The 115,648-nt window shown below is 53.0% G+C and overlaps 3 protein-coding genes and 2 non-coding genes across 9 annotated transcripts; 2 read left to right on the plus strand and 3 right to left on the minus strand.

Moving 5' to 3' along the window:
- Window positions 1–3,801: 3,801 nt before the first annotated feature.
- MYH14 (myosin heavy chain 14) lies at window positions 3,802–81,317 on the plus strand. 3 transcript variants are annotated; one of them, XM_069457978.1, is made up of 43 exons: window positions 3,802–3,848; window positions 8,265–8,675; window positions 13,169–13,325; window positions 16,342–16,369; window positions 16,498–16,600; window positions 17,281–17,304; window positions 18,738–18,830; window positions 19,199–19,262; window positions 20,778–20,876; window positions 21,816–21,956; window positions 29,331–29,426; window positions 32,217–32,335; window positions 33,549–33,701; window positions 33,881–34,054; window positions 34,375–34,548; window positions 35,907–36,021; window positions 38,120–38,218; window positions 39,748–39,935; window positions 40,998–41,119; window positions 43,057–43,126; window positions 43,274–43,434; window positions 44,452–44,560; window positions 46,768–46,899; window positions 47,786–47,992; window positions 49,373–49,510; window positions 51,616–51,739; window positions 52,464–52,635; window positions 54,286–54,498; window positions 55,031–55,175; window positions 55,761–55,967; window positions 59,543–59,647; window positions 59,741–59,893; window positions 60,813–61,061; window positions 64,803–65,015; window positions 67,080–67,292; window positions 68,334–68,495; window positions 70,353–70,481; window positions 71,376–71,464; window positions 71,550–71,673; window positions 74,219–74,427; window positions 78,022–78,130; window positions 79,766–79,938; window positions 80,435–81,317. In XM_069457978.1, the coding sequence occupies exons 2-43, from the start codon at window positions 8,268–8,270 to the stop codon at window positions 80,586–80,588; spliced, it is 6,117 nt and encodes a 2,038-aa protein (XP_069314079.1). In that variant the 5' UTR covers window positions 3,802–3,848; window positions 8,265–8,267; the 3' UTR covers window positions 80,589–81,317. The 3 variants fall into 3 exon arrangements, with proteins under 3 accessions (XP_069314079.1, XP_069314080.1, XP_069314081.1); XM_069457979.1 differs by lacking the exon at window positions 38,120–38,218; XM_069457980.1 differs by lacking the exons at window positions 17,281–17,304; window positions 38,120–38,218.
- On the plus strand, window positions 38,694–38,800 carry LOC138375151 (U6 spliceosomal RNA). The gene has a single exon (XR_011231413.1). It is a non-coding gene; the product is annotated as a U6 spliceosomal RNA (small nuclear RNA).
- Window positions 81,318–85,117: 3,800 nt separating the features above from the next.
- KCNC3 (potassium voltage-gated channel subfamily C member 3) lies at window positions 85,118–96,932 on the minus strand. 3 transcript variants are annotated; one of them, XM_069457551.1, is made up of 5 exons: window positions 96,048–96,932; window positions 90,915–92,022; window positions 90,322–90,324; window positions 89,493–89,684; window positions 85,118–85,254 (listed from the first exon to the last, which is right to left on the minus strand). In XM_069457551.1, the coding sequence occupies exons 1-5, from the start codon at window positions 96,930–96,932 to the stop codon at window positions 85,118–85,120; spliced, it is 2,325 nt and encodes a 774-aa protein (XP_069313652.1). The 3 variants fall into 3 exon arrangements, with proteins under 3 accessions (XP_069313652.1, XP_069313650.1, XP_069313651.1); XM_069457549.1 differs by lacking the exon at window positions 90,322–90,324; XM_069457550.1 differs by lacking the exons at window positions 85,118–85,254; window positions 90,322–90,324 and adding an exon at window positions 89,154–89,257.
- Window positions 96,933–100,995: 4,063 nt separating this feature from the next.
- Window positions 100,996–108,702, minus strand: NAPSA (napsin A aspartic peptidase). Its single transcript, XM_069457759.1, is given in 10 exon segments — window positions 100,996–101,244; window positions 101,247–101,441; window positions 101,623–101,721; window positions 102,099–102,243; window positions 102,336–102,458; window positions 103,916–104,115; window positions 104,459–104,577; window positions 104,768–104,891; window positions 104,968–105,109; window positions 108,629–108,702. Coding segments are annotated over 10 exon segments (1,269 nt in total). The 3' UTR covers window positions 100,996–101,196.
- A 5,060-nt stretch (window positions 108,703–113,762) lies between these two features.
- Window positions 113,763–113,866, minus strand: LOC138375200 (small nucleolar RNA U13). The gene has a single exon (XR_011231452.1). It is a non-coding gene; the product is annotated as a small nucleolar RNA U13 (small nucleolar RNA).
- Between the last annotated feature and the right edge of the window lie 1,782 nt (window positions 113,867–115,648).

Raw genomic sequence — 115,648 nt, forward strand, 5'->3', positions numbered from 1 at the left:
CTTGTCTCAGAGCCAGTGACAGCTCCAAGTCACGTGCAGGAAAACAACAGCCCAGCAACCAAAAATAAAATACTGGGTCCATTCAAGTCTTTGCCACAGAGAAATGCCCAGGCAGGATTGCAGTCAGGGCTTACAGCAAAACCTAGCACCCCCTTCCTCTCTGTTTTTTTTCTCTTAAGATTTCAGCCCCCAGCCCCCCACCAGGCATGGAAGCTATTCCTCCGATATTTTTCTTACTCAAAAAATATCCCCAAACTCTCTTCCACAAAGCAGCCCCATCCCTGGCTCTCCTGTCTCTTCCCTCCTTCATCTCCAACTTTTTATTTTCATTTATCAACTTAGCTCCTTGCTGGCTTCTTTGCCCCACACCTGTGCCGCCCCTCACTCAGATTCTATATAAGAAGGTCATGTTCGAGGGCTGTGCCAGCTGGCGGAAATCCATGTCCCCTGGAGGCTCAGAATGCTCGTACATTCCCACTTCCTTTTCCCTGGCTCGTGCTGGCATTCCATCCACCCTCACTGTGGGGTTCCCTCCCACTGCCGCCCGCGCTGCACCCTCTGGACCCACAGAAGGATCAGCCCCAGCCCCTGACAGCCAGGGGCTCACAGTTTAATGCAGTTAAACTGGGACAGTTGGTCCCAGTACCTGGAGTGAAGTGATGGATGACCAGTGGGGAGGTCTCAATCCCCAAAGGAGTGAGTTTGGCATTTATCCTGAGGACCTTCTCTGGCAGGCTTGACTGGAGGACTCTGGAAGACTCAGAGGCAGTGGAGTGTCTCCTTGGAACTTGGCTTTCTGGGTCTCAGTCTGTCTCTCGTGGCTTCGTGTAGTGATTCATAGCCCCAGCTCTGGAGCCAGACTCCATGAGTTCAAACGCTTTCTAACTGTGTAACCTTGGGCAGCTGTGCCTCAGTGTCCTCCTCTGTAAAATGGGTATGACATTAGCAATTACTAGGGTTTTGGGTAGGATTTGGGGATTTAATACATGTAAAGGGCTTTGAACTGTGCCTGGGAACACAGTAAGTGCTCAATAAATATCTGCAACTATTAAAGTACTTAGCACCGGCATCCAGCTCATAGAATGCTCTCAGCAAAGGAAGCTCATTATTGTCACTCAGTGATGTCATCAATTACTCTACAGATTGAGCAGAATTAATGATATATCTGGTTACCAGGCAGATTTAGACCCTTGGTGGGAGTGATGGCATCGCTAGTTGCCAGGTAGACTTGGCTTTGAGTGGTGTGGTGACATCACCAGTTACCAGGCAGATTCTAGTTAGAATGTGAACACAGCCTTCTTTCCTGTCTGAAATGCTGTTGTGTCCTGGTCCACACTCTTCTCTGGTGCCGTTGGACACAGGATTTTCTTGTGTCTGAGCCTCAGTTTTCTTAGGATAATAAAAGTACCAACTTCATAGGGTTATTGAGAAGATCGAATGAATTAATGCACACAAAGGGCACCTTGTCCAGCACACAGCATACACTAAACAGCAGCTCTTGTTGCCCTCGCTGCAGGGTCCTTCCATGGAGAACACTCCAGCCAGAGTGACAGGCACCCTCAGCTCTGCCTTGGTTAAGAGTACAGATTCAGGGGTCTGACCCACGGGAGTCAGAGCCCAGATCTGCCACCAACAGCAGCCAAGAGACCCTGGGCATGTTACTGGCCTGTAAAGTGGTGTAACGACAGTGTCAATGTCATAGGGCTGGCATGAGGGTGCATTGAGATAATGACAGTTATGCTCCCAGCACACAATCAGGCCTCACAAATATGAGCTGTATTATCACTGCAGGTCCTCTTGGAAAGGGACTTCCCTCCTGGGGACTCAGTTTACTTATCTGCAAAGAAGTGAGAGGTGGCTGTGGCAATCTTGAAGCCATGGCAATCTTGACACTTCATGGTCACAAGGACAGCTCTGTGACTCACCTTTGCCATTGCTGAGTGAATGCACTGGGAGTTGGATGCTTGAGCCTATTATGTCTGCCCTCAGCACTCAATACCAGCTTCTCTCCTCTTTTCTTTTTGTCTCCCCATCTCTTACCTCCCAGCTTTTCCCTTTCCCTTTCTCAGGCTTCTTTCCCTTGTTCTAGACTTCATATATGTATAGTTTCTCTCCTGCATGCTGTTTGTAGGGCAATAAACTACAACACTAATAGTAATCAGTATTTGCATATTTAGCCTTTTCCCAGAGCCAGGATTGTACTAAGAGCTTCATATGCACTTGTTCATTTAATCCACACAATACAAGCACTTCCTATTATTTATCTGACAAACATTTATTAAGCACCACGTCCTGGGGATTCATCACTGAACAAAATAAAGATCTTTACCCTTGTGGGACTTAGATTCTAGTGGGGAGACAGAAGATAAACAGATAGACAAATTACCAAACATTACCAACACTCTCAGGAAAAAACCAAGCAGGGTCAAGGTGGGATTGAGTGATAAGGGGACTGTTTAATATAGGATGGCTGGGAAAGGCCTCTTGGAAGAGGTGACATGGGAGCAGAATTGATGATGTGAGAAGGAGGTGGCCATGCAAAACCTAGCGGAAGAGCTTTCCTGGTGCAAGGAACAGATTACACAAAGGCCTTGGGGCAGGATCATTCCTGAGGAGTGTTTAAGAAACTGAGGAACAACCAGGAGGCCAGTGTGGCTGGAGCAGAAGGAGGGGGGTGGGGTGGGGTCAGATCAGAGAGAGAAAAAGGGTCACATCGTGCAGGGCCTTGTGGGCCATGGTGAGGGCTTTGGCTTTTACTGAGTCATGGAAGGTTGTGAACAGAGGAGGGCCCAGTCTGAATAGAGTTTGGCAGGATCCCACCAGCAGTACAGACAAGGGTGGGGGCAGACGGACCATTGCTCCCATTGTACAGGTGCAGAAATAAATGGAACCTTAGAAAAGTCCAGCAAATGGCCCAAATCCACACAGCTGCTGAGCAGCACAGCCAGGCTGGCAGACCGCCTCTGGTTCAGTGGAGCCTTTTCTCTTTGACCTTGAGAAGTCTCATGCCTCTCCCAAGCCTCAGTTTTCCTCTGTAAACTGGAAATCATTACCCTACGTTTGGGCACAAGTTCTGGAGTCAGATTTGGCGGAGTCCTTGCTCTGCCACCTGCCAGCTCTATGACTTTCAGCAGTTAACACCCTCTTTCTAAGCTCCGTTTACCTCATCTGGAAGATGAAGATCTTAATAGCACCGATTTCAAGGGGTTCGTTGTAAGGATTAAATGAGATCATGCAGGTAACGTGCTCGGTACAGCTCCTGGCAAACATCGGGCGCTCAATAAATTATGATTATTCTGATGGTATCACCGCCCACACCTCCCCGGTGGGTGAGAGCCTGGGAGAGTGCCTGGTACGCGGTCGGCTTTCGACAAAAGTGAATTCTCCCTCCTGTCTCTCCTGCCCGCCGGCTCTCCGGGGACCCAGGCATTCCGGCCTCCAGCCGCCCCCCCACGCCCGCCGGCACAAAGGCCCCCATTCATGCCTCGCTCACAAAGCGGCCCATTCACCCCGGCCCCTTGGGCCTCCGGCCCCCGGCCGCCCCCCGCGCCTCGCCATTGGCCGCGCCCCCTGCCCTTCAGGCCTCGGGTCCCACCCAGGACCGCGCCGCCTAGCTCGGCGCTTCGGCTGGGTTCTTTTCCCACGGCTGGCACCCTTCGGCAACTTCTGATTGGCTCCGCTTGCCAGCCGCTCTTCGCGATTGGCGGTCTCGCACCCCGTGGGCGGGGCCGTGGCTTGCCGCAGCGGGCGCCGATTGGCTCCTGCTGCGCTTGTGGGGGCGGGGCTGTCCTAACCGGCCCACCCCTCTTTCTCCTCAGGCCGAAGCCTCCGGACGGCCCTGGGAGCCGGTGAGTGCCCGGGGCCGGCAGCTGGCCTGGGGCGGCGGAGCGGGACTGGGGCCGGGGAGGCTGGAATCCGGGGGCTGCGACCCAGGCCCGCGAGGCCGGCGCGGGAGGCGGGGGAGGGGCGGTGACGCGGACACTCACCTTGAGCGAGCAGCGGGACGGTGGCGGGGAGGGGGGGGCGGGACCTCTACACGCCCCCAACTCAACTTCCCACTGGGTGCGAGGCCGGGTTGGGGTCCTAGCTGGCGGCTCCGGGCCTATTCCGCAGAAGGGGAAACTGAGGCTCTCTTTGGGACCTCGGACGCTCGAATACCTGAGTCATCGTCTTCAATCCTCAGCCACCGGAATGACGATGTCTCTGTTTTCACGTGTAAAAATTGCGTGCCAGAGATAGGGTCACGACCGGTAGAGTCAAAGGGGTGGGGAGAGACATTTGAGCACCTACCATGTAGTGGGGCGTTTTTATGTTTATAACTAAATAATTTCCTTTCATTATCCTATGAACTCGAGGTGGGTTATAATGTGCCCATTTTATAGAGAGGAAAAAACCGAGACTGGACAGAGTTGGTGGCTGCCAAGGGACCAGGTGGAGATAACACTTCGAAGACCAACTGTATGCAGGATCCTTTAACCTTTTTAATCGCACGGTAGCTCCCTAAGCAAGGCAGTGGTCCCTAAGGAAGGCAGTGGTCCCTAAGGCAGGCAGCGGTCCCTAAGGAAGGCAGTGGTCCCTAAGGCAGGCAGTGGTCCCTAAGGAAGGCAGCGGTCCCTAAGCAAGGCAGCGGTCCCTAAGGAAGGCAGTGGTCCCTAAGGAAGACAGTGGTCCCTAAGGAAGACAGTGGTCCCTAAGGAAGGCAGTGGTCCCTAAGGAAGACAGTGGTCCCTAAGGCAGCCGCGAAAGAAAGTTCACAGTGTTACTAACTGGGACCGCGAAACTGACGTCTTTGAGGACTTACTACAAGTTCTTCCCAAATTCTCTCCTTTATAATGGCAGATAATGCTGGGCTTGAATCCCAGCTCTCCCCCCTCTTACTCTATGACCTTAGTGACTTCGCCTCTCCCTGCCTCAGTTTCCCCATCAGAGAAATGGAAATGTGATCGTCTGTATCTCGCTGGGTGTTGAGATCATTCTAGGCTCTGGAAGAGCGGTTCTAAGAGCAGGAAAAACCCCGGCACATAGTAGGTGCTCTTATTATCACTATTTACTCCTCATCTCACCCCGAGGACACTGCAGCTCAGGAGGCCAGAATAACATTTTGTCGTCTTTGGTGCTCGTTGTCCTACTCTGTGGATTGTGTTGTTCCATTTCCAGAGTCGGGGAAACTGAGGTTCAGGGAGATTAAATGATGAAGTATCGGGCTGGGAACTTTCTCCACATCGTTTTGTTAATTTCATTGGCCGCAATTCACAGCGAGGACTGAGGCCTAGAAAGCTGGAGCGGGATTCGAACCCCGGGAGTCCTCAGTCCCCTCCCTGGTGGGTCCCTGACCTTTGCCCGCCAGAAGGAGGAGCAGCCCCTGGCGCCACCGCCGCCTACCTGTAACCACTTCACCCCCGCCTTTCCCCATCCCCTTGTAAAAAGCCCTGAAGCTCCAGGACCCGCCCCCTTCCCCAGCCCAGCAGGTGCTGGGTGACATCAGAGCCCGGCACCCTCCCCTTGACGCACATGGCCCCGCCCCGCGCTGGACCGCGGAGGTAGCCGCACCTGAGGGCTCTGAAGAGGACCGGGGATTCCCGTGCCCTCTCCCATCTCCCCGTTCCGGCCCGCGCCCCCAGGTAGTCCCGAGGATTGGCGGGTTGAGGGGGCGGGGACACAGGCCCTTGGGTCCAGGAAAGATGGGCGCTGGACGCTCAGACTCCTGGATGCGGGGAGGGGGTTGGGGGCCGGGTATCCCCAGGTCTGAGTGAGGCCCGGACTCCTGGGTCTTGGGGGAAGAAAGGACCGGGGCCAGCACTCTGGGGCTGGGGACCCGGACTCCTGTATCTTACGGGAGGAGAGAACTGGGAGCTTGGATTTCTGCGTCTGTGAGAACAGGGGCAGGGGCCTGGACTCCTGGGTGGAAAGGAGGGGCAGGTTGGGGACCCAGACTCCTGAATGCTAGCACTAAGCCGAGGTCAGAGGGCTGGGTGCCAGGGGACCCAACCTCTGCCTCAGGGGCGGATCCCTGGCTGCTTTTCCTTTTCCAGCCCAGCAGTCTCTGCCCCTCCCAGGGCAGGTGCTTTCACCTGCCCAGGTGACAGTAATGAGCCCTGGCAGAGCGTTCCTGCTGGTTGAGGGAGGGTGGAGCGGCGGGAGGGGCGCAGCTGTTGGGAGCTGAGGCTTGCAGGCCCGCCTGATCAGGGCTGAGGTCCGTCCTCAGAACCAGCATCCTCACCTAGCCCGGCTGCAGCGAGGTGAGGGGCCCCCACGTCTGGGTCCAGAGGACAAGGGGGCTGGAGGTTCAAACTGGGTCCTGGAAGATTAGGGGACTGGGGGCCAGGACTGCTGAGCTTGGGGGAGGAAAGGGCTGGGGGCCTGGACTCCTGGCTCCAACGAGGGGAGGCACAGGGCTGGGTGATTGCAAAAACTCCCAAACCCTTCCTGGTCAAAGGCCACAGGGCAGGAGAGGAAGTGGGTGGGGTGGGGGTGGTGGGTAAAGTCCCAGGGATGGAGCTTGGCTCTGGTGTTTCAAGGCCACACTGGAGGCCTGGGGTGAGCCTTGGCCCACAGGGAGGAGAAATGCCTGCTGGGGCAGGGGGAGAGGACAGGGCCTGGGAGGAAGCGGGACCTGCGGGCAGGAGGCTCAGAGGGAACGACAAGCATCTGCTGGGGCCAGATCTGCGGGTGCCCGGGGGAGCTGGGTGTTTGGAAGGACTTCTCCGGGGGTGTGCTGGAGGTGGGGGGACGCCAGGGGCCTCTAGGCCTACTGGGCAGAAGCACTGCAGTGGGGGAGGCAGAACTCTCTGTGTCTGTGAGTGGCGTGGCAGAGGGGGAGAGCAGGGGCAGACTTCTTTAGGAGGAGGGCGCAATGTGGGACAGGACGGGGAGAATGTTTTTCCTGCTGCTGCTTGGAATTGCTGTCATTTTACCATTGTCTATGGCCCCCTGGGGGGGCGGGGAGGGGCCTAGTGCATCTGGCTCACCTTGGCCTGGCTGTCAAGGTCTGAGACTGTGAGGCTAGAGCTGGAGCCACCCCCAGGCCAGGAGCTCCTCCAGGTAGGGCTCCCGTCTGACTCATCTCCGGGTCCCCAGACCCCCTCCCGGCACAGTCTGGTACTTGAAACACCTCAGAGAGAATGAAAGGGGCCAGTCTCCCCTTCTCACGGAGAAGGAAGCCAGGTTCCAGAGAAGGAAGGAACTGTTAACTGAGACAGTGAGATCCCAGTCTGTTCTGCAGGCGTGAGGCAGGTGTGACCAGAGGTGGTCAGGGAATCTAATGACAAAAATCAGATCAATACCCTGCTCATATCACAGAATAAAAGCAAGGTTGCCTTCTTTGTACCCCCTGTCATCTCACCTCGTACCCTCTCCCCCTTGATCACTTGGCTCCAACCACACCAGCCACCTGACAGTGACATACCGGCACACCCCTGCCCCAGGGCCTTTGCACTGGCTGCCTGGCATGCTTCTCCTTCCGACATCCCCACACTCATCCCCACGCTCGCTCCCTGCGTCTCCCTTAGGTCTTCGTTTAGATGCCACATCAGAGAGGCCTTCTCTGCCACCCTAACGTCCCCACCCCCTGCTTCATCTCTCTCCTTGCCATTTATTTCCATTTAACATACTATATAATTTACTTATTTATCTTTCTATCTGTCTCCTGGGATCACAGCAGCTCTGTCCCCTAGAAATATAATGCAAGCCAAATGTGTAATTTAAATTTTCTAGTAGCCACATTTAATTTAAAAAGTAAAAAGGAACAAGTGATATTAAAGTTAATGGTACGTTTTATTTAACCCAATATATCCAAAATATTATTTCAACATGTCACCAAATATCAAAAATACCAATAAGCTATCTTTTTGTCATACTGTCTTTGAAATCCGGTGTGTATTAGGCTTAGAACCCCATCGGGTTTGGACTCTCCGTTTCAAGTGCTCAATGGCTCACACATGGCATTCACTGCCCTGTTTACAGCCCTGGGCTAGAAAGCAAACTTATGGGGGCAGAAATCTTCTTTGGGCTTGTTCATTGCTATATTGCCAATGCCTAGAACCGTGCCTGCTTTACAGCTTCGCTTGTTGAGTAATTATGGAATGAATGAATGGGTAGAGAGGTGAATGAATGAAATGAGTAAGCTAGGTCTGTCCACCCATTTTGCAGAAGTGTACAAAGAGACCTGGTGAAGGAAGGCAGAGGGGCTGCCTGGGGGATTTGCAGTGGGGGTGGGGGACACTGCGGCTGGGGCCCCACCTGACCTCTCGCTCTCCCCCTTGCAGACCATGGCAGCAGTGACCATGTCGGTGCCCGGGCGGAAGGTGCCCCCCAGGCCAGGCCCAGTGCCCGAGGCGGCCCAGCCATTCCTGTTCACGCCCCGCGGGCCCAGCACGGGTGGCGGGCCTGGGGGCTCTGCCACCTCCCCGCAGGTGGAGTGGACGGCCCGGCGCCTCGTGTGGGTGCCGTCGGAGCTCCATGGGTTCGAGGCAGCGGCGCTGCGGGACGAGGGCGAGGAGGAGGCCGAGGTGGAGCTGGCGGAGAGTGGGCGGCGGCTGCGGCTACCCCGGGACCAGATCCAGCGCATGAACCCGCCCAAATTCAGCAAGGCCGAGGATATGGCTGAGCTGACCTGCCTCAACGAGGCCTCGGTGCTGCACAACCTCCGCGAGCGGTACTACTCCGGCCTCATCTATGTGAGTGGCCTCCTGCCCACGGGAGGGCCTTGTCCCGGTGGGGAGCTGGGTGCCAGCAGCCCAGCTGAATTAACTTGAGGCTATTTATAGTCTTTATCCCATGTCTTGTGACTATTCCCATACTTAGTGGCCAAATTATAAATTGTTGGAATACCAGGACAGACTCAGACCCTTACTGGGGGTGTCACGTAATATAGACGGTAGGTAAACCGTGTTATTTTCCTGAGGTATAAAAAATTCCAGTTTCTCCAATATTAATATAACTCATCCCAAGGGTTTTGAAAAAGGGATATGGACCTGTGACAACAATTAATGAGGACCAAAAATTGATGAAAACATGCTAGGCTCTGTGCTGAATGCCTTCCATATATGGATTCATTTAATCGCACCTTAGGTAAGGTAGAGTCTATTATGGCCCCCATTTTACATAAGAGGCAACTGAGGCCCAGAGAGAGAGTTGATCATAATAAAAGTGAGCATTTATTAAACACTTACTAAGCATTCTTCTAAACTTTCTAAAATACATTGCCTCCATGAATTTTCACAATTATAAAGCATTTGGTCCCCATTTTACAGGTAAAGAAACTGAGGCACAGAGAGGTCAAGTTCCTAGACCAAGGTTGGCAGACAGACCTGGCCGACCCAGGTAGTCTGGCCCCAGGCTTTCCCACTTTGCTGTGGTGCCTCGTAAGATTAAGATGGGATTGATGATAGTGAGGTTGGCCATGGTAGTCTTCTGCCTCTGTGCTAAGCATTTGATGTCTATCACATTATTTAATCTTTACGGCAAACAGAGGGGGTAGAGTCGTGGCTCTTAATCCCAACTTCATGTTAGAATCATCTGGGGAATTCTTAGAAAATACCAGCGCCTGAACCCCACCCCAGACCTTTAAATCAAGCTCTCTGGGGTGTGACAGAGGCACTGGTATTTTTAATAAGCTTCCAGGGTGGTTCTAATGAGCAGCCAAGGGGTTGTTAATTCCATTTAACATGAGAGCAAACAGGATTAGAGAGATTGACAAGGAATGTGGACAAGAATAATGAAAAATAATAATAATGGGTGGGTAGCAAATATTTATTGAGCACTTATGATGTGCCAAGTACTGTTCCAAGTACCACGTATGAGTTATCAGCTCCCCCTGGGCCAGGGACTGTTGATATCACCCAACATTCAGGAATGTTAAGTGACCCAGGCCCAGGTCACACAGCCCTGAAGGAGTCATGCCGGCATTTGAACCCAAGCAGCTGGCCCCAGACTCATGCTCCAAACTTTAGCTTAGACTGGTGGCGTCTCCCGGCCTTGCTTCAGCATCCACCCTGTCGAGGGTCACAAAGCACAAGACTAGAATATTTTTATGAGGTCTGACTCCCATTTGGAGACCGAGGCTCCGAGAGGAGCAGTGGCTGGCTCAGCTTGGGGTGGCAGATGTGGGATTAGAATCGAGGGCTGTCTGACCCTAGATGGGGTTGGCACCTTCTTCAAGGCTACAGTGGCCCCTTCTGAATCCTCACACACCTTTACGAGCCCTGGGAAAGAGGCCACTCCCCTGGATCTCACCAAAGGCCAGGGATATCAGAGTGATGCCCAAAATACTGACCTTCTCTTTGCCTTTTAATAAATACCCTGAACCCTTGCAGCAGCCTTGTGAAGTATCTGCTGTCATCCCCATTCTGCAGGTGGGGAGAGTGAGCTACAGAGAGGGGACAGGACTTGGACACAAGCCTCACAGCCAGCATCAGGCCAAGCTGGGATGTGAACCCAGGTTGGTCTGACTACAGACCCCACGTTCTGGCCACTGCACTAGGAAGAGTGTTCAGAAGTGAACACTCTTCAGAAAGTTCAAGGGGAACAAATGGTGGGGCCTGAGCTAAAGTGTTGGCCAGGGAGCGAGAGAATTGGGGCCTACATAATGAAAGTGAGATAGAAGATTCTGGAATCCCAGATGGGAAGCAAATTGGGCTTTAATAATGATCATTAACACTTAGTGAGTACCTGCTTGCTCTGTTGGCTACTGTTCTAAACTTCTTCCCAATATGATCTTGTGGACCCCTCTGCATCCACATAAGGCTGTGAGGTAGGGATCATCACCTCCCTCCTCCCTCAGCTTGGAGAGGGCAAGCCATTGGCCCAACAGACACTGATAATGGCCAATGTATTGAGCATGCGCAGTGTTTCAGGGACCATGTTAAGCCCTGTGCATGCCACATGAACTTGTGGATGGCTCCCAGCCACCCTATGTGGGAAGCACTGTTCTTGTCCCCATTAGATAAGGACAGCGAGACCCAGAAAGTCTGTTTGCTCAAGTCACCCGGCCTGAAGATGTTAGAGGTGTGATCCAAGTTCCACCTGCTTGTCTTAAGATTTGTGCTGAACGCATGTTTCTTAATGACCAACTGGTGTGGGGCAAGGGGGCGTGGCCCAGTGGAAAGTGTCGTGTCTGGGGCACCAAACACCCAGTTTCTGCCACTGATAGGCTTTTTGGCCTTGAGTTGCTCAGGGTCTCAGTCCCTTTGCTGGGACTCTTAGGGAGGGAGGGAGCCCGTTTAGGAGCACCCTGCCCTGCACAAGGTGCTGGAAGATGTATTGTGGCATTTCATGCCCAGAACCCTTCCAGGTGACAGGGGTTAAAAGCCCCATTTTCTAGGACTGGAAACTGAGGCTCAGAGAGGGCAAATCTCTCATTCAATGCCACACAGAGAAAACGCCACATCTGAGTTTGAGCCCAGGGTGGTGTGGCTTCAAGGTCTGAGCGAGCCCTTGGCTCCCAGGTGGGACGGGTAACGTGAGAGTCTCAGGACCCACATTAGGAGCGCGTTGTGTGGGCTCCGCCCCGGCCCGGCTGGTTTTTATTCATTATCTCCCTTAATCCCTGCAGCCTTTGTAATGAGGTGGGGAGTGTCCTCCCCGGTTTCCCAAGGAGGAAACCCGAGATGATGGAGAAAGTCACTGGACTGAGGAGAGCTGGGCGCAGGTCTGTCTTCAGGGCCCCGAGGACAGGGACAGCCATTCCAGACCCTTCTAACTCAGATGTCCCCAGGAAGTCGGGTGTCCCTGAGCCTCTCTGGTCTCACCAGCCTCTGTCCTTTGCCCCCTGGCCGCCTTGGCCAGCTCAGGTTCCCATTCCCAGGGTGTCGCCTTGGCAACAAGGTGTGGCCGGCAGGGGGGGCCTGGGGAGGGGGGTGGCGTGGGGAGTGGGTTCCTCCGCCAGCCAGCAGTGGGGGCCGGGGCGCCAGCAGCCATGAGATACCCTCCCAGGGAATGTGGTCCGGCCGCCCCACCCTCTGAGAGCCGAGAGCTCCCGGGAGCAGCCCTTCCAGGCGGGCCGGGCAGACACCCAGCAAACCGGTTGTTCTGCTCCTGGCCGGCCACCCACCCTCCCACCGTTAGAAGGTTGGCACCTGGGACTGGGCAGCCTGTGGTGGCCACACCCTACTCTTCTTGAGAAGCCCAAGCCGTGTGGGAGCTTACAGCAGTCCGGCAGCCAACTAGCTAAGCAACTGACTCGCTGGCTAACTAGCTAAGTAGGTGACTAGCTGGCCAAGCTAAGCTACTAAACAGCTAACTCTCTGGCTAGTTTAGCTAGCGAACTCTAGGCAGCTTGGCTAGTTCGCTCTCTGGCTGGTTTAGCTAAATGGCTGGCTAGCTCCCTAACTGTCTAACTGCTCGGCTGTGTGCAGTGCCTCTTGCCTACCTGATACCCCCGTGAGTGGAGCAGTTCTTAAACGATTACAGAGTCCTGAATCCAGGCCTAAGGGGTATGTGGGTAGAAGTCAGGGGATCCATGAACTTGAATGCAAAAAAAAAAAAAAAATTACGTCTTTATTTTCATGCACCTTGAACCTGAAATTTAGCATTTCCTCCACTGAGAATGCACCACTCAGCACAGGCATGCAAGCAGGACTGTGATATGACTGTTGTCAACAGAAACCACAGATATGTGCCCGTTGCATTTCATGCTGCAGATACCGCAAGCGCCTCTCCAGAGAGAGCCTGTGCGTATTCAAGTGAATACATAGCGTTCCTCTTCCACCCCTTTCAGTGCAAAGGGGGACAATTCTCAGCTTGTCTCCGTTCACTTGGTAATGTTTTGGAGATAGTCCCATGTGTCTACACTGACAACGTCATAGGAATCCATTGTATGAACGTGCATTCAGGTCGCTTCTAGTCTTTTGCTGCTACAAAGAATGCTTCAACAGATGACTTGCACATGGTCATTTCATGTGTGTGTGAGTCCAGGTAGCCACAGGCTGTGACTCAAGTCTGGCTGGCTGCAAAGGCCACGTTTTCTCTCAGGGTGAATCTTCATCATGTGACACCTTTGGACAAGTTGGAAAGATTCTTATATTCAAATCTACATTGTTATGATATAGACATAGCATGTGCAAACACCCTTGTGCAGTGCACAACCTGCCCAGCTGTACACAGCAGCCCCATGATGCCTTTCAATCTGGGGGCAGGCAGCTGAGACCCTCTCTCTTCTCACCCACTGTAGACGTACTCCGGACTTTTCTGTGTGGTCATCAACCCGTACAAGCAGCTTCCCATCTATACAGAGGCCATTGTGGAGATGTACCGGGGCAAGAAGCGCCATGAGGTGCCGCCTCATGTGTATGCAGTGACCGAGGGGGCCTACCGAAGCATGCTCCAGGGTGAGTGCTGTGCTGGGACTTTAATGGGGGCCCGGCCAGATGCTGTTGGGAGCCAGGGACAGGGTCAGACACAGCTTGGGGATTTCAGACTCTGTGAGACTTCTTAGGAGGCTGGAGGGAACACAAATAGAGGGCTAAGTGGGTGAGGCTATAGGTCCTAGAGCCTTGTTATCTGTCTCTGTTCACCTCTTCTCTCAACAATATTTGGGAGCCACTTGTACAAGGCTTATGCAAAAATTTCTCTTGAGACAATAATTCCCAGAGTGTTCATTTATTGTTGATGGTAGACATGATCTACATTGTCATGGGGTAAGATGTAGCCCCTTAAATGGATGGCAGCACCAGGCTGTTGTGTACAGCTGAGCAGGTTGTACACTACACAAGGGCATCTGTCCAAGGGGCTGACATTCACACCATAACAATGTAGATCAGTCCTGGAAAAATTACATAATTAACATCTGTAATAAACATAATGTACTTGTTACATATTTGTTATATATCATCTATTTTAATAAATAGTGTATACCAAGTATAAAGCTTTTAAAACTTTATATCATATAACATAATAGTACATAGCAGTATATTTATATTGAACATATTATACTTAATATATGCTATGTTTCTATTGTGTATTATATTTATATCATATAACGCAGTGGCTCTCAGAGTGTGATCTCATCGGTGGCATCCATGTCACCTGGGAACTGGTTAGAAGTACAGACTTGGGCCCTGCCTCAGGCCTGCTGGGTCACACTCTCTGGGGTGGGGCTCAGCAGTCAGTTTTTCACAAGATCCCCCCACAATCCTGATGCAGGCTCAAGTTTGAGAACACCTGGTCAAACGTGCAATATGTAATATACCTGCATTCCATAACAGAACATACTTATAGATAATGCATTTATATTCTCATTATAAACTTGTGTATAGTAATAGATAAAAGTTACATAATTTGATTATGTAGTTTGTTATATATTTTTATAATTTTTAGCTATTACCATCTGCTAGCTATTATTATATCTTAGGAATAAATATACAATAAGGTAAAGGTGAGTCCTCCTTGGTGCCAAGAACTTTTCGTGGATTTGTTTCTCTTGTGATTTCGTGTGTTATCAGAAGCGTGTTGTTTGGTCTCCACATATTTTGGGATTTTCCAGTTATCTTTGTTATTGATTTCTGGTTTAGTTCCACTGTGGTCTGGAAGAGGACATTGTATGATTTCTATTCTTTTAAATTTGTCAAGGTGTGTTTTGTGGCCCGGGACGTGGTCCCTCTTGATGAATGTTCCCTGAGAGCTTGAGAAGAACGTGGGTTCCACTCTCGCTGGATGAAATAGTCAATAGGTGTCAATTGTACCTGGTTGACTCATGGTGTGGTCGAGTTCAGCTGAGGCCTTACCTTTCTGCCTGCCGGATCTGTCCATCTCTGATGGACGAATGTTGAAGTCTCCAACTAGAATAGCGGATTCATCTATTTCTCCTGGCACTTCTGTCAGTTTTTGTTGGATTAACTCATTTAAACCTCGTAGCAACTCTGTGAAGTAGGTTCTCCCATCACTCTGATTTCCAGCTGGGGAAACCGAGGCACAGAGCAAAGCAGTCATTGCCCACGGTCACACTGGTGGGTCAGGTGGCCGAGGTGGGATTTGAACCCAGGGCCCTGACCACGGCTTCCCTGTACGTCACATCACGTGTGACATTTCTGTCCTGTGTCGGGCACCAAGCTGAGTGGGTTTTGAACGTTCTCCTTGAGTTCTGACCAACAGCCCTGTGGGATGGAGGCTGTTTTGAGCCCCACTTTTCAGGTGGAAAAACAGAGGCACAGAACAACTTGGAGACCGGCCCCAGGTCACACAGCCAGGCAGAGGCAGCTGGGCCTCGAGCCCAAGTGCATATGGCCCCCACCCCGGGTCCTACTGAATGCAGCTCACTTCCACCTAAAACCACCCAGAGGCCTCCCATCCTGCTTAAAAAACACTCAGACCCTTAGATCGTGGCTTCAAAACCCACCTGTGACCCTTGCCATCTCTGTCCCCTCCCCAGCCTCACTGACCTTCCTGTCTCTCAAACATCCCCAACTCTGTCCGACCTCAGGGCCTTTGCCCTGGCTGTGCCCTCTGCCTGAAATGGCACCTCTCCTGCGAAGCCCTCCCTCCCTGCCTTGCCAGGTTGCGTCTAATTAATACCAGGGTTTCTCAGTCCCGGCTCTGTTGACATTTGGGATGAGAAGACTCTTCATTGGGGCTGTCCCCTACGTCGTAGGATGTTCAGCAGCATCCCTGGGCACTAACCACGCAGTGCCAGTAGAACCCCTCTCCCTGGTTGTGACAACCAGAAATGCCTCCAGGCGTTGCCAGGGGCCCCTGGGGGCAGCAGAGGACAAACTTGCCCCTGGTTGAGAGTCACTGCTTTATTCTGTTACCTGTTTAGCTCTCCCCCTGCTCCGAGCTAATCGCTGCTAAGTCATCTTAAGTCCTCATTTGTGTGGCTCTTGTCCCCAGCAACTCAAGTGCAAGATCCATGAGGGCAGACACCTTGCCAACTCCCCACTCCCTTCCGTGCCTGGTGCCTCGTAGGTGGGCAGGATGCGTTTCTGGAATGGTTGTGTCAGGCCCAAGGTGGGCACGGGGGGAGACGTCTTGTATCGGGGGTCAACCCTAGGGTCCAGGACCTCGCACTTGTGTCTAAATCTTGCGTGGCCGGCATGAGGCAGCACACAGCACGGTCTCCAATTGTGGTGTTAAATGGACTGTATTCTGTTAAGTTGGGATTGACAGTCTCCATTCTACAGGTGAAGAAAAACCAAGGCTCAGAGAGGGATAGCTGCTTTGCCAGGGTCACACAGCCAGCAAGGGGCTGATTCAGGTGGGGTATTAGAACCCAGGAGTGTCGCACATCGAAGCAAGCCTTTCCGCACTCCTCAAGAATCATTTTGAAAAGACAGTGACTAGTGTAAGGGGCCAGAGGGTCCTTCTGGAAAGACTCTCCCAGGTGACATGTCCCCTCTTTGTCCCCTACAGATCGTGAGGATCAGTCCATTCTCTGCACGTGAGTAATCCGGAAGGACTTGCTGGAGGAGGAGGGGTCCCGGCTGGGCGTGGCTCAGTTCGGAAGGGCATGGGGGCTTCCCTGGCATCACTGCCAACCCCCTTCACTTCCCCTGGTTCCCCCCACAGCGGGGAGTCTGGAGCCGGGAAGACAGAAAACACCAAGAAGGTCATCCAGTACCTCGCCCACGTGGCATCGTCGCCAAAGGGCAGGAAGGAGCCGGGCGTCCCCGTAAGCCACCCAGCCTTGGGACACCCCTGGGCCCTGCCACAGCCATGTCCCCTCCATCTTGGGCTCTGCTCCCCCGTAATTGCCTGCCTTCCTCACAGAGGGCCACGGCTGGTGTGGGGCCTTCCCCTGGCTGCCCGGGCCACCTGAGCACCTACTGTGTGCCTGGGCTAGGGCCGGGAGCAGAGGCAGGGCAGATGCACAGTTGCAAGGGCCAGTCTTAGCCTTGCTGGCTCTTGGAATAGCACCTGGCACTTAGTAGGTACTTCATTTTCTGAGCACCTACCATGTGTCAGGCGTGATTTTAGGTGACCGTGGTGTCTGGGTTTGTCACCTAAGAGAAGATTATACAGTGCTCCCCATGTTCCGAGCCCTTTGCTCACATTACCTCACTTAACACCCTGGCGAGGTGGGTGCCGTTGTCCTGTGTTGGAGATGAGGAATCGCAGGCACGGGGGGGTGGGGCGCGTCAGTTGTTGGTCACCTGCCCAGGGAGGGCTAGAGCGGGATTCAAAGGCAGGCATGTGGCCCCCCCAGGCCACCCCACTCCACACGCCCTGTTCCCCTAACCCCCCTTCCCCCAACACCCCACCACCGCCCGAGGCCGCCAGTTCACCTGTGTGTCTGTCCACGTTCCATGTGCTGTGTCCTGGTCCGTGTCTCGTGTCCCGTGACTTCCTCAGGCCTCCGCCAGCTCCGTGTCTTATGTGAGTAGCAGGGAATCACCTCGAGTCTTGCCCCCCTAACGCTGCCCCAGCCGCCCAGCCCATGGTCTTCCTGGTAGATGGCCCAAGGCAGCAATGGTTACACCTGCCAGGGACTCCCGCTGCCACGATGGTGGCCCTGCTGTGTGTGTGCGGACGGGCCACAGATACCAATATGCAATGACCCAGAGACCAAAGCTGCCATTTACTGCTGATCTACTAAACGTGTCTAGCCCGGGCCCACAGACACTGTGCATTCACACAGCCCAGGGAGTTGACTGCATAGCCGGGGACATCCGTTCGAGCTGTCTTGTGCCAAGCCGCGTGCCCGTCACTTTGCATATAGTTTTTCATTTGACAAAGCCATGTGCCTAGCTGAGACACATCCTAACACAAGCTAGACGTAGCCTGAGAGAAGACACACACAGGCTGCTATTTATTGAGCACCTACTATGGCTCTACACCAAGAGGGCTGGAGGGAAGTTTGGAGTAAGGTTCCTACCATGGGGCAGCTTGGTGGCGGAAGGAAGCCACCATTCTTGACGGCCAGTGATGTGCCAGACAGTTTGAAGCACTTTACATAGATGGGGTAGATTTTTCCCTTAATTAAAAATTCTAGGCCAGGCACAATGGCTCACGCCCCTAATCCTAGCACTCTGGGAGGTCGAGGCGGGCGGATTGTTTGAGCTCAGGAGTTCGAGACCAGCCTGAGCAAGAGCGAGACCCCATCTCTACTAAAAAATCGAAAAAAATTATATGGACATCTAAAATATATATATAGAAAAATTAGCCGGGCATGGTGGCGCATGCCTGTGGTCCCAGCTACTCGGGAGGCTGAGGCAGGAGGATCGTTTGAGCCCAGGAGTTTGAGGTTGCTGTGAGCGAGGCTGACGCCACGGCACTCTAGCCCGGGCAACAGAGTGAAACTCTGTCTCAAAAAAAAAAAAATTCTACCAGTAAGATTGAGTCCATATTCCCTGTAACAACAGCAAAGCAGACAAATTGGCATCCCTCTTTCCTCCTCGTAGTCCCCTTCCCTGGAGTGGCTTACACTGGTGACAGTCTGGTACACATCCTTGTGGATCTTTCTCCGTATGTTCACAAACATGTATATATCTGTAGAAATAAGAGTCTTGTTTTGTGGTGTTTTTTCCGTAATTTATTTTTTATTGATGGCATCACATTGTAGGTATTATTCTGCAACTTTTGTTTTTTTGTTTGTTTGTTTGGTTGGTTTGATTTCCATTCATCAATATGTCTTGGAGATGTTTCCCTGTCCCCCTCACAATAGACGGGCAGGCAAGACCCGGATGTGGGAATTGGGCACACACCCAGACACACAAAGGCCCCTCACACACAGCCGGCTGGAGACACAGCCCCCAGATGGGCCCGCCTCCCTGATGTTCTTGTTGACGTGCCCTCTCTACCCCGGGCAGGGGGAGCTGGAGCGGCAGCTGCTTCAGGCCAACCCCATCCTGGAGGCCTTCGGCAATGCCAAGACGGTGAAGAATGACAACTCCTCCCGATTTGTGAGTGCTGGGGGGGTGCAGTGCCCGGCTGTGTCAGGGATATAGGCGCTGGGTGTGTAGGGGTGGGTGTGGCGGGGCAAGACATGTGGGTCTGTTGAGAGAGGAGGGGCTGGGGGCCTGAACCCTTGGGTCTGAGGGAGGAGGGGCTGGGGATGAGGGCCCTGAGGAAAGAAGTCAGAGAAGCCTGGACCTCGGATTGCCCAGGGAGCCCCTCTCTGGGGACTCAGGCTTGGGTGGGGTTCAGGTAGTAGGAGAGACAGTGGGAGAGGCAGCCCCAGCACTGGGGTGGGTGGGGGGTTTGGGCCGCTCTTCCGGGCCGACGGGGAGGAGGACTCCCTCTGAAGCCCTCCTTCTGTCCTCCCTCCCAGGGCAAATTCATCCGCATCAACTTCGACGTTGCCGGGTACATCGTGGGCGCCAACATCGAGACCTGTATCCTTTCACAGCCCTGAGGGGCGCCCAGGAGGACAGGGGTGGTGGCCGGGGCGGGCGGCCCTTTGGACAGCACCCGTTACAGGACGCAGGCTCCACACGCTGGGGACCCCACGCCTGCTGCTCAGTGGGGCGCGGACGCTCAGACTCGGTGTCTGCAGGTGGAGGGAGGAGGGCAGGGCCGCCCTTGTTTCTAGACCAGCACAGCCTTGCTGTGGGGTGTGGGTTGGGGTCCCCAAGCCCACCAGGTGCAATGATCCGCTGGGGGGACTCCCAGGACACAGCCTGCAGTGGCTCCTGGAGATGACTCAGGGCAGTGAGAGGATAGGGAGCACGGCTGGCGAAGGGAAGAGGTGCAGGGCTTGATGTCTGGGGGACACTGTCCCCTGCTCAGGGCTCCTCCTCACTCTGGGTCCTCTTGCCCCGCGGCTCCTGCCTCCTCGAGCCTCCTGCTTAGCCGGGTTCTCAGAGCTCGTCGCTCTCACCGCCGTGTTGTCCTGCGTTCCTGCCTCTTACGTTGACATTTGTCCCCTCTGCCACTTCCACCTGAGCACTGTCTCCCGTCCACGCTCCCCATCCGGTGTGGCCGTCCTCGCTGGGCACGGCTCTCGTGCTCAGCTGTCTCGGGCGCCAGTGACCGGCGTGTGGTTGGATGCTCATGGCTCGGGTGCCCACCCCCGGCCAGTCAAAGGGTCTCAGGATGGCCCACCGGGTGGGGAGCCTGTGCAGCCCGTCCCTTTAGTGCCAGCACCGTGACCGGCGTTCCTTGAGTGCTCACTGTGTGTTTGCCACTGTCCCGAGGGCTCTGTGCCTGCCCTCTCAGCTCCGCCTCTCTGTGGCCCCGAGAGGTGGATGCCGCTGTCATCCCCATTTAGCAGAGGAGGAAACCGAGGCTCAGGGCTGTTTCTACCCGGGGTGCGCAGCCTGTGTGTGCTCCCCCCACCCTCCCTGTGGGAGCCCTCCCCCCACGTCTCCTCGTCTAACCCAAGCAGGGCTCTGGGGACGGACCTCAGACCGCAGCTGCGTGTGTGCCTGGGGCCTGAGTGTGGGACACGGGGCCAAACAAGGTACCCAGTGCTTTACTGCACTCTGAGATGTCTGGTCACTTTCTGGTGTGTAAACGTGCTGTGTGACCTTAGAGAAGGACAGCACGCAGGGGGACGGTCTAGTTGGAGTTGGGAGCAGATATATACGCATGGGGAAACTGAGGCTAGAAGAGTACATCTGTGGTTTACTATGGACCAGGCACTGTTCCCAGTGCTTCACGCATAGCAAGTCATCTACCCTCACAGCAACTCAACAAGGGGTGCAACAGATGGGGAAACTGAGGCACGAGTGCTGAAGTGACATGCCCAAGGCCACTCATCCAGTTAGTGGCAAGTCACCAGCCTGGGCAATGAAGGACGCCGCTGCTCCCAGGGGCAGGGTGGGGCGGGCCTGCCGTGGCCTGGCAGCCTGGAGGGGCGAGTGGGGCCCCCCGCCTTCCCCTCTGGCACCTTGACTCGCCTCCGCCAGACCTGCTGGAGAAGTCGCGGGCCATCCGCCAGGCCAAGGACGAGTGCAGCTTCCACATCTTCTACCAGCTGCTCGGGGGCGCCGGAGAGCAGCTCAAGGGTCAGTGCTGCCCGCCCTGCCCGCTCCCGGGGGCGGGTGGGAGGCAGCAAAGCAGGGCGCACGGTATTTGCCAAGCACCTCCTTTACGTGTGGCTTCTGCGGCCTCTGGCTCTTGCTATGTAGTGGCTTCTGTCACCTCCCAGCCTCTGTCGCGAGGGGGTTCTGCTGCCCTCTGGTTCCAGCTCTCTCCGGGCTCCGGCCCACGCCCGCTGTCACGGCCGCCTCGTGGCTCCTGCTCACGCTCGCTTCCGAAGCTCCGGGCTCCCGCGCGCTGCGGCTCCTCTCTCTCGTGGCCTCTCCTCCCTCCTGCCGGGGTTACCGTGGCTCCGGCCTTGCTGTGGCTCCCGTGCCTGCGGCTCCCGCTGCCTCCTGGCTCCTGATGTTCCCGGTGTGTGTGGCTTCTGGCTCCTGCTGTCTCGTGCTCCCCTCGGCCCTGGCTCCTGGCCGAGCTCCTGTCCCCGCCCCTCCTGCCCTCTGCCGCTGAGGCTCCCATGGCTCTTGTTCCTGGCGGCCCTGCACCCTGGGGCTCCCTCTGACTCTGGCTCCTTCCACCCAAGCAAGTGCCACGTCCTGGCTCCTGCTGCCGCTGGCCTCTCCTCGCCCAGGTTCCCACTCACTGTGGCCGCTGAAGCCACGCGTGCTCTGGCGCTGGCCCTGCCATCCTGTGGCCCTGTTGCTTCTGCCAACGGGTGGCCCCTGCCTGCCTTGGGCAGTTCCCTGACTTGAGAGCCCTAAGGAAGGAGCGGAGAGGGAAGGTCTGTCAGGTGCTAAGCACCTACTGCATGCCCGGCCCTTCCCACCATACTGAGAGGAGAGGACCCCCCCCCACCCACCCAGTGATAGGGACTTGGCTTGTCCCGGGGTCACCATCAATGAATCCAGGATGTGAGCCTAACTCCACGGCTCACCCTCGACCTTGACCCCCCATTGCCCCTGCAGCCGACCTCCTCCTCGAGCCCAGCTCCCACTACCGCTTCCTGACCAACGGGCCGCCGCCCTCCCCCAGCCAGGAGCGGGAGCTCTTCCAGGAGACGCTGGAGTCCCTGCGGGTCCTGGGATTCACCCACGAGGAGATCATCTGTGAGTGAGCCCGGGGAGGCCGGGCTGGGGCACTGCTCGGGGACGTGGCCATGCGCGCATCCGTTTGTTTGCTGGGGTGTTTATTGAGCACCTGCTGTGTGCAGACACTGGGGTTTCAGTGGGGTTTCTGCAGTTTCAGCGAGGGAAGGATTGAGCGGGGAATGAGACTCACCGATGAAAGGGAAACCGCAACCAAATCACTAAGGACTTACACAGCCGATGAGGAGGAGACGAGTGCCATGGAGAACAATAAAGCAGGGGCGGGGAGGGAGGGGCACAGCTTTAAGCAGGGGGTCAGGGAAGGGTGTCCTGAGATGGGGATATTTGAGCAAAGGCCTGGAGGAGGTGAGGCCGTGGACTGGGGATATCAGGGAAGAACGTGCCAGGCCAAGGGAACAGCCTATGCAAAGGCCCTGGGGCAGGAAAGCTGTGGCATGTTGAGGAGTTGAAACTTCTGGAGAGCTGCACAGGCAGGTGGGGTCTCAAACGTCAGCCCGAGGGGCTGGGACTTTGTCCTGGGGGTGCTGGCGGCTGTGGGAGGGCCGTGGGAGGGACATACTGGAGTGGGAGAGGCTGAGGCCGGAGGGGCTGCTGAGGGTCTAGGGAAGGTGCAGGGCATTGGTGGTAAATGCTCAGCTCAGCACCCCCGCCCTGGGGGAGCTCCTCCCACCTTCGCCAAACAGTAGGTGTGACGGTAGCTCTGTTTCAGTACTGTGTTAGTTTGCTCGGGCTGCTGTAACGAAACACCACAAACTGAGATCCTGAAACAGGGGAAACAGATCGTCTCTTGGCTCTGGGGCCAGAAGTCTGGGATCAAGGTGTTGGCAGGGTCGGTTCACCTGGGAGGATCTGTTCCATGCCTCTCCCCCGGCTCCTGGCAGTTTCCTGGCAATCTTTGGCGTTCTTTGGCTTGTAGACGCCTCACCCGTCTCTGTCTTCACCTTCACGTGGCGTCACCCCGTGTGCGTCCATGTCTGGCACCCCCTTCTCATCGGGACGCCAGCCACGGTGGAAAAGGGCTCACCGTTCTCCGTATGACTTCACCTTAACTTTTACGTGTGCAATGGCACTATTTCCAATAAGGTCACATTCTGAGGTCCTGGGGGTTAGGGCTTCAACGTATCTCTTTGGGAGGGGCCAGTATGGACATGATTCAGCCTATAACGAATACACACAGATGGACCTCGGTCGTTTTCAAGGCTGCGTAATGTTCTGTTGTTTGGATGAACTATGATTCTTCTCTCTGTGCCCTCAAAAGCAAGACCCTTAGGTGCTTCCGGGGCTGAGCTGGGTCTGAGTCTCCTCTGGTCTCTGGCGCTGTGGGAGGCCCCGGGAGCTATTGTTGGCACCAGGGCCGCGAATGGAGCGTGGCTTGGCTTTCTACCAAGGCTGCAAACAGCCCGGCCTCTGCGACACAGGGTCTCAGGCCTCCCCGCCCCCACCCTGCCGGATTTCCCAACCAGGGTTTCGTAATCCCCCAGCCTGCCTGACTCCTCTGCAGCCGGGCAGCTGGCAAACAAATTCAGATCGCGGCCACAGTGGGGGCCTGGCCTCCCAGCCTGTCCCCTTAGGCTGGCCTCTCGACAGGGTTAGCTCACATGGCCCTCCCGGTGGCTGTCCTGCCTTGCAGTGGCCAGACATGCAGCTCTGGTTTTTGCAATTCAGAACTAAAAACGCAGTTGATGCATCTAATGACAACTTGAACGTGGCCGAAGGTCACACTGAGAAAACCACATCTCCCTCCACTTCCAGGGCCCTGGTTTCTTTCCCGCTGTTTCCTGTGTCTCCTTCCAGAAATATTTTACAAAGAACAGGTGTCTTAAGAAAAGATACATATTATTTTTCTATAAAAGGAGGCATCCTCTAGCTCCAGGGCTAATGTTCAGCCATGAACATCACCTTAGTAATAAAAATGAGAAGTGATTTCTCTACCGGTTTAAAAGTTCCTAGATGTTGGTCACTCCAGGCGGACCCCTCGGCTCCCTGACCTGCCACCGGGACCCCTGGACTCTGGCCGAGGTTGGTCTGGGCTGGGCAGTGCTGTTGTTAAACATTCAGCTCATCACTCTCACGATAGGATGCTCTGTCCCCACCACTGTCCCACCAGACCGTATATTTTGGCCACAGCTCTGCTTCAGTGCGTATAGGTGGACTCAGTCCTTTCTGCAGCTGTGCAATGTTTCATTGTTTAGATAAACTACGATTCTTTCAACCAATTCCTTGCAGACAGACCCTTAGGTTGTTTCTGTTCCATTGCTCTTAGATGATTAAAAAAAAAAAAAGCTGTTGAATATCCTTGTAGGTAGGTCCCCATCCTCATGTGTGAACAGGTCTGTAGGATTAATGCTTAGAAATAAAATGCCGGGTCCAAGGAGATGTGCAATTTTTGGTTTTATCAAGCTTAAAAAAGTTTAGCAGCTTTATTTGAGATATGATTCACATATCATACCATTCACCTATTTAAAGTGTACAATTCAGTAACTTTTTTTTTTTTTTTTTTTTGAGACAGAGTCTCACTCTGTTGCCCAGGCTAGAGTGAGTGCCATGGCGTCAGCCTAGCTCACAGCAGCCTCAAACTCCTGAGCTCAAGCGATCCTCCTGTCTCAGCCTCCCGAGTAGCTGGGACTACAGGCATGCGTCACCATGCCCGGCTAATTTTTTCTATATATATTTTTAGCTGTCCATATAATTTCTTTCTATTTTTAGTAGAGATGGGGTCTCGCTCTTGCTCAGGCTGGTCTCGAACTCCTGAGCTCAAACGATCCGCCCACCTCGGCCTCCCAGAGTGCTAGGATTACAGGCGTGAGCCACCGCGCCCGGCCACAATTCAGTAACTTTTAGCATATTCACAGAGTTGTGCATTGGCCATTACAGTCAATTTTAGGACATTTTCCGTAGCCCAAGAGTCCATCATTGCCCCCAGTCCCTGCCCCTGGCCCCTGGCAGCCACAGATGTGCTTTCTGCCTCTGTGGGCTGCCTACTCTGGACATTTCATGTAAATGAAATCATGCAATATGTGGTCCCTTGTGACGGGCTGTTTTCACTCTGAATGATGTTTTGATTGTAAGCATGTATCAGTGCTTCATTTTTGTTGTTGAATAATTTTGATTTTTATCTTTTTCTTATGGAAAATTGCAGACATGTATGCAAACAGAGAGCAGGGCGTAACGAACCCCCAGGCACCTGTCAGCAGCTCCAACAATTATGACTTTGTGGCCTCTTGTGTTTCACTTCTGTCCCCACCTCTGGCCCCTCCCCAACTCAGGAGTGAGCAGTATTTAAATTGTAGAGAAGGCCAGGCATGGTGGCTCACACCTGTAATCCCAGAGCTTTGGGAGGCTAAGGTGGGAGGATCGCTTGGGCCAGGAGCTTGAGACCAGCCTGGGCAACATCGTGAGACTCTGTCTCTACAAAAATTTAAAAAATTAGCCAGGTGTGGTGGCACACTTCTGTAGTCCCAGCTACTTGGGAGGCTGAGGCAGGGGAATTGCTTGAACCCAGTAGTCCGAGGTTGCTGTGAGCTATGATCACAACACCGCACTCCAGCCTGGGTGACAGAATGGCACCCTGTCTCAAAAAAGAAATTTTTTTAATAAAAAAATAAAAATAAATGGTACAGAATTGACCTTGTCACCATCCATAGGGTGGCGCTAGTTTCCAGTTCTGCCAACCATATACCTGGAGTGCCTGTGTCCCCACATCCATGCCAGCCACCATGGTTGTAAGCTTTTTCGCTTTTGCTGATGTGGAAGATGGATGCGATCTCATCACAGTTTTATTTTGTGTTTCACTTACAAGGCGTGGAGACAGTCACCTTTTCATAGACTCACCATTTGACAAAAGAAGAGACAGAGGGTCAGGGAGGTGGGGTTTCCTACCTTAGAACTCATGCCAATTCAAGGAGAGGAGGCAGAGCCATGGTGGGATCCAGGCCTGACCCAAAGCTACGCATAATCCATTCCCAGAGAAACAGGTGGACACCTCAGTGTCACTCACACACAGGGGAGCCCAAGACAGAAGGCATTTGGGGCCAATCAAGGCAGGGCCTCTATCCATCCCCCTCCTTCTCCACTTCTTGTCTCCACCCGCCAGCCCTCGGCGCCATGAATGCCACGCTGAGAGGCTGAGCAGGTAGCCCCAGACGCAGGGAGGTGTCGCCAGCCTCTCAGGTGAGCCGTCTGCAGGCCGGGGCTTGCTTGCGACCGGCTGGGCTGAAGTCAGCAGGAGAGCTACTGCCAAGTCCCCAGGTGTCGGATTTGCCCGGGCACTTGACACAAACACAGGTTCCAAAGCCAACTGTGAAAGGCCATTTTAAAGACCACTGAGGGACCGGGTCTGGGCTGATGTTAGGAATGATCACTGTTTGTTGGGCCAGATGTTAGATGGCAGCGTCACGGGTCTAGAAGGACATGTCCTTATCTGTCTTTCGAAATACATGCCGAATGAAGTCATTAGTGGGGGTGAAATGATGCCGTTTCTGGGATTTGCTTTAACATAACCCAGCAAAATAATAATAATAAAAAGTAAGAAAAGGGAGATGGAAGAGCAAGTGTAGCAAAAGGTGTGAAACCCAGGATTTGAGTGCCCGGGGGTTGCCAAGCTCTCTTCATTGGTGGTTCTCGTGAAAGGAAGGTAAACATTAGTCACACACACAGTGTAGGCGCTGGGGCCACAGGGTGTGACTAATGGGGTGTGACTCTGTGAATCTTGTTCCAGGTGACTGGCATTGGCCTACGTTTTGGGGGATGCTGTGGTAAAGGTTACAGTGACCCCAAATCAGTCCAAAGTCAGTCCCTGGGGACATTTGTAGGCTATTCTGGGGGCATAAACATGTTTTCCTGCTCACACAAATTTCAGGAAATGCTGGGTTCAGCAGCTCCCTATTTCACTGGGCCCACATCAAGGTGTGGGCAGGGCTGGCTCCTTCTGGAAGCTCGAGGACAGAATCCACGTCCTGGCCTTTTCTGGCTTCCAGAGGCCGCCCGCATTCCCTGGCTCGTGGCGCCTCCCTCCGTCTGCAAAGCACGTGGCTCTGACCTCTGCTCGCGCGGCCTTCTGTGCTGTGTAAAGTCTCCCTCCGCCCCTGTCTTAGAAAGACGCTGTGATGACGTTGGTAGGGCACAGCGGTAATCCAGGACCGGCTCCCACATCAGGGTCCTTAATGTAATCACATCTGCACGGTCCCTTTTGCCATCACAGGTCATATCACAGGTCTCAGGGACATCTTTATCCTGTGGACATCTTTACCTTTGGGGGCTGCCATTCATCCTGCCACTATCCCCCCCCCCGCCCCCCGGCCAACGTCAGCGTGTATTTCCTAAGAACATTCCCCAGAACACAACCACAGCACGGTAGCATCAGCAGGAAATTGACATCGGCACAGCACTGTCATCTAATCCACAGGCCTTATGCCAGCTGTCCCAAAAATGTCCTTTATGGCAAAAAGAAATTTATTTTTTTTTTTTGAGACAGAGTCTCACTCTGTTGCCCGGGCTAGAGTGCCGTGGCGTCAGCCTAGCTCACAGCAACCTCAAACTCCTGGGCTCAGGCAATCCTCCTGCCTCAGCCTCCCAGGTAGCTGGGACTACAGGCATGTGCCACCACGCCCAGCTCATTATTCTATGTTTAGTAGAGACGGGGTCTTACTCTTGCTCAGGCTGGTCTCGAACTCCTGAGCTCAAGCAGTCCTCTCGCCTTGGCCTCCCAGAGTGCTAGGATTACAGGCGTGAGCCACTGCACCCGGCCCCAAAAAGAAATTTTTTTTTTTTTTTTTTGAGACAGAATCTCACTCTGTTGCCCAGGCTAGAGTGAGTGCCGTGGCGTCAGCCTAGCTCACAGCAACCTCAAACTCCTGAACTCAAGCGATCCTCCTGTCTCAGCCTCCCGAGTAGCTGGGACTACAGGCATGCGCCACCATGCCCGGCTAATTTTTTCTATATATATTTTTAGCTGTCCATATAATTTCTTTCTATTTTTAGTAGAGATGGGGTCTCGCTCTTGCTCAGGCTGGTCTCGAACTCCTGAGCTCAAACGATCCGCCCACCTCGGCCTCCCAGAGTGCTAGGATTACAGGCGTGAGCCACCGCGCCCGGCCCCAAAAAGAAAATTTTTAAAGTTATTTTCTCTCTCTCCCTCTCCAGTCATCCTATCTCTTTATTTTCCTTTAGTCTGAAAATGTTCCCGAGTCTTTCTTTATCATGCGTGACCTTGACGCTTTTGAAGATCACAGACCGGTTGTTGTGTCTCACTTTGGGTGTGTTTCCTCACGCTAAGATTCTAGTTATGCATTGTTGGCAGGAGTGTCCCAGAAAGGATGCCGCCCCGCCCAGCCCGACACACCTTTTTCTAAGTCAACTTTATGTTGAGGTGTAGCGCATGCGCACAGACACACACACACACACACACACGCACACACGCACACAAGAGCATCCAGCTCTGGGGACCCTCGCAAGGGAGCGCCCTGTGTACCCCGCACCCAGAGCACTTAACTGAGGTCGAGCAAAGTGACGCTCTGCCTTCCGGTCTCAGCTCCCATACTGTACACTGTGTCCTTTTCATAGTATATTTAGTGCCACGTTTTCCACATTTTTATGCTTTTTTTGTTGGTGATTTCACTGTCTAAAATGTCCCCCAAGCGTAGTGCTGCAGTGCTGTCTAGTGCTCCTAAGAGCAAGAAGGCGTCACACGCCGTGTGGAGGAAGGACATGTTAGAGGCGCTCCGTGGAGGCGGAGTCGTAGCGCTGCTGGGCGTGAGTTCCACGGCAACGAATCTGCAACATGTGTATTAAACAAAGTATCTCCAAGCAGAAACACACGCAAAACCAAGGGATGTATTGATTGGTTGATGAAAATGCTGTGACCAGAGGCTCAGGGGACCCTGACCTTGTATTTCCCCCCAGGAGCAACGGTTCATGTTCCCTAGCTCGGTGTTCAGAGTGACTCCATAGAATGTTCTAGTGCAGGTCATGGGCGTCGGCTGTGCTGTATGAATATCCTCTCCGTTTCTGTGTAGACAGAGCACGTGTGTGTGTAGACACAGCATTCTGCCTGGCACTTTTCACTCAGTATCTTAGAAATCTTTCCATATCACTATAGACCTTCCTTGTTCATTTCCCTAAGTCCTTTTTAATACTAGGACATCGCTTTATAAAACAGATGACATGAGCAGGCACTGCGGAATGACGAGGCCAACCTCAGACGTAAAATAAACCAGACTTCTCCGATCCGGCCCCCTGTTCAGGGCCTGCCCGGTATCACAGATGGATTTTAAGCTGAGGGGCGGTGGTGTCATTTGCCTCAAGGTTTTCGAGTTAAGTTTTTCGGGGGCCAGCTCGGGTCCGGAGCCTGGCGTGACCTCTCTCCTTGTCCCCCAGCCATGCTGCGCATGGTCTCGGCGGTTCTCCAGTTCGGCAACATCGTCCTGAAGAGCGAACGGAACACGGATCAGGCCACCATGCCGGACAACACAGGTACCGCCCCGCAGCCCCCGCCCTGCCTGCAGCCCGGGCCGCTCCGATGTCCTGCCCTTTGCTGCGTCTTTGCTGAAATGACATCTCCCGCTCTTCTGCTCATTCTATCATAATAATGATATTCTAATAATAAGCGTGAGCGCTGCGGGAAGTCTGAACGCCACCAGCCTCCGCGACAAAGGAGAGCAGCAGGGTGGGGCGTCTCTTCCTGGCCTCTGGCCGCTGCACAGATAGACATTTTTTTTTTTTGCCTTTAAAAAACAGAATTATAGTCAAATTTACTTTTTTAAAAACCAAAATGGAAGTGGCTAGGCTTCTCTATTATTATAAAGTAATACAGGCTGCAAGGGAAAATATCTGGGAAGACAGAGAAGTCCAAAGGAAGGGAGAAAATTACCCATAATCATACTCGCAAGAGATAATTAATACTCACATTTCGGAGGATTTCTCTCCGGGCTTTGTTCTACATCCATATCACTGCGGATATAGATCGTCACAGAAATGGAATCATGCTTCACACCCCCTTCCCCTGGAGATAGCAAGAGCTCGCTGTCCTGATTATAAAATCCTATGGGCTTTTTTTTTTTTCCCTGAACAAGTAAGATGGAAGAAAAGGGCTCATTTTTAAAAGCTGCACAGCACAGAAAATATGAGGACAGGAGGCATCACCCACGATGATGTTGATTAGCAACATCACCTGTGGCATTTGGGGCTCTGATCACGTGCCCAGCAGGTGTGCTGTGTGCACGCGTTCATTCATTGGTTTTACAAAATTGGGGTGAGCCCTTACAAACATTTGAAAGCTGCTTTTTTCCCTGATGCACTGGGGGTGACTTTCTGGGTTAGTAACTAGAACTCTACTGGGATTTCTTAATCTGGGGTCTGTAGGGAGTGCTGTAGTCAGTAGAATTGGTCTCCTTTGAACACCTGTGTGTTTTCTGTCCTGCATTTGCAAACATTAATCCGAGAAGCGGTCCATGGGCCTCACCAGCTGGCCAAGGGCACACCAAAGGCTCAGAACCCAAGGGACAATGTCCTGTTAAGGCCTGCGTAGTACTCCAGGGCATATTCCATGATGTTTTTTGAGGTCTTTTTTTTTTTTTTTTTTTAGTTCTTCAATGCTTCCCATATAATGCAAAGTGAAGAATTAGAAACTGCAGTTGCACACTCACACAAAAGGAGAGGTTTAAATCCTCATAACCTCACCTCTCAGAAGGAATCGCTGTTGACATTTTAGTGCATTTCCTTCTTGGAGTTTCTCTTTTCCTTTTTCTTTTCCGTTGGAGCTGAGTATTTGTAGTAACTGTTTTCTCGTTATGGGTGTGATAGATGCTGGAAAACGTTTATTTATTATTGTTTGAATTCAGAGTGGAAAGAAGAAACACCCCTGCTTTTACCCAGCCTCACCCTCATCTTCTGCAAAAACAGCTATTTAACTCTCTGGCGTCCAGGCATTTTTCTGTGCATTTTTTTCCCTGCAGAAATGAGACAATATTGCATAACGTTCTGTAACCTGAGTGTTTTCCTTTTAATGCATTACATACTTTGTTCTATTTCATCTAGCATTTTCTAGCAGAACCTTTTTCTCAATATTTTCTTGTAAAAATTTTCAAACGTATAGAAAAGCCAAAAGGTTTTATTTAGAAACTTGCTATCTTTCTGTATCTACCAAAGGATTTCACCCTAGACCCTTTACTCTTGTTGCTACTATAAATGGTGTCTTGTTATTTCTTTGTATCTTAAGTTTTTTTCCTCTTTTCCACAATGTAGAGGAAGAATTAATTTTTAAATATTTACTTTGTGTCTGGCCATCTCCATGAATGTTTATTCCAATAGCTTTTCTCCCCAACATTTTATTACGAATGCTATTGTTAATATTTTACTACACTTGCTTTATTGCATATCTTTTCTCCCATTGTATTTTTTGGTGTATTTCTAAGTTGCAAACACCAGTATAGTTCACACCTACACACTTCAGCCTGCATATCATTAACTGGCATCCAATATTTGGAGTGCCTTTTTTTATTTGAAGTGAAACGTACATATTGGAAAATGCACACCTCTTACGTGTACTGTGTAGTGAGCTCCCGGTGTAATTTTTAGTGACTGCAGGACGTTCATTCAGTTGAATAACCAATCCCTCTTGCTGGGCATTCAGGTTATTTCCTGGTTTTCTCCACTAGAAACAACACTGTTAGGAACATCCTCGTAGTGTGGTCTTTGCTCATCTCCACGGTTATTTTTTTTTTTTTTTTTTTTGAGACAGAGTCTCACTCTGTTGCCCAGGCTAGAGTGAGTGCCATGGCGTCAGCCTAGCTCACAGCAACCTCAGACTCCTGGGCTCAAGCGATCCTCCTGTCTCAGCCTCCCGAGTAGCTGGGACTACAGGCATGCACCACCATGCCCGGCTAATTTTTTCTGTATATATATTTTTAGCTGTCCATATAATTTCTTTCTATTTTTAGTAGAGATGGGGTCTCGCTCTTGCTCAGGCTGGTCTCGAACTCCTGAGCTCAAACGATCCGCCCACCTCGGCCTCCCAGAGTGCTAGGATTACAGGCGTGAGCCACCGCGCCCGGCCCTCCACGGTTATTTTGGACATCCCTGCTTCCCAGAGAGGGAGTTGCTGGGCCAGAGCATATACACGCTCTCAGGACTTGTGATGCATCTTGTGGGAAAGGCTAGGGACATCCCTGTGCCCCCAGCAGTGGGGGGTGGCGCCCTCTCCCCCACTCCTCAGCCAGTGCCCCTTCCCGTTGCTGATCAGATCTTGCTGCCTCTCGCCCTTAGCTGCACAGAAGCTCTGCCGCCTCCTGGGACTGGGGGTGACAGATTTCTCTCGAGCCCTGCTCACCCCTCGCATCAAAGTTGGCCGAGACTACGTGCAGAAAGCCCAGACCAAGGAACAGGTAGGCGGGGCAGGTGGCGGGCAGGTACCCTGGTTGGGGATCTTTAAACTGTTTATGCCATTTTTCTCATTCAACAGACTTTTGCCAAATACCCACTCAGTTATGGGCTCTGGTCTAAGTGCTGAAAATAAAAGCAGTAATCAAAGCAAAGACAGCCTCTCGTGGAGCTCAAGTTGTAGTAGGGACACAGATATTAAAGAAGACAGAGGAACCGGATGCTTTTAGACAGTGACACCTTATATAAAGAGGGAGGTTTGAGTGGTCGGGAAAGTCTTCTCTAGGGAGGTGACATTTGAGGTGACTCAAGGCAGAGGAGATGGTGAATACAAAGGCCCTGGGGCCAGAACAAGCTTGGCGAGTTGGAAACATGAAGGAAGTCAGAGAGGCTAGAGAGCAAGCGACAGGGTGGTTGAGGCTGTGATCAGAGATGTCAGCAGGGGACAGATCACACAAGGTCTCAGGGGCCACAGTAAGGAGGTGAGTTTTATCCAGAGTACACAGGAGGCCAGTAAGGCTTTAAGCCAGGGAGTGACTTGATTCTGTTTATCTTTTATAGAAAGATTCCCTGGCTTCTCCACAGAGAATTGGGCCCAGGGGCACAGGTAGAGGCAGGGAGACATGAGAAGGCCATAGGCCAGACAAGCAATGACGGTGGCTGAACCAGGGTGGTGGCCGTGAGGGTGGAGAGAAGTGAACACAGGCCAGGGAGGTTTTCAGAATCCAGCTTTCGGGCAGAGGCCTCAGCTGGGCACTGAAGGACAAGGATGAAGTAGACAGTCGGGGAGAAGAGGAGTTCTCTGCTGGGGAGCTATGTCAGTCCCCATTTTACATATGAAGACACTGAGGCACAGAGAGGCTTATTCATGTGCCTGAGGTCACACAGCCTCGTAAGTGGTAGAGCTGGGATTTGAACTCAGGTTCTTTGGCTCCTAAGACCACGCTCCTAAACTCTGTGCTATAGAAATTAGTTTGAGGGGTGAGAGGAGGACTCATTTCATGAGCTAACGTGCCCTGAGCACCTCACACAGTAGGACTTCAGGAACGTTCGACTGCTGTTTGTGTCCTCATTCTTGGTGGCATTCACGATCAAGAGGCTGGGAGGTGAACTCCGAGAGCGCCATGCACAGAGGCCCCTCCCCTGCCCTATCCACGCCCCGTGTCTCCTGGGTGGCTGATACGCGGCTGCGCCCTCACTGTGCGCCCTGCCCGGCAGGCTGACTTCGCGCTGGAGGCCCTGGCCAAAGCCACCTATGAGCGCCTCTTCCGCTGGCTGGTCCTGCGTCTCAACCGTGCTTTGGACCGCAGCCCCCGGCAGGGCGCCTCCTTCCTGGGCATCCTGGACATCGCGGGCTTCGAGATCTTCCAGGTCTGCCCCTCGTGCTGGACGGGGACGTGGGGGCTCCGACACTCTGGCCTGTTTCTCTCTTTTTCTTTCTGGGTCTCTGTCCCCTTCTCTGTCTGTGGGTCTCTGCGTGCCCCTCTCTGTCTGGGTGTCTGCATACCCCTCTCTGTCCTCCCTCTTCACATGTCCTTTGTCCCCCGCAGCTGAACTCCTTCGAGCAGCTCTGCATCAACTACACCAACGAGAAGCTGCAGCAGCTGTTCAACCACACCATGTTCGTGCTGGAGCAGGAGGAGTACCAGCGCGAGGGCATCCCCTGGACCTTCCTCGACTTCGGCCTCGACCTGCAGCCCTGCATCGACCTCATTGAGCGGCCGGTGAGCCCCAGGCCCCTCCCCACCTGCACCCGGCTTCAAGTCTGTCTCCTCTGCTCTCTGTGTGACCTGGTCCAGCTCCTCACCTGCCGGGCCTCAGGGCTCTCCGTTGGTTCCCTGGCATGATGACAGCACCTGCTCCCTAGGTCCGTTTTGACCGCTCGATGGGTAGGACCAATGTGCCGGCCATGGGGCTCTAACTCTGTTGTCCTCACGCTTTGGTGGCTTGTCCAAGTGTTACTTACAAGACTAAAACTTAGCAGCAACTTAAGTGCCCATTGTGTGGGGGTCTGACTCACTCTCCCCCTCTCACGAATGGTCAGGCCAACCCGCCTGGGCTCCTGGCCCTGCTGGACGAGGAGTGCTGGTTCCCAAAGGCCACAGACAAGTCGTTCGTGGAGAAGGTAGCCCAGGAGCAGGGCGGCCACCCCAAGTTCCAGCGTCCAAGGCAGCTGCGGGATCAGGCCGACTTCAGTGTCTTGCACTATGCGGGCAAGGTAGGGACTGGGGGCCAGCCCTGGGGCACGTGGGTGGGAGTGGGGTTCAAAGTGTGGGAAGGGTGTGGGGGGAAATCAGGGGCCTCCTGATGTCCAGATAAACAAGGCCGGGGCTAGGAGAGCCTGAGGAGCGAGGACTCTGTCTGACGAGATCAACAAAACCTTACTCAAGGAGGGGATATTTGCAGTGGGTTTTGAGGGATGGGTAGGAGTTCACCAGGAGGAAAATTATGTGTATTTTATTCACTCAGCAAACATGTGCAAAGGCCTTTTGTGTGCCCAGCTTTGTGCTGAGCAAAGCTGGGGACATGAGTCAGACATGGTTTCTGTCCTCACAAAGTTCCTTATCTGGGAGGGAGACAGATCTGGACCATCAAGATATAAGGCTGATAGGTGTTTTAGTGGGGACAGCTCAGGGTAGAGCCAGAGGAGAAATGCCGGGGTAGAGAATATTGCTCACCTTGTGTCCATATCCTGAAAGCTGAATCAAGGGTCAGCAAACGTTTCCTGTAAAGGGCCAGGTAGTACCTGGTTTCAGCTCTGCGGGCCCGACAGTCTCTGTCACAACTACACAATTCTGTCGTACTGCAAAACAAAGACATCAGTGAAGGCTGTATTCCAGTCAAACCATTTGCAAAAACAGGTGACGGCTGGGTTTGGCCTGTGGGCCGTAGTGTGCCCACCCCTGGTCTCAGCGATGAGTAGCAGGCGGCCAGCAGAGCCCGGGGGGAGGCGGGAAGAGCTCTCCAGGCGGAGGGGACAGCAACACGAAGGCAGAGGCGGGAGGCCCGTGTGTCTCCAGCCGGCACTCAGTTCATTTCTCAGACATTTTCTAAGACCTCCCGTGCGCGCGGCCCGTGCTAGGTCATGAGTGAGGCCATGACTCAGACCCGCGCGCTGCCCGTGGGAGCCCCTGTCTGGGGGTGGCGGACACATGTGGTGGTCGGGACTGTGACTCTGTGGGTGCCTCAAAGCAAAGCCCTGAGTACTCGGAAGGAGCTGGTCGTGTGACCATCCACAGTAAGGGAACACCAGGTGGCGGGAACCATAGGGGTAAGAACCCGCAGGGGTGAGTGAGCCTGCGTGTTCGAGGAATGGGGAGGAGGCCAAGGTGGCCGGAATAGAGTGAACAGGAGGAGGGTGGTGGGGAAGGAGCCCACAGAGGCGGGCAGGGGGCATCTGGGAGGAGGAGAAGCGCGGCCGTGCTGGCCGGGGTGCAGTTCAGGATATGGACACAAGGTGGCAGCAACGCTCCTGCCCGTGGCGAGTCCGGGTTCTGGGCGGCTCAGAGCCCTGGGAGGCTCCTTGGGAAATCTGGAGCTGCAAGCCGTCACCCGCCTCTGCCTGACTTCGCTCAGGTCGACTACAAGGCCAATGAGTGGCTGATGAAAAACATGGACCCTCTGAACGACAACGTTGCGGCCCTGCTTCACCAAAGCACAGACCGGCTAACAGCAGAGATCTGGAAAGATGGTGAGGCCCAACTTCCCCAGCCCCGTCCTTGGAGGTCTGGGCATCCCTCCTCCCAACCTGCAGTGCCAGCACCTTTGTTTCAGAGGCTGCGGTCCGAACCCGAGTTGTGTGCTCAGACCCAGAACAGGCAGCCTCACAGATAATATTTCCAATCAGTGACGGATGGATTGATTGACATCTCAAAGCAGCATCATCCTCAGGAATAAAACACTCCCCATTAGTGAGAAACCACACAAGGATGCCCACGATCAACATTGCTGCTGAACATTGTTTTTAGCAATACTAGCCTATGCAATCAGACTGGAAAAAATAAGCCTATGAATATTGTTTCAAAAAAGAGGTAAACTTATTATTTGTAGATGGCACGAGCTCCCTTAAAAATTAAGAGATACTACTGAAAAATAATAAGAGACCTCATAATGATGATGTTATGCAGGTTAGTAAACTTTTAGGCTTTGCTTTCTTTGCTGTCTCACAAAGCCCCACTGTGGTCCCCCAGGGAAGAGGAAAAGAACAACAACAGGCCAAGATGTGGTTTTGGGGCACTTTCTGGCTCCAGCTAGGCCCTTGTGAGTTTGGCCTTTGGTCTTTTAGGACCGATACTTCTAGGAAGCACAGGCAGAAAAGCCAAATGCCTCGTAGTGGGACCCTGACTTTTTTTTTTTTTTAGAGACAGAGTTTCACTCTGTTGCCGGGGCTAGAGTGCCATGGCATCAGCCTAGCTCACCGCAACCTCAAACTCCTGGGCTCAAGCGATCCTCCTGCCTCAGCCTCCCGAGTAGCTGGGACTACAGTCATGTGCCACCATGCCCGGCTAATTTTTTCTATATATTTTTGGTTGTCCGACTAATTTCTTCCTATTTTTAGTAGAGACGGGGTCTCGCTCTTGCTCAGGCTGGTCTCGAACTCCTGACTTCGATTGATCCTCCTGCTTTGACCTCCCAGAGTGCTAGGGTTACCGGCGTGAGCCACCGCGCCCGGCCCAGGACCCTGACTTTTCTAAACTTGTCTGCTGCCCTCATCCTTACAGGAGGTTTGAGAAATGGTTTTATAAAATTGACAGAACCAGCATCTTAGTTTTTCTAGATTTCAGGTTTCTGGCATTTGTCAGTTTGCTGTAATCTTTTTTTGCAGTAGAAGGGGTAGGTGTAAAAGCACCAGCCTATGCAATTAGGTAAGAAAAGAAAATGAGCAAGATGAGTGGTTTCAAAACAAACCCATAGAGCAAAAGAGAATGCAGTGCTTGATCTCGTGAGCTGATGTTAGAGAGAGAAGTTTGATTTTTGTGTCTCGTACAGTTTACACAAGAGGGATTGAAAAGCTGTGTTTGATGTTCAGGAACAGAACAAGATTCTGCCGTGAGAATCATCTCCAGACTGAAAATCTACCCCTATCATTAAAACTTGTGCCACCTTCATAGACATGTGATTCCCCACCCCCCGCAAGTGATCACTCATTTGTGCCACTCCATGTGTGCCTGACTCTCAAAGGGTTCTGAGAGAGAAAGCAGAACTTCCTGAACCTTAAGCTTAGAGCCAGCACAGTGGCACTTCCTGTACAGTTCTCCTAAACAAAGCTAGTCACAGGCCAGCCCGGATTCATGGGGCTTCAAGTCACAGGCAAAGGGTGTGAAGACAGAAGGTTGGGAACTGGGGCCGTTTTCACAGCAATCTCTACTGCAGCTGCTTTTAGCCCAGAGTTTGAGGCCCAGCATCCTGGCTGCCCAGGGGAAAAGGTAAATCAAATAAGCTCTCCTCTGAAAGGCAAAAACAAATGGGCTGAGAGCATCAAGTTAGTGCTTGAGCTTCCTGGCAGCCAGAGCAAAAAGGGATACACCCTTTAGGAAGAGAGTTTTTTTTTCCTTGCATTAAATTTTCAGTCAACATTGATGCTATCAGTGGATGGATAAGAAGGTGAACAGGACTTTAAAAGTTCACTGTTCAGTTTTCCCCTCCTGCTTTGCCCTGTGCTGTTGACTAATAACTGTCTCCTTTTTTTCTTCCTGCCACCTTCTCCCCTCCCTCTCCTTTCATGCATCTCCCCTGGCCATCTCTCTGCCATCTCCTTTCTGCCCCCCTCGCCTGTCCCCGCTCCCCAGAACACGGGGGTTTCCAGCAGTTCTCTTTCCTTGACTCCTTCCCGCCGTCGCCTCCAGGATGCGCAGGGAGGTTCGGCCCTGCTGTTTCTGCGTCAGGGGGTGGGTGCCTCTGCATCGATGGGTGAGGCTTGTCGCATGAGGAGGGCGGGCCTGTCGGGCTGGGAACCTGATTTTGAACTTCTGTCCCTTCTCCACTTGATGTGGGGTCTCTCCATCTCCCTCAGCAGCTTCCAGACCCTGTAACAGCAGAACCCTTTCTTCCAGCTAAACCTCATGTAAAAGCACAAATAGCTGCGATAATATTGGCTGGTGTTTTTTGAGCACTTACTATGTGCCATTCCCTGTGTCAAGCTGTTCTATAATTTTGGACACCCAGAATCCTCCAAACAACCTCATAAGGGAGGTGTTAGTACTGTTACCCCCATTGTACAAATGGGGAAACTGAGGCACAGAGCCATTAAGTAACTTGCCAGTAACAGCACGCAGCCAGTAAGTGGCAGAGCTGGGATTTGAACCCAGGACATCAGGTCCCAGAACCTTGGCTCTTATCTGTGCTATGAGAACCTCATAAGTGGGGCTCGCTTCGGCAGCACATATATTAAAACTGGAACGATACAGAGAAAATTAGCATGGCCCCTGCGCAAGGGTGACACACAAATTTTTGAACTGTTCCATATTTTTAAAAAATCATAAATACTAATGATAAAAGAACTTAATAAATAATAATTATCATTTTGAAAATAACTGGGAGTGTGGGTAGGGGAGAGTGTTGAGCCTGGGGAGGAAAAGATCACCTTTGTGCCCCACCAGGCACCAGGCCTGTCCCTGAGCACAAATTATCTAGTTGACAGCTGATGACGCTTAGTGGGGCTGAGTCTTGCAGGACGTCAGATTCCGCCCCGGCTGCGGGTTCCTAAGAAACCTGGCATGATTCGAGACCACTCTGGAAGGAATGAGTGGGTATTTTTCACTAGCTGAAGTGGCGCCACCAAGGGGAGACAGAGAAAACAGAGTTACCGTGAGATAGAGCCTGTCTGTGGAGGCAGCTTACCGTGTTTCGTGCTTTTCTTGCACATAAAGGCAAGACATTACTACAGCTTTTAATATGTTTCAGCTTCTAAAAATGCACCTGAGCTGGGTTTCTTATCACTGTTTTCCCTCTCGGTACCTCAGTTTCCTCATCTGTAAAATGGGAATGATTCTTATAGGCTCATAAAGCCACTGTGTGTACGTGGCTTTGAGCAGTGCCTAGCAGAGTGTAAGTGCTAGTTAAGCATTTGCTGTCATCGTTACCATCATCATCATTAATTAGTAAGGAAAACAGAGATCGTGTCCTCGAGGAGAAGAGGGGCCAACCACTAGGGTTCGAGAGGACTCCTACTGCCTGGCTGCTAACCCTAGACCTTCAGTTTCCAGGCTGTGTGGCCTGGAGCGGTCTCCCACCTTCCTGAGCCCTAATTTGCCCATCTGTCCAAAGGGGCCGATGATACCTACCTTATAGGCTGTGTGAGGTATTTCATATGTAAAGTGCCAGGTCCTGTAATAACAAGACCCTTGACCTTTGACCAGCCCGGCTCCCTAAACTGAGCCCTGACCCTGCTCTCTGCGTCTATTTCCTCCCCCCACAGTGGAGGGCATCGTGGGACTAGAACAGGTGAACAGCCTCGGGGACGGCCCACCGGGTGGCCGCCCCCGTCGGGGCATGTTCCGGACAGTGGGACAGCTCTACAAGGAGTCCCTGAGCCGCCTCATGGCCACACTCAGCAACACCAACCCCAGTTTTGTCCGCTGCATTGTCCCCAACCATGAGAAGAGGGTGAGTGACCCGGCGGGGGGAGGGCAGGGAGGCTCTGGCAGTGGGTAAGGGTCTGGACTTGGCTGGAGCCACATCTGATTCCAGGACGCCCTGCAGCTGGCTGTGCGACTGAGCAAGTTGCTTCTGTTCCCAGCCTCAGTGTCCCATTGGGGACATTCATTCATTCATGTGACTTAAATGTATTGAGCACCTGCTGTGGCAGGTGCAGGTGCTGGGGACACATGGCAGAGGAAAGCACGGCCAACCCCCATCCTCCAGAGCTCCCAGTCTAATCAGGGGCACAGACATTCAACTAACCACCCAAAATGAATGTCTGGTTGAATTTGTGGCGGTGGTAAGTGTCACATGGGGCTTGATCTGGTCAGGGAAGTCAGGGAAGGCTCCCTGGAGGAGGTGATGACTGAGCTTTAGTTGTTCGGTGGTCTGCATGTGTGTACGTGGTTTCTCATGTCTGCAAATACCATATTTTTTCAAACCCGGGGCATCTCTGAAGTTGGGATGTGGCCTACAGTCAGTGGCCTGGCGGAGTTCAATTGCAAGCCTTTCTTTTCTTTCTTGGTGGTGGATAAAATAGCAGCATGTGGCATTTGCATTTTTGTACTGTCTAGATCTTTGCCATTTGTGTAGTACTGTTGAAAAAAGAAAAGGCAACCAAAGCTAACCACCAAAATTGATGATTTGGGGGTTTTGGTCACATATCCACGTCTCAGTGAGGCCTTTTGCCAACTCTCCTGTGTGCAAATCCAGCCCTGCCCACCCTGCCTCCTGCTGATCCTTTCCCCTCAGCACTTATCGTTTCTTCTCTACTCCCGGCAGTTAATAGTGACGGCTTGACTTCTATTAATATTATTGTCAGCTCCTCCCACCGGACTTTCAGCTCCCTGGGGCAGGCAGTTCTGCCTGGCTGAGCATTGCTGTCTCTCCGGTGCCTAGAACAGTGCCTGGCATGTAGTAGGTGCTCAGTAAATCACAGCAAAATGGCCAAGATTCAACCATTTGGGCTGGTGAGTGGCGCCCCCGTGTGGCCGCCGCTGACCCTGCGTGTCCGTCCACCCTCCCCAGGCCGGGAAGCTGGAGCCGAGGCTGGTGCTGGACCAGCTGCGCTGCAATGGCGTCCTGGAGGGCATCCGCATCTGTCGCCAGGGCTTCCCCAACCGCATCCTCTTCCAGGAGTTCCGGCAGCGGTGAGCGGGGCGGGGCGGGGCTCGGGGTTCAAAGCTGCTACACTTGCATTCGAATTGCCATTCTGAGCTTGGGGACTTGGGGCAAGTGACTCACTTGGCCAAGCCTCAGTTTCCTCCTCTACGTTATGGGAGACCAACACCCCACTCGATGTGCTGCTGGGAGCAAGCACACGGTGCAATGAGGGTGCTGGCGCCCTTTGCTGCGGATATTTAGGGTGGCGGTCCCCAAACCAGGACCGTGAAATCACTTCAGCATGTGACAATCTGCACTTCTTAACAAAGGCGGTAGAACAGGATAGAACACAACATACCAAAGTCTAATGAGCAAGTAGCAAGTAATTAATACAGTATTATAGCAAAAATGACGCTTCACACAAGCTGTATAGAGCAGCACTGTCCCTAAAAGTGTAATCTGAGCCACTTAAACAATTGAACATTTTCTAGCAGCCACATTTTAAAAAGCAAAACAAAAAAGGGAAATTAATTTTAAGAAGATATTGGCCGGGCGCGGTGGCTCACGCCTGTAATCCTAGCACTCTGGGAGGCCGAGGCGGGTGGATTGCTCAAGGTCAGGAGTTCGAGACCAGCCTGAGCGAGACCCCGTCTCTACTAAAAATAGAAAGACATTATATGGACACCTAAAAATCTATACAGAAAAAATTAGCCGGGCATAGTGGCGCATGCCTGTAGTCCCAGCTACTCGGGAGGCTGAGGCAGTAGGATCGCTTGAGCCCAGGAGTTTGAGGTTGCTGTGAGCTAAGCTGATGCCACAGCACTCACTCTAGCCTGGGCAACAAAGTGAGACTCTGTCTCAACAAAAAAAAAAAAAAAAAAAAAAAAAAAAAAGAAGATATTTAACCCAGGGCATCTAAAAATATTAGATAAGTTCAACACATGATCAATGTAAAAAATTGGCAATGAGATCTTTTCCATTCTTTTTTTCTTCAAAACCCCGTGTGTATCTCGTACTCAGCACACCTCAATTCAGGCACTCAATTTCCAGTGATCAAAGTGAAATGTCACCCTATCCAAACAATGAAATCGTGTCTCACAGAAGAAATATTTTACAGTGCTGTTTTACATGTAAATTTCACTTAGTTAAAATTAAATGCAATTAAAAATCCGGTTCCTCAGCCCAGGCTCAAGGGCTCAGTTGTCACACGTGGCCAGTGGCCACTGCATCGGACGGTGCAGGTCTGTAGTTTGCTACTTGAGGAGTGTTCCCGGGCCAGCTGTGTCAGCCTCCCTGGGAGCTTGTCAGATGAGCAAATTTAGGGGCGCCAACCCCAACATACTGAACTAGGAACTGTAGGTGGTTGAAAAACTGCTACGCACACACATATAGACATATCCACACCAATCATAAAATAATGCCTATTATATACACAACACATATGATACGTGTGTCTGGGGCACATGTCACATACATCATCATTTTACGTGAAATGTCAAGATCCAGGGAGAAGGTGCCGTGGGGCAGAGGCTCTGCAGACAGACACGCATGCATCTGTAACACGCGTTGTTTCATTCCGAGTCACACTCAGCAATTTGTAAGCAATGCTGTAAGGCACGTAGCTCGGGGCTTGGCATGGAATGCGCGTGGAGAACATCAGCGGCTATTTGTGGAAGTTCTCCCGTTTCCATGCTGAGAGGCACCGCTGCCCACATCGCAGGGAACTGTGGTGACGGTGCAGTAAGACACTCGTACCCAGTGCGTGCGTGGGGAGCGTCTGAGGAGTGGGAGCGTCTGTTGTCTCAATGGCGCTGTCCTTGGTGGTGGCGTTAATGCTGGAATGTTAGTTTTTGTTACTGTTCTTGTTATCGTCCTCGTTTTTTTCCTGCTATTTGTCACTCTGAGCCCAGCACCTGGCCCACGGCAGATACTCAGTGACAGTTTGCTGTATCTCTCTGCACCCACGCCTCCCCGCCCGCTGCAGGTACGAGATCCTGACGCCCAACGCCATCCCCAAGGGCTTCATGGACGGGAAGCAGGCCTGCGAGAAGATGGTGAGTGGGGTGGGGGCCGGGGGGGTGCACTGCACATGCAGGGGCCAGGTTGGGGGGACTGGGATGTCCCCCCTCATCACCCCTCCTCCCTCCTCACCCTCCTCCATCACCCCTCTCCCCTCATCACCCCTCCCCTCCCTCTCACAGATCCAGGCCCTGGAACTGGACCCCAACCTCTACCGCGTGGGACAGAGCAAGATCTTCTTCCGCGCCGGGGTCCTGGCCCAGCTGGAAGAGGAGCGGGACCTGAAAGTCACCGACATCATTGTGTCCTTCCAGGCAGCCGCCCGGGGATACCTGGCCCGCAGGTGGGGGGCCACGCTGTCTCCTGGGGTACAGGCTGGGTCAGGGAGGGTTGATCAGATGGCCCCTGTGTCAGGGCCTCCGAGACAGTGGAAGGGCTGAGAAACAAGTGGGTGGAGCCGCGGGGTGCCTGGGCTTCTTGGTTCTGCAGGCCCTGAGGGCCCCTGCGGACCAGGCCCTGTGCTGAGTGATGTTGGCCACACAGAGCAGCTAGACTCGGCCACAAGGTGACCTGTCATCCCAGTTTGCCTGGGACTGGGTTTCCCAGGATGCAGGACTTTCACTGCTAACACAGAGAAAGCCCAGGCCGAACCAGGTCAGTCGTTCGCCCCACGTGGCCAGGCCCTCGAGGGACCACAGTCTGGGCACAGAGTCACCGTCCGGGCTGAAGCACGTGTTGGTGGGGACCACACAGGTGTTGTGAGGAGGCCCTGCTGCAGGCCAAGACTTCCCTGGGTCACGCTGGGAGCAAGTACATGCAGGGCAACGGGAAAGGTGTTCCAGGCAGGAGACACGGCTTGTGCAAAGGCCCGGTGCTGCGAGAGCTGGGCAGGTTTCAGGAAGGCAGGAAGTTTGTGGGAGTCTCCTTCCTCCTTAGAAGTGGCTCAGAGAATGGAGAGTACAGGAAAGGATGCCCCAAACACCAGGCTGAGGGGCGGGAGCCTTTTCCAGGGTGCGGGGGAGCCTGGGATGTCTGTGGGCAGGGGAGGGCTGGGTCAGCTCTGGGTGCAGGAAGACCCCCTGGAGGCCTGTCGGGGAGGGACTGAGAGGAGAGGCTAGAGGCTGGGAGGAGCCTGGGGTGAGAGCTTGGGGGGTGGGGGGAGGATGGGGCCTGAACCAGAGAGTCAGGGGCAGGAGGACTAACGAGCCGAACACAAGACCTACCAATAATAGAATGGTGCCTGCACACAGTAGGCATTTAATAATGGCTGACTAACTGAAAGGAGTTCGGCTTCCTTACTGAGAGGAGAGGCCCTGGGGGTGCAGAGCCCCCACTCTCCGCCCGCCCGTCTCCCCGCCAGGGCCTTCCAGAAGCGGCAGCAGCAGCAGAGCGCCCTGCGGGTGATGCAGCGGAACTGCGCCGCCTACCTCAAGCTCAGGCACTGGCAGTGGTGGCGGCTCTTTACCAAGGTGAGGGCAGCGAGTGGACAGGGCCTTGGGGCTTGGTCTGCTTGGGCAAGCCACTTCCTCTGTTTGGGCCTCAGTTTACTGCATCTGTAAAATGGGGCCAAGCAGCCCGACCTTTGTTAGCTAGGATTCTTTAGGTAGGAGGTGACCAAAAAAATGTGACTCAAACCCATGTGGATAAAAAGATACAAGACAGCTGGAGGTGCAGCTGCAGCTTAGTCGGAGGTCGCTAAGACCCACCCTCAGGTTGGGTGATTGTCTGGAAGGACTCACGGAATGTAGAACAGCTGCTACACTCGCAGTTACGGTTTATCACAGATTGAAATTAGCAAAGGTAAAAAGTACATAAGGGAGAGCCCAGGCGCCACCTTCCAGCCGTCCTGTCCCCGTGGAGCTGTGGACAGCGCTTCCTTTTCCCAGCGACGACGTGTGACAACACGCGAGGAGTACAGCCAGCCAGGGAAGCTCACCCGAGCCGTGGTGGTCAGGGTTTTTGTGGGGGGTTGGCCACGTAGGCATGGCGGCCCTCCAGAGGTCAAAGTGACACTGCGTGGCCCCAGGCAGACAAAGACACTCTCAGGCAGGATGTTCCAAGGGCCTGGAGGTTCCCTCCCAGGGGGTCGGTCTGTCAAGGGCTCATAGCAGGCATTTAATATCTTTTCAATCCAAAGTCCTTCCTTTGGGACACGCGGGGTTTGGACAACCCAGTCTTGCTGAGTTAGCCCTTTACAGCACAAAGGTACACACAGTAACATCGCTGTTCAGTGTTCTCCGTCTCCTATTTGGTTTTCTTCTGTGACGGTCGCCAGCAGAGGCTTCCCGTGCAGGGGCCACCAGCACATACGGGCTTGTGCCCACCAGCTCGGCCAGTTCAGTCTCCTCTCATGACAGAGCTCCAGCCAGATTCCCAGGTTTCACTCGTGTTGGCCCGGCCGGAGTCGTGTGACCATCCCAGAGCCAGTCAGTGCACATCAGATGTGCCAGGCCGGTGTCACATGCCCACCCAAAGCAGAGGGGCAAAGCCAAGTCGTCAGGCTCCCCTGGAGCTCAGCAGCCAGCTGTTCCCCTAACGGGAAGCTGGAGAGAAGAAAGGAGGATGGAGAGTTGGGGGCAAAAACACAGCTGTTCAGTGTAATTCAGAATACGATGGCTGAGAATCAGCCTGAAGCTCCTCAGCCAGTGTTAATTGAGCATGTACTAGGTGCCAAGACTTTTTATAGAGGCTGGCAATAAATGGTGAATGAAAAGAGACTAGGTCCTGCTGCCATGGAGCCCACAGTCCGGGACAGGAGTTGGCACACTGTGGCCCACGGGCCAGGCGGCTGTTTCTGTAAAAGCCCGTTGGTTCAGGGTGGATCGTCTGCAGCTGTGTTTGCATTACAGGGACTGAGGAGAGCAGGGAGCCAGAGGCAGTGTGGCCTGCAAAGTCCCACATACATCCCGGCTGGCTCTTGAAGACAAAGTTTGCCCACCCTAGGTCTTGGGGGCTTGAGGGTGGGGCGTGGTTGGACAGGCACCATTCATGAATCCCACGAAGACATGTAAAGCCACACCTGCAGCAAATGCCATGAATTAGGGCAGAAAGGGGCCGATGGAATAGACACAGAAGTGGGTAGAGCGGAAAAGCAGCAAGCCGGGTTGTGCAGAAAACGACAGATCGGAGATTGTCAGAGCGGATTCCACTTAGCAAGGGGGAGGGTGGTTTTGTGACATTGTTTCAGGTATTTGTGTGTCCCTGTCACTCCATCTGAACCACAGCATGGAAAGTGCCTCTCTCACTGAGGACCTTGGACAAAGAACCTTCAGAAACACTGTCCCACAAATAGGAAAGAAAGTCTCTATGGCAAAAAAAAATAAAATTAATAACATTAATTAATTAAAAGCACTGCCTCACAGCACAGCAGCAGCCACAGTATCTCTTGGATGCAGAGGGTCCCTTTAACAAAAAGGAAAAAAAATTAACGTATTTGGTGGAGCTTGCAGTGTACCTGTCACTGTTCTAGGCTCTTTACAAGTGGTGCCATTTAATTCGAAAACCCTGGGAAGCTGGGACTGTTGTCAAGGCGAAGCCACACAACTAGTAGGTGGAGGATTTGGGATTTGAACCCAAGAACTCTGGGCCCCACTGGGAGTGTGAGGTCTTAGCCTCTGGGCCAGGCGGCCCCCCAAGTCGGGAGCCAGCCATTCCACCACCCATCACCTTTCTCCAGGTGAAGCCACTGCTGCAGGTGACGCGGCAGGACGAGGTGCTGCAGGCACGAGCTCAGGAGCTGCAGAAGGTGCAGGAGTTGCAGCAGCAGAGCGCCCGCGAAGTGGGTGAGCTCCAGGGCCGCGTGGCACAGGTGAGGGGCGGGGCCAGGATGTGAAGGGTGGGGCCATGTGGGTGTGGGGTGGGGCCAGTGTGTGGGGGCGGGGTCTTGGGTGGAGCCAGGGTGTGAGGGGCGGGGCTTCTGGCTGAGCTAGCCCGTTGTAGGGTGGGGGCAGAGCCAAGGTGTACTGGGGTGGGGCAGGGGTTGGGACTGTATGATATGGGTCGGGGCCCTGGGGGTGCAGCCAGGGTATGGGCCAGGTAGGGGTGGAGGGGTCCTGCAGAGCCAGGATGCTCAGGGGCTGGGCTGTGGGATTTGGGGGCAAGGTGGGGACCCGGCTGTGGCAGGGCTACAGTATGCAGGCGGTGGACTTTGGCTGTTTCCAGTATTTTAGCTAACTTAAAACAATGGTGGAGCAAACACCCTTCTTGAACATTTTTCTGTTGGCTTTTCCTGAATTACTTCCTCCAGTTGAATTTCTAGGCGTAGGGGTATTAAATGAAATGTGAGATGGTAGAAAGACCCCCCCGGGGTTATTTGGAAGCTGGACTAGGAGAGGAGAGGCTGGAGGCTGGGTGGGGGGCGGGGAGGAGGCTGGAGAGAGTCCAGGTCCGGGAGGACCAGGCCTGACCCTTCTGGGAACAGTTGGGGCCCGGGAGGGACAGGGCTGGGCTCTGGGAGGTGAGGGAGAGGAAAGCACCCAGGAGGCTGACTCAGTGACTAGGGACATGTGCGGTCGTCCTGAGATGCGGACCTGCGGAGGAGCAGGTTGGGGGACTGTGTGACCCACCCCTCACTCCGCCCCAGAGGTCTGGGGGGTGGGGCAAAGCAAGTTCAGGGGCAGGAAGGACGTGGTACTCCACTGAGGGCCGCCCTGAGAACCCTGCCTTCTGACCACTGACCTCCCACCCCGGGCCAGCTGGAAGAGGAGCGCACCCGCCTGGCAGAGCAATTGCGGGCGGAGGCAGAACTCTGTGCAGAGGCGGAGGAGACGCGGGAGCGGCTGGCAGCCCGCAAGCAGGAGCTGGAGCTGGTGGTGTCGGAGCTGGAGGCTCGCATGGGCGAGGAAGAGGAGTGCAGCCGACAGCTGCAAACCGAGAAGAAGAGGCTGCAGCAGCACATACAGGTCTGGCCCCCACATGCCCACCAGGCCACCCCCAGGCCCCTTGTGTCTACCTTACCTACCTTTGCTTCTACACACCATGTCTTTTGGATCATGAATTTCCAGAAAACCATTCTAAATGACTTGAGCAAAAAGAATACGTTTTTGGTTCGAATAATGGTAGACTCTAAAATGTGTGAGCTTCAGGTATGGCTGGATCCAGGCGTTCAAGTGATATCCCCAGTACTGTGCCTCTCTCCACGTGCTGGCCTCATTCACAGGCAGGCTGCCCTCTCTTGGTTCCCCTTCAAAATCCAGTGTGTATTTTACACTATAGCACATCTCAATTCAGATGCTAAATTTTCATTGGAAATACTTGATCTGTATTTCTGTTTCATAACTTCTACAGTTTAAAAAAAAGTAGACTCACACACCAAGTTGTTCCAAACATACTTAAAAGCCTTCCAGTGATAGAGTGTCTAGTTTTAAATTGAAAATAAATCAAATTAAATACAAAAGAAAATCCAGTTCCTCTGTCACATTTCAAGAGCTAAGTCCTGTTTTGATGGCTTCTACGTCACCCCACTGGTGAGCGAGGGACTTGCCCTAGGGCTATGGGGGCGCTGAACACCCAACACCGGACAGATGAGGTTGACAGTCGCTTATTGAATATCACAAATACTTGCAGCCTACGGCGGGCAGACGCCACGCCCTGGAAGGCACAGAGAGTGCACACGTGGGCCCTGGGAAATAGGCGTTGTGGTAACGACAGGTGGAGACGAGGATGTGAGCGCTGTGGGAAGATGTGATTGGCTAGTTCCAATAATCCTGCGGGCCGTCGGGGAGACGAAACGCGCTTCTTGGGGATAAGTTGACACTGTGCCTGGTCCCCTTGGTAGGGAGGGTTACTTGGCTAGGGGAGCTCATCTGCGGGAGCAAAGTGGGTAGGAGGACTTGCAGTTAGGCCATTTGAGGCCCAGCCACTTGTCCCAAATGTCAAGGCAAGGCAGTGTGTATTATGGAATCTTCATTTCCAAGGTGCCTGTGACTCCGTAATGGACTGTCCGCGTGTATGTGATCTGTTTACGATGTTTGTTTGTGACACGTACCCCCTTCAACCCACACACAAGAATGAAATTTCTACAAGGATAAGGATTTTTATCTAGCCTTGGTGCCGAAAACAGTGCCTGGTATACATTAGGCACTCAATAAGTGCTTATTGAGCTAATGAATGAAATGGGAAGACCAGTGAGGGTTTGATCCTTTGCACCCTCACCCAGGGTGTGGACCTGTCTGAGCACAAGCCTCAGGACAAGGGTCTGTGGACCATCCCTACCTCCAGCCTGCCCCATGAGCCCCCAGCCCCTGGCCTCGGGGTCCTCACTCCTCCCCCACCTCCTCCAGGAGCTGGAGACCCACCTGGAGGCTGAGGAGGGGGCGCGGCAGAAGCTGCAGCTGGAGAAGGTGACGACGGAGGCCAAGCTGAAGAAGTTTGAAGAGGACCTGCTGCTGCTGGAGGACCAGAACGCCAAGCTGAGCAAGGTCAGGGCCAAGGGCAGCTGTGGGAGGGGGAAGGGCTGCACTGGCGGTGGGCCTGCGTGGCAACAGCAGCTGAATGGCTAAAGAATTGGCATCTGTGTTGTAGAAGTCAACAGGCAAGAGCTGAACAGCCAATAGAGAAATGGGCAAAGACTAGGTCCCCAGAGGAGCCAGTGGCAAATAAAAGCATGAAAAGATAGGCACTGGATCACTAGTTGTTGGGGACATGAGAATTAAAATTGCATTTCGTACTCAGCAGATTAGCAGATATGTGTAACCTGGAGGACACCATGAGTCGGTGAGGACACAGAGCCCTGGTGTCCTTCTGTCCTGCTGGTGGAGTGTAAGTTGTGTCAGCTGCCTTGGAGAGCGATCTCTAGTAAAGTTGAGGATGGGTGTTCCAAGCAACCTAAGAATTCCACTTGTAGGTGTGTGTCCTAGAGTGTCACTGTGCAATACAGTAGCCACTAGCTGCATGTGCCTTTTTAAATATATGATCATTAGGCTGGGCACAGTGGCTTACACCTGTAATCCTAGCATTCTGGGAGGCCAGCGTGAGAGGATCCCTTGAGCTCAGGAGTTCGAGACCAGCCTGAGCAAGAGCAAGACCCTGTCTCTGCTAAAAATAGAAAAATTACCTGGGCATCATGGTACGTACTATGTAGTGCCAAGTAGTCCCAGCTACTCGGGAGGCTCAGGCAGGAGGATCATTTGAGCCCAGGAGTCTGAGGTTGCTGTGAGCTAGGCTGATGCCACGGCACTCTAGCCCAGGCAACAGAGTGAGACTCCGTCTCAAAAAATAAAAAATAAATAAATGATAATTAACATAAAATGAAATTGAAAAATTAAGTCCTCAGTCTCACTAGCCATATATCAAGTGCAGATATAGAACATTTTCATCATTCCAGAAACTTCTATCAGATACACCATTGTAGATCACAGTCTTTCTTGACCCTGATGCATAGGAATAAACATATCGTACACTGAGACACGGTGTAGGTACAAACACACACACATGCACAACAGAGTCAGGAGTTTCGCAAAGCACTTGTTACCCTCACTCCCTGTGTTAGGTCTTTGGGGCGGTAATGCTGCGTAACAAACATCCCCCCAAATCCCAGCAGCTTACAGCAGCAACATTTTCCCCATGAGTCTACGGGTGGGCTAGGCTTAGCCCCAGACTGGGGTGCATTGCGGGATCAGCAGCAACCTAGGACCTGTGCTTTTTGTGGTGTCAGTTAGAAGAGCAAAGGCCAGGCCAGACCTCACGAGCACTTTCAAACCCTCTGCTTGCACCACATCCACCAGCATTCCATTGGCCAAAACAAGTCACGTGGCCACAGCCAACGTCAACAGGACAGAGACTTACGTTCCACTGGCTTTCGTGGGAGACTCTACAAAGCAACACGATGAAGGGCATAAATGTGTAATAGTATTACAGGGACAGAGTGAGGAGTTGAAAACAGTGAGCCGGGCTGCCATACTGGTTGGACATTTTCTATTCTGTTCCCATCCATCCTATTTCATTCTTTTTATGGATAGTGCGAACCCGTTTCATTGATTCCAAAACCACACACAGTCTGAAAAGTACTGCTTGAGGCCAACGTTTCTCAAACTCTAGTGTGCACATGACTCGCGTGGGGAGTTTGTGAAAATGCAGATTCGGATTCAGCCAGTCTGGGGTGAAAACCAAGTGTCTGCATTTCTGGAAAGCTCTCGTTGCCTGCTAACGCTGCTCGTCTGTGAGCCATACTTTGAGTAGCAGCAGGGGTCTGAAATTCACACACTAACACAGCAGATGTACAAGGACGTTCATCATGGTATTGTTTGTAATAGCAAAGGATCGATTGAAGTTGAACTCCACGTCCGCCAGGGTGTGATGGGTTAATGAAGGGCTGTAATTCCAATCGTGGGAGTTACCTCGCTGCAGTTACGGTGGGAACTGGTGGGGGTGGGATGAGTCTATAGAGCCCAGCGAGCGGGAAGAAGAGGGAAGGGATGAGGGGAGCATCAGAGAAGGGTAAGGATGAGGAGGTGAGGGTGACACGGGGACCTGCAGGTCAGGCAGGGGCTGCCCCTGACCGCGCCCACCTCCCACCCTCCCTCAGGAGCGGAAACTGCTAGAGGAGCGTCTGGCCGAGTTCTCATCCCAGGCGGCCGAGGAGGAAGAGAAGATCAAGAGCCTCAATAAGCTACGGCTCAAGTACGAGGCCACGATCGCAGACATGGAGGGTGAGCACCACCCACCCGTTGGGTGACTGGGGGCGCTGTGGCCGCCCTGGCGGGGGACCTCAGGCAAGCTCCGTGTGCTGTGGGGCCTCAGTGGCCGTGTCTGCTAAATGGGATAGGAAAGAAGGCTCAGGGCAGACTGAGCATCCTCCCAGCTCCTAAGTTCTTGTGTGTCTCTCATTCCAAGTCTTCCTCTGCCCCTGGTACCCGGGGTTGCTGTCACTGTCTCTCCATCTGACTGTCCCACTAACCGTTTCAGACACACTTTTGTCTCCCTATCCCTTGCTGTTGACTAAGAATCAGAAATAGAAAGGAAGGCTGGGCATGGTGGCTCATGCCTATGATCCTAGCACTCTGGGAGGCCAAGGCGGGAGGATCACTTGAGATCAGGTGTTCGAGACCAGCCTGAGCAAGAGCGAGACCCCATCTCTATCAAAATAGAAAAATTAGCCAGGTGTGGTGGCACGTGCCTGTAGTCCTGGCCACTCAGGAGGCTGAGGCAGGAGGATCGCTTGAGCCCAGGAGTTGGAGGCTGCAGTGAGCCATGATGATGCCACTGCACTCTACCCAGGCGACAGAGTGAGATTGTCTCAAAAAAAAAAAAAAAAAAAAACAAACACGGAGAGGCTGAGCTGAGCCTTACATGTGGCCGGGCCCACGGTCTCCGTGGAGCTGCTGGGAATGTGGGTCTGGAGCTCCAGCACACGGCCCCCATTGCCGCCCCCAGACCGCCTGCGGAAGGAGGAGAAGAGTCGCCAGGAGCTGGAGAAGCTGAAGCGGCGCCTGGACGGGGAGAGCTCGGAGCTGCAGGAGCAGATGGTGGAGCAGCAGCAGAGGGCGGAGGAGCTGCGAGGGCAGCTGGGCCGCAAGGAGGAGGAGCTGCAGGCGGCGCTGGCCAGGTGCAGGGCGGGGTGGGCTTGGGAGGGTGAGCAGCTCGGGCGCACGGCCTGCCAGCAGCGGGGCAGACCCTGCCTGAGTCACTCACCCAGTGACCGGGCACAAGCCACCTCCCCTCTGAGCCTCAGTGTCTCCTTCTGTCCAATGGAGCTAGCAAGAGTTCCAGGCCCACCAGGTTCAGGGAAAGTGAAACAAGGGCCTGCGTGTCCAGTAATTTGCATAATACTCCGTGTACCACAGGAGCAAGAAAATGCTATTTCTTCTTCTCCCCGTGCTCAGCCTTCCCACACTAAACAGCCCAGGGCCAGCTGTGATTGGACAAGTGGCCTGGCTGTGTTAGGAATCACAATAATTATATCTACTACACTCCTTCACAATAATTGAGCCCTTACTGTATGCCAGATGTGGTGCTGAGATGCCTTTTATGCACGGTGCTTCACGCAGTCTGAGACGCCATTGATCATATAGGCACAGCTCCAGTTCAGAGGTGCTAAAATGGGAAAGAGCATGCATGTAGAGCCAGTGCTATGTGGTGTGCGTGTACGTGTGTGTGTGTGTGTGTGTGTGGTTCACAACATACATCCTTGAGTCTCACTTCTGGGTTCAAATCCTGGCTCCTCTTGCTGGCCATGTGACCTCACCCAAGCAGCATCACCTCTCTAGCCTCAGTTTCTTCATCTGTAAAGTGGGTGTAATTATAGACGCTACTCCCAGGGTTGGTGTGGGGATGAAACAAGAAAGTGTTCATCGAATGCCCTGACACAGCCTCATCCCTCAGTAAATGCTGGGTCTTTTTGTTGCTGCTTTTCTTTATTACTATTAATTTTTTTTCATTTTTTCTTTTTGTATTGAGGTGAAATTCACACAAAATTAATCATTTTAAAGCGTGCAATTCAGTGGACTTAGCCCATTCACAATGTTGGGCAGCCATCACCCCTATCTAGTTCCAGGACATTTTCACCCAAAAAGAAACCCTGTACCTAGTAAGCAGTCACTCCCTAACCGCCACCCCCCAGCCCAGGCAGCCACTCATCTGCTTTCTGTCCAAACAGGATTTGCTGATTTTGAATATATCATAAAAGTGGAATCGGACAGCGTGTGGCCTTTTACACTCCAGTTATTACTTTTATTGCTGTCCTCTCGGCGACTGCTGGGGGCTGGAGTGTTGGTTGTCATGGCTCACACAGACCAGAACACCAGGCCGGGCCTGCGCGGCTCCCTGAGCGACGAACCCCCAATTCAGCTCCTATTTGCAATGACACTGCACAGAGGGGCAAGACCCGTGTCCCATCCGGTTGTGAGGAGGGATCTGGCCAGCCCTGCACCTCGCTGCCCGTGTGACCTGGGCGAGTACTCCCCACTCCGGGCCTCAGCAGCTTCGTTTGGTGGAAGCCGTGAATGAGGCAGTGCAGGTGAAGGGCTTGCGTGTGGCGGGAGCCCAGTAAGTGTCACCTGTGAGTACTGTTGATATTATTCCCATTTTCCAGCTAAGAAAACTGAGGCTGTAAGTACTGGAGTCACATGCCCTATGGCAGAGCTGGGATTTGAACCTGGGACTGGCCATCCCCAAAGCACATGTCTGGCCTCTCAGCCCCCAGAAATCACCTCACCTGCCCCTGTGCCAACTCCATGGTCCCTGTTCTCCCCTCCAGGGCAGAAGACGAGGGTGGGGCCCGGGCCCAGATGCTCAAATCCCTGCGGGAGGCGCAGGCCGCCCTGGCTGAGGCCCAGGAGGACCTGGAGGCCGAGCGTGCAGCCAGGGCCAAGGCCGAGAAGCAGCGCCGGGACCTGAGCGAGGAGCTGGAGGCACTGCGGGGTGAGCTGGAGGACACGCTGGACTCCACCAACGCACAGCAGGAGCTCCGGTGAGGCCGGCGCCTGGGGCCGGCACAGCCTGGCACGTGCAGGGCGGGAAGAGGGGCCTGGGTGTGAGGTCTCCATCTACGCAGAGGTTTAGTCCTTTAATAATTGTTATTGATCCAATAAACAAGCCTGAGACAGGGATGGGTCAGACCCAGGTGTTACCCTTGGGAGCGCCCAGTCTTGGAGGAGGAAGATTCCGGCAAGGACAGGCCCAATCCCAAGCAAGGGGTGCTCTGATGGGGCGACACAGGCACTGTGGGTGACAAGAGAAGGCCCCTAAACAAGTCTATGGGAGGAGGAGGTCCAGGAGGACTTCCCTGAGGAGGAGCCTTTTGAATAGGGTTTTGAAAGGTACGTAGGAGTTCACCCTTAAAGCCTCAGCCTTCCACAGAGTCACTGCTCAGGTCCCTTGGGGACTGGAGAGTAAGGTCCTCATTTTTGGAGGAAACAAAAAAGGAAGCAAACCAGCTCCCCCAAAGGCCCCGCCTTCCTCTATCTGGAAATTCTGTTTCCCTATCTTTCCCCCAATAAAAGGTCCAAGAGGGAACAGGAGGTAACGGAGTTGAAGAAGGCTCTGGAGGAGGAGACACGCATCCACGAGGTGGCAGTGCAGGAGCTGAGGCAGCGGCACGGCCAGGCCCTGGGGGAGCTGGCAGAACAGCTGGAGCAGGCCCGGAGGGTGGGTCGGGGCAGGGGGGACAGGGTGGAGGGGCCATGGGCAGGGCAGGGCGGGACACTAGGTTGGAGGAGGTAGCCCTGGCTGGATCTAGGCCAGCCCATCTCCCTGGGGTTCTTTCCTCACGCATCCATGTCTTCCATACATTTTTCATTCAGCACGCATTAGTTGATTGTATACTATGTTCCAAGAATGGTACTGGGGACCCTACTGTGAACAAAACAACCACTATGGCCTGCCTTGGGGGGCTCTTGTTTTAGCGATAGAGGCAGAGAGTAAACAGTATAAATGCATTTGTAATATCTATTGGGGTGGTAAGTGCTGTGGGACCCTGATAAATGGGAGAAGGGGCATCAGGGTACTTGGGAAGGTTGTGATTTTAAGTAAAGAGGCCCTTGAGGGATTCTACAAGAAAGTGACATTAGAGGAAAAACTGAGAGAGGTGAGGAGTGTGAGCTATCTGGGCTTCAGGGGGAAGCATGTTCCAGGCAGAGGGAACAGCCAATGCAAAGGCCCTGAGGCAGGAGTGTGTCTGGCCTGGTGGAGGGGAGGTCTCATAAACCTTTGCTCATCTCCTTCCCCCACCAGGGCAAAGGTGCATGGGAGAAGACCAGGTTGGCCCTGGAGGCCGAGGTGTCTGAGCTGCGGGTAGAACTGAGCAGCCTGCAGACTGCCCGTCAGGAGGGTGAGCAGCGGAGGCGTCGCCTGGAGTCACAGCTGCAGGAGGTGCAGGGCCGGGCTGGCGATGGGGAAAGGGCACGAGTGGAGGCTGCTGAGAAGCTGCAGCGAGCCCAGGTGAGTGGGGCAGCCAGGGCAGGGTCTCTGCTGTGTGACCTTGGGTAAAACACCTGCCCTCTCTGGACTTCTGTTTGGTTCACATGAACCCTGTTGTCCTGTCCAGCTCTTCCAACATAATCATGCATAAGTAGCTAATATTTGGTGAGCAGGGAATATATACCAAACATTCTTTGTAGGAAAGACCCAATGTTGTTCCCATTTTACACAATAGGAAACTGAGGCCTAGAGCGGTAAAGTTGATTGCCTAAGATCACTCAGAGCTGAAACTTGAACCCAGGCATGCTCTAACCCTGCCACTTTCCACCCTCTTCTCTTCTGCCTTTGAGTAATTCAGGATTTGATTAGAAGAGCCCAGTGTGACTACGTGGAACTATAAGAGGATAATATCATTCTGTGGTTACTCAAAGAAAAGTGGTTTTGAAAACTTAATTTTTTTCTATTTTTAACTAAATGACCTGTACCTGTTCATTACTGAGAATACAAACAAGCAAAAAGAACAAAGGGAAGGTGACTTTTAATTCCCCAATTCTTCCAGGAGAAACCACCATTACTGTTTTTCATTTCCAGATTAAAATAGTATATTAATTAGGGTAAGGGTTAAGCTGCTATAACAAAGAGACCCCAAAATTCATCAGCTTCGATAAGACGTGTCATTCCTTCTCACGAAATAGGCTCAAGGTAAACAGTTCAGGCTGGCAGAACATTCTGCTCTGTAAGGTTACTCAAGACCCAGCTTCCTTCCGCTTATTGCTCCACCATCCCCAAGGGTGCTGACCTTATTTTCAGAGCCAAATCTGGGTTGTGGAAACATCTGTGCTCCAGCTTAGGAAGCGGAAAGAGAGGGAGTCACATAATTTGCATATGTTGCTTTGCTTCCATTCCATTGGCCATAACTTAATCACATGACCACTGCTAGCTGCAAGGGATACTGGGAAATGTAGTTTCCAGCTAGTAGCCATGGTCATAGTTACTAGTCTGTCACAATGGGAACAGGGAAGAATGGATATGGGAGGACAGCTAGAGTCTTCCCCAAGTGGAATCCTGCTACCTGGTGTACTGTACTAAGCACTTTACATATTACAAAAATAAAAGTGATATCAAAAGGAGAGCTTAGTGGTTGATAGCAGGAGTTCTAGGCAGAGCTGTTCCGTAGAGCTTTCTTCAGTAACATGAACATTCTGCATGTGTGCTGTCCACTAGCCACGTGTGGCACCGAGCACTCGAAACGTGGTGAGTGTAACTAAGGAACTGAATTTTTACTTTTATTTCATTTTAATTATTTTAAGTTTAAATTTAAAGAGCAACACGGTCCTAGTGGCTACCATATTGGACAGAGCCACCTGCCTGGGCTCAGATCTCAGTTCTACCACATGTAGCTGTGTAATCTTAGACAAACTGCCTAACCTTTCTGTGCCTCAGTTTCCCTTTATATAATCTGGGAATAATAGTGATATCTACCCTCATAGGGTTGGTGTGTGAGTTCAGTGAGCCAATACTTAGTAAAGCACTTAGTATAGTTCTGGGCGCACAGTGAGTTCTCAAAAATTGTAAAATCTTCCTATTTATCGAGCATCAGGTGTATGTCAGCCATTGAGTTAGGCACATTATGTTCATTGTTTCATTTTAATCTTCACAGCACCCTTGGGGGGTAGGTCTTGTTGTCATCCCCATTTTAGAGATGAGGAAACTGAGGCTCATAAAGGTAGATGTCACTCACCTTGGGTCACACAGCCAGGAAATGCCAGGGCCAGGTCAAAATATAATTTTCAAAAGTTCAAATCATGATTCTCATACAAAGGTATGGTGAATGTATGTCAGAGATTTATTTAAAATGTTTAATGAGGGGCTGGGCGTGGTGGCTCACGCCTGTAATCCCAGCACTCTGGAAGGCCTAGGCAGGAGGATCGTTTGAGCTCAGGAGTTCAAGACCCACCTGAGCAAGAGTGAGACCCCATCACTACTAAAAAAATAGAAAGAAATTAGCTGAACAGTGAAAAATATATAGAAAAAATTAGCCAGGCATGGTGGTGCATGCCTGTAGTCCCAACTACTTGGGAAGCTGAGCCAGAAGCATTGTTTGAGCCCAGGAGTTTGAGGTTGCTGTGAGCTAGGCTGATGCCACGGCACTCTAGCCCAGGCAACAGAGTGAGACTCTGTCTCAAAAAAGTAAAATAAAATAAAATGTTAATGTGGGACCCAGCAGGATGGCAAAGATGCTTAAGAAGAGAGATGAGAGACTGGTGTGTATGTAACTGGCAAAAGAGAAAAGGCTGAAATGAAATGGCACAGTTAGAGGCAAAACTGGTTAATGTCCTATAGAGCAATAAAGTGTAAGCTTCAGGTCATCTTCTCTACTGGACAGAAATCGTTTGCAACATATCAACCTTCTTCACGTAACTTCACAGTATAAGTGAAAGGGAGTTTTATTCCCCTGGAGAGCGAGGTGAACATGAAGTGGGCTTGCTGGATGGTTTTGTTCTATGATATCAAAAGGACACATGGTCATCTTGTCCCATTTCCAAGTTTTCAGATGAGTTTTCCTACTAGCCAGAATTTGAACTCAACCTTGTTCCCTAAGTGAACCTTGGAAAGGGAGAGTAAGAGGCTCAGGGTAAGGCACAAGTACTTGAGACTCTCATCCTACACACATTTATTAAGCACCTACTCTGTGCCAGGCCCTGTTGTGGGCCCTGGGGACACAGCAAGCAATAAAGCAGATGAGGTCCCTGCCCTTATGGAGGTAATAGTCACGGAGGAAGGAAATATCAGCTGCTCATTTCCTGCCGCCAAGACCATGAGGCCAGGAGCCTCACCCAGGGTCACTGCGGTGGTGATATGGGATGGGTGGGGAGGGTGGGGAAGGTAAGGGACAGCTTTACTGAGATATGACTCACATGCCATGTAATTCACTCATTTAAAGTGTACAATTCAATAGATTTTAGTATATTCATGGAATTGTACAACCATCACCACAATCTAATTTTAGACCAGTTTCATTACCCAAAAAGAAATCCCACACTCTTTAGCCATCATCCCCCAATTCTCACCCGCCCCACCCAGGCAACCACTGGCCTACTTTCCATCTTTACAGATTTCTTATTCTGGAAATCTCATGTCCATGGAATCACAATGTGTGGCCTTTGTGACTGCCACCTCTTACTTTACATGTTTTCAAGGTCCATCATGTTGCAGGACGTATCAGTGCTTTTTCTTTTTTATGCCAAGTAATACCTATTGTGTGGGTATAAAACATTCTGTTTATCCATTTGTCTGTTGACGGGCACTTAGGTTGTTTCCACTTCTTGGCGATTGCGAATAGCGCTGCTGTGAATATTCCCGTACAAGTTTCTGCATAGACATGTGTTTTCATTGCTCTTGGATGACACCTGGGAGCGGAATTGCTAAGTCACATGGAAACTCCATGTTTGGGAGCTCCAGCATCTGAGGAGCTGCCAGACTGTTTTCCGCAGTAGCTGTGCCATCTGGTTGATATTCCCACCAGCCGAGTGTGGTAGGGATTTGAGGAGCAGACAGGAGATTGGAGGCTTCATCCCACTGCCCCTTCCCCGCAGGCTGAGCTGGAGAACGTGTCTGGGGCACTAAGTGAGGCCGAGTCCAAAGCCATCCGGCTGAGCAAGGAGCTTAGCAGCACGGAAGCCCAGCTGCACGACGCTCAGGTGACCCCAGCCCGCCCTGTGACCCCACCGTTAGTTACTCTCTCCCCTTGTCCTCCTAACCACACCTGACATCATCGTCCCCTTCATCTACAGGAGGTGCTGCAGGAGGAGACCAGGGTGAAGCTGGCCTTGGGGTCCCGGGTGCGAGCCCTGGAGGCTGAGGTGACAGGGCTGCGGGAGCAGCTAGAGGAGGAGGCGGCCGCCAGGGAGCGGGCGGGCCGCGAGCTGCAGACTGCCCAGGCCCAGGTGAGCAGCCCCCAGCAAGGCCTTCTGGAAGGCACAGTCCCCCTCCTGGGCTCTCCAGCTCAGGGACAGCCCCACTGTCCACCTCGTCATAGGCCAGACCCCTGGGTGCCATTCTCATCTCCTGACTCTCCCTCACTGCCCACAGCCTGTGCCCAGCCCCAGGCTCCTGCCCCCGCCCCTCCGCCTCATCCCTGCTCTCCGTCCACACAGCCCAGCCCCAGCTCAGAATCCATTTCAGTTGGAAAACTCCTTTCATTCTTCCCTGCTGCTGGAAACTCTTTCTAACCACCCCTCTCTTTCTCCTCTGTCCCAACTGCAGTCACCTTGGGTTGGGACTGTCTCTGCCCATGAGTCTCCCCACCAGGCTGAGGGCCCTTCAAAGTAGCACCCCATCAGATCCAGTTAGATCTGGGGCCCCAGCACAGCCCAACACAGAGCCTGATGCATGATAGGCCCCAGAAATGCCTGTTGAATGAATGAGTGATGACTCATGCTGCAAATATCCTTCAACTGGCAAACTCCTACGCATACGTCAAGTCACATCTCAAATGCTCCTCTTTTGGGAAGTCTCTCCTGAATGTTCTAAACAGATTCTGAGCCCCTCATGTGGACTCCCATGGCTCCTATACTTCTACCTTAGCCTCATCACCCTGCTGTGACACTCAGTCTCCCCCATCAGACCGTGGGTGCCCCAGGGAACACGCCAGGTCTGATTCATCTCTGGGTCCTAGAGGGAGTCATTTTAATCTCCTGGAAGAACCAGGGCTCGTAGTACTCACAGCCTCAACCCCACCCAAGGCAGAAGAGCCCTCTTTGGGCCTCAGTCTCCTCATCTGGGAAATGGGGCATCACCAGCTCACACCTTGGTCACTCATGGCCACGACTGCCACCCGCCCTCTCTCTCCTCCCCCCGCCCCAGCTCTCAGAGTGGCGGCGGCGCCAGGAGGAGGAGGCAGGGGCCCTGGAGGCAGGGGAAGAGGCACGGCGCCGGGCGGCCCGCGAGGCTGAGGCCCTGACCCAGCGCCTGGCAGAGAAGACAGAGACAGTGGACCGGCTGGAGCGCGGACGTCGCCGGCTGCAACAAGAACTAGACGACGCCACCGTGGACCTGGAGCAACAGCGGCAGCTCGTGAGCAGTCTGGAGAAGAAGCAGCGCAAGTTCGACCAGGTGGGGCACCTCAGTTTACCCAGTTGGGGGAACAGCCGGCTAATCTATGCTGCCCATGACCTTTGTGGGGAATCGGTAATATACGATGTCACAGCTCAACTGTGAAGTTGTGGTGGACCAAGAAGCAGGACTCTTCTTCCCTCTGAGCCTCTGTAAAATAGGACATCCATCTGTCCTGGTTCGTGCCTCTTGTCACAGCATAATTATTAGTAGCTCCGCCCTCTCACTTTCAAAACTGTCCTGGTTTGGATGATGAAGGGTAATATCCTCTCAGTACCCGCAGCAAGTGCTCGTCAGAATTAATGAAATAACACATTCTCTCTTCCCCTGCTGACTCACTGGGTACCTCAGGCAAGTTGCTTCTCCCATCTCAGCCTCAGTTTACCCATCTAGAAAATGGGAATACTACCAAGCATCTGGCTGCCTGAGGATGAAATGAAATCGCAGAGCCCCAGAGAAGTTAAGATCAGGTTCAAATCCCAGCTCAACCCCTTTCTGGCTGTGTGGCTTGAGCAAATTGTTCAACCTCTCTGTGCTTTATTTTATGAATTTAAAAAATACAGCAGGTTCTCAACATGGACAAAGCAAAAATAAGAATAATAATGATGTGGTGGGGGAGGGAGGTGTCATTATTTTGCCTTTATATTTGAAAGATGTTTTCGTGGGATGTAGAATTCTAGGTAAACAGTTTAATTCTTTCAGTACTTTGAAGGTGTCATTCCATTCTCCCTGGCCTCCACTGTTTCAGATGAAAAGCTGTTAATAGCAGTCACTTAAATTACCATTTCCCTGTAGGTATTACAATGTGGTGTTTTGTTTTTTTTTTTAGCTAATCTAAAATTTTTCTCTTTATGTTTGGTTTTTAGCAATTTGACTATGTTATGCCTGTGGGTTTTTGTGTTTATTCTGCTTTGGGTCCACTGAGCTTCCTGCAGTTATGGGTTGATGTTTTTGGTCCAATGTGGAAATTTTCAGCCATTATTCCTTCATACATTTTCCTCTCCCACTCTCTCTGTCTTTCCCCTTCTTGAATATCAAACACGTATATATGTGATTGCTTAATACTGTCCCACGGATGACTGAGGCTTTTCTTTTTTTTGCATCTTCTAGAATTTTATATAAATTCTTTTCATATAAATCTCTTTTGGGACAGGCTTCTATTTGGATGAGATTCATCCATGTTTTTGCATAGATCAATAATTCATTCTTTTTTTTACTACTGAGTATCATTCTTGTATAGATAAACCACATTTTGATATTTGTTAACCTGTTGATGAACATTTGGGTCGTTTCTAGTTTGGGGCAATTATGAATAAAGGCTTAGTCTTTCTAATAGGTATATAGTGACTTGAATTCATATTTCTCTAATGACCAATGACGTTGAACATCTTTTCATGTAGTTATGAAAAGATCCATGTATCTTCTTTGGTGACGCGTCTGTTCTGATCTTTTGCCCATTTGTTCATTGGGTTGTATTCTTATTCTTATTTTATTTTTTTAGAGACAGGATCTTGCCCTGTCACCCAGGCAGGGGTGCAGTGGCATGATCATAGCTCACTGCAGCCTCAAACTTCTGAGCTCAAGTGATTCTTCCCACTTCAGCCTCCAGAGTAGCTAGGACTACAGGCACAAGCCACTACACCCAGCTCTTTTTTTTTTTATTATTGAATTTTGAGAGCTCTTTATATATTCTGAATACAAGTTCTTTGTCAGATATATGCTTTGCAGATATTTTTGTCCAGTGTATGGCTTGGCCTTGCATTCTCTTAATAGAGTTTTTCAAAGAGCAGAAGTTTTCAATTTTGGTAAGGACCAATTTATCAATTTATTATTTTATAGGTTGTGCTTTTGATGTCATACCTAAGAAATCTTTGCCTAATTCAAGTTCACAAAAATTTTCTCCTACTTTTTTTCTTAGAAGTTTTCCAGTTTTAGGTTTCCATTTAGGTCTGCGATCCATTTCAGGTCAATTTTTATATATAGTGCTATCATGACTCCAATTTAATTTTTGAGAATATACGTACCCAATTGTTTCAACGCCATTTGTTCTCCACTCACTTGTTTTTGCATACATATTGAAAATCAGATGGTGTTAACTCCTTTCTCTTCTTTTTTGAAGTTGTTTTTTCTCTTCTAGGTCCTTTGCATTTTCACATGTATTTTAGAATTAATTTGTCAATTTCTACCAAAAATAAAAAAAATCCTCCTGATTTGGAACCATGTGGAATTTACAGATCAGAATTTACAGTTTGGGAAGCATTGACATCTTAATCATACTGAGTTTTCTGATCAAGAATTATCTATGTCCATTTATTTAGGTCTTCAGTTTATCTCAGAAATGCTCTGTAGTTTCCAGGGTACATCTTTCACATCTTTTGTCAGATTTATTTCTAAGTATTTCATGGTTTTAATGGTATTTTAAATGATATTGCTTTTATTTTAATTTTTGATTGCTGGTATATAGAAATACAATCGATGTTTGTATGTTGATCTCATATCTTACAATCTTAGCTAGACTCACTTATTAGTGCTAGTAGATTTTTTATAGATTTCATTGGATTTTTCACATAGATGATCATATTTTCTGTGAATAAAACAGTTTTATTTCTTCCTTTACTCCATTTTTTTTTTTTTTTTTTCTTAGAGACAGGGTCTCACTCTGTTGCCCAGGCTGGAGTGCAGTGGTGCGATCACAGCTCACTGTAGCCTTGAACTCCTGGGCTCAAGCAATCCTCCTGCCTCAGCTTCCTGAGTTGCTGGGACTACAAGTGTGCACCACCACACTTAGCTAACTTTTTAATTTTTGTAGAGATGGGGTCTTGCTATATTGCCCAGGCTGGTCTTAAACTCCTGGTCTCAAGCGATCCTCCCACCTCAGCCTCCCAAAGTGTTAGGATTACAGGCATGGGCCACCGCACCTGGCTTTCCTTCCCTCTTTCTTCACCTTTCTTCTCAGACTCCAACTGCACATATGTTTGACTGCTTGATACTCTCTCACAGGTTATTAAAGCTCTGTTAATTTTTTTCTTTTGCAATCTTTTTTCTTTCTTTACTCTGTTTGGATAATTAATTTCTATTGCCCTGTTTTCAAGTTTACTGATCCTTCTCATGTATCCAGTCTGCTCTAAATTTCATCCAATCACTTTTTTATTTTAGACATCGTATTTCTCAGTTCTGGCATTTCCATGTAGTTCTGTTTTACAGTTTCAAATCCCTCCTGAGATAACCCTGTCTCTTCGCCTGTTAAATCCATCTCATTCCGAAATTCACTGATCATAGTTAAAGCCCCTGCATGATAATTCCAATACGCAGGTCATCTGTGGGTCTGTTTTAATGGACTGATTTTTCTCTTAACTATGAATCCTGTTCTCTTTTCTTCTTTGTGTGTCTTACAAGTTTAATTGTTTGCCAATGACTATGTCTTTAAAAAAAAACAGTAAAAGGCGAATTCCATTTAAAAAATATACATATTTTTTCTACCACTACCCAAAAGGAAGAAACATGCCTTCCTCTGTTGGGTGTGTAGGGTGAGAAACTGGTCGGTCTGATCTGTTTAAGAGTCGAGCTGGTTTGGGAAGCGGTTGCAACTTTAATCCTTCTGCTTCCCTCTGGTGTCTCTGCCTTGGTCTGTCTCTCTATCTCCGTCTCTCTGTGGCCCTGGCTGCTCCCTCTTCCCCATCCCCTTTGTACACTCCTTTCGGCTAATCTATTTCCCCCCACCCATCTCCTCCAACCTGGAAGCTTCTGGCAGAGGAGAAGGCGGCTGTGCTGCGAGCAGTGGAGGACCGCGAGCGGGTGGAGGCCGAGGGCCGGGAGCGCGAGGCTCGGGCCTTGTCACTCACACGGGCGCTGGAGGAGGAGCAGGAGGCGCGGGAGGAGCTGGAGCGGCAGAACCGGGCCCTGCGGGCCGAGCTGGAGGCGCTGCTGAGCAGCAAGGACGACGTCGGCAAGAGCGTGAGCAGGGCCCCCGCTCCCCGAGACACATTCATGACCGTGGACACGTACACACACGCATGCATCCACACACGGGACGTGCAAAGTACCAGCCATCACAGTCACATGTTCATGCACAAACACGACAGGAGAGCTGTCACCAAACATGCGTGCACACACACACATGCACACACACACAGCGTGAGGAGAACCTTGCACCAAACACACGTGTTCACACACACTCAGAGGAGAGCCATTGCCAGGTACACGTTCATGTTCACATACGTAGAACGTGAGGAGGCTCTTCCACCGAGCATGTGTGTTCACACACACAGCATGAGAGCCGCCCACAAAGCACACATGCTCACATCCGTGTATATGGCATGTGTGGAGAATCAGCCATGAAACACACGTTCACGTGTACACACAGATGTGAGAAAACTGTTCACCACACGTGTGTGTGAATACTTAGAGCAAGACAGAACGTGAAAAGAATTTACCATAACACACAGCCTGAGAACCAGTCCTCAGATGTATGTGCACGCACGTGTACACACACCACACACACACACACACACACACAGAATGAGGACTCCCCACCTTGCCTACCCCCAACCCCAGTGAGCACACACGCACCCCACCAGGCCTCTGTCTTCCCCCGACTCATCCATCCCTCCAGGGCCTGTGGGGGGTGCCCCAAGCCTATTCCCAGGCCCCCCTCCCCCAGCCAGGGCCCCAGCCTTCTGCAAGGTCAAGGTGGCCCCTCGCACCCCCCCACTCCATCCTTCCTTCATTCATCCACTAAGTAGACTTACGGAGCAGCAGCCAGTGTTGGCCCAGGGACACAGGCCACCCTCACTAATGGTAGCAGTTAGTGGCAGAATCTGGGTAGACGCCTTCCTGATGTCCTTATTTCCTTAGTCCCCAACAATATACTCCTAGGAGCTTGAGGGATGAGGGCTTTGTCTTCACCACACACTTTGGCATTGATCCAGTGCTGCTTTTAGCCAGGCCTGGAGAGAACCCCCATTCCCCTGACATAACCCCCACCCTACAGCCCCACGGAAATGGGACTAAAACCCCGCTCACACTTGAACCATTAAGGTCTGCCTCTTGGGAAAACCATCAAGTGACTTGTTGTGACTCCAAAGGCCTTTGTGGGAAATAAGATGTTGATAGGAGAAAGTTTGATCCCTTCAAATAAATAAAATAAACTGGCAGGTGCCAAATCGGGGGTGAGGGGAGACTGGTGGGCCCGTTCTAGGGGCTGAAAGTCAGTACTGTCACTGACAAGAACTTCAGTGAAGGGCGTGTGGATAGTGATGGATCCAGACATAGTCCCTGCTCTGCGTAACTCACAGTCCAGTGTGGGAGGCGGGTGTTACACATAAGCCAATGTCAAATGACCATTGTGACCTGGGCTGGGGGGGTGAGGGGCTCAGTGCCAGGAGCAGGGGCGACAGGGAGGCCCTGATGGGTCAAGGGAGGCTTCTCTGAGGAGGTGCCAGTTAAGTGAGGAGAGGTGCAGGTCTCTGAGGATTCATAAGCCCAGACCCATTTCACAGTGTTTGGGGTTTTAATTTAAAACTCCCTGAAAGATCTGGGAACCCCCAAACAGAAAAACAATAGAAGTAGGTAGTGGGCTGGTGACACCCTGGGGAGTCTGGCAGAAGCCAACACTGAAAGCTCTGGAGCCAAACGCCTTCAATTCACTTTCACGCAGGATCCCTAAAGAGGAAGCCCCAGGGAGTGAGCTCACAATCCAAAATTACAAAACTCCGAGGAAACGAGCCACCATGAGCGAGAGTCAGGTGACCTAACAAACACTTGAATGGGACTCTCAGGAGCTCAGATAACAGAATTATCATGCACAGGTTATTCATAAAATATGCCTTAGGGTGATTCTGCATGAGACACGTAGCACGCAGGTGCTCAATAAATGTTGAATGAATGGGTGAACCGGGATGGGCACATCAACTTGCTGCCTCCTGTCCTGCATCAAAGGTGCCCCCGCTCTACCCCAGATCCTCGCCTCCCCTCCCTCAGTGGCCCAGGTGTCCAGGGCTCACTTTCCCTCCCCACCAGGTGCACGAGCTGGAACGAGCCCGGCGGGTGGCAGAACAGGCAGCCAGCGACCTGCGAACGCAGGTGACGGAGCTGGAGGATGAGCTGACAGCGGCAGAGGATGCCAAGCTGCGTCTGGAGGTGACCGTGCAGGCTCTCAAGACGCAGCACGAGCGTGACCTGCAGGGCCGTGACGAGGCTGGTGAAGAGAGGCGGCGGCAGCTGGCCAAGCAGGTATCGCCAGGCGGGGGGGACACAGGATGCAGGTTCTGCCCACAAGAGGGGCAGCAAAGGGTCTCATCCCACACCTAGTATTCTACTGAAGTCCCTCCTGCTAGCGAACCATCCTCCTCCCACAAAACCACCCTCCTGCTCCGCAACCCATCAACCCACACACATGCCCTGTTTCCTACTGTGAACCCAATCATACGTCCTCCATCCACCAAACCTTCATCCACCCACCACCCCCATCCACCACCCAACCACCCAAGTACACCCTCCACCGACCAACACTTAGACCCAACCTGCCCTGTAGTCAGCTACTCCTCCACCCCCTAACAACCCCTTCCGACCAGTCTCCTCTCCCCAACTCAACCACTCCCCATTCACCCAACCCCAGACCTCCGCAACCACCATCTTCTCATCCGCCTGTCCACATCCGCTCGCCTGTTCCACTGCTCACTCCCTCTCCGCACAGCTCACCTTTTACTCACTCAGTGGGAGCATTTCCTATGTCCGCCCTGTCCTGGGGGATGAGTGCTGAGCATGGAGGGACAGCGGCAGCTCTGGGTGTCAGAAAGACCCCACTGGGTAGACCCCACTGGGGCCATGCGGGCTACAGACTTGGGGCGAGGGGTACTAGAAGGTGGGAAGGCGGGGAAGAGAGACAAACAGGTGACCCAAGGCCACAGGTTTTTTGTCTCTAGTGGCCCCTTTGACCCAGCTGTGAATGAGTGTCAAGTCTTGGCCCTGGGGGTACTGGTGAGCCATGGCAGGGCTGTGAGCAGGGTCAGCTCTAGGTGTGCAAAGCCCCTCTGGAGCCGTGCGGGAATGGGCGGGAGGGGAGAGATGGGAGGCTGGAAAGGAGGCTTGGGCAAGAAAGGAGGATGAGGCCCAGGCTGGGGCGGTGGGGACAGAGAGGAGGGGACCAGGTAGGGAGAGTCGGGGGCAGGGAGAGCAGGGCCGGCAGCCTGGGCGGGGGCTCCAGGGCAGACGTCGTGTGCTAGCACGCAGAGGGAGTCTGGGCGCCCTCTCCTGACCCGGCCCTCTCCACAGCTGAGGGATGCCGAGGTGGAGCGGGACGAGGAGCGGAAGCAGCGGGCTCTGGCCGTGGCTGCCCGCAAGAAGCTGGAGGCCGAGCTGGAGGAGCTGAAAGCCCAGACGACAGCCGCTGGGCAGGGCAAGGAGGAGGCCGTGAAGCAGCTTCGGAAGATGCAGGTAAGGGTGGTCATGAGCTGTGCCGGGATGGGAGGCCCCAGGTGTCTTCCAACCCCTCCCCCCATCCCTCCGGGGCCTGAGATCTGCTCGACCCCAGGAGCAGCATCCCAACCAGTCGGCGCTTGTATAAACACCTCCCTGCCCCAAATGCTCACTTGGTTCTTATGTCTTTTTATTTCCTTTATTTAAAATGCTGAATTTTTAAATCTAATTTCCTCATTCTATTTTGCTTTTGAAATGGAAATACCTTACTGTTTTTTATCTGATGATGAAAATTACGCCCGCTTATTGTTTTAAATAAAAAGTATAGATATACAGCGGGCACCAGCCCCACGTGGCTGTCAGACAGCTGAAATGCGACAGATCTGTGATCCAAAGCACATACTAGATTTCAAACACAGTGTAAAAATAAAAGGTAAAAGGTCTCATTAATGATTCTTATATTCGTTATAAGTGGAAATAATACCAGTTGGATATATTAGGCTAAATAAAACATAGTGTTCAAGTTAATTTCATGTGTTTCCTGTTACTTTCTTAATGTGACTGTTAGAAAGTTTAAAACCGCATATGTGCCCCACATTGTATTTCCACTGGGCAGTGCTGGTGTAGGGAGATCCCACTCTAAAAGTAAAAACTGCAGCCAGGCGAGGTGGCTCACACCTGTAATCCTACCACTCTGGGAGGCCGAGGCGGGAGGATCCTTTGAGCTCAGGAGTTCGAGACCACCCTGAGCAAGAGCGAGACCTCGTCTCTACTAAAAATAGAAAGAAATTATATGGACAGCTAAAAATACATAGAAAAATCAGCCGGGCATGGTGGTGCATGCCTGTGGTCCCAGCTACTCAGGAGGCTGAGGCAGGAGGATTGCTCGAGCCCAGGAGTTTGAGGTTGCTGTGAGCTAGGCTGATGCTACGGCACTCACTCTAGCCCGGGCAACAGAGCAAAACTCTGTCTGAAAAAAAAAAAAAAAAGTAAAAACTGCCCATCACGTCATCACTGAGAGAAAAGCCTTTCACTTAAAAGCTTCATCAGGCAAATCATAGTAATATCAATAACGGCAATGAGAATCGTCCTACCACCACCAGCGCCACTGCCATCCTCACTGGCCATCGCGATTAACAGTGACGCTGTGTTCTGTTGTAAAGATAGAGAGCGTTTTTTTTTTAACACTCCCAGAAGCAGAGTGGCCAGGCAGCAAAGGGACTAAGTGTGGAAACCCTGGGGTCAGCAGCCTGGGTTCAAATCCTGGCTCTGCCACTTACTATCCTGGGCGTGTAAGCCTCTGTGTGCCTCAGTTTCTCCATGTGTACCCTCGGGAGGATAAAAGTCCCTAGCAACTGGAGCTGTCGTGAGGATTGAGGGAGTCCGTGTGTGTATGTAGCAGGGCCTGGCCCAAGGTGAATGGTCAGTAAGCATTTGCCATCACTCGTTATTGTTCCTGCAGAGTCCATGTTATACCCATTTTGGGCTTACTTTAATTTTAAGGTGTTTTTAAAGAGGAGGCAACTGAGGCCCAGAGAGGGGCAGTGGCTGGCTCAAGGTCACACAGCAAGGATATAGCCAAGTTATGATTCAAACCCAGGTCTGTCTGACTTGAAACCAGGCACCTTTAGACCTCCAGCTGCCTTCTAAGCTCAGTCAGGCCAACCGCCTCCTTTTACAGTCAAGGAAAGTGAGGACCAGAGAGGGAGAGGGGCTGGCCCCGGGTCACACAGCAAGAGGCTCATTGGCAGGAGCCCAGGTCTGCAGGGTTCTGAAAACCCCCTGCTTGTTCATGGGAGCCTAGGAAGCCCCTCTGGGCAGGTGCGAGGCGTGGCCAGGCTGAGCGCACTCACCTACCTGCTCCATCCCACCCAGACCCAGATGAAGGAGCTGTGGCGGGAGGTAGAGGAAACACGAAGCTCCCGGGATGACATCTTTGGCCAGAACCGGGAAAGCGAGAAGCGCCTCAAGGCGCTGGAAGAGGAGGTGCTGCGGCTGCAGGAGGTGAGGCCGGGCTGGGCCAGGCGCTGGGTGTGAGGCTGGGGAGGTGGGCGGGGCTACCCAGTATCTCCTGGGTGTGAGGCTGGGGAGGTGGGCGGGGCTAACCAGTGCCCGCTGGGTGTGAGGCTGGAGAGGTGGGCGGGGCTAACCAGTGCCCTCTGGGTGTGAGGCTGGGGAGGTGGGCGGGGCTACCCAGTATCTCCTGGGTGTGAGGCTGGGGAGGTGGGCGGGGCTAACCAGTATCTCCTGGGTGTGAGGCTGGAGAGGTGGGCGGGGCTAACCAGTGCCCTCTGGGTGTGAGGCTGGGGAGGTGGGCGGGGCTAACCAGTGTCCGCTGGGCATGATGCTGGGGAGGTAGGCAAGGTTAACAGAGTGGCCTCCAATGTTAGCCCAAGGGGCAGGGATTTTCGTCCCAGGAGCACTAAGGAGCCATAGGAAGATTCTGAGCAGGGGAGAGGTAGGGTCAGCTGTGTAGGGGGAGACTGGAGGTGCTGATTCTGGGAAGAAGGGCCAAGGGGATGCAGAGGGAGAGGGCAAGAGGGAGGAGGTGGTGTGGGACAGGAGGAGGGAGGAGAGCACAGGCGGGTTTGGCCGGTGACTGGGGGGACCTGGAGGAGGAGCAGGTTTGAAAGGAGCCACTGAGCTTAGTAGGAGGCGAAGTGGGTGAGGGGCTGGGAGTTGGGCAGCTAGAGGTGGACACAGGTCAGGAGCTCAGGAAACAGACTTGGACACATCTGTAGACGTTCATTCCAAGGTCACCCAGAGACAACATGTTCTGCAAGTGAAGACACTTGAGGTGGAGGTGCCTTCACTTGCACGATGGGCAGAGAGGGGCTGAGACCCGTGAGACAGCTTCCCTTCACCCCCACTGACCACCCCCTCTCTTTGTCATCGCAGGAGCTGGCCGCCTCAGACCGGGCCCGGCGGCAAGCCCAGCAGGATCGGGACGAGATGGCAGACGAAGTGGCCAATGGCAACCTTAGCAAGTCAGTGGCCCATGGTAATGGGGGGCAAAGCTCCCTCATCTGGCCATCCTGCCCCCTCACCCCCACCCATTCCCATTCTCCCTAGGGCAGCCATTCTGGAGGAGAAGCGGCAGCTGGAGGGGCGCCTGGGGCAGATGGAAGAAGAGCTGGAGGAGGAGCAGAGCAATGCAGAGCTGCTCAATGACCGCTACCGCAAGCTGCTCCTGCAGGTGAGCATGGCTTGGCCGCCCCTGCCAGCCCAGGTTGCCACTTATCTGGAACCATAATCTTCAGTCCTCTTGTTCAATAGATATAGAAAATGGGACATTTGAGTTGGGTTTTGAAGGTTGAATAGGAGTTCTTAAGGGGAAGAAAAGGCATGATGCATTCATTCATTTGTAGTTCTGGGGTTTTTCAAGGGCTGGCTCCAAAGATCCATTATGTGGGGTCTCTATCCTATGGAGTTCCCTCTGGAGGAAACAAACAAGGGACCACACTGTCACATTATCAGGTGGCAAGTGTGATAATGGAAGCATCCTGGGCCCAGTAGAGAGAGAGAAAGACTCTTTCTGCAGGAGTCACATGAAAGCATTTGGAAAAAGAGACATTTGGCCAGAATCTTAAAATATAAGTAGGAGCTCAGCAGAGAGAGAAATTCGTGTTTTCTTTTATATGTTTATTTATAAATATTTTCTGAGGCTTTTGGAGGTCCAGGTCCTATTGTGGGTGATACCAGGGACCTGGAGATGGATCATCCTAGGTCTCTGCCCTAAAACACATCCTAGTCCAATGGAGGAGACAGCCCATCCCAACACAGAAATGCAAGTGAAAATGGAGGAACCCCAAGGCACAGTGGGAACCTGGAGGGCACCACCAACCTAGCCTGGAGGCTGGAGAGTATTGGGGAAGGCTTCCTGGTGGAGGTGACACCTTGAGAGATCTTGTAGGAAGTATAGGAATTTGCCAGGCAGACAATAGAGGGATGGTATTTCCAAGGACAGATCTATGTTTATATTGCTTCATTAAAATTTTTTTTCAGACTATGATGGGGGTACAAACATTTTGGTTACATGAATTGCTTTTGTACCATTTGAGTCAAAGTTATAAGTGTGCCCATCCCCTAGCTAGCGTGCATTGTACCCGTTAGGTGTGAATTTACCCGTCCCCTCCTCCCCTCCCCATATGTCATTAATTTTCAGGGTCACATCTTGAGGCCTCTCATGGGCCATGCCCTGGCACTGCTGGGGACTCAGAGTAAGAGCCCAGCCCTTGGGGGGATGCTCCGGCCAGTGGAGAGGCAGTCACATTCCAGGAGGTTGCAGCCCCCATCTCACTCGGAACAAACTCTCAATCACCTACAAGGCCCCACACAGTCTGGGCCCCACCCAACTCAGACAGATTTTTTAAAAGAATATCTTTTTATTTATTTATTTATTTATTTATTTATTTTTTTGAGACAGAGTCTCACTCTGTTGCCCAGGCTAGAGTGAGTGCCGTGGCTTCAGCCTAGCTCACAGCAACCTCAAACTCCTGAGCTCAAGTGATCCTCCTGTCTCAGCCTCCCGAGTAGCTGGGACTACAGGCATGCACCACCATGCCCGGCTAATTTTTTCTATATATATTTTTAGCTGTCCATATAATTTCTTTCTATTTTTAGTAGAGGTGGGGTCTCGCTCTTGCTCAGGCTGGTCTCGAACTCCTGAGCTCAAACGATCCGCCCACCTTGGCCTCCCAGAGAGCTAGGATTACAGGCGTGAGCCACCTCGCCCGGCCAAAAGAATATCTTTTTAAATGGGCAGGATTCAACTAAAGGACCTAGAGATGTATCTGTGAGTAACAAAACTCTAAGGAGGTACAAGGCAGTGATTACCTGAGAAGTCAGGGTAATGTGCTATTTTGGGGGGAAGGAAGGAGTTGTTACTAGGATCGGTACATCAAGGGGCTTCTGGAATGATACATGACTGGGGGGTGTTGGCAGTGATGTTTGTCTTTTACTAAGTCATGAAGCCATACATTTCATTAGTGTTTGACTTTCTGTATCACCGTTTACAAGAAAAAGTTCAAAAAATAAAAAAGAATATGCCAATTACCGAGTTGATACGTTCCGGTGAAGGTGAAATGAAACAAAGTATGAATCAGACTGGCTCTGACTCATTTCCGTGTTCCCAGCACAGGGCCGTGCCCGGAGCACAAGCTGAATAAATAAGTGGGAGCTATTAGGGCTGTGTTTGCACATTTTCAATGTAGGAGCTGCTGTTTATTGAGGCAGTGTTTCTCAAAATGATCCTGCATATTCACTCCTATGTGAACCACCTTGTTACGGATTGAGATGCGTGTTATAAACACAGATTCACGGACCTCACTTCAGACCTGCTGAATCGGAAGCTCTGGGTGGGGGGACCGTGGAGTGTGCATTGTTTTTCACAAGCTCCCCAGATGATCCTGGTGCCAATAAAAGTGTGATAACCCTTGGAATAGATTCATTCACAGTCAGAAGTAGAATTTATAGCATTTAAGCAAGTTTGCAATGGTCTCGTGGACTTATTAAAATAGCAAAAAACTATCCAAAAGGTTAAAAACCAAGGCTGGCAGTACTGTTGGGTGGTAAGTCAATGACTAAAAATACAAGCTAATATTGAGTATTTAGTAGTATCAGTCTCTGTGCTATGCACGTAACAATCATCAGCTCACTCAATTCTGGGAGGTGCCTAGATTTGCCTGCAACCTTCCCTCTGAGACTCCACCATGACACCTTTCCTTCTCTACCTGCTACAGGTGGAATCACTGACCTCAGAGCTGTCTGCTGAGCGCAGTTTCTCAGCCAAAGCAGAAAGCGGGCGACAGCAGCTGGAACGGCAGATCCAGGAGCTACGGGGACGCCTGGGTGAAGAGGATGCTGGGGCCCGGGCCCGCCAAAAGATGGTCATTGCTGCCCTTGAGTCTAAGTTGGCCCAGGCTGAAGAGCAGCTGGAGCAGGAGAGCAGGTAGGTGGGAGCAGAGGCCATGGGTGGAAGGAGACCCCCACATTCTGGTCCGAGGGAGGAAGGGGAGCTGTGTTACAAACATCTGGTTTAGAAACATCCAAAATGCATCATAGGCCGGGCGCGGTGGCTCACGCCTGTAATCCTAGCACTCTGGGAGGCCGAGGCGGGTGGATTGCTCAAGGTCAGGAGTTCGAGACCAGCCTGAGCGAGACCCCGTCTCTACTAAAAATAGAAAGAAATTATATGGACAACTAAAAATCTATATAGAAAAAATTAGCCGGGCATAGTGGCGCATGCCTGTAGTCCCAGCTACTCGGGAGGCTGAGGCAGTAGGATCGCTTAAGCCAAGGAGTCTGAGGTTGCTGTGAGCTAAGCTGACGCCACGGCACTCACTCTAGCCTGGGCAACAAAGTGAGACTCTGTCTCAACAAAAAAAAAAAAAAAAAAAAAAACAAAATGCATCATAATATTAATGATTATGATTTCCTAAATCATTTAGGATGCTTTGGGCTGCAAGTAACTGCAGTTCCACTAAGAGTATGACTTACACAATAATGTAGCAGTTAGCTATAGCTGTGTAACAAACCGCTCTAAAACTTAGTGGCTTAAAACAACCACCATTGATTATTGCTCATGAGTCTTTGGGCTGGCTAGTGAGTTCTGCTGATCTGAGCTTGATGGGCTTCACTTATACATCTTTGCTCAGCTGAGGGTCAGCTAGATGGATTTGCTCATCTTGTCTGGACTCTTATAAGTCTAAGGCCTTGCCTGGGACAACTAACATGTCTCTGCTCCATGTGGCCTCTCATCTTCTAGCAGGCTAGCCCAGGACTGTTCATGTGGCAGAGTTAAGTTTCCAAGGGCAAGGGAAAGTGTTAAAGACTTCTTGAGGCCTGCACTTGGAACTGGTACTATGTCACTTCTGCTGCATCCCATTAACCAAAGCAAGTCACGTGCCTAGCTCAGATCCAAGGGATTGAGGAAATAGATATCGCTGCTTGGTGGCAGCACCCACAAAGTCATATTGTCAAGAGTGTGGCTACGGAAAGGAATGAGAATTGGGACAGTTTTTTCCATGAATCTATCACAAATCTATTATTTTCTTGCATAAAAAGAAGTATGGAGCCAGGCAGCCAAAAGATGATAGGGCTCAGCACCTGTGTATTTTCCTTGGTCTCCCTCATGGTTACAAAATGGCTGCACATACACCAAGCGCTACACCCATACACGTCCATATTCAGAGCTGGGAAGCAGCAATAATTTGACACTGAAAGAGTTGTCATCTCCAGTTGCTAGAACAACCAGAAACACCCCCATGACATTCCCAGTTGAGAACCACTATGCTAATTAAACTAAGAGAATATTTATTACTAAGCCTAGTACATGTGGCTTTTCTAATACAATAGATTTTTGTATTGTTCAATACTATTCAGCAACAATAATTCCAACAATACTAATAGTTCCCACTTATTGAGGACTTACTATATATCAGCTGCTGGACTACCTGTATATACCTGTGTATCACATAATCCTTGTGAGAGAAGGACCATTGTAATCCTTATTTTATACATAGGAAAACCAAAGCAGAGATGAGCTGTAAAGCTAGGATGCCTGACTCACAATTCAGCAACTCTGCCATCATCTTGTTGGGGAGGAATGTTGCTACATACCAAACGAAGTATAAGGTTTCCTTTTGTGTTTGTTCATTCATTTAACAAACATGTTAAAGAGTATGCTGTTTACCCTCCCATGCACTGGGCACTGGAGAAATGATGAAGAATTAGACATTCCTGGTCCTTGCTCCCATGGAGGGCATGGTATGGTGGGATTCCCCACCTGAGCTAGACCTTTGTCACTGAGTCTCCACACATCCCTCCTTTCAGACCAGGGCTGTCCCCTCACTCCACAAGGAGAAAGACTCCCAAGCTGGACATGGCAACACATGCCTGTGAACTAGGAGGGCTGGGGGACTAGGAGAAGCTGGATCAGCCTGAGATGGGGTGATTTGGGAAGGATTTCCAAAGGAGGAAACGCTTGAACTGGGCCTGGCAAGAATGAGAAGAGGTCTAGGGCATGGAGTCCCAAGAAGAGTGGCAGCCTCAGGCGAGGGTATGGGAAGCATCAGGGCATTTGGAAGAGTGCAATTGGTTCTGGGAATCTGAGACCCGGGAGAGGGATCACGGAGGCAAGGGAAGTAGACAAGGCTTGAACCACACAGCCTCAAATGCTGGGCTGAGGAACTCTGTCCTGGGGGCAGTGAGGAGCCATGGGAGGGCTGTGAGCTGGGGAGGGGCAGGGCCAGCTCTAGGTATAGAAAGATCCCTCTGGGGCCAAGTTGAGAATGGACTAGAGAGAGACAGGAAGCAAGCTGAGAGGTCTGGAAGGAGCCTGGAATGATGGTCCCAGCAGAAGATGAGACCTGAGCTAGGGCTGGGGCTGTGAGGATGGACAGGAGGCGATGAAGAAGAGAAATCATGGGGCAGAAGGGGTGGAGCTGAGAATGGATGGGCTATGGGATGTGAAGGGTGAAGAAGACAGTGTTTGTGGTTAAGGCCTGGTGACTGGGGGAATATTGGGGTTTTTCGGGGAAGGTGCTGAATTCATCATGGGACATGGTGAAGCCTCAGGGACAGACAGAAGGAAACAGCCCCAGAGGCTTGTGGGAGAAGTAGTTCTCAGTCCACAGGGTGGCCATGGGCCCAGTGTGCATAGGAAATGTGGTTTGAGGTCTTTGAAGAGGGCTTTGAGAAGCTAATGGATACACAGGTCTGAGCCCCTCCACTATACATTATACAGATGAGGAAACTGAGGTTCAGGGGAGGTAAGTGACCTGCTGAAAGTCACCTTGTGAACAAAGAATAGCCAGATGATCCATAGCTGGAGGAGCCTCTCCCCTGCCTCCCTTCCAGCCCTGTGCCTACCACTCAGCACAGCTGGACTGTCTTGTCCAGCTGTGGCTGCGGGTCTCATCACATAGACTTCACCCTGGGTGTGATGGTCCATACAGGGGAGGGCAGGTATAGAGGCAAAAGAATTTTCTTTCCCCCTCTGAAGGTTTGAGTCTGCTGAAATAAACTGATAAGAAATAGATTAACAAAAGAAAAGCCGTGCAAATTTGTTAATGTACATAAGCATGGAAGCCATATAAAATATGAGTCTCAAAGAAAGGCCAGATGGTTGAGGCTTAAATACCCTCTTCATAGGGGATGGAGAAATGGAGAATGTAGGCAATTGTGAAGGATAGCAAGTAAATTTGAGGGGGAATGAATGGGCCCAAAGAGCAGACAGTAGTTTGTAAATGATTCTCTATGGAAACTGAATGGGACCAAATATATATTTATTTTAAATCACAATATCACAGGAGACATTTTTAGAAACTCAGGTATTGTAGTACAAGTCAAAGGACATAGATGCCCTGGAGAAGGGAGCCTGGGTGTCCGTATCTGGCTGAATAAACTGTGGGAGCCAGTTGAGGGGTAGGAAAGAGGGAAGAGGCCAGCCCAAGAACAGGATGACAGCCACTGGAGGAGGCTATGGGGACAGAACCCCAGGTTGAGTGCCTGTACTGAGATGGCTCCTCGTCCCTCCCTTCAGAGAGCGCATCCTCTCTGGCAAGCTGGTGCGCAGAGCTGAGAAGCGGCTTAAAGAGGTGGTGCTCCAGGTGGAGGAGGAGCGGAGGGTGGCCGACCAGCTCCGGGACCAGGTAAGCAGCTGACATCATTAAGGAGCAGTGAGGAGTGGGAGCATTGATTGAGAAATAGCACAGTCCATCTCTGGAAGCAGTGAGCTCTCAACACAAGAAGCAACTTGCAGGTGCATGTACTACAGTTGAGTGCAGATACCACCCTGGGGTTTGGCCCATCAGCAGAGGGTTGGAATCAGTGACTTTGCAGTCCATAAGTTCTGGCATCTAGGAAGGGCCCTGGTAGGGAGCTGGGGCTTATAGGATAAGGGAAGAAATTAAACCATACCCAGAAGCTAGGCCAGGACTAAATAACAATAGATAATGTTTATTGAATGCTTTCTACATGCTAGGCACTATGTTAAAGACATAACATGTAGTACATCTCAGAACCCTTTGAGGTAGGTAATATTATTTCTCCTGTTACTCAGGTGAGGAAACTGAGGTGCAGGAAGGTGAAGTAACTTACTCAAAATTATTTAGCTAGTAAGAGGTAGGGTCAGGGTTCAAACCTCAGCACTCTAGCCCCAGAGTCTGTTCTTAATTATTTATTGAGCAGTTATTGTGTCACAAACAACTGCTTTTTTAAAAATACACACTTGTATTTTTTCACAGGTGAGGAAACTGAAACTTTAAGAGTGAATATAATTTGCATCAAATTCACAGAGTTAGTAGGTGGATAGTACCTGAATCCAGATCCCAGGTCTGTCTGACTAGACAACGTTCCAGTGCCCTTAAAAGCTCAGCTGTGCTTGATTTGCCATTCATTGCATAAACAATTATTGTGCACCCACTACATGCCAGGAACTGTGCTAGGCATTAGGGATGTAGATGTGAATGAGACAGAGGAGGTCCCTGCCTCCATGGAACTCACATTTTCTGCATAGGAAAAAGCATAGTAAATCCATAAATAAACAAAGATAATTACAGATTGTAACAAGGGCCATGAAGCAAAAAAGAATGAAGAAAGAGGAAGACACAGAGTATTGGGGGATCTTCTTTAGATTGGGAGGTCAGGAAGACCTCTCTGAGGCGGTGAAATTTGAATTGAGACCTGAATTTGAATTGAGGAAGAGTCAGGCAGAGGGAACAGCAAGTTCAAAGGCCTTAAGTATGGAAATAAGCTTGGTGAGTTCAGAGCAAAAAGCAGACCAGTATGGCTGGAGAGAAGAATGGTGTGATAATAAATGAGGTCATATCATGTGTGTTCCCTCCCTGGAGAATGAGATGGCAGGGTCTGGGGAGGATCTTAGTGAAGTTGGTCTGGACAGTGGGTTTATGGGAAAAAGAGAAATGGATAAGAATAAGACCCTGCAGGGCCTGGAATGCCAGGCTCAGGGGCTGGAACCTTGTCCCAGTGGTACTGGGGAGCTAGGAAAGGGTTGTGAGCATGGAGGTTCAAGGTCAGCTCTGAGCATAAAAAGACCCCTCTGAGGACATGTGGGGGATGGCCTGCAGGGGGAGAGATTGGAGGCCAGGGTGGAGGCTGGTGTGAGGGCCTTAGGAGAAAAGGATAAGGCCTGAACAGAGAGCAGGTGACAGGTCAGAGAGAGTCAGGGGAGAGGGGAATGGGGCTGAGGATTAGCGGGCTGGTGAGGAGGGAAGGGGTGAGGATAGTACCCAGAGATATGACCCAGTGCCCCTGCTCCTGCCAAGCTGGAGAAGGGAAACCTTCGAGTCAAACAGCTGAAGCGGCAGCTGGAGGAGGCTGAGGAGGAGGCATCCCGGGCTCAGGCTGGCCGCCGGAGGCTGCAGCGTGAGCTAGAGGATGTCACAGAGTCTGCCGAGTCAATGAACCGCGAGGTGACCACGCTGAGGAACCGGCTTCGGTATGGCTGCCCCACACATATGCCTGATGGGTGGGCAGTACCCTCACTCCATAAACCCCAGGGATGCAAGGCTAAGGCCTTGCCAGAGGGGAAAATGGGGTGTGGGGGCACGGGAACAGGAGCTGTGATTGCGGAGAGCCAGATTCAGGTGACTTCTCTTTCTTCCCACCCTCATTTCTCTCTTGGTCTCATCTGTGTGCTCTCCCTTTTCTCATTTTGTACCTCCATCTTTCTGCCCATTCCCTACCTCTCTGTGTCCCTTTGTCTCACTTCCCCCTCTTTTTTTCCCCCTAAATATCTGTCCCCATCTCTCCCCCCATCTTTCTGTCCCCGATCTCTCTCTGGTCCCACCATTTCCTCTCTCCATTTCTCCTGGTCTCATCTCTCTCTGTTCCTCTCTCTTCCTCTCATTTTGTTCTCTCTCTCTCTCTCTCTCCATCTCTCTGTCTCTGCTCCCCTCTCTTCATCTCTGTGTCCTGGTCTCTCCTCCCCACAGACGCGGCCCCCTCACCTTCACCACCCGCACGGTGCGGCAGGTCTTCCGACTAGAGGAGGGCGTGGTGTCCGAAGAGGAGACTGAGGAGGCAGAGCCTGGGTCTGGGCCACCACCCCCGGAGCCTGAGGGGTCCCCACAAGCCCAGCCCCAGTGACCCCACCCTGCCTCCAGATACACTAACAGACAGGACCCAGGTCCCTTCCTTCCTGGCCCCTGCGGGCACATGTCCCAGGAACCCCACTCTCTGGCTTCTTGCACTTTGGAAATGGTGCCACTGTCTGGCACTTTGGCATTTATCAACTCCACCCTGTGCCCCCGAGACCTCCCATCAACCAATGACCCCTGAACACAGAGAAGTGGGGCTCTCTTGCATGTGGGGAAATTGGGTGCAGTCGGAGAGCTGTGGTCCCATCAGCTCCCCATCCTTTCTTCGGTTGTTAATGATCTTTATATATTAGGAGCAAGATGGGCTCCCCTGCCCTACTCAGACAGTGCTCCATTTCCTCTGCTTCTCCCACCCTTCCCCTCCTCCGTCCTCCCCTCCCTCCCTCCCTTGGTCTTTCTCCTTCTCTGCATCTCTCTAGGATTCTTGCTCTCATACTTTTGTATCTCCACATAGCCACTCTCTTTCCCCCATTTCTGCCCCTACCCCTAAACTTCTGAGTGACCGAAGCTCGAACCCCAGGCCTTCACCAGCCTTGAACCCTTGCAAGGAGCAGGACAAGGGGACCCCTCTCACTCCCCTCCTGCCCCATGCTCTGCCCTCCCTTCTGGTTGCTCTTGTGTGATCAAGGTTTGGAGTTTCCCTGGAGGGCTGGAGGAATCTCCCTTACCCTCCCAGCCTCCGGGCTCTGGCAGTAATAAACTCCAGCCCCCAACTGGACCCTTCACGGTGGCTGTGTGTGTTCTTGCAGGGGGTCTCTGATGGGGGGAGGGATGGCCATGGGCTTCCTCAGCCTGCTGGGGCTGCCGATGGGGTTCTCATCCTAGCTGTGCCAGTGTGGAGGGAACCTCCTGGGGACCAGGCGCTTAATGGGAAATAACTCATTTCCTCCTCACCCCAATATGTACTATAATGGAGATATTCCCTCCATTATACAGATAAGAAAACTGAGTCTCAGAGCAGTGTTGTCTCTGACTCCAAGCCCCCCAGTGAGTAAGTGCCAGAAGGGGTGCCTCACTCCAGCCAATTCTGCAAGTCTTTGCAAAAACATGACAGCAGTGACCAGTGACCATTTGTGCTGGGCGCTATGCTAATTTGTGTCAACCCTCAGCACAACCTTACAGGTGGGAATTTCATTGCTCTCCAGTGCCCAGAACCGTGCCTGGCGCACAGTAGGCATTCAGTAAATGTTTGATGAATGAATGAATCACACCCATCCCATCCTTTTAGAGTGGTGGCAACAGGCCCAGAGAGGCTGAGCAACTTGTCCAAGACACACAGCTACTAAGAAGTAGAAGCAGGGTTTGAGCCCAGGCAGTCTGGCTTCTGAGTCAGCAACACAGAGCATGGGACCCTCAGCCCCTGAGCGCAAGGTCCAGCCCTCCTCTGGGAACTAGCCGCCTTCCTCTAGGGGCTCACACCCCTCAGGCTCATTCCTCACAGACTTTTGTTAGGAGTGTTGATCCCCACTTTTACTATCATGGAAACTGAGGCAGGTACTTGCCCCAAATAGAGTGTCGCTGATCGCGGGGATGTCTGGACCACCAAAGTCCACCTTGAAGCCCCACCTTTAGCCCCACCTTGAAGTCCCAATCCCTCTGGGTAACCCCAACTCCAGTCAACATAGCTTCCCAGCAGACGAATGGGAGGCAGCTTTTAAATGAAAAGGAAACTTTTATTTTGGTGGAGAGTGAAAGGGTGGGTGGGAAAGGGGCATGACACTTTTTCTTTGGGGGGGTGACATGCGGCAGCTTCTGCATTGGGCGGTTCATGCACCCAGGGTGGGCGTAGGGGAGGCTTGGGGGAGAGGCCTGCCGACCCCTCCCTCCCTGCCCTGCGGGTGGGCTGAGAAGACCCGCCGTTAGCACCAGAGTTGGACGATTTGCAGACCTCCCCTCCCCACACTGACTCCGGACCCCGCCCCCATCCCTGAGAGCGCCCCCTCGCCACTCCCCCCCTCGACAGGCCAGGCCCGCCCCGCCCACATTTGAGTGAGAGAAACTTATTGCTGTGTGTGGTGTGTGTGTGTGTGTGTGTGTGTGTGTGTGTGTGTGTGTGTTGGGGAGGGTGAGCCGCGGAGCTCAGGAAGACCCCCCCGCCATTCATTCCTCCCCAATCGCCCCGCCCCCTGCCCCGTGTCCGTGCGTTCCCGGAGCGCAGGAGGGGTGCGACATGCGTGTGGGGGGCGCGTCATGCAGCGCATGCGTGTAGGTGCAGGCACCCTGGCGGCCGGGGGGCAAAAGGGGGAGCCGGACTTAGAAATAGTCCCTTTAGCTCGCTCTCTCTCCCTCCCCGAATCCCACACTGTTGACTTGGGGGAGGGGGGGAAGGGACGAGAATCATGTTTGTAGAAGTTTATGATTGTGGTTATTTTTAAAAGCTGAACTAAAAAGCTGGGTACGTGTGGTGGATTGGCGAGCAGGGGGGAGACGTTGGGAAGAGGTCAGTACCCTTTGGAAAAGACCCTCACCCCCTTTCCCCCGCCCCATTCGGCTTTCGTGAGGGTCAGGGGAAACTGGGGGCTTTTTAAAGAAGTTGAACCCTTTGGCAATATAATCAGTCCCCACCCCATACCCTGGTGTCAGGAGCCCCTAGCCCTTTGCCCCACCCCCACCAGAACCCGCCCCACCCTCACCCCTGGTTCACCAGGGCTCAGGGTCCGAGGGAAGGATGGGGGGACTCAAAATGCCCCTTGCATAGGAATCGTTGCATCAAGAATCACGCCCAGTGACGCCCCTCGCCCACCCTTGGGTGGGGTAGGGGATTCCTGAGGCCGTGGGAGCAGAGGGAGGGAGGTCGCTAATTCCGTGGGCCCCCGGCTCCAAAAGGGGGGTCCGCTAAGGATTCTGGGACCGGTGTGGTCTCTGGGCTTGGGGGAGGTAGCGCATCCTTGAGCCAGGATGGGATGTGAGAGATGATTTTCCACCCGCGAGCACGGCGGGGCGAGGGATGCCGGGGAAGAGAAGGCTGGGGTGGCGGCAGGGTCGTGTGTGTCGTTTCCCAGGCTTCTGATATCCCAGCGCTTCTCCACTCGGGCACAGTCTGTAGGGTCACTTGTGGACTACTTCAAATGGAAACACTTTTAACCTAAATAAACGGTGTCCTAGCCGAGCAGCAATACCTGGAGGTGCAGGCCCATGTGCAAATGTGCACATTAAAGACAAAACTTTTAAAGCGAGCGTTTGTCGTTGTACTGCCTAAAACTTTAGCACACCACCAGGGGTACCAATATGACCCTCTGGGAAACTGGTGTCCGTGAAGAGGGTAAGTTTTGGGCACCATCTTAGGGAAGGGGCTTTGGGGGCATGGGGAGGGTTAGGCTTGAGAAGGGGAGGTGCCTGGGTTCCCCGGAATTGCAGACAAGTAGAGCCTATCTTGGAAGTTCTAGCCTCAGGGGAACCTCAGGTGGATGACTCTGATGTTAGGGATTTGGGGGTCTGGGGGAGCAGGCCTGAGGATTTGGGGTGTCCAGGAAACGTCAGAGTTGTGGGAAGGACTTGGAGCATCCCAAAGGCTGAAATTGAGCTGAAGAGCTGGGTGAAGTCTTGGAGGTCTGAGAAGTGCTGGGATGCGGTCCAGGGAATTTGGTGGGGGTGTCTGGGGGAGGCGGGTAGCATCTGTGTGCAGAGGTTAAGTCCCAGGAGTGTGTGGGGATTTGGGGGGCAGGGCGCCAGGGTCAGTTTTGGGAATTCTGGGTGCAGGTCTCGTGTCCTGGGAATGGAGGGGTGGGGGGGATTTTGTGTGCTAGGGCCAAATCATCCCAGGAAATCTGGGATGGGAGGTCTGAGTCCATGCAGCAAGAGTAGAGGCGAGCAGATCCCTGGGGAAGGGGGAGGATGAGAGGGTGAAATTCACCAGAGAGATCCCCCTACAGGCTGAGGGAGCAGGCCTGCAGCCCACCCCCACGCCGCAGCCCACCTTCTGAGCTCAGCTCCAGTTTTGGGCTTGGGTAACTATTCCTCCTTCCCCTATGTTATTTCAAGTTTTTTTGTTTTTCCTGCCCGCGACGGGTTGGTTGCCCTCCTGGGGTGAAGAGTAGGAGGCCAGCCCGACCCCTCTCGAGGGGCCAGCCCCCTCCCAGAGTACCCCTTCCCTCAAACTCGAGCGTGCAGCCCCTGGCGGCTTATTGCTGACGTGGAGTTGGAGTAGGGGGTCCAGGATAGGGGACATGCAGAGTGCGGGGGGAGGTGCCCCAAGATGTAATTGGCATAATTTGGACTTATTTACAGGAGTTGATGGGAGGGGAGTGTCCTATGGCTCATGGAGACCTGAGAAGGCTTTTTTTTAGGGGGAGGAGGGAAGAGTTGGGGGGACAGGCTTTGGCCCCTCTCCCTCCATCCTGGGGGCCCAGGTTGGGGGTGGTGAGGGGCCCGGGGGTGTCTGCTGGCGTCATCATCTCGGTTGCATATTATTAATGACTTTGATTTTTAAAAAAAACCCATTCCCCCACCCCCCACCCCCAGCTCCTTTGACCTTCTTCCTGGTCACCCCCGAGTCCCCCCACAGGGGGGAGGGGAGCGCTAGAGGATGGAGGGCAGGGTAGGGGGAGCGCGGCGGGTGGCCCGGGGAGAGCCAGGGGGGGTGGCAAGGGGCGCGAGGCGCAGGGACACCCCGCTCAGGCCCGCGATGCTGCTCAGGCTGCGGGATTTCTCGTAACCTGGGGAGGGAGGGCAGAAACACCGGGAGGAAGCGTGGAGATGGGGGCGGATCCCACAGACAGAAAGAGACAGAGAGACAGGGAGAAGAGACAGAGAACGAGATGGAAGGAGAGGGCAAGAGATACCCAGACAGAGAGACAGAGACAGAGAGAGAGAGAGAGAGAGAGATGGTGGGCAAGACAGAGAGGAGAAAAGACAGGGAGAAGAGACAGAGAGAGACAGACACGGAGACACAAAAAAACAGATGGCAAGAGACAGAGAGGGACAGAGGCGGACCAAGGAGATGGAGAGAGAAAGCGAACAAATTGAAGAGTCAGTCAGCATCGACGAGGAAGGTTGAGACATTGGGGAGGGGGGAGAGACTCAGGATTAGGAGGCGGGGTGGTGCCCACCGAGCCTCCCCGCCCCACCCCCACCGCGGCCCCACCCCCTCCGACCCCCGCCCCGCAGGTCCCCCTCATCTGAGGCAAAAAGGTGGGGGCAGCGAGGCGAGATGGTGGGCGGCAGGGGCGTGGGGAGGGCTGGGTGGGATGCATGTAGGGGAGCAGCCGGTGCGGGGGTTCGGGGGGAACCGGGTGGGGCCAGGGTGGGGGCTAACCTGGTTGTAGGGAGTAGAGGGGAGGCGGGGTGGGCCTGTGAGGGGCCGAAAGGAGCAAAGCCGGCGGCGCCCTTGGGGAGCCGGAGGAGAACTCCAAGAGCAGGCGTCATCGGAGGGTTCTAAGTGGGGTGGGGGGATCTTTAAAGGGTCCAAGAAGGCTTTGGGCTTCTGCTGGGTGAGGGGAGGTCTCCAACAGTGCCCCATAGCTAATGCGACCCAAGATCCAGGAGCAGTTTGTGTGGTTTCCGCAAAGCTTCAGAGCTCTGCCAGCCTCTGGGGGGAGTTCTGTGGCTTTTGTATGCAATGCTAAGGGGGCTGTCCGGACAAGGGTGTCTTGACGGCAGGAGAGAGGGCCTGGGGGGTTTGAAGCCCAGTATCTTGGGGACACCCCCTCCCAGCCATTCCCAATTGCTAACCTGGGGGGAAGGGGCAGGGGGGGACCGAGGGTCTCGCGAGGTCTCAGGCGGTGACAAGAGCTGGGGACAGAAATACACAAGAGTCACGGCGACGGGAGGAGGATCAGGGGGAACCCCCCAACACAGCCTCACTGTTGGGGGGACGGAGAAACGCCCGGATCTCTTCCTCCTCTCTGGTGTTTTCCGGGGGAGGGGAGCAGTGAAATGGGGGCAGCTGAGACATCAAATATGAAAGGAGCTTCCGGGGTGGCTGGAGGGAGGGGGCGAGGGAGGGGGGAGAGGACAAAGGATGGGAGGAAGTGGGAAGCAGGTGGGGCCTGCTGGGCTTAGGTGGTTGGTGAGGGAAGGTGTAAGAGAAAGGGGCAGGGGTGGGGGGCAGGCTGGGAGAGAGGGAGATCTTGGGAGAAGGTCCCTGGGGGGACAGCTGGGGAGGGAATGTTGTGGAGGAGGAGAGTCTTGGGGGAAGGAGGGGTGGGGCGATAGGGGAAAGAGGGTCTTGGGGCAGGGGAGGAGGAAGAAGGGCGTGGGGCAGGGGAGGAGGAGCCCGGGCCTCGGGCATGGGAGGCAGATTCAGTCAGCCCCATCAGCTCCAGCCATGATTTGAGTTCAATGAATGGATTTTGGCATCATAGGCAAGAGAAGCAGGGACCTCCCCCACCCAACCACCCCCACCCCAATCCTCCCTCGCCCGAATTCCCAAATCTTCCCCAGCCCCCCTCCCCATTAATCCCACGGGGGCCCTCCAGACCTGGGGGTGGGGAACAAAGGGGGGTAAAGGACTGGGTGCAAGCAGGGTGGGTTAGATGGGAGCGGGGAGGGGGTAGGAATGAGATGAAAATGGACGATGATGGGGGGTGCAAAAAGGAGAGGTGGAAGGATGGAACCAGAGGAGCCAGACAGTCCCCTCTGGACTAGGAGTCCGGAAACCTGGTTCTTGTCCCATCTGCTCTGTGGCCTGGGGTGGTTGGTCATGGCCCTCCCTGAACTGCTGTGAAACGTGAGGGTTTAGCCAAGGCCATGCCGGAGGCTCCCCAGGTCTCCCTACGGCATCTCCTTAGGCTGTGGGCAGAGATCCTCTAGGATGTGTCTGTATTTCTAAGGAAGAGTCCACAAGTTTGTGGAATAAGAGGGGGATCGAATACCTTCAGGTGGCTGCCGTCACATCTAAGATCAGCCTCCTCACCATGACCACAACACCCATCATGACCTTTCTCCCCAGCCTCCTCCCGCACCCCGCTCCCCTCTGCCACTTGGCTGCAGCCACACTGCCCTCCCTGCTGTTCCTTAACAAGCCAGGCTCATCCCACCCAGCGCCTCAGGGCCTGTCCCACTCGCTGTTCCTTCCGCCTGGCTGGCCCTTTGCATCCTTCAGGTTTCGTGTCACCTGCTCAAAGAAATCCTCTGCAGACCTCCTTAGCAGACACGGCCAGAGTAATTAGCTTGTGCTTTTCTCTTTTTCTTAATTCTTTTCTGCTTCCTTCAATCAGAGGTTGGCAGATAATAAGTCTTTTTGGCTACGGAGGCCATACGGTCTCTGTCACAATTATTCCACTCTGCTGTGGTAGCCTAACATTGGCTGTGTTTCAATAAAGCTTTATTTACAAAACAGTTGGCTGAAAGATTTGGCCCTCAGGCCGTATAGTTTGACAACCTAGCTTTAGGTCGAGAACTGCTGTCTACGGCCATGCCGCCCTGAACGCTCCCGATCTCATCTGAGCTCAGAAGCTAAGCAGGGTCAGGCCTGGTTAGTACTTGGATAGGAGACTAGAAGCTGTGATGGCAGATGCTTGCTTTGTTCCCTGCAAAGCTCCAGTGCCTGGCACTGTGCTCCTAAGGATTAGATTAGTTGCTGAATGAATGAATGACTGAATACATGAAGGAAAGGAGCTAGGGGTTGGCTAGGGTTGTTTATTAACAGGACGCAACAACATATGTTAAATAAAATATCTAGCATGTGGTAAGTGCTTGGTGGTGTCTTCCTGTCCCCCTCACCTTGGCACAGCCATCACCCCTGCCTCCTGGCCTCCAGACTGTTCTTCTGGGTGGCCCCAGAGCTGCCCTGCCCCAGGCTCCTGGACAAGGTCCCAGCCCCCAGCCTGGCCGCTGCTTCCCTGCCACAACTCTGCCTCCTAGTCCCTCTCCCCCAGGACATGGCTCCCAGGCTGTGTGGTTCCCTCTAGTCCCTACTGTGGGATCACTGTGGCTGCGGGCCGAACCCTGCGGTGCTATAAGTCTCACCCCGGCCATCCAGAGTCCCTGTGCCCTCTTCCGCCCTGGGGAGCTTTGTGCGTTCCTCTACTGCACTGCCTACGCTGCCTCCATTTTAGCAGGTGTCACCTCAACAGTGACTTTCTAGGTCTGTGTGTGCCTCCCCGTCCAGACTGGAAGCTCCCGGAGGGGGTGGATTTTGTTCACGGCTGAGCTCCCTGTGCCCAGCACCCGGGGCACGTGGGTGCCGAGTGCTGGCTGGGTTCGCAGGGGAGTGGGCAGGCAGCCGAGCCTTTCTCGCCCCATCCTGCGCCTAGAAAAGCGTCCTGGGTGTGCACCCTGTTTCCCTGATTGAATAAAAAAATCCAAGGGGGGGGGGCGGGTGTGCAGAGAAGGAGATGTTGATGGGGCTCCGTCGTGAGGGCGGGGTGGAGGTCAGGGCGAGGTGTGGGAGGCAGGGTTGGGGTTAGTGCTGGGGGTTAGCGGGGGCAGGGCGTGTCCTGGGTGGGGGGTCAGTGTCAGGTGCTGGGGTTAAGTGGATGAGCTGTTTAGTGAGGGGGCGGGAGCCTCGGTCAGTGGGGGATGCATGTTCTCAGAGGGGTTAGTCAGGAGGGAGGGGGGAGTCGGGGGATCAGAGGGTGGGGGCTACTTACCCCGGGGGGAGGGGGTTCGTCCACTAGGGGGATATCCAGGCCGCAGCGTTGGCGTTGAGGTCGGGCAAGAAGCTTGGGGGGCCTGGCTTACGCCAGTCTAGGGGGAGCAGTGGGGGAGCACCGGTGGCTGGGGGTTGGGGAAGAGGCCAAAGGGGAGGGGGGAAATGGAGATGGAATAAAGACAGGTGAAGGGTCAGTGGTAAGGAAACTAGGGGCAGGTGGGGGGATATCTGGGAGGGAGGCAGTTTGGGACAAGGGAGGAGGGAAGGGAAGTCCAGCACCTCCGCCCCCATCACCCTCCCCTCCCTCCCCTGGGCCGGGGAGAGAGGGAGGGTCCCGGGGGGCCAGCGGATGGGCCTCACCTTTTCTGATGGAGCCATCAGGGGAAGGGGCATAGTCGGTGAGGAGGAAGCAGGCCCGGTCCCGGCTGTAGCGGCCCCGGCTTCCTGGCGTGATGGGACTCTTGTCCTCCGGGGACATGGCGGGCTGGTCGATGGCTGGGCAGTCCTCATGGGCAAGTGCAGCTGCCGCTGGATCCCCATTGGGGCGGGGATCTGCATCCCAAGGGGATCAGACAGAGACACAAAGGACAGAGTGAGGTGTGGGGAACTCGTGGTGGGGGCATGAAGGTCCGAGTGGGTGCTGGAAGAGTTGGAGGAGGATGTTGGATGCTGAAGTGGAGATTCAAGGCCAAGCTGTTGGGAAGGGCACGGTTGAGAGTGGGATATCAAGAGGGTGTGGCCGGAGTGTGCAGAGGGTTGAACATGGGAGGAGGGCATTGTGTAGGGAAGGGTGGGCAGGCTGAGTGTTGGAGTGGCTGGTTGAGGGAGGGTGCGGAGTGCTAGGAAGTGGCAGGCCAGGTGGCTGGGTGGGTGAGGGGTGTCTGGAGGGAGAGTTGGGGGCAGCGAGCTGGGTGCCGGGTGGGGGTGGTTGGCTGAAGTGAACTGTGGTGGGCTTGGCTGGAGCTGATGCGAGGCAGGTTGGAGAGGATGCCGAAGGCTGGGAAGTGGCTGTTTGGGGACAAGTGCTGGGTGCTGGAAAGGGCACTGGGGAAGGGCTGGGAAGGTGATAGATGGGGGGGCGGTGGGGGTCCCCTAGGCTCTGGCTCGAGCTATTTTTAATTGGTGTGAAACTGGGTCAGTGGCTGAGGGAGCAAGATGGGGGCCAGGCGGCCCCGCTCCCTTTCTCGACCTACTTAAGGCTTGGGGGTGGGGCCAGCAGCCTCGCCCTCCCTCCAGACACCCATCGCTGCCTCCGAGGCACAGACTCCCCCAGGGAGGGACACGGACGCGCGCGCACGCACGCGCACACACACACACACACACACACACACGGAGGCAGTCAACTTTCTTCCCCCCACCTCTCCCCTGCTCCATCTCTTCCTCTTAGCAACAGCTCCACACATCTCTCTCCCAGCCCCTCTCAGGCTGCCCCCAGCAAAGTCCTTGTTTCCAAGGGGCCTTGTTTCCAAGTCATCCTCCTGGCGCCCTGGCCTCTAAGTCTTAGTTTTGAAGCCTGTCTTCCCTTCTTGGTCTCACTGCTGTTAAAACCTGAACTCTCAGCCGCTCTCTGCCTCGCTGGCCCCTCTGAACACCTAGGTTGCAAATCTGTTTCTCCTGCGACTCTTTCCCACCAAATCTACGTCTGTCCGTGCCTCCTCCTTGGCCTGAGCGCTCGCTGCTCCTTTCTTCTCTCTCCAGTCTCGGAACCTCGGCAGCTTCCTCCCTGTCCTCCCACAGGCCTCCACCTGTGCCCCCCGCCCCCATCCTCACGCCCAGCCTCACCTGCCCGGTTGATCTCAATCACCTCCTCCTGAGCCAACGGGCATGGCTCGCCAGGGGCCGGCAGAGGAGGCAGCCCCATGATCCCCAGTCCCCCCGCTCCCCCCCTGAGCAGCCCGGGGTGTGTGTGGGGCCCCGGGGGGTAGGCCCCGGCCACAGTCACCCCCATAGAGGGCGGCGTGATGGGTGGCGGTGGGCTGATGCCACCGCTGCCATGGTGAGGGTGGGGTGGAGGTGGTGGGGGTGGGTCAGGCTTGCAGTAGTTGGGCGAGCCAGGCTGCGGGGGCCGGGGGATGTGTTTGTTCTTCTTCTTGGGCAGCTTCTGCTTGGCCATGGCCAGCGAATAGTACATGCCAAAGTTGTTGACAATGACGGGCACAGGCATGGCGATGGTGAGCACCCCCGCCAGAGCACACAGCGCCCCGACCAGCATCCCTGACCACGTCTTGGGGTACATGTCTCCATAGCCCAGGGTCGTCATGGTGACCACAGCCCACCAGAAGCCAATGGGGATGTTCTTGAAGTAGGTGTGGTTGGAGCCCAGGATGTCATCAGGGTCGGCGCCAATGCGCTCAGCATAGTAGATCATGGTGGCAAAGATAAGCACCCCCAGGGCCAGGAAGATGATGAGCAGCAGGAACTCGTTGGTGCTGGCGCGGAGCGTGTGGCCCAGCACACGCAGCCCCACAAAGTGCCGGGTCAGCTTGAAGATGCGCAGGATGCGGACGAAGCGCACAACCCGGAGGAAGCCCAGCACGTCTTTGGCGGCCTTGGAGCTGAGCCCCGAGAGGCCCACCTCCAGGTAGAAGGGCAGGATGGCGACACAGTCGATGATGTTGAGGCTGCTCTTGAGAAACTCCACCTTGTCCGGGCAGAAGGTGATGCGCATGAGGAACTCAAAGGTGAACCAGACCACGCAAACGCCCTCCACGTAGGTCAGGAAGGGCTCCGTCTCCACTTCCACATTGGTGATGTTCTCCGGCGGAGCCCCGGGGATCGGAGAGGCCTGCGTCACCGTCTTGTTGCTGATGTGGATGAAGCCCTCATGGGTCTCCAGGCAGAAGGTAGTGATGGAGATGAGGATGAAGAAAAGCGAGGCGAAGGCCACATACTGTGGGGTGGGGCAGGAGAGAGAGGGGGAGAGGTGACCTAGGCATCGGGTCGACCAGAATCTCCAGAAAACCATTCCAGTGTCCCCCTTCCCAGCTTCCTAGGCTCAAGCCCCAGGTGGAATCCAGGTGTCCCAACCCTCTGGCTCCTTCCCTTCCAGCATCCTGTTCTCCCCTTTAAAGCTAACAAAAGGGGACAGAAAGGAACAGAAGCAGTGGGAGAGGAGCTGGCCCCAGCAGACGCAGCAGATGGGCAGCTTCTTCCTTGGCAACAGCATTCCTGGCCCCTCGCTGGCTCCTGGACCACCTCCCCCAACCCTCCTGTTCCCTGTGTCCTATCTCAGGGTTCCCTGGCAGGGTCCAAGGGTTCTGCTATGGGACGGGGGGGGGGGGGGGGGGGCCTAAGGTCACACACCCTCTTTCTCAGAGGCTTTGGGGCTCAGCTTGGAGCTGGGGGACGGGGAGAGGGTGGGTGGGGAGGCAGAATCAAGTGGTGCTTAAGGGTCAGAAAGTCTGGGTTTGAATCTGGCTTTTAACCTGCCAAACTTGGGCAAGGAGATTGAGCTTTCTGAACCTCATATTTTTACGCGAGTGTTGTGAGGATTGAACTAGATGAGCGTACAAAGGGCTTCGCTCCAAAAACAGTGCTTGGCCCAGTGCCTAGAACACAGTAAGCAGGTCTGAGCTGTTATTAGGGTATGGGAGCATCAGTCAGTGGGGAGCAAGGTTGAGGCCTCCCCCAGACAGGATAGGGAAGGGGTGGAACCACAGAGGTGTAGGGGGGCCAGGGCTCTAAAGAGGGGAGGGGTTAAAGGGTTAAGGCTACAAAAAGGGAAGAGGCTAGAGAAGGAGAAAGGGGCAGGCTTTAAGGCTCTGGAGAGTAAGGGAGAGTCAGTGTGGGAGAGGGCAGTGCCCGGGCCAAAGAGAGGTGGGGGGCATCATTTTTCGGAGGTTTAGAGAATTGGGAGGGAGGTTCGGGGGCCATTTCAAGGTAGGGGGAGGACAAGAGATCTGCTGCACAGTAGCGTGGGTTTTGATGAGAGCCTTGAAGAGGAGGAGCAGGGTCTAGGTCTGGAGGAGAGGAATGGGTCAGGCCCCTGGGGGTGACAGTGGGCTTGATCAAGGAAGTTATGTGTTGGAGTAAAGAGGGGGCTTTTTTTTTCATGCATACTCAAGTCCCAAAGAGGGGGCTTTAATCACATGGGTAGTGCAGGAGGAAGGCCAGTGTTGGGCCTCAGAGAGGACCCCGGGCCTTGGAGTGGGCCAAGGGCCAGCACTGTCCCTTTGCATCCACCTTCCTCCACGGGGGTGGGAGGGGGGCTCTGGCCTTGACTTTAATCTGAAGTGCAGAGTGGGGGCGAGGCAGTGTCTGGGCCACAGAGGGTCCTGGACCTTGGGGGGAGCAGGGGATCAGCGCTGGCCCTCTCTGTACCCCTCTCCTCGTTTCTCTGCAGTGGTTTAAGAGGCCAGAGGCCTCCGCAGAGCGCATGCCCGGTGCTTCCCCGCCCCCTCCGAGCTGGGCGCGTGGAGCAGGCTGCGGCACCGCAGTGGGGGCGGGCCGGCTGGGCCGGGGGGCGGGGCACACGGCGGCCAGCACCGCGGACAGCTCCCCCGCCGCAGTGCGCAGCCGCACGGGCTGGGGACCGTCTTAACTCCTTCGGGCCGGAGCCAAGCAGGCAGCGCGCAGCCGCAGTGCTGCTGCTTCCCGGTGGGAGGCCACGAGCCAGGAGCTTAATTAACTCCTTCCCTCCCAAGGCAAAGGGAAGGTGGGCACCCGCCGCAGTGCGCAGGTGCAGAGGCTGGACCGCGTCGGGCTGGTTTAACCCTTTGCCCCAGGGTGGCTCAAAAGCAGAAGGGGTAGGAGGATTGGCCTCAGCTCCCAACTCTCCCAAGCAATCTCACTTGGAGGCTGGAAAGTGCTTGGCACACCGTGGACACTCAAAAACATTTGCGGAGTAAATGAATGACCCCCGTAGCTGTCCCGGACCCCTAGCCTGAACATCACAGGAAGACTCTACCTTCATCCTCTCCCTCACCTCAGCACCCTTCAGTGGGGTCAGAGGAGGGAAGGGCACCGCAGGCAACCGAGGGATGGAGCCGCTCAGAGGCCTGAGGGGGCATCTAGGGCCATGTCCCTTCTGCACCTCCTATTCCCCACCTCCCCCCACTCAACCCCAAATCTTGCCAACTCAGCGCTTCCCAGGGACCAAACTTTATGCGGTGTCTCCGGGCCCCCCTCCCCCTCGTTCCCTCCCCCGGCGAATGCGGCACTGCGGCTCCGCGTCCTTCCCAGCTCAGGACGAGGCACGGTGGGGGGAGGGGGCTGGGACCTGCTCCTCCGGGTCGCCAGGAGCCTAGAAGGGTGCCTTGGGATCCTTCCTTTTCTCCCCTCCTTCCAATTTCCCCCATTTTGAACTGCCCCCCTCTTTTCTCCCACTTTCTCCCTCGGGGTCTGTGGGACAGGGAGGAAGTTAGTAGGAGGAAGAGGTTCAGGGAAGAACGAGGGGGGACGGTAGCCATTTAGCCTGGTAAGTTACAGAGGCTTGAGGAAAGTTTTCTGGGAAAGATGGAGAGAGCTTTGAGGGATATCTGGAATTTTGAGGGAGATAAGGCTGGAGGAAAGACAAGGCTGGGGTGTGGGCTCTTTGGTTCACTCTGGTGGAAGAGAGGCTGAGGGGCCCAGTCCTGGGCTTTGGACCAGGAGGGCTTGAGAAAGGGAGATGGCAGGGCAGGGGCAGGGAGGCGGGGCAGGTGGAAAGATCCCAAGGCAGGGTAGAAAGAAATGAAAGCTATTTTGAGATGAAAGTTTTGGGGCTGATGACTTGAGGAGGGGAGGGGCCCAAGGTTCGAGGTTAGATAAAGTTCTGGAGCAGGAGAGAAAGTCACTTAACAGAATAGCAAAGGGGACAGGGGGCTTTGGAGAGGGGAGCCCGGAGATAGAGTGGGCTGTGCAGTTTAAACGATGGAAGGGAAAATCTGCAAGAGTCTGTGGATGAGGAAGAGCAGTTCTGGGGGACACATGGGGACTCTGCAGAGGAAAGGCATACCGTGGGGACTCCCGGGGCTCCTGGAGACACTGAGGAGTGCAAAAGCCTTGGGGGAAGTCTGGAGCTTTACGGGGAAAGTCCTTGGGATGGGGGTGATGCAGAGGATGCCAGAAAAGGATGAGCACAGAGGGGGCTAGGAGGTTGGGGGAAAGGTGCCCCAAGACTCAGTGTTTCAGTGAGGGGGAGGGGGAAATGTCCTGACTAGAGTAAGTGTTTGTAGGTTCAGAGGGGTCCAGGAGGTTCCCAGGTAGGGATGGGGGAGTCTTCTGAGACTCTGAGAACAGAAGAGGTGGGGCGGGGGGTAAAAAATACCCAGGAAGGTTCAAACTTGGAGAGAGAGGTCTTTTGGGAGAGGAGCCAAAGAGAATCAGCGAGGTGTTGGGAGAGACTGAGAGCTGAAGAGGGGGCTGCAGAGAGCCTGGAGGGGGCAGGTGGGAAAGTGGAGGGACAGTGTTCACGGGGCTTAGGTCACTGAGGGTTGGGAAGGGATGTCTTCTGAGGGACTGGGGGTAGTCCAAGACAATGAGGGCTGGAGGGTGGCCAAGAGTGGTGAGAAGAGGTTTGGAGAGGCTCAGTAGCTCAGCCGGGGAGGTCTTCTGAGGGTCTGTGAGGGGTCCGGGAAAAGCAAGGTTGAGGGTGTTCAGAGGAGCCAAGGAAATTCACGGTGGGGAGGAAGTTTCTAAGGGTCTAGGGTGGCCTGAAGACGCGGGGGGCGGGGAACGGATCTGGGAGAGTCTGAAGGTTGGAGATACGTCTCTGGAGGATCTGAGGGATGGCCGAGAGAGGGGGTGTGTTAAGAAGGGTACAGAGGACTCAAGACAAACGGAAGAGGCTTCTAAGACACTGGGAGGCCTGGAGAGAACAGGAGAGGTTGGGACGGGCCGCAAGATGCTAAGGGTTAGGCTGGGGCGCTCCTGAGAGTCTGGGGGCACCCGGAGAAGCGGGAGTGGGGTGGATGGGGACTATGAGAGTGCGCTCACCCTGGCGGCCCGTGACGAGTAGGGGTCCTCGAAGAGCGCCCACACGCGGGGCTGCCAGCGGCGCCACCAAGTGCCGCCTGCGCCGCCCGCGCCCCCCGGCGGTCCCCCGGCGCCGCCGCCAGCGTCCTGGAAGCAGAGGCGCTTGAGCTCGCCGCCCGCACCGTCCAGGCCGGCGCCGCCCGCACCCGCCTCATCGTCCAGGCCTCCGTCGTGGGCGCCCGCGGCGTTGGCGGCGTTGGCGGCGCCCGCGGGGTCGGGTGCCTCGAAGGAGTCGAGCGCCTCCTCGGCGTCTCGGTGCTGCCGGTAGGTCATCCAGCAGCAGGCCTCCACGTCGGTCTCGTCGATGCCCCAGAAGCCGAGCTCCTCCTCGAAGAGAGGCCCGCACACGTCGGCCGGGCAGTGCAGCTTGCCGGTGCGGTAGTAGTTGAGCACGTAGGCGAAGACTCCCGGGTGCCGGTCGAAGAAGAACTCGTCGGCGCCCGGGTCGTAGTCGAAGCGCGCCGCCGCCTCGGGCTCCGTCAGGCCTGCCAGCCGCGTCCCCGGCAGGGTACGCAGCGTCGAGCGGTACGTCTCATGGCGCACGCCGCCCACGTTGATCACGATCTTGCCGCTGTCGCCACCGCCGCCGCCGTGCCGCCCCATGGCCGCCGCCGGCAGCCCGGGGCATGGCTCGGCGCGCTGGCCCCCGGGCCCGCGGGTTGCCTGGGGGCCCGCCGGGGACGCGGCGGGGCCGGGCTGCTCAGGCTGCTGCTGCTGCAGCGGCGCCGGTGGCAGCGGCGGGGGCAGCGGCGGCGGGGACTCGGGCGGCTGCGGCGGTGGCGCCGGCTGCTGCTTGCTGGCCCCCTGGCGCCCGCGGAAGGACGAGACGCAGACTGAGCTCAGCATTGGATGGGGGGCGGGGCTGGAGGGGCGGGGCCTCTAGGGGCGGGGCGCAGGAGGAGAGGCTGACGTGATTGGGTGGGAGGAGGAGCTTTGTAGAGAGGGCGTGGCCTCAGGGAGGACAAACCGAACTGATTGGCCTGGGGGAGGTGAGAGGTGGGGATTCTAACGCTGCCCAGTTAGAGGAGGCGGTGCCACCGATGGGGGTGGGGTGGAGCGTCAAAGGGGGCGGGGACGGCCACTAATACTGTGTTCGGCAGCACCCGGAGAATGGAGAAGGCGGGCCTAGATGTGAGAGAGAGACCTGATTGGACTGAAAAAAGGGGCGGGCGGGACAGAGGGTTGGGGGGACAAGTCCAAGCTATTTAAAGGAGCCTGACCGGCCTGGAGGGGCAGGGTCTCAATGCGAAAGGCGTGCTGATTGGACTGAGGAGGGAGAAAAGGAGGGAGATGAAACGCTCGCACCTAAAACACCAGCAGGCCCTGGTGGGAACGAAAATTGCTCGGAAGGGGCGGGCTGGGTCTTATGAAGGGGCGGGCCGGAGAAAGCAGAAACGGTCCGGATTGGGCTGGGAGCGTGAGGGGGCAGGACTGCACCGGGGGCGGGAAGTGAAAATGGAGCACTTTCCCGCAGGAGGGGACCAGCTGGACCAAAAGGGGACAAGGCGAGGGGGACAGAGCCTGAGACCGGTGAGAGGGGCTAGAGATGAGCGAGGCCTGGGAACCGAGAGCGGCTGGAGAGGATAACGGAGGGGCGGGCGGAGGCTGCAAGCATGGCCTGCTTAGATTGAACTGGGCTGGGAATGCCTGTCCGGATGGATGAGCGGGACTGAGGTGGGGTCTACAGACGGTAGAAAACGTCTTCAATGGGCTGTGGGACGGTGAGACTAAGAGAGAAGCGGGGCTTTAAGGGGGCTTGGAAGCAACCAGGGTGGGCGGGGGCGGGCAGAGCTAAGAGAGGGGAGAGGGGGCGCCAGGAGAAAGTGACACTTGCAAAGAGTGGAAAGCTACTGGGCTGAACGAAGGAAAGGGACCTGGAGTGGAGAGTCTTGAGGGTCAGAGAACCTGGGAGAGGGGCCTTAGTGGGTCGAGAACTTCCAGCTGGTGAAGGAAGGAGGACGAAGCCTGGACAACTGCGGATTGCCGATGGGAGGACCAGGGGACGGGTAAGGACTAGTGAGGCGGGAGCACGAAGGGGATCAGAGAAGAGGGGAGAGGCCAAAGCGCCCGGAAGCACCGTCTAGAACTAGGCGATAGGCGGGACCGATGGAAAATGGGCCGGGTTGGGTGTCTGAGAGGTCCGGGGTTGCGGGAGAGACAGGGAGTTAAGGGGCGGGGCCAGAACTAGGTCGCCCGCCTGCGAGCGGGCCGGCCCCGCCCCCTGGGCTGTCCTGGGCTCCGGGAGGCAGGGCGCAGGCGCAGGGGCTGGGGCGGGGCCAGCGGCTGCGGCTGGGGCTGCGGTGGGAGGAGGCGGCGCCTGTGGGAGTGAAGGGGGCGGGTCAGGGGGCTGCGGGCATCCTCTGGCTGCACCGTCCCTGGCCCGCCGCCTCCCTCTGCAGGTGCGGCAGCTGGTTCGTATCGCCTCCCCACCCCACACCTGCTCCCCTTTCTGTGTCTCTTGGTGTCCCTTTTCCTCCCCATTCTCTGAGTATTTGTCCGGCCGTCTCTGTCCCCACCCCTCCGAGTCTCTGGCCCTGTCTTCCAAGTCTCTACCCTCCCTCTGGGTCTCTGAAATCTGTCCCCTCATTCTGAGTCTTTGCCCCCTCCTCTCTCTAGGCTTCAGTCCCTAGTCGCTCTCTCTTGGTCTCTGTACCTTTTTATCAGGGTGTGCCTTTCTCTGGGACTCTGTCCCCCTCTCCCTGAGTCTTTGCCCCCTCTTTGTGTCTATGTCCCCCACTTCCCCCCTCCCCCAGGCTCTGTCCTTTCCCCTCTCTGGGTCTCTGCCCTTTCGTCTGGGCCCCTCTCTCCTCCTTCTTGTTCTCTGATGACCTTCCTTCCCCCTCTCCCCTTTCCCCTATATTTTCCCCCTCCTCCCTCTCTTTACCCCCTCTGTCTCTGCCCTTTCTCTCTATCTGTCCTCTCTCTTTCTCCTTCTCTCTGGGTCTCTGCCCCTTCTCTTTCTGTCACCTCCCTGGGTCTCTGTTTCTCCCATGCCTCACCCCCTTTCTCTCTCTAAGTCTCTGTCTCCACTTCTTTGGGACTTTATCCCCCTCTCTTTATGGTGTCTGTCCCCTCTCTCTGGGTCTCTCTCCCTTTCTCAGAAGTTCCTCCCATCACCCCCTCTAATCCCTATCCTGGCTGGGACTGCGTCACTGCAGAGAGAGTTGCAGAAGCGGGGCCTGTTCTGCAGACCAGGGAGGTAGTTTGTCTCACTCTCCCATTGCCCCCAGTCCAGTATCCAGGATCCTGGGCCAGCCATTAAGCCCCTGATGGGACCCAAAAGGACAGAGAAAAGACCTGGGCACTTCCTACCCCTCCCTGCCCCAAATTCTGATGTGCCCCCAGGCAGAAGCAGGGAATCCTGAGGTGAGGGACTGGGCTGGGGTTGAGTGAGTCTCCTGGGAAAGTTGGGGGCCGGATGGAGGCTGGAGCAGGGTTGGGTAGGCCCTAGGGGCTGGGAGTAGAGGCTAGGCCCTAGGGTAAGGACCTAAGGAGTCAGCCATCCTCCCTTACACTCTCCCCCAACCCGACTTTTTTCTTCTGCTTTTAACAGCAGCCAGGCACGGGATCAAGTTACCAAATCAGCGTTTTTTTGCAGAGGTCAGAAGATGTGAGAGAAGGTGGTGGTTGGTGAGGGAAAAGGAGCTGGAACAGGGGAGAATATGGGATGAGACTCAGGATTAGAGGAGATGGGAGATGAGAAGAGGCAGTGGGCAAGGAGTAACAGGGTGGTCCAGACTCCCTCAGGGCCTGAGAAATTTGGATGCCATCACTCCCTCCTGGCCCTCCCCAGGCCCCACCAGAGCCTGCATTCTCCCCCACCTATTAGGGAGGAGGGGGCTTCTGGAGGCATGATGGGGGCTCAAGGTACAGGACACCCAGCGGGGTGTGTTCACAGACCAGGGGGAAATGGACTCTATTTATGGCCACAGACACCAGGAGGGGAGAGGCCAATGTCTGTCTACGTTTTCAGATCCTTTCCTCACCCCTGCTCCTCCCCAACCCATCCTTTCCCAGGCCCTCAAGGCACAAAATTCCTGAGAGCTTCAACTCCCACCGCCGTCATCCTCAGCGCCCTCTCCCAGCGTTTCCTCCCCCATTCCCTAAGGCCCTGGAATTGGGGAAGGGTCTTCCCCTCCCTGACCTCTAGGACCCCTTCCTTGTTCCCCGCCCCCATTCATATCAGCTACACATCCAGAAAAGGGGATCTCCGGACACTAAAGCTGACAACATGGGGACTCCCTGCCTACCATCTTGGTCCCCCGAGATCCTCCAAGTACCTTGGTCCCAAAGCTCAGAATCAAGGGGAATCTCTCCGCTCTAATCTTTGGGTCCCCGTCTCCCGAGTCCCCCGCCTCTAAAACTGGGATTTGGGCTGTCTTACCGTCCCCGACCCTGAACCTTCGCCCCCTCCCCGTACTCACCCCAAGTCGAGGCGAGGCGGGGATGGGGGGGATCCCGGGCTGGAGATGGGGGGAGGGGTGACCCAGCCTTGGCAGCTCTGGGCAGCAAGAGGCTGCGGAGGGGGGGATGACATCACCGCCGGAGGAGGGGCAGCACCGCTTCCCCCAACCGGGGGCTTCAAGCTCCGCCTTTATGGCGGACCCAGGGGTCCCGGAATCCCAAGGGGAGACAGAAGGAACAGGAGATGAGGTCCGAGGGAATGGTATCCCCTCCGCTTAGAACAAAGGTTGGGAAACCCTTTGCCGATTTCAGCCACCCCCCCCCCCGACTGCCACCTGTCGCTGCCGTCGCGACCTGTCGCCTCCCACGCATGTTGTGGCTACGCCCGCCTCCGCCAGGGCGTGAACACGGCATGGACTACAACGACCGAGATGCTCCGCGGTGCCGGGCGCCTTTGACGAGAGGCAGTGTAGACGAGGGGCTTCATGGGATTCGTAGTATAAGACCCCCTCACCAGTGTGCGCCTTGGAGAAAAAAGGTGATGTGTTTCCCGGCCCTCTCTTCCTCAACTCCGGAGGTCCAGACACTAATTTTTCTCTCTAAACATCACGCACTTAAAAGAAGCAACCCAGCCAGGTTCATTCAATGGAAATAGCGGGTTTTTACCGGGCAGTCTCACCTCCGCTACCACCCTGTATGCATGCGCTCAACTAGGGCGGCCACCGGGGAACTGCGCCTGCGCGGGCCCGCCTCCTCGCTGCCCCGCCCCGCCCCGCGAGGCCGAGCGCGCGCCAGGCCCACTCGGGCACCGCGGTGTGTGTCCCCGCGGTCGAAGACGGCCACGTAGGTTCCCAGGAAGACGTCGCCGAGAATCCAGAGGGGCCCTGCAGGCGGAGGCATGTCCAAGGCCTGGAAGCCGGACAAGCAGAGATGGACGCCATCCCGAGTAATCTGCGCACAAGAAGACAGGGCAGCTGGTTGTCACAAACAGGGGCCCTTTCCCTGCTTCACCCCGTCCACTACTTCTGGACAAAAAACGTTTCTGTGACCCCAACCCCGTCCTGATGCTGTCTCACTCCCAGCCCCACCCTCTCAAATCCAGTCATATGACGTCACTGTGACAGCCACCTACCTGGATGACGTAGTCCTTGGCCGTGAGGTTAAACCAGACCCCGCCAAGGAGGAAGGAGACTGGGGGGAGCGTTGAGATTTCCGAGCACTGGATGAGGTACTAGGGGAGAAGAGGAACAAGTGAAGATGGGAGAGTCCTGCTCTACCCAAATCCCTTGCGTGGCACCCGAGTGCCATAGGGTGATGTCCGTATTGTGCGCCTTGTGTGGACAAGCCTGTTGCCTAGGCTTCTGTCACCCAAGCCTAAATAAACCTGCATTATCATCCCGTCTCCCATCCACTGAGTCAGTCAGGATAGACACTTGGGAAGTGTCCTTGCTTCCTCCCATTACCCTCCAGCCCATCACTCATGAGTTCCAGTCCCTTCTGCCCTGGAATACCCGCTACCTACCTGCTTCCCACCCTCGGGCCCCAATGTTCACCATCAAATTGCTATCAGCCTCTCCAGCCCACACCCACCACAGACTGGGACCTTACTGCCCCAGCCAGCAGGCGGATTCCCCCAATGGCTGCATTCAGGGCCTGGATCTCCTCAGTGGGTCCTGTGATGAGAGATGTGCCCGTATCCAGGATGGCAGCACAGCCCTGGGCACAGAGAGTCAGCCCTGTGCCCACCTTCACACTGTGAGGGAGAAGGGGGCAGTCATTATAGGCAGGGTCCTAGGAGTCCAGGCCCCAACCCCAGCTCCAGGCCCAGAAGGTCAAGTCCCTCACCGTTCCATGTGGATCTGCCAGTAGGCAGGGATTGTGACTGGCACGAAGGTGAGGGGCGGGATGTAGTGTGCCGGGTCTGAGCCCCCCAGGACCAGCTCTCCTCCATCAGCCACATCAGGGTCCCTGTAGAGGCAGAGTGCTGTCAGTGTCACTGGCCTAGGAGTGGCCAGGGATGGGACTTCCTGCCAACCGGGTCATTTCTGGGGTTCTAGGTGGGGTAATGAGCCTGGAAGCAACGTCAGAAGTGAAGGGAAACGGTACTTTTCCTGATGGAGGTTCGGACTTTAGGGTGGTGGGGACTTCCTGAAATAGGGATGGGAGTTCTTGGTTTGGCTGTGGAAGTTAGAACTTTTGGGGAGAAAGTTCCTGAGTTGAATATCATAGTGACCAAGTGGAGCTGTGGAGTTTCGGAATTGGCTCTTGAGGGTGCGACTTGTGCAGGGGTGGGGTGGCTTCCTGGGTAGGTGGTGAGACTTTCTGAATTGCTTGTCCTGGTCTCTAGAGAGTTGTTACACTTCCTGAATTGGCTGAGAGTGATGGGAAGAGGGCGTGGGGACTTCCTGGAAGGTGTAGGAGGGTGGGATCTATCTACTAAGAAGTAGGTGGGACTTCTTGAGTGGGTTCAAGGTCAGGTTAACTGAGTGGGCATAGGATTTTCTGATTGTAATAGAATTTTCTTTTTTTTTTTTTGAGACAGAGTCTCACTCTGTTGCCCAGGCTAGAGTGAGTGCCGTGGCGTCAGCCTAGCTCACAGCAACCTCAAACTCCTGGGCTCAAGCGATCCTCCTGCCTCAGCCTCCCGAGTAGCTGGGACTACAGGCATGCACCACCATGCCCGGCTAATTTTTTCTATATATATATATTTTTTAGCTGTCCATATAGTTTCTTTCTATTTTTAGTAGAGATGGGGTCTCGCTCTTGCTCAGGCTGGTCTTGAACTCCTGAGCTCAAACGATCCGCCCAACTCGGCCTCCCAGAGTGCTAGGATTACAGGCGTGAGCCACCACGCCCGGCCTGTAATAGAATTTTCTGACTGTGGTGATAGGCCTCTGGGAGGGAAGGTAGAGACTTCTTGGATGGTGGGTGGGACTTCCTGGATTAAAACTGGCAATTCCTGACTTCTGGTAAGTGGTCTCAGATGGAATTTGAGCTTTCTTTGTGGTGAAGAGAGGGTTCCTAAGTTGAGTATTTGGTTGGGTGGGGCATGGAATTTCCTGTCTTGATTTTGAAACGTGGAGTGTTTTGAACAGCTGGTGAGTTTCTTTTAGTATGTCCCAAATTGCCATGCAAACGGTGGGACTTCTGAATGGCATTCAGGTGTTTCTGATATTGGGTAGGTGACTTCCTGAGTGGAGGACAGAATGTCCTGTGTTGGATGGATGGCTGCCTGAATGGAGAGTATAGGTTGGTAACTCTGAAAGGAGGTTGAGGCTTCCTGCATTGGTCAGTGAATTCCTGAACTAAGAGTGGAACTTTCTTTGTTGGGTAAGAGACTTCCAGAAGGAGGGCTGAACTTTCTTCTTGGGGATAAGACTCATAGACAGGTAGCTGTCATAGATAGGTAGTCCCTCCCCCAATACCTGTTGAGGTAAAACGAGAAGACAGGCTTATCCAGCAGCCCCTGCTCCACCAATATATCCAGCGGGGGCCGAACTCCTTCCACGGCCAGAATGGGAAAACCGAGTCCCAATATCCCGTCGAAGTGGGCAAAAGTGAAGACGATGCTGGGCTCCCACAGAGCTTCCCCAAAAACCACTGATGCACCCTTGATTCCTCCAATCTAGTGGTAGATTGAGATACGGCCAGTTACTTCTGGGAGGACATTATGTCCCCAAGAGCCTCCAAACCAATGCATGAATCCCAGGTCATCTGGAAACAAGCCCCAATGGCCTAGGAAACTTTGCCTCACTATTTGAGAAGCTCCGCCTCTCCACCCAAGAAGCCCCACCTCCCTCTTGAGAAGCCCCCACCCCTTCACTCAGGAAGGCCCACCTTCCCACTTGAAAAGCCCCATCCATCTGCTCAGGAAGCCCTTCCTCCTCAAGCCCTTCCCCTAAGCCAGATGATCTTAGACATTGGGGTTCTCCCAGGCACAAGCCTTCCTGAAGTCGAAGGTCACGCACAGTCAGCTTGTCCTCACTCAGGATTCCGGTCAGCCGCCCAGTTCCATACTGAATGGCAAACTTGGTCCCATTGGGCTGGAAGGAGCTAGAGGCTTTGGGATTGAAGCGGTGGTGGAACCCTAGGTCAGAAGGCCAGAGAGGTGTCACTGGGGTAGGGGAACCTCTCCAATGCCTCCTACCCCATTGACCTTCCGACCTGTAAGGGCCTCAGAAGAGAATGGGTCCTCCAAAACCTGGGGGAAGCTGAGGCCCAGCCCTGCCTTCTCCCTTTACCCCGATTCAGCCTTGTTCTCCCCCATGAAAGCTCACAGCAGGGCACACTGAAGAAGTGGCATCTCCTGGACGGGACCCAGAGGTTGGAGGAGCCAGTGTCAAAGACGACAGAGAAGTTTTGTGGAGGTGTTCCCAGCCCAATTTCCCCAAAATACTGGACCTGAGGCAAAGAAAGGGGAAATTGAGAGTTTGGCTTGAGGGCATGAGGGTGGGGGCTGTGCAGGGCTGTGACTCACATCCATGTACTTGGTGAGAGGCACAAAGCCAGGCTTGTCTCCAGGGAATGAGGCCCCCAACCTGGGGAGCTCTGCCAGTTCTCCCCATCTGCTCAGTGGGTTCAGGGTCCTGCATCCTGGGTGGACTCGGCGAAGAGGGATCCTGGAGGGAAGAAAAGAGGATTCTGGGAGTTGGGAAGCTACCCTTCCTGGAGACCCTCTACAATAGACTTTCCCAAATAGGGAAATAATGACAAATTAAACACCTCCAAGGCCCTACAATAGCAGTCATTACCAGAAACCCTATCAAAGATACCATGATGACAAACACCCAAAGACTTTACAAGAGCAAACCATCCCAAACAGACCTTCCCAAAGACCTTTCAGTATCCAAACACCTTAAAATAAGCCATTCCCAAGGAATTGACATTCTCAAAGGTCTCCAAAGACCCTAACATAAAATCCAGCCTTTGCAAAAACCCTGAGATGATGAGCCCTTGCATGCTTCATTCATGAGGTTGGGGACAATTTTCCCCACCATGGGGTGGGGGATGTAAGCACCAAATCTTAACTACATTAAAATACTTTGTAGATATATTAAAGACTTAATAGCAAATGTAAAATTATAAGAGCACTAGAAATGCTTTCTATGGGGGAAGTATTGATAAGTGCTACTCAAAAAGTTTAAGCCTCTGTACTCCCTCCCCACCCCACCCCCCCGAAAACTGCAAATAAAGTTAAAAGACAGGACCAGGTGCAGTGGCTCATGCCTCTAATCCTAGCACTTTGGGAGGCTGAGATGGGAGGATTGCTTGAGCTCAGGAGTTCAAAACCAGCCTGAGCTAGAGCAAGACCCCATATCTACAAAAGAATAGAAAAATTAGCCAGGTGTGGTGGTGCTTGTCTGTAGTTCCAACTACTCGGGAGGCTGAGGCAGGAGGATCATTTGAGCCCAGGAGTTTGAGGTTGCAGTGAGCTCTGATGACACCACTGTACTCTGGCCAGGGTGACAGAGCAAGACTCTGTCAAAGAAGGAAGGAAGGAAGGAAAGACAGAAAGAAAGAAAGAAGAGAGGGAGGGAGGGTGGCAGGGTAAGAGAGAGGAAGGAAGAGAGGAAGGAAGAAAGAAAGGAAGGAGAAAAGACAAAAATTCTGGGAGAGGGCCGGGCGCAGTGGCTCACGCCTGTAATCCTAGCACTCTGGGAGGCCGAGGCGGGTGGATCGCTCGAGGTCAGGAGTTCGAGACCAGCCTGAGCAAGAGCGAGACCCCGTCTCTACTAAAAATAGAAAGACATTATATGGACAACTAAAAATCTATATAGAAAAAATTAGCCGGGCATAGTGGTGCATGCCTGTAGTCCCAGCTACTCGGGAGGCTGAGGCAGTAGGATCGCTTAAGCCCAGGAGTCTGAGGTTGCTGTGAGCTAAGCTAACGCCATGGCACTCACCCTAGCCTGGGCAACAAAGTGAGACTCTGTCTCAACAAAAAAAAAAAAAAAAAATTCTGGGAGAAATAATTACAAGTTAAAAGTCAAAGAGTATTATCCCTAATATACAAAGAGCTCCTAGAAATAAATAAGTATAAGATAAACAACACAGTGTTGGGAGACAATCCTCCATGGGTCTCTCACATTTCTACAGAGGCACTGGCTTCCTTTGTCCAGACTGTCTTTTCAAGGATTTTGTTTTGTGAACAACTTTGGAAGACAGACAGTGTCCCCCTCTAGAGAAAAGGGTAGGCAGGCTTATGAAAAAGGCTCATAAAAAATTTAGACTCCCTAAGCTCAGGATGGTTTTCCTATAATACACCTTACTGCACATGCAGGTATCACCTGGCCTTACTCATTTCATCCTATGGAAACATGGGCTCAGAAAACTGACACAAATGCTGATACTCTTGCTACTATTCTTGCTCGGAGTAATAAACTGCCCTTTGTTTCTGACCTGGCAGTCTTGTGTCTTCTATGAGCAGCCATGAAACTGTGGCAACCTCACTTCACACTTTGACACTAAGTGGGAAAATGGACAAAGGACATGAACAGGTATTTTGCAAAAGAAGTACAAAGAGATTAGCCGGGCATGGTGGCGCATGCCTGTGGTCCCAGCTACTCGGGAGGCTGAGGCAGAAGGATCGCTTAAGGCCAGGAGTTTGAGGTTGCTGTGAGCTTGACGCCACGGCACTCTAGCCCGGGGAACAGAGCAAGACTCTGTCTCAAAAAAATAAAAAAATAAGAAGCATAAAGAGGTTCTAAACACATGGAAAGATGTTCAACCCCTGTAGTCATCAAAGAAATACACATGACAAGAGTGAGAAACCTTGTTTCACCCTGCGGATTGGCAAAGAACTGAGAATACTCACTGTTGGCTAGATTTGGCAAATATGTCTCAAATGCCTTAAAGTTGTACCCACCTTTTAACCCAACAATTTCAGTTCTAGGAATTTCATCTACGGGAGATCATTAGATGAATGCAGAAAGATGTGTTTAATTTTGGAAACTGGAGACACTCCAGTGGCCAACAATGAGCACACCTTAGCTCTGCTATACATAGAACGGAATCCATCGAACCATTAAAAAGGAGGAAGTAGCTCTCTGTACTAGTGGTTCTCAAATTTTAGCATGACACAAAATCACCTCCAGCAGGATGTGGGGCAAACCTTTCTGTAAAGGTTTTGCAGGCCATACACTCTCTGTCATAACTACTCAACTCTGTAAAAATCGAAGACAATATGCAAATGAATAAGCTTGGTTGGGTCACTTGAACTTTATTTTCAAAACCAGGTGGCAGGCTGGATTTGGCCTGTAAGCTGGGTGTTTGTCAATCCCTGACCCAGATGGCTAGTTAAAATTCAGATCTCATAGATTCTGATTAAGTAGGTCTGGGATGGGGCCCAGGAATTTGCATTTCCAACGAGTTCTCGGGTCCTGCTGATACTGTTGGTCTTGAGACTCACTGCTGTCTGCATTGACTTGGAAAAGGTCCATGATATATTAAGTTCAGAAAGCAGGCTAATAAACATCATGTGCAGTAATATTTTTGTACCTGCCCTTAGTCACTCCTTGGAGTGCTCCCCCCTCACTCACACCTTGGCCCCCACCCCCCAGGACTCAGTCTTTGAGAGGCACAAGAATGTGAAGTGGGGAAAACACTTCCTGGAACCCAGAGTTCCCGTGGGGGAGGGGAAGAGAGGAGAGGAAGGGAGAGATGGGGGAGGTAAGTTTGGGGCTTGGGAGCAGGACCCCTTGGTGGGGTCCCTGAAACTGGACTTCTTGAGACCTGAACAGAGTAGAGGGTGTGAATCTGGAGAGTCTTAGCTTAAAGGTCACAGATGTGGGTCTCCAAGATGGGGGAGTCACATGTCTGGAGACTCCAGTACCAGATCATCAGAGCTCAGAGAGGGATCTGCAGGGGGTTCCCAAAAACATATCCTGAGAGGAGGAGGAGGGGTTCTCAAGCAAGGGTCTGGGCATTGGATGGTCTTGGACTTGAAAGGGCTGTGGTCTTCGGAGATGCCAGAGTGGAGCCCTCAGCGATGAGAGCCCAGTTAAGAGATCTGGGAACTCAAGCAAGGGAAGTCAGAGATCCTGGGGTGTGAGGTTTGGGGAACTGGGGAGCCCCAGACTTAAAGGGCAAGAGGTGGATAATCTGTCCCAGGTTTGGGGGTGGCGGTTGGGTCACCATACCGGATCAGGGTGGCTCCGGTGGGCTCCACATTCAGCAGCAGCAGCAGGGGCAGCAGTAGCAGTGGTGGGGACATCTCTGAGGATCCAGGAGTGGACCCAGGCATCCTGGGGCCTCGTTTACTTTCCCTGAGACTCCACCCTGTTCATGCCCCACCCCCAGGTTTCGGAGGTGACCAGGACATGAAGTCTCTCAGGGGTTGACACAGGAGGACAAGGATGTTTTTGAAGATTTGTGCAGGGTATTTTTGAAGGGTCATCAGGAGTAGGATCCCAGGTGCCTCCTGCTCCTCGCTCTCAATTTTAGTGGTATCAGCAGGGGGTCTCCTTAGCTGGGACCACCTCCCCACCCCCATCCTTTAGCTTCTGTCACTTTTACTTCTAACTTTCACATCCTTTTTCTGAGATTCATTAACCACAAGTGTTTCTCTGGGCAAGTGGCAGGGACGGGCGGATGTCAGAGCAGGGTCTGGGGGGAGGGAGAGAGGGTTAGATTAGATGCCAGTGTCACATGATAAGTGGCACTGCCCAGTCTCAGGATCCCAACTCTTACTGTTCTATTTGGAAAATACTCACATACGCACACACAGATAAAAATCACCTGTAGTCCCACTACCATCTAAATCATATAAAAATTTGCAGTGCCTCTGTCTGTCCACCTGCCCCCATTCTTCCTGATTAAGTGTTCAAGTCTTAACAAGCATGAGAAATCCAGTGAAGACGTAGATTCCCAGGCACCACCCTCAGAGATTCTGGTTCAAGAGACCTGAGACAGGGCCCCAGAATCTGCATTTTTAAACAGACCCACTGATCATGGGGCCACAAACATCCCTATTGGAACTTTTTGGCTTTCTAGCTTAGATTTGCATGTCAATATCAGCATGCACTTTTTTTTTTTTTCAGTAAATAAAAGCAGACTTTACTTACTGATCTGCAATTGACTTACTTTTGGTTTTTATTTTATTTTTTCACTCACCACTATACTAGCGAGGAATTTTATTTATTTATTTACTTACTTAACCATATATACCTGGGACTTAAAAAAATTGATATAACTTCCCTACAGAGAACTGGACAAATCTTAAGTGTAAAGCACTATGGTTTCATTTATTTTCACCAACATTTTAGTATAAAGATTTTCAAGCATATTCATGCTCTAGGTCTGTAGGCTATTAAAAAAGAAAAAAATAACAAAAAAAATAAATAAAGATTTTCAAGCATAGATAAATGCTGTACATGTAAGATTTTGCATTTTCCTTTAAGTAAGTTTCACCTCAGATTTTTTTTAAATGAGATAAATTCCAGGGGGACCATTCAATGTTTGCATTATTACAATTATGTAAATAATGCTGTCATTTACAAGTATTGGAAAGACTTAGAGAAAAGCATATTTGGAAAGGTGTACTAGTTACCTAAGGCTATGTAACATGTTGTCCCAAAACTTAGGACAGAAACAATTATATATAATCTTTCATGGTCTCTCTTGGTTAGGAATCAGAAAGCAGCCTGGCCATGAAGTTCTGGCTCACTGGGTTGCAGGCAGCTGTTGGCTGAGGCTGCCCTCATCTGAAGGCTTCACCAAAGCTGGAGAATCTACTTTCAAGATGGTTCATTCACCTTGCAGTCAAGTGGCTGGAACCTCTCCACAGGGCTGCTTGAGCATCCTCACAACATGGCAGCTACTTCACCAGAGTGAGAGACCCAAGAGACCAAGGTGAAGCTGCAATCCCCTGTATGACCTAGCTTCTATAACCAACACTGTCACTTTCACGGTCTGCTAAGGGTCATACAGGTCAGCCCTCATTTACCGTGGGAGGAGAGGATACAAGGTTGTGAACACCAGGAGATGGGAATAACTGGGAGCCATCTTGGAGGCTGGCTGCTCCGGAGCCCAGCTTTGAACATGTTGAGTTTAGAATGCCTCAGTCATCCACAAGTGATGTCAGCTGTTGGATATACAGTTTTGAGTTCAGAAGAGAGGTCGAGCTGACAATAGAATGGGAGAGTTATTAAATATCTGTTATATATGTTGCAAATATTTTCTACCAGTTTGTCATTTTGTTCTTAACTGTGTTTATAGTGGTTTTGGTCGTATAGAAAAATGTTTTTCCTTTGTGGTCAATTATTTCAATTCTTTTTTTCCTGCAGGGATTGTGAGTATCCTAAATATTACTGTAGGCACCCCTCCAGGTGGATGCTTGTATGTAAAACACGTGGGTGACCAGGAAGCTCTTCCGATTAGGAGGACCTGTGAAGTCAGTCACACCTGCGGCCCTCTGAGGGATGATAACTTCGTGGCACAAGCCCTGCCCCTCTAATAGAATGGTTGTCAATCACTCTGTGGCTCCACCCCTTAGCTGTGAGTTATAGTCTGCCTCTGTGTGGCTCCTTTTTTCACAATGGCGCCACACTGGCAATCACTGTCACTCACTGCTATGGTTCGGCTCCTTATCTGCCTCATCTGTTACTTCACAAGATCAATGGCATCATCCTCTGTGGATCAAAGTGCTGGTAACGCCCTCCCCCTTCTCCCCCATGCCTTTATGTTGGCCCCGCCCCTTCCCATCAATCATTGCTATTTCCACCAGTCCCAGGCCTCTCTAAGTGTCCTTCGTCCTGCCCCTCTTTTGACTGCCTGATAATCCCACCAATCACCTCTCTGTGATGATAGAGGCGTTGCCTCAGCCTGTAGTAAAGAGGTCTTGAGGGGGCTTGGAGGGGCCCCAACTCTTGAACTTGGGTCCCCTTTAAGATGCTGCAGCAAGAAAGTACTGTCAACGGACCCTCGAGGAAGTGAATCTTCCAGGGCAGAGTTACAAAAAGGTGAGAGCCCAGGCAGAAAGGTGGGCCTAAGACCCCTAGGTTTCAGGAGCACCCTCAGCAACACCAGGAAGTGTGGCATTCAGTGAAGGGGAACCCCAAAGGAACAAAGGCTCAGGGGGTTCGCAGTAATGATGCAAGAGGGAGAAGGAGACACTGCAAGAGGGAAAGTTTTGAGTAGGAAGAAGAGATTCAGTGCATAGGCGGAGGGGCTGGCCTCTTACAGACTGTCCATGCCAGTCACGGGAGGGCAGAAGCGTACGTGTACTTCTGCAGGTGAGCTAGTAGTGTCCCTGGATGACCTTAGGGAAGTTTCCTTCTGGTTGCTTCTATTTTTCAGCAAAAGAAGAAGTGGGAATGGGGTGGGGGAAGCATTGGAGAGAGAAGGTTAGGACATGATTTCTTAGAGAAAGGGGAAGGGACCTGTAGAAGCCTTGCTGATTGGCTCTAAGTGTCCACTCGAGGTCTGCAGTCATGCGTCTGCAGTGTGTCCCCTCAGCATGCTCAGCTGATCGAGTGCAGCCACAGAGAAGGCAGAGTTCATGTGAACCGGGGTTGGGGCTTTGCCAGGTCCATGTGATTGAGAGAGAAAGACTTTGCAAGGGAGTGAAGTTTGTGTGTGCAAAGATGAGATAGTGGTGGCTGATCATAGAATCTATGCTGGGTGAGGAAGGAAAAGAAGTCATGGGGGAAGGGGAAGGACATAGAGAAAAAAGGGTAGGATCAAAGGACTGGAGGCTCCAATGGTGTCACAATTGAAAGACCCTATATGATTTGGCTCCGTTCCCTCTCTGACATCATCTCTTCCCCCCTCAACCTGTCTCTGCTCCAGCCCCGCTGCCCTCACGGGTGTTCCTCAAACACTTCACATATGCTCCTGCTTCAGGGCCTTTGCACGGCTGTTCTGTCTGTGCAAAGAAAAACCCTTACTCCCTCTCTTCCCTCAAATTTTTGCTTAAATGCCACCTTCTGAGTAAGGCCTACCCTGATCACCCTATTGAACACTGCCCCATTGTCCCCCAGCATTTCCCAATTCCATTTCTCTGCTCTATTTTTTCATAGCAGTTGTCACCTTCTAACGTCCTTCTGCATTTCACCGATTCTAAGATGCCACAGGTTGTAAGCCATGCGCACCATAGAAACCAGGATACTGTCTCTACTGGTTGTATTAGTTTCCTATGACTATTGTAACCAATTATCATAGACTTGGAAGCTTAAAACAACACATATTTACTCTCCTCAAGCGATCCTTTTGCTTCAGCCTCCCGAGTAGCTGGGACTACAGGCATGTGCCACCATGCCTGGCTAATTTTTTCTATATATTTTTAGTTGTCCAGCTAATTTCTTTCTATTTTTAGTAGAGACGGGGTTCTCTTGCTCAGACTGATCTCAAACTCCTGACCTTGAGCGATCCTCCCACCTCGGCCTCCCAGAGTGCTAGGATTACAGGTGTGAGCCACCGCACCTGGCCCTCTCAGATAACATCTTGAGCAACCAGACTTCTGAGTGTCAGCAGCTAACTTCCTCAAAGGCATTCATTCCTTCTGCAAAACAAACTCATACAATTTTCTTGTGACCCTGGAGTTGTCTCCTACTGCTTGACGACAGAGCAGTACACTCGCAGTTAGTGACTACTGTGGGAACGAAGGGTATTGAACAGGAAGTGAGAGATCAGAATTTTCATTACGTTGGTCACTAAAAATGTTGGGTACTAAATTCTTCAGTGGCCCGGCTACAAAACCCCACTATCTTTCTCCATTCCTCATTCATGTAGGAAGAGGGCTGTCATTCTTTTCCTGCTACTGCTTGCTGAACAGAGGCAAAGGTGGGGAAACTGAGGAATGGAACTTATCCACTTGAAGTTGAAGGTATTCGTGGGTGCCTGGCTGCATCCTGCATGCTGTAATACTGTCACCTGAGTGGAAAGTTTATAGCAGCACCTTAATCCACCCTTGATGACATTAATTAAGATATAAGCTACAACAATGATTAATTAATAATTTTTTGAGACAGAGTCTCGCTCTGTCACCCTGGGTGGAGGGCAGTGACATGATCATAGCTCACTGCAACCTCAAAGTGCTGGGCTCAAGGGATCCTCCTGCCTCAGCCTCCCAAGTAGCTCTACAAATGTGCACCATGACTCCCACTTAGTTTTTCTATTTTTAGTAGAAACGGGATCTCACTCTTGCTCAGGCTGGTCTCGAACTCTTGAGCTCAAGCGATCCTCCTGCCTCAGCCTCCTAGAGTGCTAGGATTAATTAATCAAACCACATTGATTAATTAATTAAACCAAATTGATTAATTAATTAATTCTTCATGTCAGACGGGTAATGTGCTGATGTCCTAACAAGGATTGAGGGAGGCACATCTCATGCATGCGTGGGAAAACCCAATCGTCATGCTTATGAACTACAAAAGGATCAAGCCAAATTTAAAGATGCTGGAAAATATGGATCAGATCCCTTGTGGGATCCCAGAAAACCAGTCATCTAATCCTGCTTCAGCTTCTTTTACCCATTACAACCATGCGGCTTGCTCCCTTCTTTGGCCCGTTACATTTCAACTTCAGCTGCGGAGTTAATATAAGCACAGCAGGAGGAGTTTGCTGCTATGAATACCCCGCCTTGTTCAGCTAACAGGTGACCTAATGCTATGTGGTTGTCCAAGGCAACTTTAGCTGGAGGATGCAAAGACTTTTGTTGTGCTGCGGAAGCTATAATGTGTAAAGTTGTGGATACGTTTCTAAGCACCAGGTGAGCAGCCACCCCACACCATGTACCCCCACGTGCACCCTGTGCCACTGGGAATCTTTCCTGGCGAATTCCCTTCAGGGAACCCCCAGATAGCATCTCCTTCAAAAATTCCTCAGGACACCTGGGGAAACAGTTTTAAGGAGCTTGTCCAGTGTCTGGTGACACTTTCATTGTGTACTGAGGACAGTGTAACTGAGTATCCCAGTAAACACTGTTCATGATCTCTTCCCCTAATGCATCTACAGGCCCAGGGTTGGTTTTCCTGACTGCAGACAAAAACGTACCCCTGAGGAACATAAGTCACAGTATCATAGCTGAGGCCATCATTAAAGCCACTTTTTCCAGCCATGGATCTGTCAGACTGTTGTCACATCTGGGTAAAGCTGGGCCTATCCAATGTTCTTCCTGTGCTGCAAAACTGGGGTCAAGGGGTGCTATCGTATGCCACCCTTAAGAATGGCAGGGGATATCCCAACCAGGAAGCCAGATAGAAGCGAGGGCGGGGGGGGGGGAGCTTGGTAGCTCCACGCATGAGCCAAATGAGGTGTACACAATACATTGCCATTGCGGGGGGTGGGGGGGGCGGTCTTTTGATGCTCAAATGTGCAGACAGGAATATTTGAAAAATTATAAAGTGGCTGATCAGAGGGTTGTGATGGTCTAGGACAGAATGAGGTTTGGGGTGACATATTCAACACCGTGATAAGTTAGCAGAAACAGCTAGGATTTCAGAAATTCATACCAACGAATTGTCCTTTCAGGCAAAAGAAGAAAGGGTTCAAAAGACAGCCATGACCCAAAACATAAAGACCCAATTCCTTTTACTTCTCTGTTAGCAGGCTTCGCTGGAAACAGCAGCCTAAGATCATTCAGTGGCTCACAGGACAAGCCTGTTCTTTCTCTTGCTCAGGTCCTGGAGGGCAAGTTTTATAATACTTGGGTGTGATGGATCTCAGGTTTTATTCCAGCTAGCCTGACTGATGAGCAGGTGGTCGGGAGCACTTCAGAGGGGCCAGTCTTGTAAGACCCTTGTGATTCCATTTAGGGCACACCAGATAATCCAGGACAATCTCTCCATCTCAGACTCCTTCACTTAGTCACATCTGCTAAGTCCCTTTCTTCATATAAGGTAACATTCACCATCCCAGGGATTAAGATGTGAATATATTTGGGGGGCCATTGTTCAGCCTACAATGTTGGTAGTTTACTTAGCTTATTGTCTGTTTCCCCATTCGAATCTAATTCCCATGACAACAGAGATCTTCGTCTGTTTCATTGTCCAGTGTGTTGCCAGCACCTAGGAGAGTGCCTGGCACTCAATAATGGCAAAGATCTTTGAGCACTCCTTGCTCTGGGGGATTCTTCCGAAACAGCAGTGTCTCTGTAATAACTCTCACCACTCGATCCCCTTTGCTTTAGCAGTCAGAGCACTCAATCTGGGCCCCCTCAG

This window comes from Eulemur rufifrons, chromosome 24 (assembly GCF_041146395.1).
Source record: "Eulemur rufifrons isolate Redbay chromosome 24, OSU_ERuf_1, whole genome shotgun sequence".
NCBI lineage: Eukaryota > Metazoa > Chordata > Mammalia > Primates > Lemuridae > Eulemur > Eulemur rufifrons.

Bases quoted from the DNA above. Each gene is read 5' to 3' on its own strand.
- MYH14 (XM_069457978.1), top strand. From the start codon at position 8,268: ATGGCAGCAGTGACCATGTCGGTGCCCGGGCGGAAGGTGCCCCCCAGG. The intron at 34,055-34,374 runs GTGAGCCCCAGG...ACGAATGGTCAG, and splicing joins TCGACCTCATTGAGCGGCCG to GCCAACCCGCCTGGGCTCCT. The intron at 59,648-59,740 runs GTGACCCCAGCC...CTTCATCTACAG, and splicing joins CCCAGCTGCACGACGCTCAG to GAGGTGCTGCAGGAGGAGAC.
- KCNC3 (XM_069457551.1), bottom strand. From the start codon at position 96,932: ATGCTGAGCTCAGTCTGCGTCTCGTCCTTCCGCGGGCGCCAGGGGGCC. The intron at 92,023-96,047 runs GTGAGCGCACTC...CCCACCCCACAG, and splicing joins ACTCGTCACGGGCCGCCAGG to TATGTGGCCTTCGCCTCGCT. The intron at 85,255-89,492 runs GTGAGGCCCATC...CTCCCTCCCCAG, and splicing joins TGATGGCTCCATCAGAAAAG to GTTACGAGAAATCCCGCAGC.